Genomic DNA, 144179 nt, shown 5'->3' on the forward strand with positions numbered 1-144179 from the left:
TATGTCTGTCAAAGTCATTAAAAAACTGAAAAACTGTTGAACAGAGCATTTTTTGAGACTTATACAAACACTAGACAGCTCAAGATAAAAAAAAAATACTTTTGGTGATATTGCTTTCCTTTCATTCCAGCGTCTTTTTCACAAGCAGTAAAAAATAGCTCTGTTAGAAAATTAAGAAAAATTACACTTTCCAAAAGCAAGCATGGTAACAAAAATAGTTTGTCTAATTTTACTTTTCTTTAAAAAAAAAAAAAAAAAAAAAAGGAGAAATAAAGGGAAAGAATTGCTCAGCATGAGGAAAGAGTAATTTCTCTCTTCCTACATGCATTTCACTTCTATTGTACTTCCTCACACATCATCGTCGGCATCCTCATCCTCTTCCTCATCATCATCATCAACATCATCATCATTTTCTCTCTCTGGCTTTTTTTTTTTCTTTTCAATTTTCCCCCAAAACCCCACCCATAATATAGACTCCTCTTAAAAAATAGACTTATATATGACGTTTAAATGCAAAAATGTCTTTACGTCTTCACATCTGGAAGAGAAATGTTCTCAACATGATCATCTTGGCATCATCTGCAGACACACACGCAGGACTGATGAAGTGTGTGTGTGTGTGTGTTTAAAGCTGGCTCTCGGCGTCGTTCTTCTCCGCTGTACCGTTCTCCAGAGTGAGAGCGGAGAGGCCGAGTCCGTTGGCGTTGCTCTCGTTCAGCCGTCGCACGCGGTACGTCTCGTAGTGGATGTTGTGAGTGACGTCCTTCAGGTCTTGAAGGTGGGACCTGCGGAGGATTTAAAAAAAAATCTGGATGAAACACCTACGACATCATCAATTAATTTACTGTATGCTCGTTGCACCGTTCTTAGAGCAGGTTTATAATTAGATACCCATAAATATATCGCCGTGACAACACGAAGAACGGGTTTATGGGTAATCCTAGCTCATCAGCTCAGCTACTTTTGGGCTAAAATAATAGAGGCTAAGGCTCTTTATTCATCACATCAGGAAATTACAATAAATTATACAGTATTTTAAAAAATTCATAATAGCAGGAACTTGCTTCATGGACGTTCCACAGCATTAAATGTAGCTATAAGCAGATAAAAAGCATCATATGCCATTCTTTACTTGTGTTAGGAAATTAATGAGGTGTAAATGTGCTGTTGAATGAAACAGTAACTCCATTTCATGTCACAAATTATTTTCCTATAACAGCACTTTTGGCAGTTTGCCAACAATTATAATTTTTTTGACTTATTAAAGAATGACATATGATACTTTCTTGTCCATTTATAGTTATGTTTAATGTTGTGGAACGTTCACGACACAAGTTAGTTCCTGTTCTTACGATATAGCAGCTATAAACAGTCGTTCTCTCACCAGCCTCTCTTTTTCTCTCTCTCTTGAAGGTATAAAGGGGGAAAAAAAACGCAGCTTGTCACGTTACCAAGAAACTGCAAACTCGTAAAAACTCCTCTGTCCTGATTGTTCCAAAGCGCTGACACTGGAGACTCCTTCCATAAATGTTAATTAAATGTCTGACAAAAAACTTCACCATATCAACTTTTACATGTTTTTCAAATCTTTTCATGAAAGAGCAGTTACTATAGAAACGCTAATGTATTAAATTATGTGCAGTAAAACAATCCTTTGATTTGTTCGATCACTCCTGTCCAAGCTGCTCTTATAGAAAACGAATCCAAACCTTCTGACCAATCAGAATCCAGAATTCAACAGCACTGTGCTGTAATCTGTCCTATCATGCAGCTTTTAAGACTGTCGACACCACTGTTTAATAAAAAAAAAGCCTCACAGGAAGATAATGATAACGTGTAAGACTAAGTGAATATAAATGAATTTATATTTAATTATTAAGACAGAAAAATGAGACTTACCTAATCAGAAGATCTCTCAAGTTGGCAAACTCACAATGCTCAACATTTTCGACTGAAGGAAAAAAAACCAGAAACATAATCAATACCTAGGGTTGGGAATAATGGAAATTAATTCTGTTGCTTTAGCTGTACTCTGCCACTAGATGGCGGTCTTGTATAAGACAAAAATAACTTTCAAAATTATGATGATGATGATGATGATGATTATAATTATTATTATTATTATTATTGTTGCAGTCGCAGGAAAAACAACCCACCTTCGATGATTCCCCATTTGGTTTTCCGGCCCAGGACCTTGTTGCCGTTCACCTGGTGCTCTTTATCTGTTCCCACAACCGCAAACGGGATGTTTTCCTACAAGAACCACCAAACACACACCATCAATCACTCTTCATCTAAACGGACGTACGTTTTAACCATAATTTTAACTTTTTGAATTCTAAAATCCTACTCAGATGTGTTACTACACTCCTGTAAGATGCATGCTTATCTCAATACCTGGCCTGAAGCTTAAAAAAATTCACCTAATGAATACAAAAAGGTAAAAAGGTGCTGTAACATTAGCTCTGTTGTGTTGTATGTTGTTTCATGTTTCAGTTTTTATTGTCATGTGCATTAAGAGTGCTGTAAGCATCTATACACAATGCAATTCCTGTGCTACAGTTGCACACTCCTACAAAGACAGAGCAAAAATTATATGTAAACTCTTAACTAGTCCAACACACTGAACACAGACAAAAGATTAAAGTGCAAAATTATTAATATACTCTAAACTAGTAAAAATAATTCCAAAATGTAAACATTGGATGCAGTCAAAAAGTGACACAAATACACAAATTTCAACACAAATATATTGAAATATGAAAAATTGAATATATGATATAATAAGTCTGTATGTAAAATATTGGAGTTAATACTGAGTTGACCAAACAAACCAGTTTTTCATATTAGCGTAACAAACTTGAAACTGAAGAGATTTTTGAGTTATGATGTATTAATATAGTTAGAAAACATTATACTTTAAAATATTTTAAAGTCCGTTTAGTTGATCAACTTCAACGTTTCGAGTTAATCCGTTTCCGCAAACATTTTGAGTTAACTGAGTTTATTCGGTTTTACAGTGTAGTCCAATAGGCTTTACAATTTAATTAACCGGCTGTTGTTTGAATAACACCTCCATATGACTTACAGCTATTTACTATAGTTAACATTCTGTAAATCCTCAACCCGTACTATAAACCTGACTAAACTACGCTCTCTAAATTTTCAATCACTCTTGGAATCAGTTTAGATTTCACTATAACCCATTTTAGACAAATGTATACCACTGCGTTGTTCTAACTGGTCAGAAGGTGTTGATTAATTTTCTATAACAGCAGCCCTGACAGTAGCGTAGCTGCACATCACAGGTTTATATTAATGCGCTCGTTCTAACACATTAGTGTTTTGTTCATGGAGATGCTTATTTAACATTTATGGAATGAGTGTCCAGTTTTTTAGTCTCAGTCACATGACCTCCATCTTCCCCAATCATGTGAAAGACATTAATGTATCTATTTTTGGATTTCATCGCTATTAAAAAGTCCTCGTACCCTGATCTTGTCGTTGAGTATCCGATCCTCAGCGTCCTCGTCGTATTCCTTCTGTGGATACACTCGGATACCGTGGGTCTGAAGATCCTGTCTTATCTGCAAAGAGAGAAAGGAGCTCCTGGTCAGATTTACGGATGTGTTTACACACCACACACACACACACACACACACACACGTTTTATAGCAGTCTACTGCCCAATTGAACGGCTAGTCTTATTTGTCTCAGTTTGTGAAACTGATTTGGATTGCTTTCTTTTAAGTCATTAAAATCAAACAACATATATGAGTTTCACAAAATTTGCATTAATTCGAAATAAGTAAGTGATTTAAACTTGACGTAATCCGTATATAAAATCGCAGGAATTCATCAACAATTATACGATTTGAAGGCGATCAATCAAGTTTCATATTACCTCGTTCACAAACTCAGGAGCTCTCATAGGTTACGAATGCTTTTCCCAAATAAATTTTCACATATTTCTTGAGTAAATGCTACTGCGAACGTACTACGAATAAATTTGTTCGTATCCGGTTTTATAAATAAGGTCAATTTTGCGCATCTTCTTTGCTTGGGAAGAAATCGTCTCGTCATCTTTTCCCTGGAACTTCTGCTCCTTTCAGCCATCCTTGAGTATAAGGTGCGATTTAAACCTGTCGGTGATGTAAAACAGCGCCCCCTGCTGGTGATGCTTTATTATTTAAATTCCATAATCTCGCAATGTAATGAGCAGATTTAGCTATCCTCCCAGGATCAGTCGACATAATCTACTTTCTAACGAAGTCGTTTAGTTGTCAACACACAACGACAAACCTGAATAAATATTCCAGCTGAATATTTTAACAGTCATAAAAAATGACGTTTAATTAGCAAACGAGCTACATGTGACATCGTTAAAATGTAATTTGTGTATATTATGCTTTGCCTTAAGATCACAAGTTAGAATCCTGACAATGGCAAAGTCACCCGAGAGACAAATCTACAGCTTATACATGAGAACCACGTACACACACACACACACACACACACACACACACACACAGACCATTCTGTGCATTTAAAGGATGTTCAAAATAGCACTATGATCATCAGTGAGGTTTTTAAAGAGACATTATCATATGATATTATGCTGATATATGTCATATTCAGCAAAGCCAATAACATAGTGGAACCTGAATTATCAGCTAGTTTTATCAGTGTGTGTGTGTGTGTGTGTGTGTGTGTGGGAGGCTCTTGGAGAGAGATGTAGTACAGGAGTATAGGGAGGCTTCCTCCCACATAGCATCATCCTGCTGGATCCATCGAACTGTGAATGATGGCGCAGGTTTGACAAAAAAAAAACCCAGGCACACAAATGTGTCTTGGCATTGCTATTGGTTTTGGTACAAAAATTATCCCAAGGCTCAGAACCCATGACAGGACACTAAAGTCTATGGTATAGTTTTTCACTATGTGAAATTCTTTAAAAAAAAATAAATAAATAAACGTTTTAAAGAAATTTTTAAAATTACTATTTTGAATAAATACAACAAAGCGTACCTAAGCTTTATGCTACACAGTTTTGTCTCTCTTGCTAATGCTACACAGCAACACTGCTCAAGTTAGCTAATGTTAGCTAGCTACTAGCTAGTGATGAATGGTTTCACAACCTGGTAGCTGGCATGCATTGCAATACAACAAAACTACTTTTTTTAATAAACGCTAAAAAAAAGTACATAATCCAGTTGCGTAATGACCTAATCTTGTCTTTTTTAACAGTATTTAATGGAAACATATCTATTCTCATTTCCTTTTTCTGCTAACTTTTCTGCTATTTTTTTTACTTATTCCAATATCCAGACAAAAAGAAGTTGAGGAATACGATTATAATACAATATAATTAAGTTATGAAGAACATGAGGAGTGGTTAAATGAATGAATCTTTGCTCACCCTTTGCTTGAACTCTAGCCTCTCGTCCATGGTTAGCGTGTCGGCTTTGGCGATCACAGGTACGATGCTCACGATCTTCCCCAGCCGCTTCATAAACTCCACATCGATTGGGCGCAACCTGAGGATATTAATGCAGTTTAGCCAAATTAGCCAAATATAAGCTAGTTCATTCCAAGCCTTTTTTCTTCTGATTATTGATTGCTGGTTAATGCTAGTTTATCCACTTAGCATCACATTATAAGCTAATTCATTCACTCTTGAACAAAACCTTTAACTCTCAACTCCTCAGCTGTACGTTTAAATTAAATATGAAGTCTGTCGGAAATGCGCTGAAGATATATGGACACCCGGAAGACTAGCAGCTCAACAAGGCTCGTAATATTTGTACATGCATTCAGGTATTTATGACTTCTTGACCCGTGAACACTCTTCTGTTTTCATAGCACTACCCTATGCTCTACTATGAAGGCGATTTACGGCTCTTGGGTTTCCCATAAGGTCAAAAGGTCAATCAGGGCACTAGGGCCTACTTCAAGTTTCCTCTATTCCATCTGAAAGCAGCGCTATTACAGAACGAGGAGTCGTAACCTCTCAATCAGCATTTTAATGTTCCTAGCTGTAAATATAGCGCAGGAAGTGACACGTACCGGTGTCCTGTGGCTGGCAGGAAGTAGACGCAGCAGTGGACGCGGGTGTCTGGGATCCTTCGCTTCCTGTTGATGTACTGCTCCTCCTTCAGATATTTCTCGTACTGCTCGTTGACGTAGGTGATGATGGGCTCCCAGCTGAGGAGAAGCAACACGTGAAATATTAACATCATAAACGTTATCTATTATCATTGTTTGTGGTGTATTATAGTGTCTGCTTTTTTGTATGATATTAACTGCTATATACTAGGAAATATTACAAAACACAGAAGTGATCAAGCTTCTCTCACCAGTTCTCGTTGTTGATCTGGTCTCCGAATCCGGGTGTGTCGATAACTGTGAGCCTCATCTTCACACCCTTCTCTTCGATGACTGTAAAACAGAGCAGGAAGAGATGAAAATTTTGAAAAAATTCCAGAAATTTTGCAATTCTAGATTGGTAGTCCTAGTACATTGTGAGAATTCCCTCCTCGTGCAAGACCCCTAACCCTCAGTGGCTTTACAGCTTAATTTACTGTATGTACTCACTCAACTATATTTCTTTCAATTTAGCTAGCAAACATAGCTGACTGTAGCTAGGTCGCTAGCTGTGTTAATCATCTCGCAGTTCGATATAAGACATAGCTTTGTTGGGGAAAAAAAAGGCTAGCTGTGTTTTTAAGACGTAAACATTTTTGCAAACGTAGCGGACATGCCATTACGAAGCAAAGTTACTGTTATCACCCTGAAGTCGAATAATTTTCCTATTACAGCATGTCCGGAAATAACGTAAATTCTCACTTACATAAAAGCAGCTATAAACAGTCATCCCCAGTCGTTATAGGTTTTTTTTTTTAAACATCCATTTATGTAAATAGTTATTAGGTAAACATCTGTTTATTTATGTGGAGCGTCCATTATACAAAACTACTGTCAGAGCTGCTTTTATAGAAAGTTATACAGAACACCTTCTGACCAATCAGAATCAAGAATTCAACACCGCAGCGGTATAAAAATGTTTAACATTACGGTGTAAGAAGTTCTTACAACTTCACTGAAAATAACATTCAACTGAATTGTTTCGTTAATTTTAATACGTACGAATTCGGCTTGTTTATACAGATAACGATAATGTTTTTATAAATCCAATGAAAATATTCAGAAAGTAAAATCCACACAGACAAAGCTGCATTGTAGAAGAAATGCAGTGCGTCATAACATACACCTTTACACATTCTTTAAAGAATGTGGCGGAAACCATGATGGCGTATTCATATCTTTCCTCTCTCAGTTATCGCTAAGTGCCATAAAACGAATCATGCTTTTATGACACACGGCCCAAAATAGGTAAATATTTACATTAGATGTCAGGATGTCCTGGCCTGGATTTCTGAAAGCTCCAGTAAAAAAACAACCTTTTTTCCCCTCACTACACTGTTTACGATTTGCTGGACTGAGAATTCAGTGGAGCGAGGGGAGATCTCTGGAGGACGTATATCCTGAACCTCATATGATCTGAAACGTGCAGTGAAGCATGAGCACACGTATACAAGCAAAGCAAGCACACACGCGCACACACGTTTTTTCCCCTATTTTTTTAACAGGAAGATGTCTGGAGTCTAGGTGTCGGTTGCAGTTTATGTCTTCTGGGTGTGTAGCAAGCAAAAACTGTATATACATTCAATCATACGGTACTTATATTTGTGGGTGTGGCCTGTCTGGCTGATAAGAAATGACGATAAGCTTAATGTATCCATTTCATTTTGTTACTGTTGTTTAAAACAGAATTTATTTATGTGACATTCACAAATTTTATATTTTATATTTATTCACAAATCTTCCTTTTTTGTACAGAAAATACAACTAATTATTTTTTTAATACACCTTTTTGTTTATAAAGCCCTGCTTTATTTTGTTGCCACTCTGTTAGCAAACCTAAATATTATAATACATATTACATGTATTAAAAATGTATTTAAATGTCATTATATAATCTTTATGCTATATTGTTCACATCTAATTTTATTAGGAGAAACAGGTGAAACTGTGGTTATAAGTTTCTGTCAAATTAGCTTGAAGATGTATGAATATAAGTGAAAAATCCACTCAGAAATCCTGTCAGGTTAGCTCATGTCAGCTAGCTGACTAGCATCAGCGGTGAAGATTATAATATCTAGAATATAAAAAAATAAACCATATTAACCAGCTAGCTGTTATTTACACTGAATATTTGTGGTACTTGTATTTATTACTTAAAAATCCTCTTAGATCATGTCAAGTTAGCTTATATTAACCAGCTAGCTCGCATTTGCAGTGAAGCTTTTAACCTTAATTTCTTTTTAGAAACCCTGTCACATTAATGCTATATAATAAAGCTAATATTTGCCAGCTAGCTTGTATTTGTTGTAAAGATTATAAACCTCATGAATATAATTTAAAAATATTTAAAACGTTTAGAAATACTGCCACATTAACTAATTTTTCTTAGCTATCTATGGTAGGGTATTCTTAGATATCCTGTCAAATTAGCTTAGGTTAGCTTAGGATAGCAGTGGATATTATAAACATTTAGAAATATGACATAAAATTCCTCTCAGAAATCCTGTCAGGTTAACTCATGCTAGCTAGCCAGGTATTGTTTTTAGTGAAGATTATGACTATTATGAGTAAAGATCCTCTCAGAAATCCTGTCAGGTTAGCTCATGTTAGCTAGCCAGCTATCATTTTTAGTGAATACTATGAATATTTACGCTAAAAAAAATAATCCAATCAGAAATCCTGTCACTTCAGTGTTTCATTTGTGCTAGCTTCACTCTCTGAAGTAAGTAGCATAGTATGGAGCTAACATTTCCAGCTAACACCACTAGTAATTTATCTTGCTTTAATAAAATGGCTCCTCCTCCCTTTTTAAAAAAAATGTAACTCTGTTTTCCTGTTAAGAGAGGCCACATGCACTTAAAAAAAGTTACCAGTGAGTAAAATGTTTTTGTTTAAATTTATGTATTCATATTTATTTTTATGATGTGCTCTGTAATCTTTTCCAGCTGGTGAATGTTTCAAACGCTACCATGCTAAATGTACCTCAAACCGGATCTGTCTTGTCTTGCTGTGCTGTGTTATTTTAAACCCCACACAGAATCTTGTTGAAACTACTCACTGTTGTGTTATTCAGTCACTTGTCAGCAAAACTAACGTCATATAAAGATAGATCACACTGCCAATTATCATAGGAACACACACAATACTTCCATTTAAAGGGCAGACTGAGAAGGCTACACTATCTGCCTTTCACGCCACTTTCAAATTGAGCATGACGGCGCCTTAAGAAGTGAAATTCATGAAGGTACGTGCTTTTCTTTTCGTACGGCCTACAGCACTGGACTGTATGATAAGGTAAATGTTTTTTTCTTGGAAGCGAAAGAACTAACGTGATCACTGTCTTACAGGTTAGATCTAAAAGTAATGCTGCATTTGACTTAACTCGGAAATGGGAAGTCTGAACTCGTAAATTATGCAATTTTTGAGCTTGAATCATTCGAGCTACAAATTGGAAAAAAACACAGCTAGCCAGCTAACATTAGCAAACATGAGTTTATGATGTATTTACTTTATCAAAACAACAAGCTGTATGTTCAATGTTATCGATTTAACCAATTAATGTGTCTATGTTGATTGATCTAAAGTGAATACTACTATAAACTCTTATCTTATTTACTGTTGACGGTGTGAGCAGCCATGTTGGCATGACGTCATTTGCACATTTGTCCTCAACTCGAGAGTTGAGGAGAGTTTCTGAGTAGGAATTCCATGTTGAGGGGTCATTTTCATTTTCGTTTTCTTGTTTTTTTTTTTCCTAATCGGAGGTCAGAAATCTAGTCATTGAGTCAATGATTTTATGCAACTACTGTGAGAGAATGTAAGAGCAGACAAGGCTTCATGCTCAACCAGACACCAGTTGTTATCTTAGATAAATGATGGCCTCTGTTGGAACGAGAGTCATCCTCTGACCCGTAGGATGAAAAATGGCCGATCCAGCACTCTCTCTTTCTCTCCCAGCCTCTTTGACAGGTTTTTCTTAATGACAGCCAGGGCCACATCTCTCTCTCTCTCTCTCTCTCTCTTTCTTTCTCCCTCTGGCTGAAACCTGCATGATTGATCTTTCTTAATCCGTCCCCCATCGCCAGCATCTTAATTCATCTTCTCTCTCTCTCTCTCTCTCGCTCTCTCTCTCTCTCTCTCTGTCTCTCCCTCTCTTATTCACACAATGTCCCAGGTGTCTGGCTCAGCTCCAAGTCAAACACCGCAAACCCTTACGTTCTGTCACGAGTCAGAACCAATGCTAATTTTTTTTTAAAACAGAATTTCTTTTGGCTTGGTTCGATTTCTCTGAAATCTTTTTTTTTTTGTTTAATCAAATTGTTGAGGTGATATTCGGGTCACATTGACCTGAGAGTAACAGGATGAAATAAAAATGACCGGCCTTTGGTGATCTGAAATAAATCACTGTCGCTGCTGTCACATGACCTTCCTGTACAGAGACACACACCATGCTAGTAGGAGGGTCAAACTGAGGCCACTGATGCTTCATCTTCATATATATATATTTATATATATATAATATCACAAAGATGACACAAACCAACTCTTTTTCCTTTTCTAGTTTCTTTGCATTTTACTTTTTGGGTTACTTTTTAGCCTTTCTCATTTTGATTGCTCGTCCATTTTTTTTTTCCAGTTGTTGACGTGGCTAGAAAAGAAAAGTGTGACGTTATCATAGACGAAGATGTAAAAAAGGATAAAATGTCACACTTCCTTGCAATCTAAATATTTCTGCAACTCACAGACTCATCGTCTATGCAACAATGTATTGTTCCATCATTATTACAGACCATTACCAAGTTGCATGGAAAAGGGTCTCATGTGTATGCGTCCATCATTTTCATGCCACTAATAACTAAGAAATAAAACCAATTTTTCTAATTATATTTATATAAAACAAGGCCTATGGGAAAGACTTTGTGACTCTTTACTCACATGTTCATGTTTAATTCAAGGGAAAAGTCTGGGATCAAGCCAGCGTTAGTGAGTGTGAAAGTGTGTGTGAGAGAGAGCAAGAGAGAGAGAGAGAGAGAGAGAGAGAGGAGACTCACTGTGGCTGATTGATTGCAGGTGGACGGTCTTGGAGATCTTCTCCTCATAATTGGGAGTGCAGGACTTACGGCTGACCTTGGATTTAAACAGTGTGTTCACCAGCGTCGATTTTCCCAGGCCGCTTTGACCTGTCGAAAGAGGACACAAAGCAGCTTTACAACCACTTTCACTCCTTACTATGTTATTCAGAGAAGCTCTGAGTGTGTCATTTTAAACCATTAAATGTTTAATTTTATGAATATATTTACTACAAATTTAATATGTAAGAAATAAAACACTGTGTCAGGCTGTTAAAGGAAAATAAAAGTGCGGGGAAGTGCGATGAAGCAGAGAAGCAGAGTTACTGTTACACACAATGGAGCATAATTTAAATGTTCCAATTTAATTTGTGACAATTTTGGACTTTCTGTCTGGGTGGAGCAACTTATCACAGATTTGGTTTATCACAATGTCATCTTCTTCAAAATCATCTTATGTCATAACATTACCACCCCTACCCCCTTTTACTCCTGGATGAAATTTTTGTCTGTTTCCTCCTTCTCTGCCTCCTGGCATCGACCACCATCTCCATTTTTTTTGTTTTGTTTCACAAGCCAGCCAAATCCCGCTAGATAAAGCCAAAGTCACGCCTAAGGAATTATGCAGTTTCATCCAGAAATATGTCAAAATGTGGGGAAAAAATGTGTTTGAGTATTCATTTCATGTTATCTTTCAACCTTTACATTTTCAAAGCACTGCAAAATCCTTAAAAAAATGATGGATTTCACAACATTTAACAACAATCTCTGACTGAAAAGAGGACCACTAGGAAGTTCGGAAGGAAAGGAAGTAGAAGTAAGTTCACTGAGGACACTGAGTAGCATGTGGCTGGCAAAAGTTAGATAGTTAGTTAGCTAGCTAGTAACGTGGACATTTCAAGGCTTTATGCATATGCAATGTCCAGTTACAATACTGACAAATGAAAAAAAATTTCTTGGGTTTTACACAAACAAGGTCCAGGCTCCAGTCCTGACCAAAAAAACACATAAAATCCAAGTTGCATGTCTAGAAATACAAATCCAGTTTGAAAGTCATATCGAATTAGTCTTCTTTCTTTTACAGATTACAGAAAGTTAGTTTTTCGGACTGGATATGCACAAAGATTTATGTGTAATAGCTGCGGCAGTGCAGGTATTCATTTATTTCCTTAGGTAGTCATTTAACAATGCCATTTTCCCTGATTTACACCGGGCATATCTGTACATTAGCATAACATCAACGCTGTAACCATAAACACTTCAGATTTCCTTATCGCTTCCATCCTGTCATGTCAGTACACTGTCACAGTCTCCACCTTTAAGCAGATAAATGTAGTGTGTAAACCCTGTTCATGTTCATTTACAGGATGCCCTTTGACTCACTGTGCTATTAGAGCAGAAGAAAGCGTGGGCGTTTATGGAGACGCCTGGTAACAAGTCCATAACCCACTTTTTTATCCCCCTCACAGATAAAACGAAGGTCGTTGCACTGTAATGAAGACACGGCCATGCAGAGCACCGAGGCAATCAGCAGCTCACACAAATCCCCCGTACTGCAAATTGTCAGTGATGTAACAGGTCAGGTCCAAGCGAAAGCGTGTGAGAGGTTTATCTGGCAGCCGGCCAAACGCACCGATGGCACAAAGCCACAGGGAGCTCCGGCGCTTAATGACTCACTCACGCCAGTGCTCACGGACGGAGGGAAGCTATTACTGCCGAGAGATTCTTATCAAGACCCTCTCATGCACTTCAAAGCGGCTCAGCGGATCTGAACAGCTCCTCAAAAACGCAACTGCAAAGTGGATCAAGTGAAAACTGACAATTTTTTTTTTTTTTTTTTTTTTTTAATATTGCGAAATTCTGTGTCTTTAAAGTTTAAGGTTACGTTTTTAAGTTTAATAATTTGTATGAAATCAGAGGAGATGACCTTGGTCACTGCTAAGGAGTGATAGAACGTTCTAGAAATAGGACTGAACTATAAACAGTCCCTGGATGAGTTCCTGGTTTGTTTAAGCAGCGATGTAGGAAACCTGAATTTAAACAGAAGTGATGCAAACTGTCTGAGGTTAAGACTAAAGTTCTCTTTTTATATAATATTTTTCTAGCATGCTGTGTACATATTTTTAACTTGTCATCATTGTTACACTTTGGATAGCGTTATGTTAGCTAGCTAACTTTAACCACAGTATTAGCATAAAAAAGTTTCTGGAAATGTGTCAAGTGATGTCAAGCTTTTTTTTTTTTTTTTTTTATACCTCTCGACCAATCAGGTCACAAGTTAAGGGCCAAGCAAGAAAAATAAACGTGGAGGACAAAGTGTTGGTGAAAACTGTGTCTTATTAGTGAGCAATTGTGATGCATAAAACATTTTGGGACGGTACGTCATTATCACTGGTACATCATTAACTTTCACCAGATATGTAAAACTAATTGTAAATCGCCAGCTAGCAAGCTGGAGAAAGGCTGCAAACTGTATAAAATCAGTAAGATATAGCTATTTTATATATAAATTCATATATAGGAATGTAAGAACAATAGTAAAGCTGAAGTACAAATCACTGTCTCACCGTACTAACGAGTGTAAACAAACGGAAATGGCTCATAGCACCGAAGGATACAAAATGGCTCCTGGAAATTTAAAATAATTTTTTTTCCAATGTGTTATAAAATTCCTTCTCAAAGCCCAACATGTCAAGAGCAGACAAAACAACTGCAGAGGATTTAGATGTCTCACGCTTAATGATGATGAATTGCGCTTCTCTTCACTGAGTAATTACGAGCATGCTGATCGTCATGATGCCGTGAGTCCGATAGATTCCTAAAGTCTTGAATGTTCCAGGCTAGACACGCTGCAGTGATGACGTTTGAGTCATGTGCTGACGAAGCCTGTCTCAGGGGTGTTGTATGGCAACAGCCTGTCATTTACTCACGCCATTTCCAAAGGTCACGAAAGGTCAGGCGTAAATTCACAGCATGTGTGCGCGTGCATGCGTGCTTGAGGCCCACTGACACCTGAAAGCACTTTAATCATCATCATCATCATCATCATCATCTCCTGCTATGAAGAACTGATTACAAAAGGGCTTGCTCCAAACAATGCTTAAGATCGTACGAAGAGGAACTAACGGTACTCGAGAGTAGGGCTAGCAGAATAATTTAGTCTTAGAAATGTAACATCTTAGACATTGGGCTAGCTAAAACAATACTTTTAGGGGCTGTGCGGTTATAGGAAATGAATCAATGATGAAGGGAAGTGTTACTGTTGCAACAGCAGCACGTCCCGACGTAGACCAGTTATTCCTCTTATACCACAGCAATTTGCCAACAATAACAATTTCTTTATTTATTAAAGAAAGAAATAGAATTCTTATCCATTTATAGTTACATTTAAAGTTGTGGAAACAAGTTTATTCCTGTTCTCACAACTTTAAACAGTTGTTCCTTCCCCAGCTTCTTTTTTTTCCACTCTGTCTTGAAGTTAATAAGAGGGAAAAAAGCAGCTTGTTAAGCGCTCATACTGGAGACTCCTTCCATAGATGATAAATAAACGTCTCCTTATAGAAAACTTCACTGTATCAACGAATATACATCCGTCTTACAGATTTTCTGTTAATGAAGAAACAATAACATATTAGAACTAGCACATTGATATAAGCCTGTGATTTGTAGCTGTTGTTATAGAAAATTAATCAACACAGTCTGACCAATCAGAATTGAGAATTCAACATGGTATAAAATGTATTGCATTTAAAAAAAAAAAAGGTTATTGGGCGTCATTATGACGGTTCAGCCATCTTTAGTGTCGTCCTTGTGACCGTTCCGTGTCATTTATTCATATTACACATAACATGACACATTTCCTGCAATTCCACATTTCCATTTTCCTCAGGAGGTCACTGCGGTGGCAATAATACGTTCCACATGGAACGCAGCATGGCCTGTGGGATTGTGGGAAAACCGGAGGAGACTTAGCAGCTCGAGACCTGAGGCTACGTTAAAGGTCCTGCCCTCCACTTTGGAGCGTAATCTACTGAGACCCTCCGCCTCAGTAGTACTGCACTACTGGGTGTGTGTGCGTGTGCGTGTGAACGGAGGTAGGAAAATGAGAAAGTACAAGAAAAACATGAGATTTCCTCTTTTCTCTATCCACTCAGCCACACGCTGAGCTCATCCTGTGTATGTGTGTGTGTGTTTGTGTGTGTCGATTTCTCCTCACAGCCTATCTCTTCAAACCATTTAACACCTGACACTCCATGCTCCTCACCTTCCCCCCCAAACACCCCACTGTGTTGTTGGTCTACAGGGGGTCCAGGAACATCGAACACATCCCAAAACACAATTCGATGTCTGTCTGTGGGATTGATAGGATTCTGAGATGGCACTGCAGTCACTGGAACTTGTCCAAGAGCATGAAAAGAAGTGCTATTTAGCAAAGCAAAGTAAACTAAGGATTAACCTGGAAGCTAAATATGATCTTTCAGCTCATTACAAACGAATACTCTCATATACCCCTTTATTACCCTGATTTATAACCATGTAGCAATAGTCCTCAGATTTCCAGGTAAGTCATCAAGTCATCAGAATGATGCTAGCATGACTAAGCATTTTTAATATGCTAACTGCATTCATCATAAAGAAACTAACCCTAGCAGCGACTCATTCATTAATTCATTCACTTACCTCATTTATATTCTGCCATAAAAACATAACAAAAAGAAAAATGTTCAAAGATGCTTCATACGAGGAAGAATTGCTAACACTGCTAACAAAGAAGTGATTTAAAAGCTCACAAGTCTTTAAAGCACTAACTGCTAACTGCATTGTGCTTTTGTTCTTTATGCTTTGATACAAAATCTAAAAATCTAACATGGCTAGCAATCAGTGTGACATGAGATTCTAGCAGGTCACTAAAATAACAAAATGACACAAGAAAAAATAAATTAAAGATTTTTCACATAAGGAAGAAACTGTAGGATTGCTAACAATGAAAGTAGTTCCAAAAATACTTTAAAAGGCTAACTACGAGCTTAAGGTAGTAGCAAGGTAGCTGCTGACTAATTTAGTTTGCATTATGCTAACTGTTCTGGGCTAAGAGCCCTCTAAAGGGACACAAAAATGGCTAACAATCTGCATGAGCTAGTATCAACAACATATTAATGAAATTAATTTGTATTTATCTAGTAGGACACAAAAGTAATTCCAATATGCTACACATTAGGGAAGAAACACTAGCATTGCTAACAATAACAAGACCCAAGAAAATACTTTTTAAAGGCTAACTGTGAAGTAGTAGTAAGCTAGCTCCTGATTAATTTACTTTGCATTATGCTAACTGTATTGCTCTAAGAGGCCTCTAAAATACACACAAAAAGAAAAAATCCTAACAAAGCTAACATGGATAACATGGCTAATTTTATTTGCTAGCCCTCACTAAAATGGACCTAAGAAATAAAGGAGTGTTTGTCTGATATGAAGAAAAGTTAGCACAGCTAAAAATGATCATTAAGTAGCACCAGGTACTGAATAAGTTTATTTTGGTTTTATTTACAGACATACAGACATGATACAGATCATGAAAAGATTAAATGATACAAAAAAGGCCAGCAATGACTGCTAACTGCTGACTAATTTATTTTCCATTATGCTAGCTGCATTGTGTCAAGAGAATGTATCACGGATGGAATACAGTTCCAAGGCTCCATGGCTAACAATCAACCTGAGCCTGTGGTAGCTAATTAATTAACCCATTAATAATTGTATTCTGGCCACTAAAATTCCCAAAGAAAAGAAAGTGCTGAGCAATTTAAAGAAATGCTAGGCATGCTAATAAAGAATGTGATTAATTAGCAAGATTTTCACTGTGCTAAACAGACTTTAAGAAAATAAAGAATAAAATATTAAATGTTGCTCTAAAAGGCTAACAGTGAGGGTGATGTCGAGGTTAATAAACTGCTGACTCATTTAATTTGCCTTATGCTAATATTTTGTGCTCTAAAAAGACCCAAGAGCGAGAAGCGACTCATTCATTAGCCCATTACTTAATAGACCTTTTTTAGCCACTAAAAACACGAGAAAGTGATGCAAAGATCCTTTATACTAGACCTGCTAACACTGCTAACAATAAATGTGACTTAAAAGCATTGAATGAGTTCATTAGCATTGCGCTAGCTCTATTATGCTAATTAATAGAAGAAGAGATCCAAGAAAAGATAACAATGAACGTGAGGTAGTAAACAGCAGTGAGCTGCTGAATAATTGAATTATGCTAAAAGGCCGCTAACAACATCAACAAAGAAACAGTCTGAAAAGAAAAAGAAAAAGGTGTGGGATCTCACAGGACTTCATTTGCATTATGCTAACTAGCTAGCGACAAAAGGAAGTTCCCTCACACAGGGATACAGCATCAGAAAACATTTTTAAGCTTTAAGTTTTTTTTTTAAAGAGCGACAGAGACAGAGAGAGAAAGCGGTTCAGTGATAAATGAGGTCGAGAATAATTTCCAGAAACTAGCCCAGTCTGGATGAGTCACTGTTTGACCGCTGTTTCTAAGTGATGAAAGGGAAAGTGAGTGAAAAGAGGAAAAAAAAAAGAAAACCAAAAAGGGAGATGGTAGAGCCGGTTGGCTTTGATATGCGTCCAGAGCAGCAGGCATGAAGCGTAGCACCGTGCTAACAAGCAGCTGAAGCTGTAGCTATCACACTTCAGTGGAGCAGTAGAGCACAGCAAATCGACTGATGGAGGAGGAGCTGTGTGGGAATTTTCCGAAGGGAATTCTGTACTGATGTTCCAGTATTTAAAATGCACTTCACAACCCAAAAAACTTGGGTTTCTGGAATCTTTCATTCTGAAACAGGATAATAAAAAAAGACCCATAACACAAGGCCATGCAAGCATTAAAGGGGCAGTCTGTAATTTTTTTAAAGGGAACTGTAACTCTGGAGAGAGTTAGTTTGTGTAGAGAATAGATTAGCTTGTACATGGAAATAAATGGGATATGCCTCTAATGCTACAAACAAACAGACAAAACAACACAAACAAACAAGCAAAGGTAGAGAAAAGAAAGTTAACGAAAGAAAGAAAGAAAGAAAGAAAGAAAGAAAGAAAGAAAGAAAGAAATGGAGGTAGCGAAAAAGAAAAAGAAAGAAAGAAAGAAAGAAAGTTTTGCTGAATTATTTTTTAAATAAAACGATTAAAAGAATAGTTTTGTGACATCATAAACTACCAGTGCAGCACAACATTATGTGTACACTATCAGAAATGCAGTCAGCTCCAGAATTATTGGCACCCCAGGTACAGACAGGTGAAAACCGTAAACCAAATCCACGTCCCATGAAAGTTTTCAGAAAAACAACTAAAAGATACAGAGTTTGTCTTCATGTGCTCTTTAAGGGATTTGCCAAAATATCTCTTTATTTTCACACCAGAGGAGCGCCAGAAGAATGAAAAGCACAAGCAAAACCCTGGCCAAGAAAAAAAAAAAACAGAGAGAGAGGAAAAGAGAGAGAGAGAGAGAGAGCGCAAGTGGGCTTGAATACACTGCTACACTGATCCGATCATAAATCCCGGGTGTTGGACGCACCGGACAGCACAACAATACCCCATGGCATTTAATTAGGTTAGACACACACACTTCATACTGGGAGGTTCCTGAGCTCTGATTGGCTCGAGGTGGATAGCGTGGTGATCTTGAACAGGGCAGTCGTCCAGTAAAACACCCCAGATTATGGCTAGGAGCTAAAGACTGAGAGAGAATGCCTGGCCAAGAACCCAAGCTGAGAGGCAAAACGTCTGCGAGAGCCTCATGCAAGTCCAGCTGTCTCCATTTCAGTACTAACCTTTATGTGTTTCAAAGCAAGAGAGACAGAATCGAATCTTGGAAAGTTGATGGATTTAAGTTTACGCACTGTCCAAGTTACAGAATAAGGATTTAAACCCAAAATGGGTGTGGCCTAAACTGGAAGTTTTGTTTTGTTTTAATAATTTAATATGAACCCTATCTTCTTTTTACATTCAATATGAACCCCTGCAAACACTCAAACGCACAGGAAATAAAAACAAATAAATAAAAAATGAATAGTCCGTCTACAATTCGTCAGTGTCTGTATCTGTTTAGAGCACGTAACCTGTTAATTCAGAATACTGTATTCATATTCGGTTAGTTTCAGTTACTGTGACCCAAAGTGTAGTCACTTTTTAGTGGTTAAAGCCAAAAGCTTTGCAGTGAGGCAATGGAAAAAGTTTTTTTTTTTTTTTTTCAAAATCTGATTTACCGTAAGCAGCTACAGATAAAGATCTTTCGTTGAAAATAGTACTATTAATTATTAGTGTTCATTTGTTACAGAGAAAAGTGAAAATGGACTCCTGTAATTAAAAAAATTAATTAATTTAAAAAAAACAGATTAATTGCAAACCTGTACTGTGAATCAGAGTTTGCTAAATTTATTTTTAAAACAAAAGGTCTAGAACCACTTTCAAATTTCACAGACTCTACCTGTAACCTATAACTGAAGTAGCTGCTTTTTTTTAACATATAAATTTTTTTGGCACCATTACTGCCAAAAATTCAAAATCACCAGGAAAGCTGAAAAACACCACAGACATTTATCTTGGAATAGGATGAATCAGCTCCTCTAAGTTTGTACAGACGTTCTGAAGAAACCAGGGTGATTCATTTGTAGAATTTTTTGAAATTTCCCCACACACAGTCATTTATCTAATGTAATGAAATCTCTAATTACACAAGTGTCTAATGACCAGCTTGCTGGAGAAGAAACCTTTCCACCAGAAACCAACAACAAGAGCTTTGCAGCTTGAATAAACTCCTTTATGTCTAATCACTGTTAATGTTAGGGTTCGAAAAAGAGCTGAGCTCTAGACGTTGGCTTTATGCACGTCGAGCCAGCGTTTCCTGTACACCTGCCACTGAACTTCCCCTCCATCATGCCTCAACCTTCCTGTCTACATGTGAAACTTGTGTTTACCTCAGTGTTACTCTGGTAGACGCATTGCTCTCACACACACAAATGCACCACACCACAGCATGCCTTTGTGGTCCTGTGCTGCTAATTTTGTCTTTGATTTTGTTTGATTTCATTTTGTTGGTACGGTAAAAAGCTAATCAGTGATTTAGCAATAAAATTAGATGGAGAAATCTCCCCAAATGTTGCTAAGTTTGTTGAGTCATAGATGCCAAAACTTTTTCACACCATTCTGGAAAGCATGTATTCATCACTTGTGGGAAGCTATGACTCAACAAATCACGTCCTAGCATGTGTAGAGGTTTTGAGGAATTCTGTCCACGATTGCAATATCGCAGTAATCCACATTACCTTCATGACCTTATGCAAATTGAAGTTGTGAGGTCATAGTATAGAATTTGCATAAGTTAAACTCATATGTCCTATTAGTCCCGGTTGAAACGCATGCCGCTCCACTTGGCATGTTATACATTACTCACCGACCACCATGATGTTGAACTCAAAGGCAGACTTCATGGTCTTGCGTTTCATCTGATCCAGAACGGCCTCGATGCCTACGTAGCCGAACAGGTCACTGCCTCTGATGACGCCCTGCCTGTTGGGCTCAACGAGGCAAGGGGTCTCCTTCTCAACCTCATGTTCCTCCTCCACCTGAAGCTCCACCTCCCTCTCCTCCTCCATCCGGACGGGCTGTTCCAGCTCCAAGTCCAGCTCCTTCACCGTCTCTGTGATCGGAGAAAGGCGTTATATGTTAGCATAACGTTTAGCTAAAATAATCTTTACAAACACTGCACAATATAAACATAAATATATATCTAACTTGTTTAGGAACATTGTGACATCTTCTCTACAATGTTATCAATATGCATGAAATGCAAATCGAAAACACGTCTGTGTTCATGTTCCATTAGCCAGCTAGTTAGCTGCCAGTCCATTAGCTCGCATTAATCACAAATACAGACAACAAGATAGTTTAGTATCCAAATCTCTGTTTATGTTTTTATTTTCTCAGTGCTTTACTTAACTGTAAATAAACTTCTCAATATATAACTTTACCAGGACATTAGTTAGTTAGTTACTTAGTTAGTTAGCTAGCTTTCTCCACACAGTTTTGGTTCTGTACCAGTTGTATACAGTTGTATGAAGAAGTACTGAGAAAAGTGGAATTAGCGTGAAGAAGTTGTACTTAATCAGAGATCTATGTATATCACTATTTTCTAGCTATCACACTGTTCACGAATTTACGTTGCAGAGGAGCCTTCGCTGTCAATAATTACGTAATATGACGCCCATAGTTCCAGTCAGACAAAAATTTTGACTTTTTTTTAGCTTTTAGTTATAATTAAATCTTAAGATATTCATGACTGTTCTGAATGCTTATTTAATGACAAATCTTTAGTACCATTAAGATTTTTTTAAACATCTGAAATTTGTTTCCATGGACTTTGGTAGCTATTGCGAATAACTGCCATTGCAAAACTGGCATCTCAGCAGGAAATATAGCTGCGGCGAAGCTTTGTTTTGGACACAGATAGCAGAATCTGAAAGCTCACCTCTCGCTTGCTAAGTTACACTTTCCACAGATCTCGGGGGGCTAGCATGAAAATCACCTGCTATGCTCAGTGAACTTTGCACAGCATGCCAGTAGGAATCGATCAAAAAAATGTTTTCTGCGGTTTGAGCTGTAGTTTGTTCAGCTCAATTGAGTGCACTTGAGAAATCAGGACAGAGTGAGTGAACAGAGTTCACTCTTGAGAGCTCGTCCTCTGAGGCACAGAAGCTAATCGGGCGGCTAGGCTGACTTAGCCATCACTGGGAGGCATAAAAGTAAGCGTGTATTGATGCTTAAGAAAAATGTTCACATGGTAAGAGGATTGACAGGTCACCTGAGGTTAGCATGATACAACTACGAGAAATCAGATTATAAGGCATAAAGGCATACATGGCTAGCAGCTAACAAACTTATACATTACTTTTAACTACTACTTTTTTTCAATTAGCCATCATAGAAGATGAGTTAGCGTTGCAGTGCTAATGTTTATGTGTAGCAGTAAAGTCTATCTCGAGACTGCCTGGTGTGCTAAGAGGATTAGCAGGCAATCATCATCCTGCTAGGAACCTCTAAAGTCAGCATGTTAAAGCTGTCCAAAACAAATCCTTAGTTATGTCACCTTATCCTCATGGCATTCTGGAAGGGTGCTTACATAATATATGATATATATGATATAAAATACTTTTTTAAACAAAGAGGAGACAATGTGGTCGGTCAGATGATCTAATCCTTCAAGCTTTTATCCAAGCCAAGAAATCATCGTGACCTCAGATCACGACTGCTCTTTAACCTACATACAAGCTGTGTAGCTGTTTGTTAGTTCATATGTGCATCAACGCATTACAGGACGTGTAGGATGATCTGACATGCTTCCAGGAAATGCCTGGTGCTACTGAGCCTCCACCTAAACACACCGATAGCATAACCTTTTATAGAGTTTTGTGGGCGTGGCTAAACGTAAATCAGCTGTTCCGTGAATATGCTCGGTAATTTCCGTCTGATTGGCATTTATCAACCTACGCGCACACAAATCAGCAAAACTTTTTGTAAATCTGGCGGCTTTTTAGTTTGGTTTGGCCTACGCCAACTTGTACACGCAACTTTATTAAACGATTGAAGGTTCAGGGATGCTGTTGGCATTGGAAGTGCAGCACCAAAGTAATCATGCCACAGTTACATGATGCTTCCTCTAACAAGACAATAACACTTTTTGTGGCTGGTAAACTCATTATTTGGGAGTTTTATAAACCAACCAGCATTAGTCTGGATTAAACCAATTTAAAACTAGTTGTCTAGACTAGCCTTGATTAGAGAATTAACAAACTAGTCTTATTGCTATTAATTACAAAGCATACATTGTGTACAAACATACATTTGGTTGATGTGCTCTGAAAAACATAATGGCACTAAACATTTTTCAGGAAAGTGCTTGGCCCTTCCACAGTTTCTAGAATCTCCAGTGCTAAAATAAAGAAAATAAAGTGTCGGTCTCTAAACATGATGATTATCTGCTGAATCATAATCGCCTACCTCCAGGCACAATCCCGTTGCTCGTTAAATGGACTAACATCTCTGTCTCTGGCTGAGAAATGTGTTATGGTGGAACGTGTTTGCGCCTGGGGCGGTGAGGAAGTGAGGATGTTGTTCACTTCCTTGATAAGACTTTGCTCATGCTGTGCAAACAGGCCTGCTCACACATCCACAGTCTCCTTGGTGTTTAGGATTGTGAGTGTTCTAGTTAACGCCATACCTGTACAGTCATATCAACTTGTCATGAGCCACACATTAATGTACAGTGTCGCTTTATTTGTTTCATAATATCTCTTGGAAATAGAGACTCAGATTAGCATCATGTTCACTCAAGCAAGGTGTGAAACTGATAAACAGGAAACAATCTGCAAGCTACATTCTGCTGTAGAGATATCACAGAAACTCCATTTAGTTTAGAGTGAAAGAAGGTTAGAACAGATATTTTCATAGCCAAATTTCCCGTACTCTAAATAAGTACCCGTGCTGAATTTGGTTACACTACTTGCCCTACTGTCCCAGGTTCGACCCTGAGCTTGGGTTACAGTCTGCGTTGAGTTTCTGCACGTGTTCTACCAGTGTCTGCTCCCAGGATAGGATCCACAGCAACCCTGAGCAGGATAAAGTGCTTAATGAATGAATGGATTCTTGCCTGGGTACTAATTGTACCAAACGGAGACACACCAGGTGTATGCGAAGCAGAATACAGCTGCCCTGATACCTTGCTGTGTCATGAGTCATATCTATAAAGGTACCGGTATGAAAACAGTTTCAGAAAGCCTTCGTCCCCGCACTACCAGGTTACCAACATATGCCGACGATATCCGCCTAACCTTAACACCCATTAGGCGAGACGGAATAAAGTATCTTTGGGGAAAGTAGAGCGAACATCCTGTGATTACACCAGCTATTTCTCATTAGAAGTGAAATCTTAAGTAAAATGATTGCGAGTATTTCTCCACAAACTGCTCCAATGGATAAAACCAAAGTCCCACCTGCTCAAATATGCCCCTTCACTCAGAAATATGTCATGCCGCTGAAGAAAAATGTGGTTGAATTCGTGTTTCATGTTCATATGAGCTTGTGAATTAGGAGAATATCACCAAAAAATATATTTATATTTTATTTTTCTATGCTTGTCTTATGAACGGGAAAAGAAACCTAGCAAAAGTGTCTCAAAAATACTTAAAATTATGAATCTCAAGACCTGTTTTCAAAGAGTTAGTATTATGTAACACAGTTACTTGAGCAGAGTTTCAGATTCAGATTAACAACCTGATTAGCATTGCGTCATACCGTATATCACAGTAGAGGAAAAGAGAAAGAGATGGAGATTGTAGCATGTCAGTAATATAGAAAAAATGCAGGAGAATAGATGTGGTCAAACATGGATCGTCTCAAACAGACGGGATTGTGGGAAAAGAGGGATGGCTTTGTCTCCCAGATGCATGAGAAAGACAAACAGACTGACACGACGTGAACGACTGCTCAAAAAAATGAGTGTTTGAGCAATTAAAGAGAAACGTGAAGACTGGGATCGAAAAAGTGCAGGCCTGTGTCTGTGTTTAATCAGCCGCTGGTCGCTCTGCTTTCCGAGGACCGACACAAATCATACACATGCCACAAGGATGACAAACACAGTACAATGACAAACACAGCGAGAACAGTCCAAGAACCACGTACCACATGTTTACATCCAAACATCTGAAAAACTTTAAGCCAAACTACTCGTAATCAGTAGCTGTGTTTGCAAGGACACAAAATGTAAACTTGCTGAACTAGCATCATTGTTATTATAATAACAAGCTCAAGAAGGTAACGTTAGCTTAGAAAGTTAACCAAAACACCCAGCAAATGCTCTCGTCTGGAGATCAAACCCGTTACCGTCCCATCCCACCATCAGCAATTATTTTTAACACTAAATATGAAAATTTGTAGGATAAATTGTTTCCTTGTGGAGGCCATATTGGTCAACGAACAACAGGATAAAGTTTCAAGCCCTGAATAAATGCAAAAATTACAACTGTTATGCTAATCAGATTCATGAATTGATTATTCCTGATTCGGTTTTCATTCCAATCGAACAATTTGTTCCAGTATTAACAGATTATTATGCTGCATGCAAATGTAGCTACTATATTTAGATGATGTCATCGAAACATATCATTTAGTCTAACAATTTGGTTTTCATCACACACACACACACATACACACACCCCAATTTTTACAATATTTAGCCTTTTTTTTTTTTTTTTTGGGATATTTACATTTTTAATTATTTTTTAGCCCAAACTATAAACACACTTACCATTCACCTTTACGATACATTATGATATAAGTACTCAAAATTCATCAAAAACCAATAAAGGGCAAAATTAATGTAGGTCTTACTCATTTGCTATCTTTGTGAGAACATTCCATTGACACAAATATAATATAATTACAACTATAATTATAATATAATAAAATAAATATAGAAATAATTAACTAATTAATACCAAGACCTAAATCTGACCCCAAGCTTAACCTCAGTAACACTTTTATTTATATATTTTTTTAATATAAAAAGTATATATATTTTGTGAGGACCTGGTGATTGTGAGGACATTTGACACAATCCTATCATTGTGAGGACATTTAGGGATTTTTGGTCCCCACACACACACACACACACACACACACACACACACACAGACACACAGCAGGTGCACAGTGTAGGGTCGCTCTAGTTCCCCCACATGACCACGCCGTCTTGAACATATGATCATACTGAAAATATAAAGAATCACTTTAAGCCTTTTCTGTCAAAGTCCGCTCGCTATCTGGAGTTTCTATCTTGTCTGCTAGTAACAGTCGGAGGTAGACGCTTTAAAGCAGCTCTTTATCAGACTGTTTATCCCAGATAACTGAAAGAAACCACCATGATGATACAGGGCCATAAAAATGACGAGTGACAGTCGGCTTGACGTGTCTGTGTTTTACAGTTCAGTATATAAACAGAACATTAAACGAAGGATGAACTCACGATCGTTTACTACGACTCCTGAAACTGTAAGCTCCATATCAAACATTTACACTTTTATCCAAAGTTAACTTACAATTTACAGAGAATACAATCCAAGCAGCTGAAAGTGAAGTGGTTTTTAGCTCAAATGCTCAACAGCATCTCTGTTAACCTGCTGATCGCTAGCTTTAATGCTACATGCACCTTTTGCTCAGAAGAGGGAAGTCTTGGAATTAAGTCTTGGAAAACTTGGAATTACGTAGTATTTTGATCTTGGAACATCTAAAGTTACAAAAAAGTGTGGGGGAAAAAACATGGACATCTTGTGTTAGCAACTAGCTAGCCAGTTAAAGTTACTGATAAGGTTATGAGTGATAACTTTAATATTTATGATGTATTGACTGTCTCAAAACAGAAAAATGTATAGATTTTTAATTACAGATTTAACCAGTTACTGTTCTGATATGTTGACTGAGCTAAAGCGAACACTGCTATAGTACAGAAGTGGTACTTTTACTTACTGCTGATAGTGTGAGCAGCCATGTTGATAAAACTCAGGGCTGAAGACACCTTCCCGACTTTCTGTATAGAAATTCCAAGTTAAGAATAGAAAGTTTTTATTTTATTTGGCTTTTCTTAGTCCGAGGTCGGAAAGTTACGGGTTTTATTTATGTCTACTCCTGATGCTCTGCTCCTGTTTGCAGTTTCTGCACTCGTGACTCTGCAGGTGTGGAAGGTCCGACATGAATACACTAAAGATTTCCACTTCCTAAAACAGTTTAAGTCTCAACATTCAACTAAAACTTGTAACTTGGAAAACCAAAGAAAAATGGTACTCCAATCGGTCGGAATTCGAACTCTGGAAACTCAGGACGGTCTCCTTAACTCTGAGTTCAGCAAGTGACGTCAAATCAACATGGCTTCTCCCAGCATCAACACTAAACAAAAGCTGCATTCGACTTACCCCGGAAGTTGGAAAATTTGAAATTATGTTATTTTCAAATGCATATACTTGTATTTACAGTATAACACTTTAAAACATAAGATGTGCTAACTTTGGTGCATTCGATTTACTTTGTAAGTCGTAATTCGCAGGTTGGAATGACGTAATTTTCGAACTCAACGAATTCGACATACAAAGTAGAAAAATAACATGGACGCCTCCATTACTAGTTTACATGCTGATTTGACGTCACTTGCTGAACTCAGGGTTGAGTAGACTGTCCCGAGTTCCTGAGTAGGAATTCTGATGGTTCTTCCTAGTCAGAGTTCGGAAGTTATACTGTATATATACAGGTATTTGCTTTAGATTGATTAACATACACACATATTTGTTTGTTAAATCTGTAATACTGACTCTACAGTTCGCTGTTTTCACGAGGAAAATATTCATCACTCATCACAGTTAGCTAGCTAGCTTGTTGCTAACAAAAAAATGAATGCTTCCGACTTTGTAGCTTGAATGTACGGAGGTCGCAAATGACATAATTCCATGTTCCAACTTTCCACTTCCAGGTTAGGTCAAACTTAACAGCATTAGTACTGTTTGTACGCTTGTATACAGTAACGATTTATCATCCCACTATGCAGCGTCACCCAGAAGAGGACGGGTTTGCTTTTTGAGACTGGTTCCTCTCAACTTTTCTTCCTCACATCATCTCGGCTCGTTCATTAGCGATTTAAATCTACATCCGGATTTCTGTAAAGCTGCTTCGTGACACTATGTCTTGTCAAAAGCGCTTATCGAACAAAACTGTATTGAATTGAACTAGCTCAGAGAGTCATGCTTCCCTGAGTACAAACAATGGAAGACAATTCTTTAGGAATTCTCATTCTTCTAATGCTATGCTAACACCACGTTTTCTATGCTAATTCAGTCCCTCTCTCTGGGGGAAAAAGAAGTTCCTCAAAGGACAAACAATCTTAGCTTAGTTTTTTCTCAAAAATAAAACCTTGTAAGATTCTACAAAGAACAAATTCAAACCTGGTGCAAAATGGAACATTTCTAAGCAAGCAACTTGCTGTATGTTTTATTCAACCTTTGTCAAAACTTGCACACTTTTTGACTTGATTTTCCAAAAAAAAATCCTCCCTGATGGTATAATCCAGTCCCAGATTAAATAATTTATGTGTCTCTTTGATTAAATCACAGCCAAATAAACTTCTTACGCTATAAAAGCGATAAACAGAGCCGCTAATGACTCGGAAACATGTTTATCTTTCCTGCTGGTCCACTGCTGAGTTTTAGTTCATTTCCCATGAATGAACTGCATCTGATTGTAAGATACACGGAGGAAACTACCCATAATGCTCAGCATGAAAGCTTGCAATGTTTACAACTCTCACAAATCTGTTTCTTCGTACTGCTAAACAAAAGAAAAAAAGCGATAACATCAAAATAAACCTAATGCTTAGAGAAGACCGCCCCTCCCCCTGAGTGCGTGTGTGTGTGTGTATATGTGTGTGTGTGTGTGTGTGTGTTGCTGCATTGTTATCAGCATGCTCAGCCATAGGCAAAACCCTAGAGAACAGACAGAAATCTCACAGGATAGCAGATTCTTACCTTCTCTCATTCACAAATCCTCTCCTCGCAAATCAGCAGAGAAAAGCAACCCACACACACACACACACAGACACCACAGACACCACACACAGAGACCACAGACACTACACACACACTCTCCCAAACTTTTTCTCGTCCTGTTTCTGCACAACAAACTTTGGCGTCCTGCTCCCAGAAGGTGCACTGACTGTTAAGTCTGCGTGCTAATGAACCTCTCTCTCTCTCTCTCTCTCTCTCTCTCTGAGCATGAGTGTGTGAGTGTGTGAGTGTGTGTGAGAGAGAAGGAGGGGGTTAACGGCTAAAGCTGTTCACACTCATTCACATGCAGATTGCCAAGGAGCTCACACTAATCCAAAAGAGGACTTCTCTTCTCTTCTCCTCCACACCACAGCACTCCTCCCCCATGCCATCCCTCCTTTCCTTTCCTTTCCTCTCCTCTCCTTTATCACACTGGTTTGTGCAGCGCCGAAGCCGCCATCGCACCCCTGATGAGCATAGAGCCAGGCGAATGAGTAATTATCCTACAAAAGCAATTAGTTATAAAAGCACAATTTCTTTAAAGACCCTCTCAAGTCCATGAGGAACTTGGAGAAACATTTGGATTAGCAAACATCTATGCTGGCCATGAGAGCCAAAAATTATAATCTCATTCTGATAAACTGATGTTGTGTACAGATGGAGAAGTTATAGATCAGAAGTTACAGTTCTGACTCATGGTTCTGGTGCTGTGATAAAATATTTCCTAGACTTTTCTGAGATATTGCCATTTTTGTGATAAATTTTTCAATAATAAAATTCTTTAATAATAAATAAACAAACAAATAAATAAATAAATAAATAAAATTTCTCCTCCTTTACAGTGTTAAATTTATTTAAAATCTATTTTTGTAGACATTCAATAAAAATAATATAAGCACTTTTTTTTAATGAGTTTTTACATTTAAAAAATTTCGTCATTTTCTGTGTTAAATAAATAAATTGTATAGACATAAAATAAAAGTATCATCGAACAAATTTTTTAGGAATCTTTACAATTTTATTTTATTTATTTAATTTTTTTTATTTTATTATCCCCCTTTTTATTAGTATTAAATCATATTCTGTTTTTGTAGACAATTTGATAAAAAAAAATGAAACATAGTTTTTAATAAATCTTTAAAATTATTAAGATTTTACAGATTTTCTTCCTTCTTTTCAGTGGTAAATTGTTTTTTATTTTTTATTTTCTGTAGACATTAAACAAAAGCATCATTGAGGCAGTTTTACACGATTTTGACACATTTGTTTTGTTTTATTTTTTACAATTTTGGAGTGTTAAATTATTTATTTTTGCAGACATCATTAAATACTGTTTTAATGAATCTTTAAAATTCTTTCCTTATTATACAGATTTCAGTGTTAAATCATTTATTTTGTAGTCATTAAATAAAATCATTTATTTTTTCTAGACTTACGAGAATAAAAGTATCATAAAGCACAAATTTTCACAGATTTGTTTTATGCAACACTACAGTTTTACTGGACGTTTCTTAGCAAACCTGTATAACCTGATACATCATGAACGACGATATGACATTTTTGTCATATCGCCCACCTCACCACCAAAACCCTGCTGATCTAGACATGGCAGGCCTGAGGGCGGATTCATCGCTGCTAGTTGCTCATGTATTACAAAATTCCTACATCTGATGAGTAACTCACAATTTCCAGGCATTTCTGCATTTCCTTTTTTTTTTTTTTTTTTTAATATTACCACTTTAGTAAGACAATGACTGCTTTTAGCCTTCCTCTAAATCAACATTAACAACAACAACAAAATGTGAAGTGTGCAAAAAAACTATCACTACTATGTATCTGAGGGGGAAAAAAAGAAACAAGTGTTTTAGCGGAACAAACTACAACAAAAATCAGGAGCTTCTAATACTATACACTAATATTTATTTTAAAAAAAAAAAGAAAAGAAAAAAGAAAAGAAAAGGAACGAGAAAAAGACAGCAGTGCCCCTTCCCTGTAATAAACTAAATAGGAGCTAGTAACAATTAATGCTAGCAAAACTTCCTTGCTAGCAGCTATACACAGAACGCATTGCTAAAAGCCAGAAGTAAAACTTGTAAAAAGGTACAAGGAAAGCTACAGGCATCTTTACTAACATTAATACTGAGAGATTAATCAAATTAAAATACATTTGCACCATAAAATATGATCTCAAAGCCAGAAGTAAAACTTGTTATTTTATGGCATGTATTAGCATTGTATTAGCGCCCAACCCCTGATATCAAGAAGATATTGGCCATTTGATGAGTACCTCAGGTTTATTTCATGCATAATTCACTATTTAGTAGCTTTCTGGAAGCTAATACTGCTATTTGAGGAATAACAGACCCCCTCTTAAGAGTGTACAGCTCCAGAGCATGGAGACGAGTGTGTCTGATGTTAGCCATGTTACTTTGGAGATTCAGTATCGAGCCCTGACCAGGCAACCGTGGACCTGCAGGAAAAAATCCTGCACTGACGAGTCGAGGGGGGGAAAATAAATATCTTCTCCTCTCTTTAACTGTTTAAACATGAAGTGAAACCAGGTTCGTCTGTGCAGCTTCACGAAGTGCGTGCTCAACTTTACACACACTTTTTCTTCTGTCTATAAATTTCCACTGTCCTTATATGATCTGGAGGAGCATCGGTGCCTGAGTGCAGCCATGTATGGATGCTGTTTTTACCCTATAGGCAGATGAAGAAGAAGAAGAAGAAGAGGAAGAAGAAGAAGAAGAGGAAGAAGAACGTCCTCTTTCTCCTCCTCCCCCTCTTCCAGATGGGCCCCTGAGACAGACTATAGAGTTCACACTGAGATGAAGAAAGGACGAGGTTCGTTGTCGGAATCGCACATTTTGTGAGATGCACGATGAATAATAACGACCTTAGAGGCCTTTTTAACACACATGCAGCTGAAATGAGAACAGCACTTTCGCAACGATTGCAAATTTGAGGAAGCAGTGAAAGTCTAGAGATCTTGCAAAAAGAAGCAAAGCTTATCCAGAACATGAATTCATGATTATTTAAAAGAAGTGAAAAGAGAAACAGAAACGAGACATATTTGTTCTTTACCTTAACTGATATGTGCTGAGGATGTCAGTTATACAGGCGGGGTGTGTGTGTGTGTGTGTGTGTGTGTGTGTGTGTGTGCGTGTGGTTGTGTATGACCACAGACAGCGCTCTAAGTGTGATGTGGGCCTCCTTCTTTCTCTCTCTCTCTCTCTCTCTCTCTCTCTCTTCCTGGTTGCATTTTTAACCAATTCAGTGCCACGCTGAGCCAATTTAATTTACTTCCCGTCTTGCAACATGATATTAGCAATATTACAAGCCTCTTCTATTAGACTATCCAAGGTGCAAGAGTCAGGGTTGCCAGATCTGCACGATAAAACCAGCCTATATTGAAAGAGAGGAGCTTACAACCTGTTGGTCACTGCATGACTTCTGTTGTGCGTCTCACTGCATTACATTTGTACCACCACGACTTACGTGTGAGACGCAGAGAAAAGGTCGGGAAAGTTGTTTGAGAGCAAAACTGCAAATCGCTCAGAATAAAACATCCCGCTTCCACTTAATGAGATAGATATGAAACCGTGAACTGACTTTCAGGTCCTCGATGAGGGAGAACTGGGAGGCATGGAAGATTCTGGAAGATGCACTTTTTGTCGAAGTAAAAATTACTTTGTAATACACTGAGTGCTATATGACACCACTGATTTCAGGCAATGATAATAATTCCTCACTTCAGTCTCATGAACTGGGTCACATGTGGACACTGAATGCTATTTCTGCTACTTCTGTGGTTTTGCTAAACTGCCCTCAACATCTACACCTTTATTTAACAACTAACACAGCTTTTGCTTTCAGACTGCCTTCCACTTTCTAGTCAGAATCATGATGCAAATGTACAGAAATTAAAACAGGATAAAAATGGAAAAACTCACTACCAGGAAACGAGCGTCCTCACCAATGAACTGAGCAAGAGGAAGTTCATCGTCGGAATTCAGGAACTCTAAAAAACCATCTCAGACTTCGAAAACTGCTGTTCTGCTTATGCACTGGTGACATTTACACACTGAGAATCTCTCCAAAAACACCCAAAGGCCACATAATGAAGTTCTACACTCAGTTCATTTGTCATCTGTTTGTGTACAAATGTCCCATAATGCAAATGTTAACTCTGAGAACCGACTCAAAGGTCAGATTGTGAATATGACGGTGATTCTGATTCACACTTTATCAAGAACAAAACACGACGGTGCTGTTGTGGGAAAATAATCAACGACAAGTTACTGTTACTGCAGCAGTTTGTCAACGATTACAATGTTTAGTTTAGGAAAGAACAATGTCAATCGTTTATAGCTGCATTTAATGAAACAACGTCCCTGTTGTCACTTACGTTAAAGCAGCTTGCCATGTTACCGAGAAACCATAAAGCATAAACTCAAAAAAAAAAAAAAAAACCTGCTACAGCTTTGTTACAAAGCACTGACACTGGAGACTCCATCCAAAAAAGTTAACTACTTTTAAGCTACAGAAAACTTCACCATATTAATATGTTTATAAGGAGCATCCGTCATACAAGTCCCTCTGAACGAGCTGTTACTATAGAAATGATAAACGAGTGTGTTAATATAAACCTGTGAATTGCAGCTGCAAAACTGAGCTGCTGTTATAGAAAATTAATCAACTTGAGAATTCAACAGCGCTGAACAGACACCAAATACTACCATTATCAGCTCGGTCTATGTTAGCTAGCTAACTATCTAGTTTACTAGAACTTCCTGCACAACAAATTTGGGAATACATGTTAGCTTAGTTTAGCTAAACCCCGTTTTTACATAAACATGCATTTCTAAAGAGAAACATTTCCCATGCATACTTCACATCCATCGTACACATAACTAGTCAGACTTTTACATTTATTTTTTGGCTTTAAATTGAGTAGAAAACAACACAACATATCTGATGTGGTGCATTCTGACTATTTCTGGGATGTTAACTTCAAAGTATGTTCACTGAAAGCTTGAGGCAATGGTGGACAGAAACGTTTGCTGAGCTGTGACTGGAAGGCCAAGAAAATAAGGCTGGCTTGGGGATCAGTCATTTATGAGCTTCTTTGTGACACTTTATGACACTATATGTTGCCATGTTGTTTGTGTGTGCTATAGTAAAAGCAAGTTGAGGTTTTTAGAAATGGTGCTAACCACCTAAAAGAGAAGTATTGCCATCTGTGACAAAGAAGAAACAAAAGACAGAGAGCCAGAGGTAGAGACAGAAAAGAAAGAGAAGATACAATGCGCTCGCTTTTGACCCGAAATGACCACTGAGTGTCTCCTTTGCCACTCGGTTTTAATGAAACCGGCATGTCAACCCGATCACTGTCGATGCCAGAGAATGCAGGGAAGCCAGAGAAATCTCCCAAGGCGAGTGGTGGAGTATCGCTTTCCTCCTCACCAACCATCAACCACCACACAGGAAGAGGTTCTGGACGTGGAGGCTTAATTTAATTAACGCATCTAAACCTTCACTTGATCCTCACACAGCAGTTGGACAGAAAGCAGTCAATAGTGTGACCCTGAGTGTGTGTGTGTGTGTGTGTGTGATATTGGTGGTATTATGAGGTGTCATTTAGGCCATGAGTCAACTTTTCCGAATTGTAAAGTGAGAGAAGTGCTATATACTATATATATATATATAACCCTTATTAGTATTAAATAATAATTACTATAAAAAATCATTTTCAAAATGTCATAACTGATGGTTAGAAAATGCTCTCACAATCACCAAGTTTTTTCAACTGCAAAGCGACCTTGGATATGAAAAATGTGAAACATAAATTAAACTTTATCATTATTAAATAATTCTTAGAATAATTTGTATTTCGCAATGATACTGATTATTAAAGGATAATTTATATTTTTTTTCAAAGAAGAATAAACAACTACAATTTTAACAATATTAAATTAAATTGTATTATATTTGAGTTGTTTGTTGTGTATTATATTAATGTTTCATTGTTATTATCATAGTTAAAATAACATTTTTTATTTAAAAAAAAAAGAAGGGAGGAGTCAAAGGCCAAACAACTCAGGAAACGCGACCTTTCAGAGTGAACATAAAAATTAGATAAAAATGGAACAAACATATAAAATAAAACATAAAAAATATTTTTAAAATATTTGTAACATAAAATAATATTTGTGATTTAAAATAAAATAATATTTGCTATTTTTTTATAGCAGAGAAATAATTGAAAAAGGGGAGGAGTCATAGATGAGGCGTCAAAAACTAAAACAAAAAATAAAAATAAAAAGTAAAACTTGAAGAAAGAAAATAATGTTAAAATATTATACAATAATAATTATATTACTGACATTGTATTATATTATATTATTAATATTTTACTATAATACATAAAATAAAAAATATGTAAATTTTTTTCATAGCACAGAATTAATTTTTTTAAGGGGGAGGAGTCAAAAATGAGCGCCAAGCCGAGCAGCTCAGGAAGCAGAACTGAAAATAAGGAGTTAAAACAGAAACAAGCATCGAGTTCATTCAGCACACAGTCCAAGCAGATGTTCAGCTGAATCTCAAGAGAAGCTCCCGTCCAAAAAAACGTTTACTTTTACTTCTTTTTCAAAAAGTGAGCTGGAAAAATGAAAATGGAAATGTTCCTCAACTACTGATAAGCGAATGCTCTGAAGGAGGAGCAACAGGACCATCAGCAAAGGAGCAAACATTTATAACTTATCAAGTTATAGAAGACGTAAACACACTTTCATAAAAAAAAAAGAAAGAAAAAACACACAAAACTCCTTTTATTGAATCTGCTCTCGACACGCTGACTTTTCCTGTTTCACAATATTTACATGATTTTCTGAATTTCAGACGGGAGGATAAAAATATCTGCATGAAATTCACACAACATTGACTCTCCTGCAGTGAATGTAGCTCTGTAACTTCCTCGTAATGCCAGTGTGTGTGTGTGTGTGTGTGTGTGTGTGTGTGTGTGTGTGTGTGTGTGGGGGGTGAAGACACACAGACTCACCCTGTCCAGCGTTAAGAAGAACTGCTTTTCCTCTCGGCCGGCCCTGCCTTCTGCTTCTGATAGGTACAATGTCCAACAGGAAAAAAGCTCTCGCACAACACAACACACACACACGCCCACTGAACACACCCGATACACGCACACACACGCTGGAGCGCACACTGACACACACAGACGCACAAGTACGCTCTTTCCCATACACTGCGTTTTGCCTTTTTTTTGCTTTCTCCCTGTTTTTACAGTAAATGAGTAAGTGTGAGCTGAGTAATGCCGTATGTCAGCAGAGGAAGTGGGGCCGAGCGCACACACACACGCACACACACACACACACGCTCTCTCTTTTCTCTCACTTTCTTTTAGAGCTGAACAGCACCAAGCTTTGTGTTTCCTTCACTCCCTCACTGGAATTCGTCCAAATTGGCTAGTCCAAAGTTAGGGGTGGAACGATATGAAAAATGATTCAAGATACGATAACCAACAACAATATCACGGTTTTTTGATACATCATGGTATTTGTGTAATTTTTTTTTTTTTTTTGCTCTCATAATCAATGCTTTTTTATTATTTGCTTAGCATAATATTCTCTAATATTTCAATATTTCCTCGATCTCTGACTAGTTAAAGGTTCTTTACCTTCTACTGAAGTTCTACTTGTCACCCTTTCTGACGGAGAAACCCAACGTAGGGCTCTATAAAGAACCCTATAAAGTGTTTACCTAAAGGGACAAACTGAAGAATGCCTAATGGTTCTAGATTTACTCTTCATCATGTAAGAGACTCGACAACAAAAGACTTTTTTTCCCCCATTTTATGTTTCTTAAAGTTTTTATGGAAATACTTAAGATCTCCTACTTATAGTCTGTACATACGGTTTTATAATCAGAGAGGGTGCCTAGTACCCTCTTAGTACCCCCTGAAGGTTCTAGATTTACCCCTTATTTTGAAGTGAATTGCCACCATAAGCATTTATACAACATTTTTTGTTTGTTCTTAAAGGTTCTTCAGTTTGTTCCTTTAGGGAATGATTTACGGGTTCTGTATAGAGCTCTCCAAAGCTTTTCCCTATCAGAAAGTGTGGCCAGAAGAACCCTTAAGGGTTCTAGATTTAGCCCTTATTTCTAAGAGACTTGACACCATAGGTGTTTTTTTTTCCATCTTTGGTCTTTTTTCTATCTTCCCATCCTGCTCTGTTTGTCTTTTTCAGTTGGCTAGCATGAAAATACTATGAACCGTAAATTCTACATAACCGTGTATCTTGATAAATGCCAATCAGTCATTAATTTTCCAACATTCACATCACAGCTGATTTACATTTAGCCATGCCTACAAAATTCCATAAAAAAGGCAAATGACAAAATGATGACTAAAAGATGAAAAAGTGCCTCCAAAGTGCCACCTGCGCTAAATCTTCCAATAATGCAGCTCAGCCATTGCAGCTCATCAGCTACCAATAGACACAAACAAACTCTTCTTTCTTCTATAGGGCACCATTACTTTTGTCCTAATCAAATGCCTAGTCTTGCTTGTCTTCAGGTATGGATTTGTTTTGGAATCACTTTCTTGTTTCAGTTTCACAACATGTGCAGTGATTTAAACCATGTATAAAATCGCAGTAACCCATCAATGATTGTACGACTTGAAGCTGTTCAATCAAGGTTCACGTTACATGTAAACTGACACAAACTCCGGAGCGAAATATAAGATCTGAACAGTTTTCTGGACTAACTGGATGTTCATGAACACCACATTTTTTGTGTGTGTGTAAGCTGTACAATTTATAACATTCTGATTCCTGGCTATAGGAAGGTCAAAGAAAAAATACTAACAATGAAGTATGGAATTAACAGTGACTTAAACTAGCTAGCTAACAGACTTTGTAGTGACATTTATTTATTTGTTTTGTTTTGTTTGTTTGTTTATTTTTTACAATTCGTGTAACTGTGCTAAATTCTGAGTGTCAACTTTCAACACTTTTACATAGAAGTTGGACTGACAGGAATGCCAGCCTCAAGCATATAAACGTAAAATTTAGCTTAACAATGCAAAACCATTTATGGCTATATCTAGTTTCACAACAATACCATTCTTCCTTTAATCTCTAATATCAGCTGAAAGTGGCATCCTCAGCTCTAAAGAGATAATCAGACCTAAAGCATTAATGTATGTGGCTTTGCTATTATGAAGTATTATCAGCTAAGCAGGATGCTGAACTTTCCGGAAAACCAAAACACGCGCTACAGAAGGAAATGGCCTCTTTCGAGCACCGCACAACCTCCATAACCCCCTCATCTGGTGTTTCAGCAACATGTAGCGAGACCTCAACCTACAACACAGGATCTAAGGGATTCTCCCTGATGGCAGTTTTCCAGGAATCCTTACATTTCAAATATAGCATTGTCTCATCGCGACCTCTTCCATCGAAACATCCTGTTTCTGAGGAACCTTTTTTGTTTTACATTTCTATTTTTAATGCTGCTCCTGCACAAAATGTAGACATGAAGGCTAAAAGGTTCCTGTTTATCCCTTTATCTTTACTGGTAGAACATTGTTTATATAAAATGAGAAATATGGCATAGGTGGGAGCATGCTGTTGTAGGAAAATAATCAGCGTGGAATGGAGTGATGAAGAGGAGTCACTGCCACTATTCCAAAGTTCATTATTTTCCTATAACAGCATGTGATGAAATGTTTCATTCCTCTTCTACCACAGCAATTTGCCAAAGCTAACAATGTTTTATTTATTAAAGAATGTCATGTCGTACTTTTTATCTGTTTATAGTTACATTTAATGTACATTTAACGTCCAGAAAACAACTGAAGACTTTCCTGTGTGGAAAACATAAAGTTACGGCTTTAACCTCTGACAGTTACAAAGTGCTGACACTGGAGACTCCTTCCATAAATGTTACATAAACATCTCCTTCACCATATCAATGATCACACATGTTGTTTAATCCATTTATCTGGAGCTTCCAGCGTACAAATCCTTGTGAACGAGCTGTTACTATAGTGCAGAAACGATAATGTATTATAACGAGCGCATTTATATAAACCCGTATAGATTAAATGTGATTAAAGTGATCAAGCTAACTAGCTAACTGCTACTAGAAATTACATTGAGGTAGGTGGGGTTGAAATTTTTTCACTGTTAGCGTGAAATTGATTAAAACTAATTAGCTAACTGCTAATATGGCTTAATAATCCTGTTAGAAATCCTGTTAGGTTAGCTCATGTTAGCTGGCTGGTTAGCAAAACCAAAATTTAATCAAATTATTTCAGAAATGATTAACGTTTAAGTAATAAATGCTATATAAATTACTAATTTTTTTATAGAACATACCTGTAATGACAAAAACATTTACATTATCTAACTGTACAACTGTACAATACTTATGTTAGCAACCTAACTAAAAGGAAACAAAGTAGGTATCTAATGTTAGCTAAATTAGTTAGGTAGGTAGCTTAGATTAGCGTTAGGTTTGTTAGTGAAAATGAATTGATTTATTGTTAGGCTAGTTTCACCTTGGCTAACAGTTGGCTAACTTCTTAAAAAATATTCAGTATGTGTTAGCTAGCTAATGTTTACTTAGTTTATTACATTAGTCACACATTAATTTCACAGCACTCTTATTTCTGCCCACCCTGTGTCTTCACAGAGACTGGATATTACCTCAGAGCTACAAGACATAACACGCTACATGCTACTTTGGCAGTCAGTTACAAATGAAGAAAAGAAAGCGGATCATTTTACAGCCTCTTTTATATTCCATTAAGTTCAGATTGTGTTTCATTGTCGGCTCCAGTCTGTGTTAAAAATAAAAACCAACAAGACGTGGAATCATTCATGCAGGAAATATTATTAATCTGAAAGCGCCAAATTGGCAGCTAGGCCATGATTTTTATGCCCTCATGCTCTGTTCTGTATTGTAGACTTCAGATTGAACCAGGCTTTTAGAAATGAAACAATACAACAGTAAAATCTTTAGCAGTCTCGGTTATTACCTCTATAACGTGCCTTGCATAAATGTTCACCCCCTTTGAACTTTTCAGCATTTTGTAGTGTTACAACCTAGAACTGAAATGAACTTAATCGGGATTATTTGTCATGAATTTGCACAAAATAGCCAATAATATTGAAATGGGGGGGGGGGGGGGGGGGGGGTCTATGTAAAATTATTTACAAATAAAATGGTAAATGTTATGATTGCATAAGTATTCGCCCCATTTCAGCCCTTAATTAATTCTGGTGCGACCCGCTGCCCCAAGAAGTCATATAATTATTTGAATGGAGTTGACTTGTATGCAATTAAAGTGTCATGTGTTCTCAATATAAATACTTCTGTTCCTGAAAGAGTTTGCTAAAGAACATGCCTAAACAAACAGCATCATGAAGTCCAAGCAGCAATCAAAACAAGTCTGGGACAAGTTGTTCTGTAAAAGTATCCATCAGTGAAAAAGAAATAATTCAAAACCATGACTGCTCCGAGGAGCCATTATTCAAAGGGCCTTGGGTAACGCTGAACAAGCTTCTACCACCACCATGCTTCATAAATCCCAATTAAGTCCATTTCAGTTCAATTTATGACACTAAAAATGTGGAAACATGTCAGTGAAGGGGGGTGATCACTTATGCAAGGCACTGAAAGTAATATTTATGTTAATAACAGAACGTATATATGCACAGGCCATGTGACAGTATCTAAATGATTATAATATTTCTAAACTGTAATATCAGGGCCAGTCTTTTTTTACAGACTCCCTTAAAGAAAGCCTCGTGTGGGAATGTGTGTTCTCAACAGGTGTCAACAGGTAAACACGGTTGAGCAGGTCAGGACGCGCGTGTTAGTATGTTCCTAGCAATAATAAAAGAAAAAGGATGAGATCGATTCACATCTGCCCAGAGCAATTATCAAACAAGCCTAACAACACATTTCCCAATGTATCCATTCTGTGCTTTATCTAGCAAAGAGAATTTCCTGGATGAAAACCTTTCCACAAATATAAAGGAAATGTTCTCCTAAAATGTTCTACTAAAAATTCTCATCAGTGTCTGTGTGTTTTTTTTTCCCCAGTTCAAACTGATATGATTTTTTCAGCCAGCAAAAATAAGCTACGGAAAACATGAACACAACCCTGGGTGACTCAGATGGCCGAAAGCCCGAGCCATCTGCTGCGCATTTCGAATTGAAGTCCTGAGACGACGCTAAAGAGAACCTCTGTATTCTGTGAGCGCTCAGACCCCAGGGTGTTTCCCCCGTCTCCAATGTCCCTGTCTTTTGACCCCCATTAACAACACAAGGTCTCATTTGTAGCTCTGATCCATGCTAATATGGAGAAAAAGGCGTTCCGGATCAGCTGGGTTGCCAGATCAGCATTTCCCTTTTCACCCACCGTTGTTCCCTGATGAGTGGGCGCTTGTGTAAGGGTCGCTCGGGATCAGCCTCCTGGCGGGATCAAACAGGGGACTGGGGAACCAACAGGGGCTACTTTAGCCCAGACAAAGTACAAATACTTCGTAATGTCTAGTTTTTCTAATACTTTTGACTTTTACTCACTACATTTAAAAAAAAAAAAAAAAAAACAAACTTTTGACTCACTTATTAGTCATATTGTCATCACCGTATTATCTCTATATAATCACATAATTGTAAAGACAGAAGGTGTTTTTTTTAGCTCGAGTCACCTTCATGTTTGAAATCTAAACACTAACATGAGACCTAATACCTATCACGGCATTAATCACAATTATTGGAACACCTAGTAATTAGCATTCAGATAGTTTGTATCATGCTAGCTAACATTTACGAGATTAGCAATGAATCTATTTCTAGTCAGCCTCAGCTAATGTTTTCACACGTTCCATGGGTCGTTGGTGAAAGAAGCATGATTTACCATCATTAAAGAAAATCAATGTGTGTCTTGAGGCATACTTTCACGTTGATATTTTTATCCAATTTCAGAGTTTCTATGTTTCTAGTATTCATTGATATGTCTAATTTTTCTGTAAGGAGACGTTTATTTAACATTTCTGGAAGGAGTCTCCAGTGTCAGAGGTAAAGCTGTAATGTTAAATTCTCTGAAAATCTCTTCAGGATGGAGGAGTTTAAGAGAGAGGATAAAAAAACAGAGGATGGTGAGAGGACGTAGCATAAGTGATAACAGGAACTAGCTTGTTTCATGGACGGTTCACAACATTACATGTAACTACGAATGGAGAAGTAGTATGATGTGTCTTTCTGTGCTATAAATAATTAACATCATTTATTTTTAATTCAATAACAGTAACAAAAATAAGAATGGACAATAATTAGTGACACCACCTGTCATTATTTTCAGTTGTGGGTGTTTTGTTCCTTACATATTGTTCATCTGTCTCTATTGCTTTGATATCTATATTCTATTTTTGTAGCTCCTGAACTTTAAACGAAATGGAAAGTAATATATTAATTGCTTGATTCCTCTTCATGCTTCACCAGACACTCAGCTGACTCTTAATTACTGTTCTCTTTATCCGCAGGCCTGTTTAAAATGCTCTGATCATTCAGCGTGTCGTGTAAACTCCTATTAAATAATACATAATTAAATGATTGATTTGACAATGACAAAGAGATTGCATACTGTTCATTTCAGCACACAGAGACATAACTGCCAGTATCTCAAAGAATGAAAGAAAACATTGTTCTTTTCAAGCGCGTTAATGAACTCTCTCGCTGCCCCCTAGTGGTGAATACAGTCACTGACATGATCAGCTTGATATTATTTGCCGCATAAATGTTGTTTAAGGATTATTCTCAGTACAGTTAGCATCTTATGAGTCACACACTCTCCTCTTTTCCTGCACTGTAAGTTTAAAAACCAGACTTTGGCACTCCTGGTTCCTTTCTGTTTGATCCCGTCCTATTGTGAAAGCAAGTGTGTTTTGTCCTCTTGTTGAAGGCACATCTGCTGTGTGACCTGCGTTTCCTGAGCTTTATGCACTTCACTGGAGAAAATACGATGAACAAGACATGTTGCGCCTAAGCAAACAGCACACGGGGTTAAAGGAATGTGTGTTTCTTAAAGAGGAACGTGTGTGTGTGTGTGTGTGTGTGTTAAAAAGACTGTGTGTGAAATACATCATTTGGACTTACTGTGGGATTGTGGGATTTCAGGAGTGGACCGGATATTACACTACGCTTTTAGACATTATTATAAAATGACATAACTCTGTATATAGTGTGCTTTCTCTCTCGCTCTCTCTGTGTATGTATATATATATATATATATATATATAACTATTCATTGGTGCTCATAAGGCTACAAGACACCTTCATAACAACTGACATAAACCTGCACTAACATTTACATGCATCAGCTGACATGAAAACAGCTGTGACAACATTTTGATGTCAGATGACATAACAGCTCATTCAAATCGTTGAAATAAGGTTGTGTTATGACACTTTTCCAGGCGAACATACATTAGAATGTCATGACAATTGACTCTGGTATGTCAGGGTCACAGGGTCAATCATGGGGTGTCAGGTAAATCATCAAAAACATGCACACTCTAATTAAGAGTCAGGGAAAGAAAATACAAAACTGTGTAATTGCATAGTTAACTGGTCAGAGAAAATGTATATCCCAATTCTATCAGGCCCAAGTGGTTTCAAGTCATCCTAAAACATTTCTACTGGATCCAAGTCATCCACTGGAAATAATCCTAAACCATCCGATTTGGGTCCAAATCATCCAAAAGAAAAAAAAAATGTGACTAGGTTCAAGTTATCCCAAAATATACCTACTGAATCCAACTTATCCATACTGGTTCCAGGTCTTCCCTAACTATCCCTGTTGGGTCCAAATTGTTTCAAACTATCCCTGTCTGCTGGGACCACATTCTCCCAAAGTATTCCTTTTGGGTCCAACTCATCCAAAAACATCTCTGTTGCTTCCAGGACATCTCAATCTATCCCTGCTGGCTCTAGGCCATCCCAAACTATCCCTATCCAAAATATCCCTATGAAGTCCAAGTCACATACCTTCTCAAGATATCCCAGACCATCTCTATTGGTTCCAAGGCATCTCAACCTATCCCCGGTTACCCTATTTATTCCTATTTGACCCAGTTCATCCCGTACTCTCTCTATTAGTTATCCTTCCAAACCGAGTAATCCTAAACTGTCCACTTATCTCTGTGTCTGTAGCATCCTAAACTATCTCTGTAGGTTCTGAGGTATTACAACCTATCCCTGACAGCTCCAGATCTTCCAGAACTATCTCAATTGGGTCGAAGTCATTCCAAACCACCACTATTGATTCTAAGGTATCCTAACCTATCCCTACAGGCTCTACTTCATCCCAAATTATCACTATTGGTGCCACGTTGTTCTAAACATCAGGCGTGTGTAACATTCCAACATATTACTAGTACTGTCCAATTTTGGTAGGAAATTCCTCAGCCAGTCTAAATCCTAAAAAATACCAGAACTACAGAGAACAGATCCCACAAGTTAACAATTTCTTTCCTATTAGTGTAACATTAGCTGAAAGTGTGAGATGCTCGCCAGATTGGGTTTGTTGATCTGGCTACTTTTCCAGCCTGGAGCAGCTGCTCAGCTAGGTGGGACAGCCAAGCTGCCATTCACATCTTGGCCCATTTTGCTGACAGTTCCCATTTCTCAGGAAGTTGTAGGGAACTTGATACTACCTTAGCACAAGGCCCCATTCCTTTCTGACAACCTTCCAAGGAAAGAAATGCACACCTTTATCTGCAAAGTACAATCATCAACAAAAGTGAAGTAGCTCTGAATTGTGCAGTTTAATTCGAATTCATCTTATGGAGCATTTGGTATTTTGTTGAGGAATTCATTTAGATTTGGGAGAGCAGGAAAAAAAATTTAAATATATGGCATTCCCAGAGTCACACACACTCACATACCAGCTATATTTGCACAAGGTGGTCCTCCATGGTCAGTGGGTCAAATGCATTCAGTGGCATTTGTTTCTAAATCTAATCTTTACTTATGTTCTCAGTTTCACAACCAAGTACAGCAACATAATTCATTACACGGTTTCATGTACGAATCATAAAGACCTTCGTGAGCTGAAGTAAGTAAGAAAAATCACAGAGAACTCCACAAGAATGGCTAGTATTCAAATCCCATGTAATGTGTTTTTTAAAGCCCAATTAAAAACAGTTTTGGCAAAGATAAGGCTTAAACTAAAGGAGCTATTAACTTTTAATGATGAAATAAAAGGCATTATGAGCATGGTTGTAGTAATCTGATGCCGATTAACCTAATAGTAAATGATATTAATACGTCTTACATCGGAGGACATAATCGTTTCCTATTCGGAACAGATTTCTCCCCGCGAAGTGGACAAAACAGCTTCATCCTAATTCTGTTTCCATGCTGGAGTGACTAATTGGTCAAGGACCCATGGAGCTGGAGCCTTCCTTCCCTAAAAACAATAACAGGATCCCACCACCAGATGCACGGGGTACGCCAACCCCCAACCTCCCGACCCCCCCTTCCTCCCACCACAACTTTTTGGTCAAAAGATCCAGTTTCCATTGCCTCACCCTCACACCACTCCTTCTTTCCAAACACAAAACAGGAGAAAATGAATCGCCATCATCGGCCTGGGGCTGATCCCTTATCTTATCACACGCTGCTCCTTCTCTCGTCTTCGGTGCAGTTCTTATCTGCAGGCAGGAGGGCACCTGAATTGGAAAGGGAGTATCAAAGGTGCTGTGGAGGCTTGATTAATCTTCCTGTGAAATGAGCATTCGCTTCATCCCTTTTTTTTTTTTTACCCCGGAGAGAGCCATTCTTTATATAGAGCTTTCATCTGATTAGAAATCTTTAACATGCACAAAAACAGGGTTAGCATAGCTTGCTCAGTTGCCATTAATAAAGTATGCTAATGAGACGTGCAGTCTTCCAAGACCAGGACTCAGGGCGGTCTACAAAAAGAGCTTGTTTAAGATGTTATAAGAGTTGGTGCTTGAGCTTAATCCCGTGACTGAAAGGCTGTATTGAAGGGCACGGGCAGGGGAGTATTTACTTCATCAATGTTCAATAAAAACATCTTTTTTTCCAGCTTCAGTACAAAACACTGCTGGTGTGTATGTGAAAGATTCAGTCATGAAAGAGGATTTTTGTTCTCAGACATCCCTTTACGTGAATAATAACTGTGCTACGTGTGATTAAAAGGTGAATGTTTCATTTGTTTTGTTTCATATGTACAATGTGCCAACTGTATTAGCAGTTGCTCCTGGCAACGCTGAAGTAAACTGGAAAACAAAATTAATCTGTTCAACGAGTTGGAGCTTTCTGTCTGTTTTTTTTTTTTTTCTGCCCACTCCTACTGAGATTCTTCAGCTCCTGCTACTATCTGATGGTGTTCACCCGCAGAACTTCATAATCTATTCACATAATTTCCGAAAGAATTTTACTAGTCTAGTTAGGTTAGCTTTCAATCACTCCTTTTGCTCGCTAGTTTACCATGATAGCTTTCACTCTCTAGGTTAGCATTAAGTCAGGGCTTTCAGAAGAAAATAAAAAAAAATCAAAAAAAGATGTTGTACGAGTCAGAAACTTGTAATTATTGTCATTTTGACATGACATATTACAAGTTTTCAAGTATCCAATTCAAATGATTGACAGCTCATCTCAGCTTTTTCAGCTACTGACAACTTTTCCACAGCTTTCACTCACTATGTTGCTTTCACTCACTAACATACCTTTCATTCTCTAGACTAGCTTTCATTCAGTAGTTTCGTTGTCACTCACCAGTTCACCTTTCTCTCAGTAGATTGTCTTTCACTCACTAAACTACCTTACACTCACTAGATTACATATCACTCACTAGGTTAGCTTTCACTCACTAGATTACATATCACTCACTAGATTACATATCACTCACTAGATTACATATCACTCACTAGATTACCTTTCACCCACTAGATTATATATCACTCACTGAGTTAGCTTTCACTCACTAGATTACCTTTCACTTACCAGATTACCTTTAATTTACTAGATTACCTTTCACTTACCAGATTACCTTTAACTCACTAGATTACATATCACTCACTAGGTCACCTTTCACCCACTAGACTACCTTTCACTCACTAGATTACATATCACTCACTAGATTAGCTTTCACTTACTAGATTACCTTTCACCCACTAGATTACCTTTCACTCACTAGATTACATATCACGTACTACATTACCTTTCACTCACTAGATTACATATCACTTGCTAGATTACCTTTCACTCACTAGATTACCTTTCACTCACTAGATTACATATCACGTACTACATTACCTTTCACTCACTAGATTACATATCACTTGCTAGATTACCTTTCACTCACTACATTACCTTTCACTCACTAGATTACATATCACTCACTAGGTTAGCTTTCACTCACCAGGTTAACTTTCTCTCACTAGATTACCTTTCACTCACTAGATTACATATCACTTACTAGATTACCTTTCACTCACTAGGTTAGCTTTCACTCACCAGATTATCTTTCACGTGATTGATTATATTTCACTTGCTAGGTTAGCTTTTGCTTGTTAGATTATTGTGCTTATTTGTACTCTTTTTTCAGTTGTATCGTTAGAAACTTATTGCTTTATTTGGGAAAAAGTCGTATTCTGCTGCATCTTCACGAGGAACAGTACAATTCCTCAGGAAGTCCTTCATCAGCTGCGTAAGCACACTCCTTCCACACGTGTGTTAACATTAAAGATCCAGCTTATCTTTTAATGTTTATACCCTTGGCAGGGTTTACAATAGCTCTCCAAACTGGGGAAATACACATCCTCATTAAAGTGCATGTGTTTCCTTCCTTTCAGGGAGATCCCCATCCCGCAGAAAAGAAAAAAAGATATATATATAAACACAAAGACGAGTATCGTACACAGCCATAGAAACAGATGTCAGTTTTGACGAGATGAGGCTGTTGGATAAAAAATAAGAGGTAATGAATGGAGGTGGCAGATTGTGAATGACATTCAGACAGTCCACCCGTGATGTCGTCTGGCGCGTCGAGAACATCAGGTGATGCTGTTTTATTGGCTGAAAGGCCACGCTGTACAAAGACACACATGTTTGCAAATAAACCATATAAAATGCTTCTGTAATAGGATTTCAGATTTCAGCTGCCGCCCAGGAAACCTCTTCTGTTTTTTTCCCTCCATGTAGCACAATACAATAAGTGTGTGTGTGTGTGTGTGTGTGTGTGTTTGAGACAGCTGCAGCAATGTGGGAACTGACGAGCTGTGTGTTTCCTCGCTGTAACTCGATATATCTGCTGGAATCTCGAAACTCATTACATCTCGTCGCCACCGGCAGAAATAAGCTCATAAAAAGTGTAAGTACATCGTCTGTAGGAAATTGTGTCAAATCCGCCGTGTGTGTTCTGAGTGCGGTTTGTCAAGCACATAAAGAAATCGAAAATAGCGAGAGGAAAAAAAAAGAGAGTAAAGTACCAAAATGTTTGCCTTCGGAGCTTTTCCCATCAGCCACTAAAGGTTCCAGCTAGATGGTTTCTGTTCAACATCAACAGAGATGAACTGTATTCGTGGGCGGAGCTAGCAGCATTGTTCGCTGCTGATTGGTTATGCAAACAAAATGTGTGACGTCTTACGCTTTTTTTTTTCATTTTATTTCTTAACTTGTTAATACAATTGTTATTAATCAAAATCATTTACTTATCATCTCATAACATTGCTTTCATTTTTTAATATTTTCTGCAATATAGGTTTAAATTAAAAATCTGAACACTTAATTTAATTATTTTTTTAATTTATTAAATAGAATTGTTATTAATAAGAGTCATTTTCTGATGCTTTTATGACAACATTCTTGCAATGGTACTTAATTTTTTTTTCAAAAATTCAAATCTGGATATTTAATTTAATATAATTCATAATTTAACAAAAATGTTTTAAAAAATGTAATTTATTTTATTTATCAAACTGGATTGTTATTAATTATGTTATTGTTATTAATAACATTGTGGTCATTTTATGGTAAAATCTTGTAACATAAGTTTCATAAGTAACATAAGATAAATAGTTTCATATTGATTTAAATTAAACTCATTTTAATTCAGCATGCTGCTGATTTTATTTTTTGTGTTGTTATTGTTGCCAAAATTTAAAAACCTTTTAACACTAAGGTTTTGTTTCAGTAATTTCACTGCAATTGTTATAAGCTGGAGAAGCAAATGGTTAATCAGACAAAGGAACAACCCCTGAGTTCAAAATGTTCTACTCCCTGTGCATTATGGGTATTCTGTACATTTAAAGACTAATCATAAGCGGTGCATTGTGGTATTTTATGTGGAAAAACTCCCATAATAATCCGCTGTGTAGTCAAATGGTAATACAAGCACTTCTTCTCTCTTGAACCTAATAATGATGTTGTCATGGTGATTGTTCCAGTAGAAAATGAACCAGAACCGCACATTTTGTTGGTTCCTGTTTGGGTTTTGTGCTATGGAGAAACTCCCTGGGAAAAAATAATATAAAATAGCATTGGATTAAAACAGTACAGTAAGTTTTCTTCTCTCAAATGTCATGAAGTCGTGATGAAAAGAGTTTTCCAGTGACAAGCAGAGGCCAGTCATTTAAACTGTGGAAAAACAAAACATGATCTTCTGTGTTACAACCTTTTCAGGAAACTCAGCCTTGGTCAATGGCATGATCTCATAATGTTTACAGGAAGAAGACGGTCTTTTTTTAACAGAAAAAGGTTGAACATAAACCAAAAACACATATTTCCTGTGTTACAGCTGGGCCTTGTAGCATTGCTCCTGTCAAACAACGCATCACACCTCTCTTATTAACCACGAGTCACTTTGAACCGTTGGTATGAAAAGGCACTTCAGCTTTTATTGTTTCCTGTTTATTAAGATATGGTGCCTTTGAGGCTGATAGTGACTCGGGAAGAATGTCAAGTAGCTTAAACGACGGGGCCTGAAAAATAAGCGCTTCAGCATTTGAGAATAAACAGTCCGTCCACAGAGCTCAACCCTCACCCTGCAGCCACCATTTTTGTTTAGACATTTACGCTAACAGAAATCTAAACTGCAGCAGAGTTCATTTATCCATGTCACGATAATTAAGATAACCTTCTTTCACAAAGGGCACGGAAAACAGAGAGCAAGTCGAACGCTTGAGAAGACCAAGACAAAAGACCAGACTTCAACGAGAAAGGAAGTTAAATGATTGTGAATAAAGTTCACCACGTTGCTAAGAATATTATGTTTTCAGCTCACTGTACTGCCAAAACAATGAGTGCAAGAACCCCCATGTTGTTTCGGGTCACTTCCTTCAGGAAGAACACATTTCACCGATGAAATGTCAAATGCTCCACAGCGACTAGCAAACGGCACCTACAATCTGTGAGTCACACCTGAGGAATGGCAGTACGTGTAGTGACGTGGTGGACCCAGTTAGCCAGTTAGTGCAATGATGGACGGCACGGCTGCTCTGATTACAGTGTCTGGTGTGTGATTACATCCATGAGGCCCAACGTGAGCCCACCACGAGGCCTCGCTGTAATGATATTTAGCATGATTGCTAACAGAGAGATTTCTGCTCTGAAGAAGTGCTGTAGCTATTGAGGACTGGGATTAGTCTGAAAAATTCCAATAACCTGATTAGCTAAAAAAGGAAGATGGTGTTAAAGGTTCATGGGGGATTTCACTCAAGGAAGAAGTGCTTTGCTTCCTACTGAGTGAATGTTACTGAAAACATGGAAAGACCAGATTCTATTTGAATCATTAAAAAAAACATAGTATGTTTTTTAAATGCTCAAGAAACATTTCAAGCATGCCAGCATATCTAAACACGCATGATATTCATGTCTTTCTGCTATCCTAATTAGCTAGCCATCTAGTTAGTAAAGTAATTGTTGGCATAACAACCGAATTTTGTTTCATCACCAACATCAGCAAAGTTATCTAGCTAGCTAGAGAGTTTAGCTAGCTGCTTGGTCCCACCTCATTATCCTGTAATAATTTGCATATTAGATGTGATAGGTTCAAATTTTTGACTATTTAGTGTTTCTTGTGTCATTTGTCTTTAAGGGAGTGGCCTGTCCAGAGTTTTGGCCTGATGAGAACAGTAGTAGCTATATATAGCTTTTAAAGATACGTTTTAAGCTTTTAAACATAAATTAAATAATGCACTAATCAATGTGAAAACTGGTTGTTTGAGTTACATTGTTTCATACTAGCTTGTCTGGCAGTTCATCAAAACAAGCTAACTCTACTAGCTACGTACATTCACCAGAGGCGGCGACGATCTCTGCTACTAACTTTCCATTTTCAAAAAAAAATTTTAAAAAATCCAATCCCATTTTCAGAAAATTCCCATGTTCTGAAAATATTTCGGTCCCCATGGAAACAACAACAAAAAAAAAAACTCAGCACGAGTGCCTAATACTAAAACAAAGCGAAATTAAATCGCAAACACATTATCAAATTCAAACTAACAACCCGGTCAGCAGCCATGAAAAACATTGTCCTATACCACATTCATAACAAAACTGCAACAGGCATGTTTAGATACGTACATTTTTTTCCCCGCCCACGCGAAAATGATAGATGTTTTCAAAAAGGTTCATTTTCAGTGTTCTAAATTGCTGTTTTTAACTGGTCAGGAAACCAAAACCAAAATTAAAAATAAATTACGCATGGTGTGATCTTTTGAATCGAGAAACCTATTTAGTCTTTTTTATGAAAGACGACATTCCGAATGATCACCAAGGTTTGAGTCCTGACTAATAAATGACTCAACGTTACAGTATCCCGAGACAGAATCCTTTCAAGAGCTGGAATAATTACGGTGCACTGCAATATGCGTCTGTCACGTTGTTGATATTCCTTGACTGAGTATAAATTTGTGAATGAAGTAGCTCCTGAGCTGGAGGGTTATAAATCCACAGCAGAAATGGGCTTTGGTCTGCACTAAATCTAGAGGAAAAACATGGAAAACGTGGACGGATCAGGAAAATGCCGCGGGAAAAAAGCTGTAGCAGAAGCACACATTAACGTTGACATGCTGTAAATCATAAGCTGGGCCCAAGCACCTGAATGATGAGCTCATCACTGTCACATGTTTGGAATGGTTGGCTAGCGTGCAGCGGCATTAGCAAACTGAGTGTATAATAATCATCGCCTATTAGAGCTAATTTTTGACTTAGGAGTGGAACATTACACATCCTGCTTCCTTTGGCCCACCACGGCCACAGAGGTTAATTTTTCATTTTGCAATGCAATTAAAGCAATTAAAAAAAAAACCCTAGCTAAATGAATTAATGTTTCCTCCATTCTTTCGTCTCCTTCTCCAAGATCAATTTATCATTTGATAAATAAAGCAGTTTATATCACAGTGCTGTTCAATCCTGCATTCCGATTGGTCGGAAGATGTTGATTAATTCTCTCACAGTATTGTAGCTGCAAATCGTTTCTATAGTAACAGCTCATTCACAGGGATGTGTTCACATAAACACAAACGGATAAAAAAAAACCTGTGTAATGAATGATATGATGACGTTTATTTAACAATTGACAGTGATGTTTATTTAACATTTATGGAAGGAGTCTCCAGTGTCAGCGCTTTGTAACAGTCAGAGGTAAAGTGGTTTTAAACTTTTGTTAGGGACGAGTTTACGCTTCTCGCTAACATGACAAGCTGTGTTTCAAAAGAGAGGAAAAAAAACAAGGCTATTAGAACAATTAGTGCATTGATTTGTCTTTCTTCTGACCAATCAGAATCAAGAATTCAACTACTATGGTACAGAGGTAGGTAACAGTACAATTAGGTCAGGCTTATACCACAATAATGCCAGTTGTTTCTCTCGAAAAACTGCACACTTAAAAGCAACACAAACGCAATGATACTCTGCATGTGTTACTCGGATATAGTGCTTTCTTCTACGTTCATGACTTTAAACACTCTCTTCATTTCCTCAGAAATGATCCGATCATCACAACACGCTCCAAACAAACCAGATTATCTGTGTGTTCTCATTTTGCCAGTTCCATTCACAAACTTCCCAAAGCGGAGTCCTTCTCCATGGCTTAACTACAACGTCTGCGTAAATAATAGCACTCTTAAGACCACTTGGCATGCGTTTACTTAGGACCTGCTCCAATTTCAACAAAGCTCTCTAAAGTGTGCAAAGAAAGTCAGCTGCAGAAGAACGTGGGAGCCTCAGCGTTCACAATGGCCTTCGTATATAAAAGCCTGTCTGCTTCAGTAACACGCCCGTGCCGTGACGTCTTTCAGCCTAAACATCTGCCGCACCACGTGCGCATACATCCCCCTCAGGCAGGAAACAGTTTTCCATCCAAAATTAATTAATCCAGTCAAATTGTCACATTTTTCATTACCCTTTAAAGTTTCCAAATTCATAGAGGCTTGGAAGAATTCAGGCCCCAGGGGACGGACTTTTGGTTATACTCGATATCCTGATCAAAGAACGTCACGTTTGACACGGTACACAGCGGGTTTGTTTCCACAACAAAAGAACAGCATGTTGATGAGGCCAGGAAACACACAAGCGCTGACACGGTTCCAAAAAATGCATAGACAATCCGTTAAACTGACAATATGACAGAAAAACTTCTGTTCAGAATCCAGTAGGGTTCAAAAGTGCCACAAAGGGTGCACTCCATGCAATATTTATTTATTTTCTTTAATTATACGTCCTAAGAAGATTCAAAGTAATCAACAATGGGTGTCAACAGGCATGTCATGAAGTGTTTTATTTCCTCTAATAATACAGCAAGTTGCCAACAATTCCAATTTTTTATTTACTAAAGAAAGACATGTTGAATTGTTATCCATTTATAGTTCCATTTCATGTCATACGCAAAACAAGTTCTCTCTTATGGTAGCCTCCCTTGAAATTAATAAGACAAAAAAACAACAAAAAAACTAACAAACAAAAAGCGCTGCAGCTTATCATGTTACTGAGAAACCGCAAAGTATAAACTCCTCTGTCCTGAAGAGTGTCGGAAAACTTTACAGCTTTACCTTTGACACTGATACTGGAGACTCCTTCCATATTTAAATGTTAAATAAACATGAAAGTTTTGTGGATTTGAGGATTCTTGGTAAGCTGTGTTTTGGTTTTTTTTCATTATTGTCTTTAAGGGAGAAAAAAGAGAGGCTGGTGAGAGAATGATAACAGGAACTACTGGGTTTGTGGATGTTCCACAACATTAAGTGTAACTATAAAAGCATAAAAAAGTGCAATAATAATAATAAATTTCTGTGGTATAAGAGGAATAAAATGGTGTAAGAATATGCTGTTATGGGTAAATAATCAACTTCGGTGTAGCAATAGTAACTCACACTTCATCTCGTCTGCCTGTCATCGATTACTTTCCTATAACAGCACAACACCAATATATATATGATATAGGATTTGTATGTGTTTTCTACAAGTTTTCTGAAAGATTTGTTTTAAATGGTATTTTAAATAGCGTGTACGTTTATATTGGACTCTTCTGTCTGTGCACAGCTCCTTTCTCATGGACTAATTCCTTTTTTATTAAACCAAATGAAGACAAAATGGAAGTAGTTATCCTACAAAACCCCCCCCGAATGTCCCCCACCCGCGAATCCAGTGACACGAGGTCACAGAACCGCAGTGTCATTCATCTTTAACGGAAATGGGTCCCAACCCACACTCCTTTCCTTTAACACAATATTCCGCTTGTGGAACTGTCACGAGATTCACTTCGGTTCAGCCTGAGCATGAGTATGTGAAATCAACCATGTTTTTTTTTTTTTTCCGAGCAGGCTGATGATGGAATAATGACACAAACTGAATTTATATTCAATGAAAAACAGAGAAAAGGCAGTTGCTCATTCCACCACAAAGCCACAAAACTGCTTTTCGCCCGAGGATGATTAAGGACCGGGGCAGGGGTTTGACTATGCGGAAGACACTGTGTGGAGCACAATCGTCAGACTCGGCTCTCAGCTATTCACCATATTTCTGAGAGCTGAGAGGATTACAGGAGGTCAAATGTGACCCACAGGGACATTCTTTCCTCTTTTCTTTTCTCTCTCGCTCCCTTTTGTGTTAATCCTCACTTACGTATTCTGATTTAATGCAGCCAGCGTATTCTCAGCCGAACTTCAAATTGGATTTATGTTAAATCCTCACCTGACAAAAGGTCATATCTACGACAAAGTGTATTATGGAGTTTAAAAAAGTGCACGCTTAGAAAGAAAAGTACCAAAATAAAACATGTTTCTGGGGTGGTACCATCAGGGGTGCAAGTTTTATATCTTTAATTGTGTTTTAGTGTAAAACTTAAAAGGTACACCAGAGGTCTTTAAGGTCCAAATATGTACCTTAAATTATTTTAAAGGTATAAAGAGACGTAATAAAGCTACGAAGAAAAGTACCAAGTGGTACTTTTATTTCTGAGAGTGCATGAGGCGTGAGAATTTTAGTGCCGAGAATAACACCGCCTAGGGTTTTGCGCTATGACAAAAATATCATATCACAATACTTCATTATATTTCTAAGATACACAAAGGTTTGCTAACAAGCAATAGTGTTTTTGAAAAAAAACCCGAAAATCTGTGAATGTGCTGATAGTTTTCTTTAATGTCTACAAAAATGATTTAACACTTATAAAGGAGACAAAAAAGGTAAATAATATTAAATATTTAAAAAATTCATTAAAGAAGTATAACAACAAATCAGCTACACATTAAAAAGTGTCTTAAAATGATATTTCAGGGTAGTGTTTTGTGGCAATTTATGACGATATCGATTATATTTCGTCATATTTCCCAGCTATAGTACTGCCTTTTTTCCATTCATTTTCAACATGGATGCAATATATATGTATATATATATATATATATATATATATATATATATATATATATTTACTTATGTGACAAATCTGTAGAATTTTTTATGCAAAAATGGGTACAGGAAGTGAGTTATTAACAGTTTTGTATATTCAATTCTACATAGTAACACAGATGTTATATTCAAACCGAGTAATAAACGTTTTAGTTTCAATGTATTTGGTTGCAGCAAGCTAGCTACCTAATGTTTGTTAGCATTACAGCATAATTGTTTGGGTTTTCCACAAGTAGCTGGCAGTCTAGCTAGAGTAACAGAGGATGCTCACGTGATGTTTAGAGAGATGAAAAAGCAACCATTTTTCCACGATCTCATCAATATAAGCAATATCAGACATCATAGTGACAAAGTGCATACTGTTGACCTGAAACTTTAAATTTCATACTGTAGATTTTGAAACGTTAAAGGTGAGAAATAGCTGTGACCTTTGGGTATTAGAATTTTTATGTCATCTGCAGGATTTTCTCATTAACAGTTCAGGTTTATTCTCTCTCACAGACTTTAAAAGGGAAATTCATTTGAAAATTGCAAAACGTTTAAATGGAAACCCGGCTAAGATGCGTTCTAACATTTTCAAATCTCATATTCAAAAATTCGCAACAATTCACACGAGTCAGTTCATATGATATTTTAACAGGATTGATGTTAGGATTGAGGTGAATTTAAGGTTTGTACCTTTTCTTAAGAAATTGGATGAAATCCAACTATAACGCTGTATTTCAATAAAATTCGTACGGAATTTGCGAAGACCAGGATGTGTATATTCAGTTAATCCCAACAACCCAACAGAAACGACACACTCACACACTTAAACGTCAGAAACTATCTGGATTCAACCATTCATAGGAAAACATGCACCAAATTGGTGTTTACATTACATTGGCTACATGTTTATTACAAAAGAACACTTTTGCTTGTTTTTGTTCATGTTCTTAGCAGATAATATGCTAAACAATTCCCACCCACCAGTGCAAATGCTCACTAAAATGGTTGTAATTAGCACTTTTTTTGGCAAATAAGCCCAAAAAAAAATCCTTCCATGCCATCCTGTACATTAATGTCCAATTCCTAATCAATCTCTTATAGCCTCGGGTTATAGAGTAGCATCTGCTTCTGGAGAGAAGAATCAGACTTTTCGTTCACAGAAAGAACTCAGAGATCTCCTACGGTGAAAAGAGCCTAGTAAACAAACCACCATATACAGCTGATAAGATTGCATTCGCTGGCTAATGTTGTCTTATCGGCTGAGGAAACACATTGCTACAAAGCGAGCCGAGATATAACTGGAAATGGCACCAAGCCATGACTAACAGGATGGAGAACCACGTACAGGCATGATCGCTTGTCAAATACTGCACTAGACGAACTGCTCTGCTGGATTTTTAATCCCTGTGCTTCCCAATTAGAAAGAGGAACAGGCTCTCTTTAATGTGTTTGCAGCGCAGACGGTAGCAGAAGATCCTTCAGACTTTCTGTAAGCTAAGCTGGAGGGGGATAATAGGGGGGTGGCCTAAAACATCTGCTAGGGAAGAATTTATTCCTTAAACCACTGTCATTAAACGCAAAATAAATTGCGCTGCATAAGTGAGCGAAGAGCCTGCAGACAAGTGGGGACATGATGTTGAGAAGAAGAATGAAAGAAAGAAAGAAAGAGCAGGATATTTATGGTTATTTTCTAAAATTACTTTTTAGCTGTAAAGGGTTTATGTTTCAGTTCACCGGCTGAACGTGGACCTGACTCAACCCCCTGATTTCACACGTGCTAAATGCTAATCTAGGGGATTTTTACCCACAATGCTGTATACACTGATGTACTTTTTTATTCCTCAACTTCGTTTTTTTTTAGAGCAAAAAGTCATCAAACAATCCTAATGGGTTATGGGGACTTTGAGCAAGACAAATTATTACTCTCCTGCACTGTTAATGGTCAGGAAACCACAGATTAAAAAAAAAAAAAAAAAAAAAACACCTCACAAAATACAGTGTTTTTGTAACTTTTATAGATGTTATATTTGTCGTTTTAATTTGAAACACTAATTTGGCTAAATGTTATCTTAATTTGTCAATTTGAACGTGATCTTGAAACAATAATAATGTCCACCACTAGCTGTGCAAACTACTGTCACGTTTGTTGCTTAAGGGTTAAAAAGTCTGTATCTTTGTTACTCTAAAAGTTATTGATCAATTGGATATCATTCCTTATACCACAGTGCTGTTGAATTCTTGATTGTGATTGGTCAGAAGCGCTCTTCTAGGCTTACTGTAATAGTAACGGCTAATTCACATGGACTTGTTGAACTATATAATCTAAGACTAATACTACAATATTACAAATGTGTGTAATCACTGATATGGCAAAGTTTTCTGTAAGGAGATGTTTATCTTAACATTTATGGAAGGAGTCTCCAGTGTCAGTGCTTTGTAACAGTCAGCAATGTAAATGGATAGAAAGTACAATGTGTCATTCTTTAATAAATAAACAACTGTAACTGATGGCAAACTGCTGCGGTAAAAGAGGAATAAAACACTTCAGGACATGATGTTATTGGAAAATAATCATCTTTAGGGTGGTAACTGTAACTCATGCATGGCATTCTTTTACAAGATCTTATATCCTGCTTGTTCAACTTATTAACATTATGTGTTATTCCTAATATTGTTTATATTCATGATGTTAAACAAACTAGAAATCCTAAAATTCCTGTAGGGAATTAACTCTCCATTATATGTTTCAGTGCAGTTTAATGGTAGGTTTAATGGTATATCTCTCTGTTTTAGAAAGGAAGGGGAGGAAAGCCCTTTGGCTAGTTCTTGTTTTCATCCTTTTTTTATTAGGAAGCAAAACATCTTTGAGTCAAAGGAAGTTGGAGCAAAACATCAATTTAGGCAGGAAACATGAATTAGCAAGAAGTTTTCATCTTTATGGTCAATAGTGACAAACTGGGATGTATTTTAAAGGCGTGTCTGTAGAAGTGCTGTATCTCTGTAAACGTAAGCAGATCCTCTTCAAAATGCCTTTGAAATGTTAAAAGTGCTTTCTGTTTGAAGTGACTCTGAAATGCAATTTGTAATACGGTAGAAGCACAGACTGATCTGCTGCATCGAATGCCAGAAAAATCTTTCTCTAATTTGTTTAGAAGTTAGACAACTGAAGTTTGGAAAACCCCTAACACACTGCCAGTAACTGATTTTACACTACATGTTTTGTATGCTTACAATGAACAATAGCTGCCTTATGAATCTTAAATGGCTGGATCAGACACTCTCAAAAACCTACAAACTGTCTCTTATTGTCAGAGACCAAGAGTGCTGTAATTAGCAAAACTATCAGAGCATGTACTATGAAGAGGGAGACTGCAAAGCCCAGTGTGATCATCATGTTGGGGTTTGAGCAGCTGGTTCAGGATTTCCACAGACCTCTGCATGACACAGCAGATAACTGCACTTTCTCAGAGTTTGCATTGTGTCAGGAGTGGTGTGGGTAGTGGGATTGAATTATCTGTTTTTCCATGTTATCACAGGAAGTTGAGGAACATCACCTCATGCTGCTAAACAATGGGTGTGAGTGGTTATATTTTAAAAAAAATATCAATCAGGTCATGGAAAAACAAGATGTGGCATTTTCCCATTGGTGCACCAGAACATCTGTTTGCATTGCATGCCCAGATATTTAAGCCGAAGAGGAAAACCAAAGATACCACAGAGCAAAAGCTCGAAAAACACATGACCCACAGCATGTGGTACACATCATTGACATCTGAGATTGTTTCAGACTCAGAATCGGAACAAGAACATGTCCACCCATTACCCTAGCGCAATCCAGGGAGAGCTTTTCCAAGTGGTGTCTAAACGTCCTCCCCTTACCTTCCTTTGAAAATGATAAATCATGCTGCACAAACGAAGGCATGCCACAAGGCCAAATGTGTCAGAGTAACTATGTCAAAAAAAGATCTGCCTCTGCCTGTGCCTGTTTAATCCTATAAGATGTTGCAGGATAAACTGCACATGGAGGGTTTGGGGCCACTAAACATAGTGCCAGGCACTCATACAGATTCAGGAAAACACCCCATGCCTCCCATTCCAGGAAGGGAGGAGGGAGGGAGCAAACAAAACGAGAAAGGAAAACACATACCATGTGGGAAAGAAGCACGCTTCCTCCTCGATCAGAGCCAAATGATCTTGCATCCTTCTCTACCCTCCCAATTCTCATTGTCTAATCCCATTTTCAACAAACCTCAAGCAAAATCGAACCTCCCACGCATGCCGTTCTAGTCCTATTTAACCCCAGCAAGCTTTCACCGCTGCCATTATTAACACTTTGTCTTTTTCCTAGTTTCATGATGCAGCTCTTTGTTAGCACATCTTGTTTTCATCAGCGGCTTTTCAAAGACCCAGATTTCCTGACCCAAAGGATGCTGCCAGGACTTGTAATTTTGCGCACTCGGCCGCTGTGTCTCTATTCCACTTCCTTTGATGTTCCTCAGACCACGGCCCGAGTCTCAAAGGGACAAGACATTTATGTCAGTCAGACCACAAAGCCGGTAAATTACAGTGTTGATGCTTCCGATGGACGTTTTTGGATCTTGCTGATCCCCATGCTGAACGGGGATGTGGGCCGTGGTGAGGCTCAGGCTGCACACCTGAGAGGCTGTTCCATAAACAGGCCTGACTCAACAGCCTACGGCGGGATTCTGCTTTGCTGTGGCTGACAGGGTTCCCTGTACAGGATAGGCAGTGATGACAGGCCTCCCTACACTGTTATCACTGTTTGCACTTGGCTATTTGTTGATATGCCAGGAATTCCTCTCTTTCTTTTTGCCTCACACTACTTTTTTCCTATTCCCTCGCTGCATGATAAAGAGATAGATGGGGAAAGACAGCTGTGCTGAAAGCAGCACTTGAAGCCCAGCTTACAGACCTATACAGGTTTGTTTATTTAACTAATGGTATTCCCTATGAAGGAAATATTTTGCCCTTTCAGTAAATGCTAAGTGCAGGTTCCAAGAATAGCATTTGTATTGTGCAAAGGTTAAATAAATGTGTCATTTAAAAAATATTTCAACAAAACTTTGGTGAAAATAAATGCATGTAAGCATTATGAAAACCAAGATTTAGTCAGCCCCAACTAGCTTTTATTCACTGTTAGTTTCTGGTTGCCTTCTTTAGAAAATACATCAACCGAATGTGGTCAGTAATAAATAAAAGCTTGTAACTACAAATTAGCATATCTGCTTTAGATATAACTAGCACAAACATTACAAACAAAGCATACCTTCTGGTCTCTTCAGCTCTTTGAATTGTACTGGCGGGGACTCTCTCTTGATACCATTGCTGATAGGGGTGACAGAGCTTGGGTGGGGCTTTGGCGATTTAACCTCCACTCTGGAGAAAGAGGCAATCCTCTGGAGAATGGAACCCACACTGTCTTTGGCCTGAGGCTCATTTTGTGCAGGACTGCTGATGATGTTCACCCGTGTGGGTGGAGGGGATGTTGCAGGAGCAATCTGGACCATCTGAGGCTGAGAGGCCAGGTTAAAACGAGGGGTCTGGGCGGGGGACAGCAGGACAGGGCACTCACTTATGTTTGGCACTGGGATGGCTCCTGGAGGTGTGTCCAGCTCTCGTTTCTCCATGGTGGAGGTGTGAACCATGGGTAGATCTGCACTGTCTAAGCTACTGACGGAAGCAGAGGTGCTCTCAGATACAGTAGGGCTGGTGGACACTGGGTGAAACCTTGCTGGAGGTTTAGGTGGCACAGGGCCCTCTGTCTGGGGTTTGACCACAAGGTTGTCGAGATCAAGAGGGAATTTGTTGAGCCGTGCAGGCTCTTTGGTTTTAGGGGACTGGTGGTTGATGGATGAATCTTTCCCAACATTGCCATTGTTCTGGAGACGATATGCATTCCAGGTAACAGCAGAGCTGGGGTACCTTGCTCCTGGGGAAACTACACGTCTCATTCCTCCACTCTCGGCCATCTGGAGGTCCAACGAGGGCATGGAGCCATGGCTTATACCTAATGGCTCTGTGGGGATCACCAGAGGACCCTCCAGCTCTGAATGGAACATGTTCCCATGGGAGGAGAACTTCTTCAAGGCAGGGCTGCCCAAGCACTGGCCTTTGTACTCACCTACTCCCATGGGGCTCTGTGGAGGGCTTGTGTATGAGCTCATTTTGGAAGAGGCTTGGTACTCCAGGCTGGAAGAGGAACTGTGAAGGCTGTCATTATCACTACCAGGACCGGAAGATGAATTGAAGCCATTTGGGTTGAATTTGTTCTGGAAGGAGGAGGCACGATTGATTCCAGTGTTAGAGGTGATAGTGGGCTTTCCCATTGTGCCTCGGTTAAAGGACAGACTAGACACCATCCTATTCTTTATGGCTGGGCTCTGAGCAGGACTGGAGCTGAGACTGATCCTCGAGCGGTAAGTGGGGGACACGAGACCAACTGGACTCCGCACCTCATTAGCTTTGTTGAGGATGGAGCTTGGGCTGATGGGAGACGTGACTGTGGAGGCTGGAGAGAATGTGGGGATCTCATCCACATCATCAATGTCGAAGGATCTCTTCAAGGCTGTGGAGAAACAAAAGAAAGCATGCACAAATAAATACCTGCAATGTTTCTTTTATATCTTGTTGGACGTTTATTGTGCAATAGTAGTTCATAAGGTGTTGAAATGTTATAAATCAGTTTTATACTGGCAGCAAGTTAACTGTTTTCTGGCACTGCAAACAGTGAATCATAAATTTCATTTCCAAAATTTTTTACTCTACATATATGTATGACATTTATTTTCATGATAATAATATTCAGGCCACTCTGGAATATGCAGAGAGATGTTCAAAACATTTTTGGCTTTAAGTGAATAAACAAAAAGCTCTTGTACTGCTCCTTTGCTTGTTTTTTCATCATTTCAGATTCCTTTTGGGGCTAAAATTACTCCCTTACTGGATGGTACTAGTCTCTTGCTGGATGATAAAGAAATGGAGGGGAAAAGACAGCTGTGGTGAAAGCAGCACTTGAAGCCCTAAAATGTAATAAATGATCTTGAATGACCTCCATGTATACCATTAATTACTGGGTAAATAGTAGCAAGTAGAAGGTAGCTTAATGATGATGTGCTGCTAATATGGATCACTGCATGTTTAGCAAAAAAAAAACAACCCAGCAAGTAAAAGATGAAGACCAGCTGCATTTGAAGAATATTTTAATCACTCCAAATTTATTTCTGCATATGTCGATCCCATTTTTGTCATATCTTAAATGAAGGTTCCAGAGTACACACAGAGTCAAGAGAAGAGTTTATAGAACAATATACATGTACTTCCATTCCAGCTCTGGTCAGGTCAGCAACAAATGTATTGTGTGCCATGAAAAACAAAAAATAAATTAAAAAGCTGTTCCTATTTTCATAATGATGATAACGAACGAAAACTATGCACATGGACCCACTATATTACTTACTTCCCAAAATGTTTTTATACAGATTACAAGGTTGATTTGTTTACACAGACAGCCTAACTAAATATTCCTCTTTCAGATGCATTGTTAAAGGTCGAGCCATAATTACAATGTGGTGTGTTTGATCTCGCTTTGAGGCTGCCATGACATCATCGTGCAAAGATAGTTCAGGATTAATGTTTTGCAAGATTCAAAATAAATCACAATAAAAAAGTAACATGGACCAATCACTTAAAGTGCTATAATTTTTTATCTACTACAACAACACAACCATGCCAAGATAAAAATAACAGCCGTGCTAAGATGTATAAATAAGTACTGTATGTTTAGTGTGCTTTGTTAGGAATCTCATAGCTAATCCTGGGGCAGCTGAGACTATTTCTGATGTACAGTGATTGAAAAAGGAACCATAAGCCATACTGTTGATTGGCCAGAGCAAATGGCTTTAAATGAACATGGTACATTTAAACAATTTGAGCAGCACTGTAAATGGTAAACAATAAAAATGGCACAGTAAGAGTAAGGAAAGGCAAGAAGAGTCCCCAGTGTATAGTGGATCTGAACGGTAAGTCTACACCTGGAGCATGCAAATTGTGGTGACACTGAATAATCCTTTCATTCCCACAGCCTGTGAAACAAAGCCCAGAGCAAACACAGCTTTCCAGCCTTTCCTTTTGCAAAGAGTGGACTTTCCTCATGCACAAAGAGCCAATTCACAGACGTAGTGGTGTCGCAGTCTGAGGGCTTGGATTACGCCTGCCTTACACCATGACCCAGAATTCCTTTAGAGGACAATAAGACTGTCCTGGGATCTCTGCAGTAGACGGCATGTGGCTAGAAATATTTTGCGTGGGCACCGGATCAACTCAAGGCAACAGCTGAAATGGGTCAACAGCTGATGCTTTAAGAGTTTGTGACTGCGTTTGTGACTGGTACTTTCACTCTTACTCTTGCTGGCTGTCTTATGTCCAGAACAATGAAACTAAATAACCCGATGGCTCCTTGGTAGAAGTTGTGCCGGTCTTTCAGGTGCAGTTTTCCAGCACTGTGTAAACGTACCAATATTAGTATACTGCTATCTTCCATCTTGAGTAGCAGTCCTGATTTGGATCACTATCTGCCAGAGCCGGAGCAGCATTTCTCCCCGTAGGGTGCACTGCCAATTAGAGCCGCCGTCAAATCACTAAATCAAATCCCATTTCACAGCCTCCTCCTGTATAGCAAGTAAACCACAGTCCCTTTGTTTCAACTCGCCCATCACCAGTCACACAGCTGGGAGAGCTAATCGGATTCCAGCAGCGAGAATGCTTTTGTTCGGCAGACACACGTCTGTCTGTTTGTGGTGGCTACACACACTGTTATTTCCTTCAGGGCTGCAAAGGGCACCATTAATGAGTCAAATAGAGTGCCGGTGAAGACGTCGTATATGTTCTTAAAGATGGAAAAGTGCATGCTGCTTTAGCTAACTGCTTTTTCAAAGAGTGTGAGACTTAAATGGCTCACAGCCCAGCAGGCCTCTAACAGATCTCTCTCAGAGTAGCACATGCAAGTGTAAACTTGCACTCCCTTTCGACCAAAAATAAAGAGGAGCTGGTATCAGGTAATTACTGGCACCCTGTCAAACACTCAGGAAATAATTACGCTGGCAGCCAAGCACACCAGCATTGCCGCCCTGGGCTGCACACTCTCTCACAGGGGCCCGATCTTCTCTGCTTACACATGGAGAAAAAAAATCTCTCTGGATTTGATAAAAATTTCTCACTCCCCTCCCTTTCTGCTCCATGGAAGGACTTAGCCCGCTTGACTGAGACTCCTCTCTGAGCTGATTGCACTTTACCTGCAGGATTGTGATAAACTGGTATTAATGGCATGCTTCCCATAGCATCAAATATCTCACATTCCATAGTTGAAGCAGTGTCTAACTCTAGTACTGAAGAGCTACAGACTTTAAAAAGAGTTTAATTCTCAGAAGCATTCTTGAGTTTGTCACTCTTGCAGAACATTATGACAGAGACGATTTCCTCCATTTAGACATCTAAAAAGCTTTCACTATCCAAAGAACCCTTGAGAAACTCTCTGGTTGAGCTGACCTGCCCGAGCTGCTTTCATCAGATAAATTTGCCGTGAATTTGATTTGTTTGGAGATAACACAAATCTCTACACTATTAGACAAATGGGTTCCTTAAGGGTTCTTCAGTTTGTCCCTCTTGGGGAACCCTATAACAGAGGGTTTCTATCCAAAGAACCCTTGAGAAACCCCTTTTTCTAATAGTGCTTTAAACAGAATTGTGTTTGCTATGTCTTCTAACGCACCAAATTCACATCAAATTCAGCTCATAAAAGGTAATTAGCAAAGGAGTTGAATCAGATATCTTAAATGAGTTAGGAAGCTAAACAACTGGAATCTGACAACGCTGCTATAGTTGAGTCATTGAAGAACCACTCTCTAGTTGCCACAAGAGTCACAAGGGTTCCTCAAAGAACTGTAATGGACCGCTTTTCCTAAATAGTGTACAGATTTTTATTTGTGCTGTCTTCTAGTACATCAAATTACAACTAAATTAGCCCATGAAAACTTTGGTAATTAGCAAATGAGTGGAATCAGGTGTGTTAAATGAGGTAGAAAGCTAAACAACTGGAACCTGGCAACACCATGATAGTTGAGTTGCCGAAGAACCACTCTCTAGTTGCCACAGGAGCCACCAGGGTTCTTCAACATTTTTTCAGATTTGTGTGCTTTTTTTAGCCCTCAAAAGCTTTGCTAATTAACAAATGAGTCGAATCATGTGTGGTAAATGAAGTAGAGTGCTAAACGACTGGAGTCTGACAACACTGTGATAGTTTCCAAAGACCTGGTCTACACTGTTGAGCTTATTTGACCCTGGGGGTAAGACCTATCTTATGGTGGGTTAAATTGCATGTGAGCAAAAGCAGATTCCCATCACTCTGCTGTTGGCAGAAAGACAGAGCCAATCCCCACGGTGGTTCCTGACATACGAGGCTTCTCGGCAAGGGCTGTTAAATGTTGGCAAACTGACACGGCAAAGTACGGAGCGTGGTGGATTGGGCTGTCATGCACAGCTTTTATGGGAGGTGCCCCAAGGACAGAATCAAAAAGATGCCCTCACATTTGTCATGTGCCCGCCTGGCTGGAGAATCATACAGGTATTATATTATGACACATACTGTTCATCAAGTCAGGTCTTTGGTTTGTGTACAAGTGCTGTAGGTTTCACGTGAGAGGGCCTTGTGTGTAGCTAATGGCTGCCCAAGGGAAGAGCTGGGAGACAGAATCCTGGGGAAATCAAGCAAAAGCGGAGCATGTGGACATCTGGCTATAAACTTGTACAATCCCCTAGAAAGCTGACATTTGTAATCACTTCCATTCCTCATCACTGACACCAAAGCATGTAATACATTTACACAGTGGAACAGATTAATTCCCTATATTGTTTGTCAAAACATCTTCCAGTCTTCCAAAAAGTCTAGTCAGCTTGATTTACTACTACTAAACATGCAAAATAGCCACAATTCCTACTATGAAGAGCATGGACATTGAGCATCTGGGAAGTTCTGGATGCTTCCTACAAGCAGAGAGCAGTGAGTTGGCCAGGCATGGAGGGGCATGTCAGGACTCGCGATGGAGGCACCTCTCATCTCTCCCCACCACATTCCTTACAGGTACACACTGACGACCCCTTCGGTACACGGCTCAGGAGACCACCTCTGCTCCGGCACATCTGGAAGTCAAATTCCGAGCAGCTATTTGCAGTGCTGCGGCAATGCAAAAGAAAGGCCAGGCGCTTGCGCCCCCAGGGGCTACGAAAAACTTTCACACTCTTGAAGACTCTGTCACACACACTAAATCCTCTAAAACACTGTTGACTCTTTCTTTCCTCCTTTTTTTGGCTCTCTGACAAATTGCTGTGAGTTTCCTGATGGGCTAACACAGGAAAGCTGCATTTACATGTTACGTGTGGAGTAACATGTCGAAGAGTGGTAAGCGGGTTCAGAGGTTGAAGGACTAATGAGCAGATTAGCGCCAGAGCCCTTTGCTGAGAACTTCAATTTCAGGTGTTTATACAAGGTATGATAATCAAACAACAGCCTTTGAAACTCAGGAAGCATTCATAAATCACTATCATTGACTAAATCCTGAAATAGGTTTATCTAATCTTATTTTCCCTCAATAACCTTTTTTTGTGGAGACAACAGCTTGGTGTGCACTTTGAAGCAGGAGACTGAAGGCAGCTTGTCTAGTCTACAGTGATGAAGAGAGGCAGTTTACCGTAATTAACTCTGCAATAGCCCAGCCGTAAACACATACGCTTTCACACACACCTTCATACTATTTAACCCCTCAGATCCAGTCGAGCTTTACTGGGGCCCCAATGTCTACCAAAACTTTGTGGTAAGGAATGCATGAACTGAATTGGGGAAAAAAAGGAAGCCAGTCATGTAACCTCTTTGTTATTTCATGTTTTCAGACCTCAGGGTTAGTGAGCATGTGATCTTTGACCTTTAGGACTTATCAGGTTGGTAGTGCAGCCACTGAAAACATGGAATCTCTGCAGACTTATTGTTATGTCTTCATAAGTACTATTTGAATGAGATAGGATTTCCAGACATATGTCTGTTGAGTAATCGTTGTAGGGCTTGATCGTGATCATTCGTAGGTCACATGACCATAATGTATGTAGGGTGAACTCATTAACTCACCAGAGGTGTTGCCTCCTTTTTTAAAAGCTGTTCGTATTTTATTGGTTTCAGTTTGGAAAATAGTGAGTGCTTCCTGGAATGTCTTTATACAGAAGAAAAAGTGCCAAACCTCTCTTCCCACAGAATATAACAGGATCTTTAGCAACAAGTTAATTCAAATGGGATAAATATTACCTGGTGTTATTTCTACTATAGAAGGTAAAATAAGGCGTAATCTATCCAGATGTGTCCACACACAGTCCGAAAAAATTGACGGATTTGGATGGCACTAAAAGCCACCACCAGTGCTACTTGTCTCTAGCTAATGTCCACCAAAAAAGTGTCTACAGAGACTTTACACTCTTCATTTGACACAACTACAAAGACCAACATAAAGGCACTACACAGCTTGCCACATGATCTGAAACAGTCCACTGATGTGTACAAAACACGGGTGGTCCATCAAGACTGAACGAGTGCACTGTATATCCTAGCTCAAGCACCAGCCGGGACAGTGGCCCCTTGTTCAAAAGTGACCCCACTCATCCCGGCTTGAGGTGAAGCTGACAGAATGCAACGTCTCTCTTGTGGCATCTTCGACCACTAACCACATGGTTTGGGTGTGAGAAGATTGCTAACCAAAGCAGAAAGACAGTATGCCTTTCAACATGGAGCTATGTGGTGGCCATGACAGTAGGTCCTTTCTGACGAATTTACTATTGTCCCAGTGGATGATCTTTGAATTACTATTCGAGAATCCCCACAGCATTCATAAAATTCTCTTTCCAGACATGTGTATGTGCAGTCCATAAAAAAATGACGTATTTGGATGAGACTAAAATCCAAGAGATACTCTGTAAAATGAATCGTATCCGAATAGTTCTTCAGACTGCATAGAACGAATATTTTGCTACCACCAAAAAAGCCATTCGAAGTGTCACGACAGTAAACAAGGACCATAACTATCACCCCCCACCCCCACCCCCCGCATCAGAGACTCCACGTCTCCAGTGGCCACAGTGGCATTCCTTGATGTTATTACAACTCCAGGGGGTATGAGAACTCATCTGATATGTTTGTTTGTTCTGCAGATGGTTGCTACTTTAACGTTTTGCCTGGTTAAGTCCGGCAATTTGCATGCATTTTGCATAGACATAGCTAAGATAAACGATGAAGAGTAGTTAGGCAAAACAACGCTTATCGTGATAAACAATTCGGAGGAAGTCCCAGCTTGCGCATTATCGCGTGATCGTGTAATAGCGACGGTGCTGACAGAAATGTGATACACAACAAGTCTCACAATACTCAAAGTCCCCAAGAGCAGCCTCTGTACTCCACTGCTGTTTAGATAAGACCCTAAATGAGCATTAGGATACAAAATAATTATAATAATGATAATATTAATAATGTGTCATGCCTTTTATTCCGGGGACTTAACATAATTTGTTTGTCTCCTCAGATCAGCACCTGTCTAAACACTACAATGTTGAGAGAGAGAGCCCATTGTTCTGAGAACCCTGCTGGGTGCTGGTCCATGACGAATCTACCGGGGAAGGTTCCTCTCTCTCTTTTCTGCACAAGTGTGTATGTGTGTGTGTGTGTGTGTGTGTGTGCATGTCGAATCCGAAGGTTCTGAACTGTTCTGAACACAGATCTGCGGCTCAAACACGAGGGTTGGTTTATGGGCTCGAGGAGCTAATTACAGTCCCACGCCGGTGGAATGTGTTTCTGCTGGGGCTCCACGGAAAGCTGATTTTTTGTTGTTGTTGTTTTGCAGACCTACAAAATTGTGTGAACTGCATGAAAGTTTTGACCCTCGTGAGAATAAGAGTATAGATTAGATTGTTTCCTATCATCAGGATTCGAGCATGGACCACACAAGGCAGATGCATGCCATCTATAAACAGTTATTAGTTTAATGAGAGAAAATTAGACTACTTAATTGCCAGGAAGTATTTTTCCAGGCCTAATGTATTCAACAGAATGAAGTTTAGTTAATTAGTCCTGAGGAAGGAAAGAAATTGATTTCCTGCCTAATAAAACGAATTCAAGACACATCCTGTGAAATTACACACCAGTGTGCATGAATTAGTGAGCACTTTATACTATGCATTTGTACAATTAACATTTAAATGCAGATATTATATCAAAATGAAGTCTGCACTGCATGAAAAGAGCAACACTCACCCTCAAAATCGGACAATATCCCCTCGAGATGATCATTTACAGACATCCTGACTTTATTCCGCGAAGAAAAATAAATAAATAAAAAGTTTCGCTGCTTCTCAGTTATAAGACTGAACCTCAACGACTTTCTTTTGTTTTGCAAAAGTTTACACACTCACACACTCTCTGCTCAGGATGCAATAAGAAGAAAATCAAAGTTGCGCTTCTAGGAGACTTCGCCACACATCCGCGCGCGCGCCGCTTCCTCTCTGATTTGAGGGCTCGGTCCCGAAAGAGTCGGCTCTTTTTTTTTTAAGGAGTCGTTTGAAGAAGGTGTGTCGAGTGAATCGATTCGCGATGAAAAAAAGAAAAAGAAAAAGAATCAGACGTTTTAGCAAAGTTACATTTTACATAATAATCCTGGATTTTCTTCTAAATAAAACCTGCTCGTGCTATCACTGTATTAGCAGACTTTTTTCTAATGATCTTATAATATATATTTTTAGAAATTAAACTGATTATAACTGAAAGTTATAAGGTAAATGTAATGTTAAATCACTTCAGCTTTAATTACAGCAAAGATACTTCAAAAATAAGATGGTTGCTGTAAATGTTGCTTTACATTTCTGAGAAATAAATCTTATGAATCAATACTGACTGTTCGATTCAGTTAAATGGGTTTGTTCTGAAGAATCGAATCCGTAAAGTGAATCGTAGTGAGTCTTAGCACTGTAATCTGGGTTGCCAGATTGGATTACATTCTTCCTCATGTTGAAACTCCAATTTCTCTAAACTAATCCAAACTTTAATAAATGAAAGTTAAATGCAAAAAAAACACAACAGAATGTCATTATTGTGTAAACAAACCAAAAGGAATAATTAATAACTAACTGCTTATTAAAAGGTTATTATTAATCAAATGTACAATGAATTATATAAATAAATAGCCAAACTGTATCTACATAAGTAAGCTCTAACTTCTAATAATCTAATATTTCAAATTATTATTATTATTATTATTATTATTAGACACATAGTCTATTTACATCTAACAGTCAGGAGGTTTTCCAGCCTGGTGAGATTTACCAAAAACCCAACATGTAGATATATCCACCAATCTGGCAACCCTGCCTGGGCCCAAATGACCCCCTCTATCCCACCTCTACCCTGAGGCCACACCTGGGAGGGGTTTAAAAAAAAAAATCCCCCAGCTCTCACTTTTCACCTCCACAATGACAGCAGCCAAATGGCATCATCATGAAGAGCTTTTAATCCTTACATAACATCAGAGATTCATGAAGCATCTTATACACAGGTACATGTAGGGAATAAATAAATAAATAAATAAAAATAAATAAATAAAATAAAAATAAATAAAGCTATATTATACAGTTTGTGCCCTAATTTTTATTACTCATTTTTAAAATACTAATTACTTCAAAATTTATTTATTTATTTGCTTGTTTGTTTGTTTTAATTCTTGTACAATAAGCTTTTTTTCCTAGAAATATTGTTTAATTTAATTGTTTAATTTAATTTAATGTATTTATCTGGTATATGAATGATTGACTTTTAATGTTAATTGTATAAAAAATGTTTTCCTCATTGGGCTACACTGACAAACTTGAATCTATATAGCAATGTTAATAAGTATTACATTTTCTAGCAATAGATTTCTTTTTTAGCAGACAATATAGAGTTGAGTGCAAAAGTTTTCACACCCCCGGACAAAATAATGATGACAAAAGGATGTAATTTACACCATTAAGACATTTAGTCTGGAATTAGATTGGTACAATTTTTCTTTCATTATCTCATGTAACATGTTAACTGTGAAAAATTCAAAAGTCAGCAGATTGAGTTTGGTTTGTGTTTTGGACGGTTTTATTGTTGCAGAGTAAAACCACAGTTCAGGTTTTTTTAGGAAATTTTCCTTGCAGAAATCATAGGGGTGAATAATTTTGCACGCAGCTATAACTGGTCAAGCCAACTGCAAAACATAAAACAAGAACAAAGAGCAGACGGCTTTGATCAGTCATCACCTCTCTGTCTGTCTGTCTGTCTCTCTGTCTCTCTCTCTGTCTGTCTTTCTGCCTGTCTGTCTCTCTCTCTCTCTCTCTCTCTCTGTCTGTCTTTCTGCCTGTCTGTCTCTCTCTCTCTCTCTCTCTCTCTCTCTCTGTGTCTGTCTGTCTCTCTCTCTCCACTGTGTGTGTTTCTAAACATTCGCTGCTATCCTGCTGTGAGAAAACCACGCACCAGTTAAAACGAACAGCAGATGAAGACTGACCATGGGACCCATTTCCCATGTTGCACCTCTGCTCACACCGTGATCCTAAGTGGCCCTCATTAGCCATATGAACGTGCTCTACTGGGGATTAACGTCGCAGGGGCTTTTCCTCCTTTTTACCTTTGCCCAGGAAGCACTTTCTGTCAAAATCCGAGAGAGGGCATTTGTACGTCTTCATATTTTTGTTAGAAATTTAAGAAAGATTAGGTTTAGTTGCGCAATGTTAGCATAAGTAAACGTTCTTCACGTCAATGCTCATTATTTTCCTGTAAGGCCACATCTAGAATTGCTTTATTCGTCTTAATCCACAGCGATTTACAATTTTTTATTCATTGAAGAATGGCACATCATATTTTTTAACCATTCACTTTTAATGTTCTGGAACATCCATAAAACAAAAAGACTCTCTTTTTTCTCTCTCTTATAAACTCTTTTGAAAAATAAGACCAAACTGCACAGCCTGTCATGTTACAGAGGAAGTGCTGGCACTGAAGACTCCTTCCATAAAAAGCTAAATAAGCATTTTTTATAGAAAATTTCACCGTATCACCATATGAACGAATACACACATGCATTTATGTTGAGCGTCTGCCGTACAAGTTCACGTAAATGAGCTGTTACTATAGAAACGATAACAATAACGATGATGAGGACTGCTGTTACAGGAAATTAATTAACACCTTCTGACCAATCAGAATCGAGAATTCAACCCTGTATCTAAATAGATATTTGAGGTTTTCTTCTAGTATTACTTTTGGACAATGCTTGACTTACATTAGAGATAAAAAAAAAGATCTTTTTAAGGAATTTTTTGCATTATTTTTGGAAAATCTTTGAATAAAATCCCATCTTTAGACCCAGCTTTAGACCTTGCTAGCACTGCTGAACTCTCTCTGACTCAGACACTAAAACATGAAGGCCATTAGACAGTTTGAAGCAGCACACACCCTTTGCAATCAGTTAATGTCCGAGAAGCAAACACAGCTGGTGCAGTGTGAACACACAACCTATAAACACTCAATTTCCTGTGCACTGCATTTGACCGAGACCATCAACTCATCTCACATTTCCCCAAATCCAGCAAACAAAGCATCATCCCGTGATAGGGGGTGGGAGGGGAGGGTGGGGGCTTAGATGCGGTCATGTCCCGGGCGTCTCAATATCGCACCGATCCGGGCTAATCTGGAGGAATCGAAAATAAAGTCCATTTTATTAAAGGCTGGAAAAAGCTTAACGGAGGAGAAAAAAGGTATCCATAAGCTATTTGTAACATTTTAATAAAAATTACATTACTTAATTTTTTTAGATTTTAAAAAATAATTAAGCAAGAACAGCCCTTGGTAGCGGAGCTGATACTGAAGTATCAATAATATATATATATATATATTTTAATCAAGCCTAATATTAAAAAAATCAATGCTGTGCATGTGTGTGTGTGTGTGTGTGCGTGAAAGAGACACAGAATGCGTCTTGTAAGTGATTATTTCATGTTCCAATGAATTTATTTAACATATAATTCTTGAAAACCATCATTGTGGAAATTGCAAAAGTACCATTTTTTTATACACAAAAAACTTTTCAAAGTATCAGTATCGCAAATATTACTTATATAGTGGATCAAAAACAAAACTACTGCCAAGAATCTATACATAAGGAATAAAACACTCAGTGTCATGCTGTTATAGGAAAATAATCAACGGTCCGGTGGTGTGAACGCTTGTCTCTTGTGTTATACGTTTTTAACACGTGCTGTTAGAGTTAGAATCGCTCTATCATACTACAGCTACCAACCAGTTTACTTCCTCTGAGACACGTGACGCCAACCAACTGCATCTTTGCCAACTTCTTTCTTCCTGTGTGTGATCATGACTTTTTAAAGTTTTTAACAAGTGTTGTTAGAGTTAGAATTGTAATCCAGTCCAAATGACAATTTTGCACTTTAGAACATCTTAAATCTTCTTTTAATTTGTAATTTCTTTCTGTAAACGCTTTTACGAGTTATATAGCTTAGTATATACAAGTGCGAAAAAGCTTGCATCCCATCATTAAGACGGGGTTCCAATACTTTTTGGGCAAACAACCCCAAGCACTGACCACATTGACCATGAATATCTTTTATTCCAGATTTATAATATTATAATACTATTGTAACATTTGATCATTTTATCATATGGCAGTAACATAAGTGCGTAGATTTATAGTATTAATTATAATATTACTAACTTTACAGTAAGGTTTGTAAATCCATATTCAATAAATGTTTCAGTGTATTTTCACGTCCATTTTCTTGACCTTTGTTGTTCCACAGAATCAGAGACACTCGATGTTGTAGATCAGCTGGAGAAACTCCATTTTTATCGCTGAACTATGTGCAGACATACTGGATAGACATACACTCTTTTAATTTAAATGTGGCTTGTTTGAATGTGATACTGACCATATTCATTTGTAAAATAAACAAATAAAACAGTTTTACTTGTATTTAAATTGTAAAAAAAAAATTGAGCTGAAATCTTTATCATCACTTTTTAAACACATGCTGTTAGAGTTAAAATTGTTAGAGTTTTGTCTTATATATTTTTAATATGTAAGTTTTCTCTTTAATGATACAAAAACACATACTTCTACAATCTAAGAATGTAGAAGCAGCCAAATTTGCAAAGAAGGCAAATAAATTTAATTCATAACAAATAAATAAAACTACAATAGAAACATATATATAGTATGTACCAAACAAAACAAACAAAAAAAAATGGATAAAAACAACAACAACAACAAATGTTAAATTCACTATACAGAAAATAGAGAGGTATATCTGACTTATTTTTAGAATAAATTAAAAAAAATGTGGACGGGGGGTCACAAATTTTTGCTACTGACTGCACACACAGAGGTTTTCAGCCCTTTAGGCCATGCAGAGTCAAGAATGAGGAATAAATAACGGGGCGTGGTGGTGGTGGTGTGTGTGTGTATGTGTGTATGCGTGTGTGTGTCTGTGTGTGTATGTGTGTGTGTGTGTGTATGTGTGTGTGTGTGTGTGTGTTATCTGGGGTATAATCAAGGAATGGAGAGACAGCTGTAGGAGAAAGCCCAGCATGCTTGGCTGAATTTGGGCTTATCTCACCATCCTCTGAACCGATCACTGAAGTGGGCAATTAAACACAGGGCTGTGCAGGTTAAGTCAGGCATGCTAATGACACAATAGGTGACCTCTGACCTCTGGCCTTACCTGCCCTGGGGTCGTAGATAAGGTGTTTTCACCCAGGTATTCTTGATGAATAGGCTAGCTGAATATCTTCCGCAGGGTAGATGCTATATTCTGGACCAAAAGGCTAAAAAAGTTAGATAGATAGATAGATAGATAGATAGATAGATTTCTGTTCAACTAACATGCTAGTTATCAAAATCTCTAGCTAGCATTAACTAGGCAGCTAGCTAACAAGCTAATATTGACCAAAGAATTCACAGTTCATATACTTTATGGAGCTACACTATATTACCAAAAGTATTCGGTCACCCATCCAAATGATCAGAATCAGGTGTCCTAATCACTTGGCCTGGCCACAGGTGTATAAAATCAAGCACTTAGGCATGCAGACTGTTTTTACAAACATTTGTGAAAGAATGGGCCGCTCTCAGGAGCTCAGTGAATTCCAGCGTGGAACTGTCATAGGATGCCACCTGTGCAACAAATCCAGTCGTGAAATTTCCTCGCTCCTAAATATTCCACAGTCAACTGTCAGCTTTATCATAACAAAATGGAAGAGTTTGGGAACAACAGCAACTCAGCCACGAAGTGGTAGGCCACGTAAACTGACGGAGAGGGGTCAGCGGATGCTGAAGCGCATAGTGCAAAGAGGTCCTCGACTTTCTTCACAGTCAATTGCTACAGAGCTCCAAACTTCATGTGACCTTCAGATTAGCCCAAGTACAGTACGCAGAGAGCTTCATGGAATGGGTTTCCATGGCCGAGCAGCTGCATCCAAGCCACACATCACCAAGCTCAATGCAAAGCGTCGGATGCAGTGGTGTAAAGCACGCCGCCACTGGACTCTAGAGCAGTGGAGACGCGTTCTCTGGAGTGATGAATCACGCTTTTCCATCTGGCAATCTGATGGACGAGTCTGGGTTTGGAGGTTGCCAGGAGAACGGTACATTTCGGACTGCATTGTGCCGAGTGTGAAATTTGGTGGAGGAGGAATTATGGTGTGGGGTTGTTTTTCAGGAGTTGGGCTTGGCCCCTTAGTTCCAGTGAAAGGAACTTTGAATGCTTCAGGATACCAAAACATTTTGGACAATTCCATGCTCCCAACCTTGTGGGAACAGTTTGGAGCGGGCCCCTTCCTCTTCCAACATGACTGTGCACCAGTGCACAAAGCAAGGTCCATAAAGACATGGATGACAGAGTCTGGTGTGGATGAACTTGACTGGCCTGCACAGAGTCCTGACCTGAACCCGATAGAACACCTTTGGGATGAATTAGAGCGGAGACTGAGAGCCAGGCCTTCTCGACCAACATCAGTGTGTGACCTCACCAATGCGCTTTAGGAAGAATGGTCAAAAATTCCTATAAACACACTCCTCAACCTTGTGGACAGCCTTCCCAGAAGAGTTGAAGCTGTAATAGCTGCAAAAGGTGGACCGACATCATATTGAACCCTATGGGTTAGGAATGGGATGGCACTTAAGTTCATATGTGAGTCAAGGCAGGTGACCGAATACTTTTGGTAATATAGTGTAGCTAGCTTTCTCAGCATTTTTTTAGATTAACAAATAAACATGCTAGTTATCAAAAAAGTTCCTAGCAAACACCTAGCTAGTTACACTGATAGGTTACGAAGCTACATTATCAGTTAAAAGATGGTTTACAGTGTTGTGCAAAAGTCTTGGCACCCCGGGGTTTGCTGCAAAAATAAGGAGCAACAGTCAAAGTCTCCAGAAAAACTGTGGCTGCTTCTCCAAGAAGCTCAGCAAAACATTGTACCTGAGACTATTTATTTATTTTTTTTTTTAAGCAAAAGGTCATCACATTTAATATTGATTTTGTTTCACTTAATACTGTTTACTGATGGCATCTTTGCTCTACAGCATTTGCATGTGCCTAAGACTTTTGCAAAGAACTGTACCTTATGTGGCTGTCTGGCTTTCTGGGTAACAAACATGCTAGTTAATAAAAATGCTTCTAGTAAACACTAATTAGCTAGATAACACGCTAACATTAGAAGTTAAAAGAGTTTATGGTTTATGTACCTTATGGAGTTAGATAGCTTTCTCAGCATTTTTCGTATAAAATCACTATTAAAGTGAACAAAAACACTAGATATCGAAAATGTTTGTAGTGAACTAGCTAGTTAGTTAACAAGCTAACTTTAGAAGTTAAAATAGTCTATGGTTTTACTCAGCTAGCTACCTAGCGACTTATAAAGCTAATGATTGATGATTAAAAGACTGTATAGTGTACATAGTATATTTTCACAGTTGATAGCTTTTTCCACACTTATTTAACATCTCAACAGTTTTAGGAAACACGAACTAGCCTGCTGTCTGCCTAGCTTGGTAAACAAGCTAAATTATCTTTATAAAAAATAATAAATAATAAGTAGGAAAAATGCTCTCTACCAATTGCACAGTACAGTTGCCCTCAGAACAATTTTTATTAGCGATTTTGCTAATAAAAGCACACCTTAAAAGTGTACTGCTTTAAAAAAATAGACTGAGATGATTAAGCTCATAGGGAAGTCCGTTGCTAAGTAGTGAACTGAGGATGAGGGTTAAACTAAAGGACAGAAATGGCAGCAGAGAACGCGCCGCATTCTCGGCTTGATATCTGGCGCCGAAGTCAGCATGCAGTGAAAATACACTTTTCTTTTATTCCCTCAGGCAACCTTTCCTGCCCCGTGATTCTGTTGCCATCGTTGTATCAGCGCTGTTGAATTATTCAGCGGCGCGATGGGAGCCGGCGTCTGCCTGGAATGGGAGATTAATATTTGTCACGCTCGCTGCAAACGTGCCACTGACCAGACTGGCAAATGCAATCTGATCAAAGAGCACAGGAGTGTAGTGTGTGTCTGTGTGTGTGAAAGTGTATTCCTACTATAGCATCCTCACACGCACACACACACACTTTCCGGATCATTCTCCGGCTTCTGCCTGCCGCAGGCCAGCACATACTGCAAAAAAAGGCGGATTTTCCCAAGATCCAATTACATCCTCTGCTGAGACGGAACTCCACCTGACGTCCCGAGGCTTATTAATCAGTTCAGAGACACTTCATGTGCGAATGTGCCGTGTGTTTACACTGTTGGTGCTTCGTATATACTGATCCTTTAGAGACCTGACGAAAAACTCGCACATATTGTTCTAATCAACAACAAAGATATAATTCGCAAGCAACAAGTTGCTCGTCTCACTTGTAATTTGTCGCTTGTAGGCACGGCCTTTTCAGCATTTTTTTTTCTTTCCCCTGTGACAAACAGTAGTAGCTATACTACAGTATATAGCTTCTCAAGCTAGCTAATTAAACACAACTGACCAATCACTAATCTGTGTGAACTTTGGTCGTTTGGTTTACATGCTAGACTTTGTGCTAGCTTCGTTTTCAAATTAGCATGCTAACTGTACTAGCTATGTACACTCACCAGAGGATCCAACGATCTCTGCTACTTCCTTCCAAGCTTTATTTTTCTTTGTAACATCTCTATACATGTTTAATGAGAGGACATATGAGACAGGATAAGATGAAACCACAGTTATAAGTTTTCCTAATTTCCATAGATTTGAAAAAAAAAAAAAGAAATCAGTTCAAACGTCACGTACCGCTGTCGCTAAAATGGCGGCTGTGTATCGTACATAGAATGTATGTAGAAGATGAACGCTCGCCTACATGGTATACCACAATAAAGAAACCTGACAGCATTATACCCAGAATATATGAATTTCCAGAATACATATGATCTCTTAACATAATTTTATGATTAGTTTTCCTAATCAAATTCAACAGTGTTATACAGTTAAAGAAATACTCCAGCATTTTTCTACAGAACTTCTCTCCACTTATCTGTAATTCCCGCTGTGATAAGGTGTGATAAGATTCCCACAGGCAAGCATTTTCACACGATACTCCAAAATCACTTATAATGGAAGTCTAAGGGCAGTTGTTGAATTCCCTCCATAAGTGTTTATCTGAAACATATATTGTTATTGTTTATATATTGTTACATATATTGTTTATATACTGTAAAACACTTTCACAAATTCTTCAGTCAACAATCTGTTACAGAATGATTCTTTTCAGAGAGAGATTTGTGGTTAGTTGTGTCTTTGTGATATAACAGGAACTTGTGAAGTAACTGGAACTACTTCAGAGAGTGAAAAAACCTACATAAGAAATGCTTTGGTAAGACTTTCTCTCGTGTCTCTCGTTCTCACAGCTTTATTCTTCAAATGTAATGGTTATGGTTTTGAATTTGTGTTTTATAGTCGGGAAACATTTATTGGATAAGCATTCAACATCTGCCCTTAGACTTTAAGTTTTAAGTTGATAAGTTAACACGTACATTTACATTTATGGCATTTGGCAGATGTAACATGTAAACACGTTTTCTGTTTTTTTTTATTCTTATCTGTGGCAATCCCACATACAGTACAGATACGGTGGATAGGGTCTAGGTTGCAAAAAAAAAACAAAACAAAACTGGAGTGTACCTTTAATGTCATGCCTTTGTCTAGGTATCTAGTTATGTTCCTCCATTTTGAACTCTGCCAGTCAAAGATGAATATGTGCTTTAATAGAAATCTGAAATTCACTACTGATCCACCGGCAATGGACCAGAAGTCACCCGACCCTTTCTAAGAGAAATGAATCAGTGAAAAGGCAGCTGCATGCCTCTGGCATGTTTTATCCCTTTTTAGCCAAATGCATCCCCGGTGTCCTTGTCGAGCGCCAGTCCTGAGTCCAGATCTCTTAATTATCAGGAACATATGCTGCATTACAAGGACACAGTGAAGCATGGCGAAAGTGACGAGGAAGTGGATCAGTGGTGATGTAGAACTTCCTCAGATTTAACTACTGCTAACTGAGTAAAGATAATACATCAGTGTTTCTGTAGTAACAGATCATTCACGGGGACTTGTACGGTGAACGCTCGACATAAACACATTTTTAAAACGTGTAATTGTTGATATTCTGATGGTTTCTGTAAGGAGACGTTTATTTTGAATACTTAGAGGAGTGTTCAGGAAGGTGTCTCCAGTTCTATCACTTTGTAGCAGTCAGAGGTAAAGTAACTGTTACTAAGTTTCCAGAAGTGTTTACGCTTCGCTGTTTCTCTTTTACATGATGAGGTGCATTTTTTTGTCTTAGTAACGTCAAAAGAAAGACAGGAAAAAAGAGGCTGTTCGTGATCTGTGTTTATAGCTGCTATAACATAAGTGATAACTTGTTCCACAACATTAAACATAGCTATACACATGTTAAAAAAAAGTAAGTAAGTAAGTAAAGTAATTGTTGTGTTGTGAGAGGAATAACACACTTTGGGATGCTTTTCCACCAAAAAACAGCTGGTTCTTGTTCAGTTCCAAAATATTCCAAAACACTGCTTGTGTAGAAGAAAAAACTAACTTTTAGGGATTGGTATCGTTTTGTTGCCATGACGACTTCTTATGGAAAATTCATAACCAGCATTAAAAGCGACATAAGTATTGGAAGATTTTAGAAATTGCTTTGGAAATTATAAACAAAATGAAAATATTGTGACTGAATCAGTGATCTTAGGAAGAAAATATTTTTTTCTTGGTGGTTTCAATCAAATGGTGCTATACAATACAGAAAAAATAGCTAAAAGTTAAAAAAAAGACAACATTTAGGAAACAATATGTTCATATTGTTGATAAAGTTGTGCAGTAAGGGCAAAAAAATGCCAAATTTTATTCTTGCATGATTTAAAAAGTGTCAAATGACCCCTCATGAACGCGCTCTCCTAAGCAACGTTCAAACAGTTCGAGCTGTAATTACATAATTACGTTTCTCTTATTCCACTTGGACAGTTGCACAAAGCAGAGCTGGAAAGTTCCAGGAACCTGTAAGGGTGCGACTGCCAAAAAACTCACACCTCGGAAACACACTTTACCTCGCCCGAGTCCAAAACAAAGCGTGACAGATGTGAGAAGTCATGGCGGCCTTGTACAAAACACTTGTCAGCTCTCAGCACGATCTGTCAGCTCTCGTCAACACGTACCTTACCCCGAGGACACGATGAGTCGAAAACGTTTCGCTCTACTCGGCTTTTAGACATAAAGAACACTGCAGGATGCACATTTCTGTGAATCTGTACATGATTTTATTCAACTGACTGAAAAATAAAAAGAAATATTTTAATTTCAGTAGAGAAACGAATACAATTGAGCCAAATTCTAATTATTTCATTACAAATAAAAGCATTATCATGCTGACAGGAAGTAGTAATGAATTACTGATACCAAGAGACGACGACAATGAACCTGTATTAGCACTTAAATGAAGTAATGACATTTATCTGAATAATAAATTTTGTGTTCTTAAATAATACAGTATTTGGGAGAAATGTAATAAACAGATGAAAATGTTAGGCCCTAAACTCATAGAAACCTTAACAAGAACCCTAAAACAGTGTTTCCTTATCAGAAAGAGCTCTAAGTAGAACACCTTTAGATGGCTGAGAACCCTTTATTATCCAGTGAACACTTAAAAGTCCCTTGTTCGAGGTATTATGTTAGGAATAAAACACTCTGTGTTGTGCTGTTATAGGAAAATAATCAACTTTTGGTTGGTGTGATGAAGCAGAGTTACTGTTACCAGCCCGAAGTCGATTATTTTCCTATAACGCCACGTCAGGAAGAGTTTTATTCCTCTTATACCACAGCCATTTGGTCAACAATTACAATTTTTTAAATTTAATCAAAGAACAACACCACATAATTTTTTATCTGTTTAAAGTTACATTTGATGCTGTGAAACAAGTTAGTTCCTGTTATCACTTACATTATATCAGCTATTAAAGATTTTTTTGTGTGTGCACGTGTGTGTGTGTGAGTCGGGGATGGAGGGGGCGTTTTAAAATTTGCATATCATGCATATTCATAGATTCTTGCATTATAGAGGATACATTTATTTATTTATTGCTATAAAAAAAAAACATATTAAAGAAATAGTTCAAGGGTACTTTAAATGATATTAGCTTGGGGTGACGTCTCATAGTACAGCTCCCTGCTGCCCTCTACTGGTATCTGCATATTCAATGGTCTGTGTGTGTGTGTGTGTGTGTGTGTGTGTGTGTGTGTGTGTGTGTGTGTGTGTGAGAAAGTGTTGGATAGAGAGACAGAGGGAGAAGGAAAGGGTAAAGGTATTTCACTCTTACTGGGTCTACTGCACAGAGGGACAGGATGATAGATGAGCAGCTCACCAGGATTGAGTAGGAATCATGGAGGAGCAAGAGAGAGAGATGGAGAGAGGGAAAGTGGGAAAGAGAGAGTAGGTGAGAGCAAGCGAAGGTGTGTCCTCCAACTAAGGTCAAGTCCTGGTGTTAAAGACAATGTGTGCATTTTTGAGCAGGCTGTAACTGAAGAGGGGCTTGCAGTGATATTAAAGGTGCACTATATCATCCCTAACATGCCATAAGTACTAATAAGAGGACATTATACATATTTACATGATAAAAAGAGTTGTCTTTCTCAAGGAGAATACATGAAAATTACATGGCAATTAAAGGTGCAACAAGCAATAAACATTAAAGGCGCAGTAAGTATGTCTGAGAGCATGCTTAAAGATGCTGAAAACAAAATCAAACTAAAAATACAGTCATTATTCTACAAACATTCTACAAACATGGACACTGAACTTAAATCATTTGGAGGAAAATGCAATTAAAGGTGCAATAAACATCTCTGATAGTATGCTTCAGGGTCCTCAAAACAAAATGAAGGGAAAATATAGTTGTTATTATTAGACACTGAACTTAAGTAATTTGGGAGGCAAATTCAATTAAAAGCACAATAAGTACTTCTGCTAACATATAACTTCCTAAAAACATAATGAATTAAAAATACAGTCATTCTATGAATTTAGACATTGAACTTAAATGATTCGGGAAGAAAATCCAATTAAAGGTGCAATAAATATCTCCGATAGCATGCTTAAAAGTGATGAAAACAAAATCAAGAGAAAATACCGTTATTCTTCTACAAATCCAGACATTGAACTTAAATTATATGCGAGGAAAATGCAATTAAAGGTGCAGTAAGTATCTCTGATAGCATACTTAAAGAGGCTGAAAAAAATCAAGGAAAAATTATTTTAATTATTATACAATAACTTTATTCTATATATATATATATATATATATATATATATATATATATATATATATATTTTTTTTTTTACACAATTTTATAATATATTTTATTAAAACATTTTATGTTATTGTTTTTTTTTGTCACTGCTATTTTGTTGTGTTTCTAAGATTTGCAAAAAAAAATACTATTTTTTCTTTCTTTCTTTTTTTACTTTACACTGCAAAACAATATGAGTTGCATTTTAAATGTAGGGAAAGTGCTATAGAGATAAAGTTTAATATTATAATTATTATAGCATGAACAGCTGGAACAGCTGGCGGCTCTAACAAGGTGGACTCGTGTGTGACAGCGTATTGAAATAGTCACTTGCTGTTTGCAGGTATTATGAGGAAGTGTGTGATGATAACGTCACGGCGTAAACGACAGCAAGGAGGCGGACACGAAGCGTGACATCAATCCGTTCACCAGTTTTAATTAAATACCATCATGTCAACAGATACATAACGTACACGATCAGCTCGCACCCTCAGAGAGAAAACGTACAGAAGACAAACACAGACTGAATGATGAGCTTCACCTCAAATGGGACTGATTAAGAATTTGCCAGGTTTGTTCGATAAAACCCAAGACTGAAAATCAGACCAAAAAAAAAACTAATCTGACATTCCCAAACCTTATATTAATCTCCAAAACCATAAATAGCAATACCAAACATATTTCCATATTTACAAATAAACATCATGTGATATACTTTTAAACGAATCAGTATTAAAGCCATGCTGTTTTCCAAAACAATTACATTTTTACCTAAGATGGTTTCATATTATTACAGATACTGTCAAAAGAATAGCTATAAGAAAACAAAAAAATAACATTTATATGGTAAACATATTATTTTTATTTCCTATGCATTTACTATAGTTACAATACCTAATTTTTTTAGGTAAAATTTAAACCAATTATTGCCATGTGATAATTCTCTGCATTATATTATATTATATTTTTATAACCACAGCTGAGAAATGATCGTGAAATTGTCCTCCAGATAATTTAACTAATTTCATGCATTTATGTCTAAAAAGACAGAAATTATCCACCAATAGAATAAAATAATTTCAAGCTTGAAATGAATACAAGTGTCTAGAAATATTCTTAAAAATGATACATATAAAAATCAAGATTTTTTTTTGCTTGCTTGCTAGGATTTTTTTTTTATTTAAAAGTTAAAAATTTTACTAGATAACAAATCTAAGCCTATTAAACACAGTTCTAGATATTTTTATAACTGACATTTATCACTGAGGTATTTATCCCCTACATTTAACCAACAGACATTGAAGGCGTAAGCATTATTCTAAGCTCCGCCCACCAAAGAAAAATATAGGAACAAACAAACCAAAAAGGAATTCCAGAATTCCAAAAATGCAATTAATTTTTTTAAAGAGTAAAGGAAGTTGTAAAGGGTGTGAGTACATCCTTAGAAAAAGGAACTGTTATAGGGTTTTTTCAAGAGTTCTTGGCGGCCATTTTGGCGAAAATTATTTTCCGGCATATCAGCTCAGGCTTCTAGCAAAAACGGATCAACAAGATGATATCCTGAAAAACACAAAATCACTGATAAAATCTAAATTCATAAGAGTGTATTCTTGTAAAAAAAATCAAAAATCCTTTGATATCTGAATCTATTTTTGAATTTGATTAAATGCATAAAATTGTTGCTTGCAGATCTGGTAACATTGTTTAATCCTTTTTTTTTTCTTTCCATTAGTTGTACTTGTTTTTCAATATTAACAATTAATTAATAATTAGTTAATAAATTTTACATATCCACACTGAAATATTTCTGTATTTATAATGTTCAAATGAATTTCTAAAGCAGTATTCATGGGCGGAATTTGCATCTTCACCCAGTATTCTTATTAATTGAGCAACAGCTTCATTGTTATGATTAATAAGCACAGGAAGTGAGTGGCATTTATGTAATGACGAAATATTCATCTCCATCTCCATCTTTCACCTAAAATGTCCCCTTAAATGAATATTTACTTTTTTGCAGGATTATAGTGTCCATGAAATTAATTATGTTGAATTTTTTGTTTTGTGACTTTATACAGTTGTGAGCTTGTAAAAGTGTTGCCACTGATTTTTTGGTTCATAAAGCATACATTGTGTACATTTCTTTTTTTTCATAGACGTCATATAGGAGGTAAAACACATCAGGAACATTTAGCAAACACTGCCTGCATGGGTTGTTAGCAATACATCGTAGCATGAACGAGGAACAGCTGGCGGCTCTAACGAGGTGGACTCGTGTGTGACGGCGTATTGAAATAGTCTCTCGCTGTTTGCACATATTCTGACGAGGTGTGTGATAATAATAACGTCCCGCCGCAAATAAAAGCAAACAAGCAGAGGACTCAGAGGCAGACACGAGGCACAACATCAATCCATTCACCCGTTTTAATTAAATGCCAACATGATACATAACACACATTATCAGCTCGGCCCCTCGCTGAGAAAACGTACAGTAATTCATCTGCAATGCGTTCACATTTTTCAGGAATAACAATAATGTAATCCAAGTAGGAACACACCGTGTCATAGATGCAAAATAAACCCTACTCTTACAGAATTACAATGTCATTATTGATTTTTTTTTTATTATAATTTTTTTAATTCAGGCACATGACTTGCTACATTCTAGCTACATGCGAGTTTGAGTTAGCTAAACATAGTTGTTCAAAAAGAGTCAGATTCAGAGTTAAGTTAAGCAAACAAAGGGAGGATTTAACGTGGAAATTGAGCACATCAATATTCAGACCTCAGACGTAACTCCAGACTTAAGGTACGTGAGAATTACGCATACAGGGCGGAGTTTGCCGAAAACAGGGCGTGTCTTAGTAGCATATGATTCTGAATTTGAACATAATTCGATTTTTCTTGCGTAATATCGGTTCAAGTGAGGAGCAGTGTTAAGTTCAGTGCCACTGTCTGACAGTTTGATGTAACTACGTCCCTTTAGTCTAGGAAGTTTGTCATGGAGGAACACTTTAACTGGAGACGTGAATTTTCTCAAGGACCAAATGGATATGGATAAAGTTTATGGATAAAGTTGTGAATTAGCGTAAAGTGAGCTGTAAGTGTAGCAGATGAGTGCATGGTCAGCTTCTCCTTCATGTTTTCCTTAGAGAAGTGCGCATGGAATTAGCAGAAATTTTAGTGTTATTTTATTAATTCAACAACCCAGTTGTTTTTGGACTTGAAGGTGAGTGAGTCTACGCAAGAAAACTCCTGAAGTACACACATTTTAATAATCTGACTATGGAGCCCGGAAAATAAGTAAGTGCGTAACCCAACTCTGAATACACGTAACTTTCCTCTTTAAATACTAATGTAAATTTTAAACTTAAGTCGCCGACTCTGAATACGACCCAAAGTGTGTGAAGTTGAAGAACCAAGAGTTTGCTTATAAGGCATGTAAGGAACGTTTTATATTTACCATAATCAAGGTAAACACTTTATAAAACATTATACAGAGTGGGATTAGGATCTGAGATCATCTAGTGCTTCAGTACTCAGAATGTATGTGTGTGATGGAACATGTGTTCAAAATTATTCTGAATTTAATTGCCATTTGTTGATTTTTATGTTTTTCTGTGGGATTAAGAGGCGCTAAAATAGTGATAATGAAACGTTTGACTCCCCCTAGTGGAGAATTTCTCATCTTCTAAACCAAACCTGATCCATGAGTCACTTTACATCTAAAAATAACTGAGGAAATTTAAAAAAACACTATTATAAGCAAGTTACAAGATCAATTAATCATCAGTTAATAAAAAAATTATAGTATAAAGTTGATAGTATGTAAACAATATAGTTACATAAATATTAATTACTATTAATGTGATCAAGTTATAGAATTAATATAATTTATTCATTAACACTTAATGACTATTTAATGATTGATAAACAAATAATTACTGTATAACGTTTAAAATACATTGTATGTAATTAATCTTTATTTTAATTATTATTCATTAATATAAATATTAATGTTTAAGTGTAAGGTTAAAACTTTATAATAAAATATGAATTCATACATACAAAATTTGAGACTTTTTTGCAAGGCAGTGCAAATCTTTTTTTTTTATCAAATTGCTTTTTACATGTATTTCATAACTCTTACTAATACATTAACAAAGATTTAGAAGCATTTTTTAAAATTTATGAATTATATATTACTTGATTGTAAATAAATTCAGATAATAATTAGCATAACTGTTAAAAAATGCAATGTCCAGTATTTTTTTGACTAATTTTACATTTAAATAAAAAAAAATCGACTAAAATATAGTTCAGTTTGCTAATAATTACCGATATGAAATATCCATTACTGTTAAATGTATGTAAATGTAGGATATTTCTGCAGTTTGCAGGTAAACAAGTGAGCAAACAAGCGATAAGTTAAAGCTTTAAGCAGCATGATTATTTCTTCGATGAATTTTTCCACTCACACTGTGTTTCCAAACTCGGTCCAGGATTATAAATGACGTTGTTTCCTCTCACACAGAATTATAGGCATGGAATTTGTCTTTAGATGAGAAAAGATGTGTCAATAAGCCAAGTCAGCGGAATCCTTGATTATTTTTATTGATTTTTTTTTCTCAGGTAAACAGCAAGAATGAGACATTTGTTATGAACTTTCGACGGACTTTCTTTACGAGCAAGGACATCGTGCTTCTCAAGAAATATCGTCTATGCATTTCTGTAACGGGGGGAGAGGTAAAGTGATTGTTGTCTGGGGAAAAAAAAAAACTTTGTGAGGTGCTGTGATAGGAAAATAATCAATGATGCAGTGGTGTGATGAAGCGCGATGGAGTTACAGTTATGAATTATTTTCCTATAACAGCACGTAGAGTTTTATTCCTCTTACACCACAATGTTTACAGTTTTTCTCTGGCTAAAGAATGACAGGTTATACTTTTTATCTGTTTACAGTTACATTTTGAGAGACAAGTTAATTCCTGTTATCACTCACCAGCCTTTCTTTTTCTCTCTCTTGAATTTATTAAGACAAAATGCCACTTGTCGAGTTACCTTGAAACTGGACAGCCCTGTTAATTCGTTAACATTTGCTCATTTTTAATGATTTTATTTTAATTGACTTTATATTCTCCTCGTTCGATCGAATTTGTACAAATTTCTCATGAAATATTGTGACTAAACAGTGACTAAATACTTATTAAGCTATAATAAAACTTAAGAAGCTCCAGGGATGCAAAAACTTTTGACTGGCAATGTACAATGTACAAACTACAGCCAACAACATGGAATCACAGCAGTCACGTTTATAAACTTCCAAAAAAAAAAAAAAGTCTTTATTTTTACCCCAAAAAAAAAAAAATTGGCCTCAGATGTAAAATCAATATGCACGGAAGAACAGAATCAGCACTGAAGAGACATTTTTATTGATTTTTTTTTTTTTTTTTTTACTCCACCCACTCAACACTTTCTCTAAGTAGCAAAATTTTGCATCTCGTTGCTCCTGTTGCCAGGCAACCACCTCGGCCATTTTGTCTTATTTATGTGCATGAACTCTGAAAGAGTACAAACGGATTCTCGAGGCGGCTTTTGTGTGTGTGTGTGTGTGTGTGTGTGTTGTTTCCAGTGAGTGTACAAACTGTAGTGTTAATAACCAGCTGCCGCCTCGCTCTCTACCTCAAGAGGAGCCAAGACTGACAAAGACAATGACATATTTTAATCTCGCGAGCAGTGAATCAGCCGTGACTCGTGTATTAATGCTCATAAATATGTATCTCGGGCCGCCTGCCTGGATCTGGCAACGCAGGAGGAGAAATTCACAGTTCGGGAAATATTATTGTATCAGCTTACAACATTTTTTACAAAGCAAGCATTTTTAAAGCTGCAGTAGCGTTTACATTAGAATTCAATTAAAGGTGCGGTCTGTATTCCGTAGAAATGTTTCTAGACCTGTAATAATCACATCCTTTTAAAGATACCATAGAAAAACCGTGACTTACAATTGTGCATTTAAAAAAAAAAGATTTTTCCTTCCTTTATTTTAGACTTTTCTTGACTTTTTCTGACCCAGCAGTGCTGATGGTAGTTCTAGCTCTAATTCAAATCACAGGTTTATATGAATGCGTTTGTTCGAATATGTTATGGTTTCTATGGTAACAGCTGGTTCACAGGGCCTTGTACAGGGGACGAGCCATGTAAACAGATTAAAAAAGTGTGTTTGTTTAATTAATGAAGTTTTATCATTAAATATTTATGGAAGGAGTCTCCAGTGTCAGTGCTTTACACTTTGTGGTTTCTCTGTAACATGAATAGCTGAGTTTTTTTTGTCTTATTAAATTGAAAAGAGAGAAAAAAGAGACGCAGGTGAGGGAACAACTGTCTATAGCTGCTATAATGTACATGAGAACAGGCACTAACGGTCTTGTATCACAGACATTCCATAACATTGACTATAACAATAAACGGATGAAAAGTACCATGTGCTGTGTTTTAATAAATAAACAGCTTTACCATTGGAATATTTGATGAGGAATAAAACACTTCAGGATCCCGTTACAGGAAATTACACCATCATACATCAACATTTGGTGGAAACAGTAACTCCTCTTCCCATCGTTTATTAGTTTCCTATAACAGCACACCTCTAAGTGTTCAGGATCTCACTCCTTTCTTCTTTTTTTAAAAGATTTTCCCAGCTTCTAGCCCTGGTGTATGTACTCTTTCCAGTTTTTGACCTCTGTCTGTCTACATTAGAGCTATAATTATAGATTTTGCTCGGATGACCTTGTCTGCCTGTGTGTTTGCCTGACCTACCATTGACTATGACCACCGCTAAGCTCTAATAAAGCAATTCCTCCCTCACATCCCTCCGTCTCAGGTGGTTCATGTACACACACGTGTGTTAATAGACATGTGAAACAGAGCAAACAGTGAAATAACACGCTGCTGAAAGTGCCCTTGGTGTGTGCATTAATTGGTGCCGGGTCTAAAGGTTCTTTAGGAGGCTGTTAATTGGAGATAAGTTAAATCAATCACGAACTGTTGGTTTAGTTTTGCACTTCGGTCAGATTGGTGAGGAAGGGTCAAGTCAGGGATATAATTGGGTTCTTTCGCTGCTGTAGAACTACAATTTTTGTCCCTTTTTTTCTTCAACTAACTGTGGCTAAAATAGTGTAATCTATAGAGGGTTGATTTTACCTTCACGCTGATCCAGTTTATTCAGGTTCCTACTTATTACAACTTTATTACCTCGAACAATGCACAAATGAAAGTATATTGAGTCAGAAACATGCTGGAGATCATGGTTCTGGAAGTGGTAGAGGAGAAATTATCTACATGTTGACTTTTTAAAAAAAAAATTGATCACAGAAATAGCCAGACTTGGATGACGTATTCCTTGATAAACCATGACAAAGCATGTGGTGTGTCTCAGTGAGTTTATCACGGGTAAGGAGGCATGGCACAAAGTGGTGACAACAACAATATGATAAAATCGATAAATGTGTTCGATATATAATTACATTTATTATTATTTGTAATATTCACAATATAAAATTCTTCCACCATGCAAAGAGGTCTGTTAACATTAGGCTTTGGTTGCTTAGCAACATAACAGGAAAATACCTGGTGCATTAACACAGAATTCAGTTGTTGTTCTTGTATTATTTTTATCACAGATGTGTATTTACTTAAAATACAGCTCAGCCAATCAGATTTTAGAACCAAATTATCACTTTTATAATAAACCATGAGGTAAAATGCCATATTTATTCATTTTCTTTTAGAAATTTAATTGATTGGATTCTCTTTGTTCATACTGCAAAAAAAATCTTTATAATAGACACAAATAATAAATATTTATCTAATATTTTTCATTATTTGATTATTATTATAAAGTGTTACAAAAAAAAAACACTAATTCTAGAGGTTTTTATTTATTTATTTATTTATTTATTTATTTATTTATTTTACAAATTTCAATCATAAACGGTGACGTTTTCTGTCATGGATAGAGATGTTTATTTAACATTTTTGGAAGGAGTCTCCACTGTCAGCGCTTTGTATGTATAAGAGTATAATGTGTCATTATGTAATAATTTTTTTAAAAACTCAGTGTTTATTGCAAATTGCTGTGGTGTAAGAGGAACACACTTCAGGATGTGCTGTTGTTGGAAAATAATCAACTTTGGGGTTGTAAAAGTAAAAGTAGCTGTGATTTTTGTTGTATTATTAATTCCACAACATTATTATGTAGCTATAAATGGATAAGAATAAAACACTTCAGTTTTCTTTAACTTCTGTTAAAGGAACATTGACAATAACTCCTCTTCATCACACCACCTTGTTGTTGATTATTTTCCTATAATTGCACACCGTAGTGTCCATGCTAATGAGGACATTAAGGATGTTTTAATGATGTACTTAATTCTCAGTATCATTGAAAAAAAATAATTAAACATTAATTAAATAAACCTTCGGGAAATTTGGATGATGTAACTTCCTGCTGAACATTCTAAAGGGTGACTGTGTTCAGGTAACAGGGTTGAGAGAAAGAGGATGATTCAAACCTGAGATTCAGCCATTAATGCAAAAATAATTATATTTTTGATGTATTTTAATTGTTATATTTCCAGGTAAAGTGTAGCTACAGTGGGCTGGGACAGGCAAAAATAATAATGCTTTGAGTGATTTAACTGGAACATGCACGTAGGTTGTTGTGAAAGACACTTTACCTGTGTTTCAAATGTCTTTTACCTTTCCTGTCCAATCCATATTCGTTAATGTGACATCAGTGAGACACAGCTGAGGAACCACCCTCCTACACTCACTAAATAATACCGAATGTGATGCTTGGAATCGCAATATTTCTATGATATCTCAGAGTGATGAGTTTCATACTCCAATAAATGGGCGCATAAAGAGGCAGCAGTCTAATCTGCGCATGTTAGTGGCCTATGCTAGCGTGCTGAATGTTTCCCCCGAGCCGGCTGCCTTTCACGCCGCCGCTCTGCAGGATGTCTCGACTTATTTATGAGCGCCGGAGTCTCGGAGCATAATCACTGCCCGCACTGCTGAGTGCCAGCTGGGTAGCAAAGGTAAAGACACCATTCCCATGCAGCCCGCTGAGCACAGCTAACCCACTGGGTGATTGATGACCGCCCATTCAGGTTTCCACTTCGGCTATGTTTAGAGCATTTAAATGATGTCTTTGAAACTGCAGGAAAGTTCCTCGAATGAAAGGGGACTGGATAAAGTGCCTGGAGGATGTCAATTTGATATTTTGAAAGGCCGCTAAGAAGGTCTAATGATCTACAGTGGATGATATCAAGCTAAGTAGCTTGTTCAGCTAGTTTCCCTGTTGAAAATAGACAAAGGGCTGTACTGAGCATTGGTTATGCCAATATTTACGCAGGGAAGGTTACTCGTATTCAGAGTCGGGTTATGCACCTGCTCAGGTTATTAAAATCACCTGTGCTCTGTGGTTGCCAGATTTTTCTTGAGTAGAAGCATCCCAGACACGTTTTTTTTTTTCAATAGCCTCTAGACCACTGATGCTTATCTTTAATCCTGAAAAAATCAGGGATAGAAAATATGGACTGAAGAAGCAGAAAATGTTTTTTTCCTTTCTTTTTTGTGTAACAAAAATGCAAGAGACAAGTGAAGCTTTCATTTGAAATGAATTTGAAAATGAAAAAGTCTTTATCATTCCTTATTTATATAATGCAAGCAAGGCATTTAAAACTTTTTAAAACAAATTAAAAAATAGTTTAATTAAAATGCCATTTCGCTGATCAAACAACTTATTAGTCATCAGCCAGTTTCTTATTACTCTTTTAACAATGATGGCGCAGAAACAAAGCCCATTTAATGTGCTGTAGTTTTCTAATACAGTTGTTGTGTTTTTGTCTGCTATTGTACCATTTACACAGTAATTAATTATAACTTTGAAACCAGAAGCTTCTCCTGTCAGTCATAAAACACTCAGATTGTCCGATTTTTCTGTAAGGCTCTGGATTTTGCACTTCGAAATAAGATCCTCTGATTGGATGTAGTCAGCTCTAGCATATCACACAGCTCAGAATCATAAACAGTTATCATGTACATCATTAATAAAGCTCTGAATCTGATCAACTGCTTCCTGTTGTATTGCTATTCAATTTTAGCTCTCGCTTCTAATATCACTAGCCACTACTATACATCACAAACACATAAACATAGCTATATAAATTTAGAACTGGTTTAGCTTCTTCTCTCAGCAGAGTGTTTCCCCATGAGAAAGAGTTTTAAGATCCATTTTCTGAAAGCAAAGAACCCTTAATTATCCAAAGAACCCTTGAAGAACCCCCTTTTTTGTGTAGTCGGGTGCATTAGTCAAAGCCTCCGAGTGTGTTTGTGAATGTACAGCGTGATGCTGATGCAGCATTAAACCCAGAGGGAGGATAAAGATGCCGATTGTTTAGCTGCCACCTGAGTGTGTTTTCATGCTGCTCTCTTGAAATCACACTCTCGCCATGTGCTGCCGCGTGATCTATTGCTTAGTGTTTCTGCTAAACTGTTTGCGTGTCTCTTTGACTCACTTTGCACCATGCTGGTTCTGTTGCACGTGTGTGTTAAGAGAGGCATCTGTCAGGGCTTGAAGCAAGCAGGCCAAAGTAGAAGGATTTATTTTTTTTTCCTGGAGATTTATACTACAATATAGTCTACTGAGTGCTGAGAGTGCATGATTTTTTAAATATATATTTAAAAAAAAATTTGTCACTTTCAAAATGGCTACTTTTTATAAATGTCCTGTTTAAAAAATTGTGTCTCACGTTCTGTCAGCTCTGTAGCAGCCTCCATTTAACCGTTCGGTGATTAACGCAGACACGGTAAGTAGGCTAATAAAATTGTTTTATTAGCTAGCGTCTTAGTTCAAAAGAGGAAAAGCGATATAGGTCTGGCTTTCAAAAACAAAACAAAATAAACAAACAACAAGGATGGGTGTATGTTTCTCAGTTTTTACGCAGTTAATGCTTGGTCCTGTGTTAAGAAGTTTTACGTTTTGCGGTTTCTCTGTAGCATGAAACGTCGTGGATTTTCATAGTATTAACTTCACGAGAGAGAAAAAAAGACAGTCTGGTGAGGGAACGACTGTTTATACTATGATGACTGTTGCTAGAACCGGAACAAATTTGTTTTCGCTAACATTTCTCAACAGTAAGTGTAATTATAAAGGGATAAAAAGTACAAAGTCAATCATTCAATCATTAAAAAATGTAATCATTGGCAAATTGCTATGGTATAAAAGGAATAAAACACTTGTGCTGTTAACAGTAACTCCGCATTGTCACACCACCCTGTCACTGATTAAATAATTAATTGATGAATTGATAATTTATAATTAACTAATGATTAGCTTCTGTCACCAAAATCAACAAAAGAGTACATCACGTTTTAGACACAATCCAGCTAGCTATCTACATTCTAGGCTGCTTTTAGATTTTGGTTATTCTTTTATTTAAAGGTTTATATTTAGCATGAATAAATAATTTTCATCCCTGTGAGTGTGGAAAAGTAAGAGCTATGACAAAAAGAATTTTTAGGGTTGGTTTTTTAATGGTTTCCTGTATGTTGTCCAAAGCAAAGTAAAATCAGAGAAGGAAATCCAGTCTGAGGTCCAAGACGACAGCTTGTTTTGCGCTTGTCAACAGATGTCTCCGAGTGTAAGCCGACGTCGCCGTTTGGCCCCGGCATGGCCGAGTTTCTGGCAGCAGGATATAGGTCACTCTTCCTCAAAATAGCCGTGAAGCCGGAGGCAGGAGGAACGGCAGTGACCTGCTGAAACAGTAACTCTGTGTGGCAGTCGCCCACGTCCCTGTGTGCGCTCTGCCGTTCTCCTGAAACACTCGACTAGACGCTGACATTTCAGGACTCCTGCGTGTCACCGACGTGACCGAGTGTACAGTAAGGTCTAAAAGGCTGAGTCTACTACCGAGAACTACAAAAAGCTAATAAAAGCTAATGAAATTTTACATTTATGTGAACATAAGGAGTTCATAGGAGCTAATCTGTAAGGATTTCTGAGAGGATTTGAAGTCATGTTGATAAATGTTGCTAATATTCACTGCTAACCTTTAGCTAGCTGGCTAACACAAACTGATCTGACAGGATTTCTGAAAGGATTTTTAAGTTATATTGATAAATATTGCTAATATTCAATGGTAATGCTAGCTAGCTGGTTAACACAAGCTGACCTGTCAGGATTTTTGAAAGGATTTTTTAAATTATCTTGATAAATATTACTAATATTCCATGCTAACCTCTAGATGGTTGGTTAACACAAGCTGACCTGACAGGATTTCTGAGAGGATTTGAAATCATATTGATAAATGTTGCTAATTGTCAATGCTAACTCTAGAAAACTGGTTAACACAACCTCCTCTGAGAAGATTTTTCCTAATAGTGGTAACAGTAGCTAGCAAGTTAACAAGCTAATCTGACAGGATTTCTGAGATTTTTAAGTTCTTTGAACCAAAAATCTTTTAGTCCTGATGGCAAATAAGAAACTTTAAGTTAATACATGGTGTCTAAAAATGATAAATACCTGTAAAGATCAGATCCTCATATATACAGTATTTAACTAATTCCCACAAACAATAAAATGTTATATGTCTGTGTTATAGGTGCGTACGTATAATTTATACTAATTTATTTTAACATTTCTGTTGTCATACAGGCCTGTAAACCTATTCATGTACTTAAATAAATAAATAATATATATTTTTTTAAAAAGGCTACATCTTGAGCCATCATTTCAAAAGACGTTTACTGTTAATCACGGGCAAACAGCCAACGGTTCATCTCACAAAGTAAGACTGTATATTATCCTGTAAGCGTCCTCGGTTTCAGCAGGAAGCTGTGCCAGGACTACATGGGGAAATTAGGTTGCACTACATGATGACATGAAGGCCATCTGTCGCCCAATTATCGAACAGACACTGCCATCCAGTGGAAACAGGGTGAACTCGGTCAAAGCTTCTGAGGTCATCATGCATAATAGATGCCATTCATTTCAGCCACACAATTACGCTCTAAGAATTACGCTCTGATCTAAATACATGTGCCTTTTCAACAGGAAAGCACGACCACGGACCAACAAACTTCCTGATCACCCATTCCTGCACCTGTAAGACATTTCATTCGCAATAAAAGTGAGAAATTCGACTTGCTGTTATGTACTGTAAGTCTTGGGCTGTATCCCAAATACTAGACGAGTAGTGGCTATAGCTATAAACCATGGAGGAACTGGAGATAGTTTTTTTAGCATGAACAGCTATTAACAGCTGAAAATAGGGTTTTCTAACTAGCGATTGTCCACGAGGAAAAGAGTAAAGTTGTTCCTGGGTGCTGCTACTGTATGTTTGACTCATGGAGGTTTATTTTGTAGGATTACAATTTAAACCAGTGGCCTAAATCGCAAAGGCAATGCTACATGGCTCACCATGCTAGAAATGCTTAGTTATGCCATGCTAACAACCCTGAATGATCATTTTCTGTGCATGAAAAAAGAAATAAACTCCTTTTTTCAAACCTCCAATGGAAAATGAGGAAAATTACTGCGGTAAAACAAACATATCAGGATCAAAATGTAGCTTGGGAAAAAAATGATAGACTAAAGTAGGTCTGTGGCCGAACAAGTTTTTTTTTTTTCAAACATCATAGCTTTGTGCTATAATAACCTGCTAGCTAATCATGAATTTGTAGTTTAAACATGAAAATGACAAAATATGTCAATATTGTCATTCAAGTAGAGTCATAAGTACATATTAACACCTAGCATGAACTAGCTAAAGACTTAACCATTTAGCCTGCTAGTTAATCTAGTTAAAGGTAGAATGACAATTGAAATGAGATGTGTGTTGGTAAATTTGTGAAAAAAACCCAAAAAAAACAGGCTAAAACGAAAGCTTATTTACACTTAGCGTCATGTACGCTAACCCAACCTTCATGCTTTCTTCCATACTGAAAAACAAAGCCAGTTTCTCAGTGGCAAAAGATGACATTAATTTCAGGAAATGATGGGAATTCATTCCGTCCCTCAGCCACGAAGACCTGCACCATATACACACTCATAAATAATGGCTGTCAAGATTGAGATCGAATGGATTATATGAATTCTGGCTTTTGGGAGATTTCAGTAAATGAAAACACTGAACATATGAATTCTAGCATAATAGACAGATATCTGACACCCTCATGAAGTGTTTAATACAAATATGTCTGGGTCCAGAGGCGTAGCTACAGGACAGGAAGGCAGGCGATTTGCCTGGGGCTCTGAGCATGGAGACGATGGTAGGAAGTCAAAAGAGAAAGAGAAAACAAATGCTGGGAGAAAAGGGGAAGCATGACAGAGGTAAGTGGTGGAGAATATGACAAATTAATTCAATATACCAACAATAAGCTAGTAAGTAATACTATGTTAGATGAATTTTTTTGCTTGATTTTTGGCACAAAAGCTGCAAAATCAATTAGCCTTTCGCAAATTGTTGTTAGCTCAGCTTTTTAGAGTAATTTTATATTCAGAATGATAACCAAAGCTAAGACTGGCTGTTTTGGGTCTGTACAACGTAACTGGTTTAGCAATATGGAAAGGTATCTGAACTAGCAATACAGACATGGCTAGTTAGCTTGTTGTTTTAGGCAGTATGGATTGTGATTTGTTTAAAATGAACTTAGTAAACAGTTAGCATTTACTAACTACTAATTCAAATTAGCACTTTTAGATGTCTATATATGTATATGTAGAACAGTTCTGACAAAAATAAAATGTCCCCCATGTCACTTTTACCCCAAATGTAATTCATTAGCCTCGAGCTATGAGGCTAATATAGCTAGGTCGTAAGGTAAGATTACATTTTTCCAGTTTGTCTATAAAAATGGACAAAAGGACGTCACTGAGCTAAAAATGTAGCTTCAAACTTGGTTTCAATCGAGACTCAACTGGCCTAAAGTTTAAAGGCAGAATTGTATGTTCATAATAATACAGGTCTACTTTGTCTTGTATATTTATTTTTATAAAGAATTATTCTTGTGCAATGGCTCTGATGGATTTCCTTCTTTTATCAGCTTCAGAATGGCTTTGCTTTTCTCCTATAGATAGCTCTCTGGTCATCATGTTGGTTTATCCTATTTAACAACAAATGCAGTCTTCACAGGTGAAACCCAGGGCTCACACCAAGCGTAGCCATTCAGAGATATTAATTGTTTAAACAATCAATCTAACAGGGTACACCTGTCACTTGAAACATGGGTGGGTTCAAACAAAAGGTGCAATGTTCTACATTGTTTACTTGTATATATATACAGAGTGTCCCCAAAGTCTCCAATACATAGGGGACTATGTTTGCCAGCACCATGTCGGTTGTACCTTCATCAGCTGATGTTCGTGGATGTCCAGTTCTCAGTTTTTGAGTTTGTTAATATGTTTGGCAGCAGTGTCGTGTGTGATGTGCTTGCCATGTTTCCTGTTAAAGCCCACCGCAACCTTGCGTCATCTTCCTGATCCAGCCATGAGAATGATTTCAGTATGTTCTTCTTTTATCAAAGGCATTCTTAAAGGCTATCTTAAAAAAATATATAATATAAACTAAGTATGATTCATTTTGGAAGACATTTCGCTAAAAGGTGTTAATTTCCCCCATGTATAGAGACATTTGGGACACCCCGTATATAGATATATTAATATTATCTGGGGTTTTCTACTGGTCAGATTATAAAAAGGTAAAATACAGTGTAATCTTTCCAGACATGTGCACACGTAGTCCATAAAAAAATGACTGACAAGACAAATATGGACGGGACCAAATCCCAGAGATACTCCCAGGGATAAAAATAATCCCATTCGAATAGAGGTATAGTCACACAAGTTCAGGCATTTTCAAGCAGCTCCTGACTTCTCGTCGACTTCTTCTTGTTGATATGCTAATGCGCTGCGAGAGCTAAGCTCCGCCACACGGTTAAGCTGAGAGGTTTTTTTTTTCCCTGCTGTCACTTTCAGCTCTCTGTAGAAGCCTCAAGTCAGCAGTGACATCACATCTCGGCTCACACACACACTAACTCATCAGCATGCCACCGGTAAGAATCACTCTCTTTCTCTCTTTCTTTCCTTCTTTCTCCTCATTCTGTCTTCTCACTCTTCTCTTTCTCGACAAGATCCATTGCTCGGTCCCTCATCGTGCCCGCTGTTTGCCTTTGATGCCAATCATTTGGTTTATATGGTCAGTCAGGAGAATATTGACGGAAAAGGCAGCGATAAAGGCTCGTTCAGAGTCCACCGAGGATGAATGGAGCTGACTTTATTGGCCTTATCAGGGCCCTACAGGCACACCTGATATGTCCTCTTCACTCTCAAGGGCATGCGGTTCTTCTCAGCCTCTCCACAGCTAATTGTGTCCAGCAAGAGCTTGCATTTAAGCCATTCGGAGCGTTTTTAAGGACTTTAAGTCAACAAGGCAATTCTGGACTTTTGTGATCACTCCTGTCTCACGTTGTTTTTCTTAGCGGGGTTGTTCTTTTTTAAATTTATACCCTTAGGGAGTCAGATGAGGACAGAGGAGTTTCCACAATGGGCTTGTAATACTGAATAAATAGAAAGGAGTGTTCTTGATAGTGGCAAATATGAACACTTAGAAGGTTAGAGCAGGAAGCAAACAGCACGTACATGCTGTTCTGGTCAAAATGATCCGTTTTACAATTTCAATAAAAGTGGAACAATATTATAATATTTTCTCAACCATGAAACTTGATGTGCTTGGATCAATTTATCTAATGAAAAAAGGGGTTTATTTAAAAATCCCATTTATATTACGGAGATTATCTTTTGATTTGACAGTAACAGGGTGAAATCAAAATGAAAAATGACTCGTGTTGGTTAAATGTGCAACAAGAAGATGATTTTGGTGTGACATTCCAATCCATTTCTCTAAAACTCAACGCCATAGGCCTACATAACACCTTCATGTTTATATAATCCTACAGAAACATTTATAAAGGCTTATACCATTTGTCCATTTTAATATCAAGCTGAGAGAACACCATGTGATCAGTCACATGTGACAGGTTTCATCAACATAAGGTTGACATACTGAAATACTGTACATTAGAAAGTTATAACAAGTGAATCTGTAGCTCAGTCTACTCCCAGTTTTTTTTAGAGTGATGTTAAAATAAATTGGGAAAATGGACCATGATGCTCTGCAATGTCTCCTAAACTAGTCATAAAAACCTGCTTTATAACACCATTACAGAGTGATGGTTGAGAAATATATATTACACTTTTATACCATATTTCTACATATAACATTTTCATTAATACTTAACTCCTATGACACTGTAATGACTGTTCTTTTTACTATACATGAAATTATAATGAAAACCTATGACTATGTCATGACACAGTTATGCATATATATTTTCTGGCCTTAAGTAAAATAAGTTATAATGAAACCTATGACCCTGTAATGACAGTTATGCATATATATATATTTTTGCTCTTAAAAACATAGTTGAACATAGTGAGTTGTGATCACATGAATTGGTTTTGGTTTGGTGCCTTTGTGCAATGTTAGACAATAGACACTACCATTACACAGAGACAGGACACAAGGCAAAAGATAGTGTGAATGTGTGTAACATATTGTGTGTGTGACCTGCAAAAAATCCAAGGTGGGGGTTGCTATGGACTGGGGCGGCTGAGGAACTGGATAACGTCTGGAAAGAAACTGTGCCGGTGGCATGTGGTTCGGGAGGTGATGAACCCGTAGCGCTTCTGTGATGGCAGCTTGACAAAGAGGTGGTTGCTTGGATGTTTGGGGTCAGCAGCAATTTTCCCTGATGGTGTACAGGTCCTTCGTTTAGGTGGGTTCACAGCCGAAGATCTTCTCAGCCACTCGCTGCAGGCTGGTCTTGCAGATGGAAGAGGCAGAGGGGAACCAGACTGTAACAGAGGTAGTGAGCATACTTTCTATGATGGCTGACTAGAATCTTTTCAGGACCGGGTGAGATACGATGAGCTTCCTGAGATGGCGTAGAATGAAGAGTCTTTGCTGTATGTTCTTCAGGACAGTGGTTATGTTGTTTGCCTATTTGGTGGGTATTTGGTGAGTTGGTGATGGTGGTTCTGAAGAATCTGAAAGACTCAATCTTGGACACATGCTGAGCCTTGTAACCAGATTTCAACCATCCTGGCAGAATCACACACCATGCTGTAAGACGTAAGAAGGTCCACTCGACTTCTGAAGGAGATGAGAACCATTACAGTTGTGTGATCCATGAACTTCGAATGATTTTGATAGAGCTCTGGGTTGTGGTGCAGTCATTGGTGTAAAGGGAGTACACTGTCAATGTAATGACAGTTATGCATATATTTTTTATGACTCTAAAGATAAAAAAAAATAAATATGTAATTTTACTATGTATAAAGTTATAACGAAATGACATCTGACAATGTCATGATGTGGTAATGACAAAAGTTTTATATTTTTCTGGTTTTGTGTTTCCGACAACAGTCAGTTGTCATGCCATCGTGTTCCTGCAAGTAGGCTCTGAAAGTTGTCATAACAACAAAAAAATTATATATATACATAAAGCAGTTTTTATGACAGCGGACGCAGGAATAAGGCTTTATAAAGTTTACATAGGTTAATGTCAGCTGTCATAGGTGTCATAAACGTGTCATACTGCCCATACAGTTAGTAAAATTAAGTTAAAATTAGCATATAAAGATAAGATACATTCCATTATTTTACAATTTTACAGTTGTATTGCTGTAAAATGTGGCTTGGTTCAATAGGACGTATACTGTGTTCAAGGAGAAATGAACACATGCAACACTATTTCTTCCATCTATTAAAAGTATACATGACCTGCGCTAAATATATTCTGTGTCGGAGCACGGAGCTGCTGAAATATTAGAAGCTCGGATTCATTGATTAGGGTCAGTTTTTGGTAACGCATCTTTTTTTCCACCTCGAGATCTCATGCAATAGAGACTCGACCAGAGAAGAAGAAGAAGAAGAAGAAGAAGCAGAAGAAGAAGTAGCAGAAGAAGAAGCTGTTATTTCTTTTCATTAAAGTCTGGGTATCAGGATCATCAATGCACCTTAAGGAGGTGAAGGCCCCAAAGATCATTTTTCTTTTTTTTTTTTTGTTAAAAAAAACTTGAGCAGAAACCTCATCTAAAAATGGCACTTTTGCGCTCAATGGTGGGATGGAGTGGAGGAGGTGGATGGCGGGATGGACTGTCAGCCGGGCCTGGAGGAGAAGCCGATGGTGGAATTGTCCTGTCACTGGATGGATTGACTCATTCTTTCCAGCACACAGGGACCTCTAACAACTACTTGTCTCCTTCTGATTATATCTCCCCCAACAGATTATTGAGTTAGAGACTCCGACTTTGACCTTGGCTAAGTGCTCCGCCGAGTGAGATCTGGGATTTTATTTTATTTTTTTTCCTCGCTTGGGTATTAACCCCAGTGCTTCATTTCATTTCATTTCTCCTTACCAGAGTGCTGTTGAATTCTCGAATCTGATTGATCAGTAGATGCTAGATTATCGTTTGTGTCGTAAAAACACAGGATGCTTCACATAAACATAAAAAAACGCATAATCTTCAATATGGTGGAGACGTTTGTTTAACGTTTATGGAAGGAGTCTCCAGTATCAGTGACACAGGAAAGTCTTTAGGACAAAGGAGTTTGTTTTCTTGTTTTTATTAACTTCATGAGAGAAAAAAACAGAGGCTGGTGAAGGAACGACTGTTTATAGCTGCTTATAACCGGAACTAACTTGTTTCCAAATTATTAAATGTAGCTATAAATGGATAAAAAGTATGACGTAGCATTCTATGCTATTTGATGGTAACAGTAAGTCTGCTGCCTCACACCACTTGTGATGTTGCTGATTATTTTCTTATAACAGCATGACAAATGTTGCTAAAAAAAAAGATAATATATTAGAACAATCACATTAATATACGTAATCTTGTCAGACTGTCAGTGCTGCTGTTGTACAAAATTAATCAACACCTTCTGACCAATCAGATTAGAGAATTTAACAGCAAATAAGGAGCAGAGTGGAGCTAAGCACACGTCTTCCTGTGTACGAGCATGTGTCCTTGGAGGAACGAGTGTAGGTAAGTGGCAGATGGTGTTTTAGTGACAGCACTATTGTCTCTGACATTATGCTGAGAGAGACAGAATACAGCCTTCGGAGGCATCCGTCTGTCCAGGAGATATGCGGCTTATCGCTCGTTCTTTAGTTGGCACGTCCTGGAGTTGGCCCTCATCACACGCTTGGCATCTTCCACGAGGGCTGAGATCCAGAAGCTGGGGACAAACGTTGCGTCTCGTCAGTGTCTTTCATAGCTCGGGTCAAAATTACACCTCGTTCGTCGCAGCCTAGCTCTACCGGTGTATCCTTCATTGACGTTATAATCAGCATTTAATCACTGTGCATTGTTCTTGTACAATGGGGCGGCCATTTTAGAATCAGTGACTTTACCGGGGTGGTGAGGCAAAATAATCCGCTAATCTGTAGCCATAGAAAGTGGCTACGCTGTACACTGCTGAAAAAAAAAAAAAAAAGGCATCTTGGCAAGTGAAGAAATTTTCAATAAAGTCAAATTTATCAAGTATTTCCTATTAATTCCTATTTATTTCCTAATTTCAAGCTTGAAATAGTCATGTTCTGTTGTTCTGTATTTTTTTTTTCATGGAAAGATTAAAATTATACAATAAAAAGCTTGAAGTTAGTTAAAAAATGTCTCAAAATAGGATTAATAAGCTTATATTTAGTGTATTGTAACCTTATAATAGAAATTACTCCACACATTTGACTATATTAAAGATACTTTCACTTGCTAAGATGCCATTTTTTACAGGGTGTCAGACATATAATGCAAAGACCTACACTGTAATCATTGGCAAATTGCTAGGTATATACTGTATAACACTACAGGACATGCTGTTATAGGAAAATAATTAACTCTGGGATGATAACAGTAAGTCTGCTGCAACACAACACGTTGTTGATTATGTTCTTACGTGTCTTACTACAGAAATGTTGTTACTATAGAAACAATTGGCAGCTGCGTTAGTGTCAGAGCTGCTGTTATAGACAATTAATCAACACCTTCAGACCAATCAGAACCCAGAAATAATTGTAAAACATATTTACATTAAGTACGCTACAATAGTTATAGGTAAACTGTATGTTTCCAGTAACTATTGTACCATACGTAATGTAAATATGTTTTACAATTATTTCTGGGTTCTGATTGGTCTGAAGGTGTTGATTAACAAAACCATCTAAAAAATCTAAAAAAAGATTTTTTAGATGGTTTTGTTAATCAAAAATGGCACATGAATTGAAATAAATTTCGATTTCTAACCATCTTATATTTATGTTGAAAATAAGTAACTCAAGTTCAGTTCAATTCAGCTATCTACGTGTAAAGTTAGTCCCGATCCGTTCATTTGATTGGACGAGGAGGAGTGCTGATATGTAGTATAACAGCACTGGGACATGGTACTGTGTGTATCACTCTGCTAGTCTGTGTTCGCTAGATAAAATTACAATTCTAGCAAAAGTTAATTACATTTAAACCGTTACTACACTTACTATGGGCTGTCAGTCAGTCTGTGCGTTACCACGGCAACACGTAATCCAGCTATGGCTTCTTTGGGAACTGTTTTCATTGACGGAGAAACAAACAAAATTAACAAAATATTTGGCCATGTTGTGTCTGAAAGGACAGTTACTCAATATTGATTTCTTATTAATAGAATTGTCGTATAAACTCGTGCAGCTGTACTGAATATCAGAATGGATGTGATCACCTGTGATTACCTGTGATCACCTGCGGCCTCATGCCTACGGCCGAATCACAGCCGTGCTGATATTCATATATTCTGATAGTCATATACCAGCACTCTTGTTTACGCGAAATTGCTTAAATAACAGCTACAACTACAACAAAAGCAACAACAACAACAATAACAATAACAGTGTCCATGGCCATGCTTCATACTAGGGCCACCCCTAGCCGCCCCTTAGCTCCGCCCATAAAAACATACAAATTACATGTCTTTTTTAAACAAATAAAAAAAAAAGAATATGAAAATTGCTGTGGTATAAGAGAAATAAAACACTCCTCAACATGCTGTTTCTGGAAATGAATCAACCAGCACACGCAATCCAGTGCGTGTTTTATTCCGTACTTATCGCATCGCTGATCATCGGAATGCGACTCTGAGAGATCTGTTACAAAGGAGGAAGGGTATTTGCACAACACCGGAGGCTCCGTGACTAAAAATACGACTAGTCTCCTAGGTGACTAAGCAAAGTTTTCTCTCTCTCTGAGGCACGAGCGGTTGACTTTAATTTCCCGAACGGCTCGCCTTTCTCAATCTCGGTGTCAAAATAAATAGAGCGCTCACACACTCTTGCTCGAATCCTTTGTCCTCTCCAGTTCTGGCTGCGGGGGCGTTCAGTTTTTCAGATACCATATTTATAGTTTTATTGCTCATCATGGTGATGTTTTTTGTTTGTTGTCCTTTTTTTTTTTGTTCGAGTGTGGCAGTAACCATGGAAACGTGCAATTAAATGAGGGAGTGAAACAGCAGCCAGGGCTGTGTGTGTTTTTGTGTGTGTGTGTGTGTGTGTGTGTGTGTGTGTGTGAGTTCATTGGATGGAATCCGTTCACGGTCCACCTCACTCAGTAATGTGCTTTATGAATTTCAAAGCAAACATTTAGTGTGGCGTTTTTGCCCTTTTTTTTTCTTCATTTTTTCCCCCCCTCCTCACAATAACCATGCAGCGCTGTGTGTTTTGAAAGACAAATGTTATTGCATGGCTGCTCGGTGTGTGTGTGTGTGTGTGTGTGTGTGAGGGGAGACAAGTCAATGAAGGGACGGAGAAAAGACCAGACAGAAGGCTAGAAGGCTAAATATTTCATAAAGGTTGTTTATGATGGAGTTTGTATAACAGATGATGCATAATTGAACAGAGCTTTATTGCCTCGTGCTGCTTTAATATGACCAACATTTATAATGTTCAAGTCGTTTAAAAGTCCCAGAATTAAAGCATGAAAAATTTACTATATGGCATCCGCGTACAATCACAATCACAGATTTTAGCATTTCACACTATCTACTGTATCTGCTTACTTTACGTTAAAGGTGCAGTTTGTGATCTTAGCTAGCAGGCGATACTGATTATTCCCTGTTCACGATTTACCATAAAAAAAATCATGATACACAATTTAAAAGTTCAGAACTGATAGCTTTAAAAAAAGACTGAGCATTTCCATCATTTCGTTTAAGGCGAATAACAATATTATCAGCTGTGCAGTCAGGAACTGCTTGCTGGCAGTGCCAACCTTGAAAACACAACAGTACATTTTCGATATAATCCTTTTACAAATTGGTTGTCTAATGTCCACGTGACCAACAACTTCACTGTCTTAAAGCTACTCAAAGTGTTGAACGTGTCTGAGGAAAGCAAAAAACTAGACTAACTAAAAAGATATTTAAGTTAGCATATTTAATCATATTATTTGTAAAATTCCAGACTTTGTTCTACAGTAGGCCTGTTTCATCAAAATCATCCTTTTTCCTTTTTTACCCAAAAACCTAAAGTGCCAGTTTTGACTAATTTGTAGAATAATTTTTAGAATCTAATTAACTGATGTTTGCTTGTGTACTGTATACTTGTCGAATGTTAGCTAAGATGAACACACACTGATACATTTTTATCTCACATTAATTAGCTCCAAACATCCTCAATTTCCTGTGACAGAAAGCAAGGAAGTCCCAATCAAGCGCATGTGAAATGGGGAAAGGGGGCGGAGCTTCCATGCAGCGTAAGTTAATATCGTGAGAGTTCCTTCACGTTCATTACACGCGAGATTGTATTTCACGTTCATTACACGTGAGATTGTATTTCACGTGCTCCTTCTCAGTCACTGCTGATGACGTGTTATGAATGTGTGTGAAAAATATCAGCCACAATGGAGCTCAAATCTAGGGGGCGTGTCCCTCTGTGTGATCACCTGACCACGACTGTCACTGATTGGCTGCATGAATCTACAGTCTGGCAGAGAAAGAAATCAGCCTCACTTCTTGCTTCTTTTTTCTTTTCTTTTCTTTCTCCCTCTTCTTTTTCCTTTATCCATAATCCTCTCTCTCTCTTTCTCTGACTATTCTTTCATTCATTCTTTCATTCCTTATTTATTTATTTATTTATTTCTCTCTCACCTATTGTCTTGCTGTTTTTATTCCTCTACCTTGCACTACTATCACAATCACATACTTTCTCTCTCTCTCTCTCTCTCTCTCTCTCTCTCTCTCTCTCTCTCCTTCACCCAATTTTCATTATCCATTATCTATCTCTGTCTCTGACTGTTCATTCATTCATTCATTCTTTCTTTCTTTTGCTGCATCTCTCTCTCACCCATCATCTCTCTATGTCTCTATTCGTCTCCATTGCTCCAGTCTCCAAATCACTCTCTCGCTCTCTCTCTCACTCTCTCTCTGCCTTGTGCTCTACCTCTCGCTTTCTTAACCATTCTCTCTCACTCCATCTCTGCCCATTTGATCCTCTCCATTTCTCTTCCTCGTCTTCTCTTCACTCCCTCATTCTCTCTATTCGTTTGCCCTTTTCACCCCCTCTCTCTGACCTATTCACTCTTTTTTCCTCTGGCTCTGTCTCTCTCACTATCTTCACCATCTATCTTTTGCTTTCTCTCACACTCAACCATTCTCTCTCCTTCTGCTCTATCCCTCTTCTTTCTTTCTTTCCTCCCATTCTCTTGCTGGACTTCCTAATTAACTAGTCTCTTTCTTTCCTTGTTTCTTTCTGTATCTCTCTTAACCATTGTCTTTCTTTCTTTCTTTCTCTATATCTTTTTTATTTGTCTTTCAGAAGCTTTTGTTGCTCTCTCTCTCTCTCTCTCTCTCTCTCTCTCTTTGGGAAATGACTGCTTTACTGTGCTCTAATGATCCAGCAACACCTCCAACACGGCAGCTCGGAGATCAGCGAATCCCCTGCCGGGTTTTTTTCATTAGAAACACGGACGAGACACACGAAGAGATTTTAGCTTTTTCTCTGAGCCGAGTGGATGAAGAGCGAAGGCTACTCCTGCTTTATCGATTTGGCTATAAATGTGCGAGCACTAATGTGCTGCAGGATGCCATTTTGATAGATGAGGCTTTATATAAGCTTCACTCGGGAACTCTGTAAAACACTGTGCTCCTTGTAGAAGTGAAGGAAAAGCTAGGATAAGATCAGAATTTGAAAATAGTCTTGTTAAAGGGATCATGTTTAGCCTGATCAGAAATATCCGGTAGGCTGAGTGGTGAAGAACTCCGAGAAATCTGTCCTGAGAAGTGAAAAAAGACGAAGAACAGCAAAAAACCAATAAAAAAACAAGCAAGACTTCGCGTCGTGTATGTGTATATAATGTAGTGTATGCGTTATGAGAAATGAGGTGAATGCAATCAGAAGCAACTCAGAGCATGGGACAGGGTCATGTGACCTGGTTGTAGTCCATGAGGCTGATGGGACATTGAGTTTATCACAGCAACCAGCGCTGACCTGAAACAAGTCATATTAGCAAGCTTGCCATATCATAACCCTGAAATTCCAAATATTGGTTCAAAAAACTTCATCCTCAGCTGGCTTTGAGCTGGAGAGTTTGTCCCGGATTTGCTGTGAGATTTTCCTGATACATTTTCCTGTATCTCCATCCCATCGTCAATTAGGACACGAGGTAACAGAAGTGTCTCTCCAGCCACCGGCGTCCTGAAGACTTCCTCTGGAAAAATTACCGAAGATCAACCGCCAGCCGAATCAAGGACGACGGATGAGTAATAAATGAAACAATAAGCAAAAGACGAGAAACCAAACAAGCAGGCGGTGATGAGATTAAAATAAGCTAATGGGATGCTAGGCCAGTTCAGAATCGCATTTCTCATCGGATTTGAATATATATTGAGTTTCCGTGTTCTCTATAATCTCTCTATTGACTCATTTTTGTCACAATGGGAAGGCGTAGCTGTGTAATAATGAAGGTTATTATAACCATTGGGTCGATTTGGTCATTTGGTGGTGCTTCCCGTTTGGGTGGAGGCGAGTAATTACGGGAGAGCTGGATAAATAAACGGAGGAAGCACAGGAACAATTCGAAGATGCTTGGCATGTCATCATCACACTTAATCCTTAACTTCTGGTCTCTTTTAAATGCTTACATGTATGTATTTATTTATGTATGTATTTATTTATTTATTTATAAATTTATTCTGGCTGAAATGATTTAACCTGCTCTGAGACATATTTATATATAACAGCAATATTACAGATCAGATTTTCAGATCATTGTGGAGAAACAATTCAAATTTATTTATTCACACTCATTAAAATGATTTTTCCCCCCGAAACTGTGGCTGAAATGATTGAATCTGCTGCAGGACATGTTTATGTATAACAGATATTATATTTGCATCGTTGTGGGTGAAATAAAAGAATCTTTAAAAAAAAAAAGATCTGAGTAATGTACGGTGAATAAATAAATGAAATGAAGTGTAGAAAAAATTCAAAGTTTGTTTGTTTATTTAACTGTTTTTGCATATTTTACATATTTTACAGATATTACCTTCAGGAATCTTTTAAGAAATGTTGTAAAAATTATAAAAATGATAATTATCAAATTATAAAATTATAAAAATAATTATAAAAATGTAAAAATTATGTTATAAAAAGAAAAAAAAAACAATTTTAGTGATTTAGTGTTTATTTCCATCTTCTTTCTTTCTTTCTTTCTTTCTAAGTGTAAATGTATACAGTAAGTTTTATCCATTTATAGTTACATTTAATATTGTGGAACATCTCTGAACCTAGTTAGTTCCTGTTCTCACTTATGTAATAGGAGCTATAAACAGTCGTTCCCTCACCAGCCTCTCTTTTTTCTCTCTTGTGAAGCTAATAAGGCAAAAAAAACCCTAAAACTGGAGACTCCTTCTATAAACGTGACATAAACGTCTCCTTACAGAAAACTTAAAAACGTCTGCTGTACAAGTCCCTGCGAATGAGCTCTTACGATAGAAACGACAACTTATTAAGACAAGCGCGTTACTATCAACGGAGCTGCTGTTATAGAAAATGAATTAACACCTTCTGACCAATCAGAATCGAGAATTCCATAACTCTGTGATATAATAGTACAATCATTCACAGCCCCGGTTTTATCAACTTTGACACACATCTTCGTGGCAGCTTATCTGCACTAGTAAGCGTACGAGAGCTCTGGGATGTAATTGTCAGCCATCGTGTTGCATCATTTGCACCAGAAAGCGATTAAGAATGTGCGAAGCGGGTGAACATCAGCCTGGCAGACAACAGCAAGATGTCTTCTGCTTGTAAAAAATGGGAAAGGAATAATCCCATTAGTGGGCACAGAGATGACACTGCGCAGACAAATGACACGTCGCCAATTTTCATTCAGGTAAAACGCGAAAGCCTGCACATGCGAGAGCCACAGGAAGACAACGCCATTACTGATATTGTGCTGCAGGTTCATAAATAACCATAAATATTCCTGGGACAGAGGTCTAATCCACTCTCTTCCTCTTCCTGTTCCTCTCTGCTCACGGTTACATGCCATGCGGTAACACTCAGGACCCTACAGAACCCTATTCTTTTGTATAATGTAGACTCAAACCAAGACCTACACGCACACACACATACACACAAGCACACCTGAAGCAACCGAGAGTGTGTTTGGCCTATTCGCTTGAAAATAAAGGTGCCAGAAAAAGGTTCTTTTAGAATGATATTTATTTGTTGGATCTAAAAGTCATTCATTCGTTCATCTTCAGTAAACACTCTATCCTGGTCAGGGTCCCGGTGGATCCGGAGTCTATTCTGGGAACACTGTGTGTGAGGTCTGAATACACTCCGGAAGGGACACCTGTCTATCACAGGGCAGCCACACACACACACACACACACATTCACATACACATTCACATACAGGGGCAATTTGGAGAAAACAGTCAACCTACTGGTATGTTTTCAGGAGGTGAGAGGAAACCGGAGAACCTGGAGGAAACCCATACTGACGTGAGAAGAACACGTGAAACAGCACACAGACAGTGACCTGGGCTCAGGTTCGAAGCGGAGACACTGGAGCTGTGAGACGGCAATGCTACCCTCTGCCAAAGAAAACAAGTAGAAAACAATATAAAAAATGAAAAGTAAATAAAAATTAAATAAACGTACCCAAAAAACCATTGTGTAGAGCTATGCCATAGGAGAACTTTCGATGAATCTTAAAGTGAACAAGCAAACAAGCAAAAACAACAAGCGAACAAACACAAACACACACACACACACACACACACACATATAGGTATATATGTATACATGTATGTATGAAGATTCTCTAGAGCAATGCCAGACAGCTTCTTGTTTCCTAAAGAGTCTATTGATTGCTGGATTTTAAACTGAACAAACAGACAAGCAAGCAAACAAACAATCAATCAATGTTCTGGAAAAGGTTCTTTAGAGCAAAGCCATAGAAAAACCATTATATTTTTGTTTCCTAAAGAACGTTTTGGATGAAGGATCCTAAACAAAAAAACAATCAAACAAAATGACTAAAGGATTGAACAAATGAAAAATATTCAGACAAAAACCCCAGACAAACAAACAAACAATGTTTAAAGGTGTTAGAAAAGATTCTTTACAACAATGTCATGGATCTTAAATGCACTTGATCTTGAATTTGATCTTGAACAAACAAACAAACAAACAAACAAGTTCTAAATGCTCCAGAGAAGGTTCTTTAGTGCAATGCCAGAGAAAAACCATTCTTTTTGGTTTCCTAAAGAATTTTCAATGATGGATCCTACAGAAAACAAACAAACAAAACTACTGGTATGAATGAATGATATTCAAGCAAAAAAAAACAAAGAAACAAGCAAAGAAACCAAGTAACCAACCAACAAACAAACATAATTATGGTGCAAATCTTTTTTTGTTGGTTTTCTAAAAAACTTTTTGGGTGCTGGATCTTTAAATATAAATAAACAAACAAAAAAACAAATTTAAAAATGCCCCTCATATTTATTTATAAATGAATATTGCCATTACACTGAAGGCTTTTTATGGAGGAAAATGATTTCTTGTAGAAATTTTTTTTTCTACTGTTTTTAGTTTTTAATCTAAATTAGTATACTATCACATCATGTCCTGTTGTGTCACTGTAATAAAATATCCCAGTGATTAATGATTACATTCATGTTTATGATGCTTTATATGATGCATGCAATCCATTTTAAAATCAGGCCTCACACACCCTCACCCTGTCTCACTGTCACACATCCAGTGATGCATCTGACGTCAATCATGTGTAGACTCTTAGAAATTTCTAATGACGCACTGGAATTAAGGAACGAGGCACGACGACTGAGAGGACAAGCCTTTAATTTAAGCCTGTGTGAAAAAAAAGTCCTAATAAACACGGCTGGCGTTAAGAAATTGGAACGTCAGGACAGGACGGAATTATATTAAAACGCGGTGTCTCGCGGCACTTCGGGAGCAGCAGGGATGTAGTTACACAGAGGTCACTGATGACAAGTCCTTTACCGCCTGGGCCGCTGCTAACCCAATTTATGTAGACTGTCACCAGGATTGTACAGCGGTGCCTGGCAATAGCGCTGCTCTGCACTGGGCTGACGTTACTGAGGAAGAAAAAAATAAAAACCCAAAAATGATATGTTCTTGACATGCTGTTGCCAGGTGTCATGGCTGCCGAGGACTAAAACCATTCAAGTTCTCAGCTTCTGGTGGAGCAGAGCTTTAAATGAGCACGAGGGGTGAAATCATAGTGCACTCTGTGTAGCCTGCGATGCAAAAACAGATGAATATGAGGACGGAGATGACAGGAGCGATGACCTTTCACATACACGTGCATTAACAGCATGCTTACGCATTTTAGCTCTACGTTCACACTGGTATCGCGACCGCTGCTGTTGTCATTTGTGTCGTTGTAGCTATATATAGTGTAACTAGTGATATACGAGTTATTAAAAACAACACAATCAGTGTGAAATTGGTTGTCTGATTTACAGTTTATGTGCTCTAGCTAGCTGTACTAGCTATGTACACTCATCTACTCTCTTTCACGAGTCATTTACGATCTCTGCTCCTTCCTTCCAAGCTTTATTTTTCATCGTAACGTCTGTATACACATTTAATGACGGGATAAGATGAAACAACGGTTACGCATTTTTCTTCCATTTTGTGAATGGGAACTAATTGCAGGTAGGACCTGAAGAAATGTCGCACCACATGGTCCGAGGATTCATTCGAGCCAATCATTTGGATTTTTCTGATTTACAGTATAATAACTAGTGTGCACAGATTTGTGAAAATCTCCGTTCAAACGGTTGCCGCTGTAGCTATAATGTAGCTAAAATGGCGGCTCTGTGTCGTGGAAGACGAACGCTCTGATCTGTCGCTTTGTTGCTCGGTAGTGTGAAGACAGGATGAGAGCGTAGAATGCTTTTTTGCCCTGTATTGTGTTGAATAGCTTTTATTTTAAATAAGGATATTAAATATTACATTAATGCAGCAGGTATTTAAATATTCATTGTTTGCATGTGTTCACAAAAATGGAGCATAAAATGGTGACAAGAGCCATTTTACAAAGAAAGGTACAGCACATGCGGCGTAGAAAGTGCAATTTCAAAACAGCGGGAGGTAACTTTCAAACTGTAATTAAGAAAATTAATGCTGAATTATCACAGAAATCCTGCAAATAAGTGACATACCCAATTGCACAAAAAAAAATCATCCATCGTAAGCTCACGCTGAAAAGTCGACACGCGTCGGTGTGCACGACAGGACGCCATTTTGTTGGACGCTCATTTGATCAAAGAATTAGCATTAATTAATGAATACTTGCATTATTATATGTTCAGAATTGCTGTCACAAAATGCTGGAGTCATACGCAGAGTGAAAACCACGGCTAGGGAGACGCTTAGCAGCTAGACACTAAGGAACACTGAGGAACACTGAGGGACACTGAGGAACACTGAGGGACACTGAGGAACACTGAGGGACACTGAGGGTGCGTCTCAATCAGCTCCCTAGCTCCCTAGGTGGTGAATCAGTAGATCGTGTCCACGAGTTCGGGCGATGGTAAGGACCCTGGGACGCTGATGACACAATTTCTACATACTCGCATCGTAAAACGTCACCACTGGCATTCATCAACAACAGGCAGGACCGATATCTTTCTGACATTATGTCATATAAATTTGTTAGCTTAATCACACGCATTTCTGTCACGGTGCTTCAAGCAGGATCGTAGGCTAGCTAGTGGATTTTAGGCTAGCTAGTGATTTTATTAAATCAGTAAACACTTAAAAGCCATTAGACTCAAACAAACCGTATACAGAACGTCAAATAAAGTTAAAAATCGCTAACGTAAGTCATCATCTGAGAGCTACGACAACGACAACAAGCTACTTATGTTTCAAGCTGAGAGGCTTCAGAAAAATACATCATTTCCAGTAAGGGAACATAGTGAGCATCACTGTGCCCTGGTTTTTGTGGTGCATTGTGGGATTTTTTAGGGAGCGAACTTTCCAGTGCACTGGAAGGATTTTGCGATCGAGGCAGACCTTAAAATGGCCGACTCCCTGATCAGCACCCTGATAAACTGAACTAGAGAGCTGATTAGGACGCAGCCTAAGAACCTGGAGACACTAATCAAGGGGAAACACAAAACAGGTGAGTGCAATCAAGCAGGCATGTGACATAGCCCTGTGCTTCTGATGGGGCTGATGGGTAATGCAGTCCAGGACTGCTGAAGCCTGCGTTGACTAGGTGAGTTGCATGTGCTAAAACTTTCTGTGTTAAAAAAATGTCCAAGACATGAGAGTACAAAACATAACTCGACCCAAAAGTTGAACTCCAGGCACGTGAGCATGCCACTTACGTTCCTGTCAATCAATCATTACCTCTGATTATTATTATTATTATTATTAATTACATTAGGAATTTGAAAGTCGCCGCCATTTTTTTTTTTTAAGAAAAGTTGCACGTGCTAAGTGTAAAAAACGTCATGCAAATAAGCTTCCATCGTAGCCTCGCGCCCAAAAGTCGAAGTGTGGTGGTGGTGGTGGGGGCGTGGCGTGAGGCGTAATGGCGTGCGCACTCCAGAGTGACACACGCGCTCATTTGCATCGGCGGCACGTGGCTACGCACCGGCGACCGCCCGCTCGCGCCTCTCTCTCTCTCTCTCTCCCTCTCTCTCTCTCTCATTCTCTCTCTCTCTCTCTTTATTTCTATCTTTCACTCTCCATCGCCGCGCGCGCAAATCCGCGTTCACCTCCGCCGCCGCCTCCGAGAAAAAGACCAGGGAGCCACTTTCTGCTCCTCGCGCCTTTTTTTTTTTTTTTTTTTTCCAAATTTACCCCTTCCCGTTCTGCCCCCCTTCCTACCCCACCACCACCACCAGCACCCCCAGCACGCTTTGCACTTCCCGTTAAACCCCCCCCTCACCCCCCCACCCCCTCCTCCTCCTCCTCCTCCTCGACCGCCATGAAATCTTGGCAGCTGATGGCAGTGGCGGGAGATGCCCTTCAGGTAAGACACGCGCGGGGAGAGAGAAAACGAGCGCGCTCGCGCATAAGAGAGGAAGAGCAGGAGCAGGAGGAGGAAGAGAAGGAGGAGAAGGGATGTGCACGCGAGCGCGGCGGGGACGCATTCCGGTGCGACGTCGTTAAATAAAAAAAAAAAAAAAAAAAAAAAGAAAAAAAAAAAAAGAAAGAAAGAAAGAAAGAAAAAAAGAAAACACGCTCCGCGCGCTTCCTTTCTTTTCCCCCACCGGAGGTCAGTGCTCGGTGTTTTGCGATTCGCGGAGGCTCGCGACTTGGTTTTGTGCACACTTGGCTCGCATGGCATGGGTCCCAAAGGCGCGCGCATGCTTTATTTATTGCTGTGTGTTTGATAAAAGAAAAAAAAAAACGAATAAGATGATGCACAGATGAAGCTTCTCCTTAACTTCTCCTTAAACAACATGCTTAGGTTAAATAATCAGCTGCATTGTGTGTGAGTGATATTTCTAGAGACTTGGAAATGATGCATTTGGAGCACTTTCATGTTTAATTTCTTTTGCATACACTGAAGTTGTGCATTTATTTTGTGTATGTGTGTATGTGTGTGTGTGTGTGTGTGTGTGAGTTTGAGCGCATCTGCACTGGCATCACGATGATGATTAATGCACCAGTCCCTGGGAAAATCTCAGACAGCACGAAGTAGGCAAAGAGGAGAAGAGTTTAGAGTTTAGCTTCTTCCAGCCTTCCATGCATAGCGTCCAAGGTTAGGGCTGTTTTTAGGACACGCACGTGCATGCTTCATTTATTGCTGTGTGTTTGATAAGAGAGAAAACAAAAAATTGCACAAGATAATGCACAAGATGATGCACAGGATACATATGTGTTTATTGCAGATTTTATTAGAAAGCTTGCGATATTTGCACAGTTGCGTTGCATATCAGTGATCACTTCAATGTTTACTTTTTTTTGCACACTCCAAAGTTTATTTATTTATTTATTTGTTTATTTCTGAGTTTCTTTGAAGATCTGGCATCATGGATGCTAAGTGGGTGATTAATATTAGTAGCAGTCAAGGAGAAAACACACACACACACACACACACACACACAGTAAACAAAAGTGAAGCAATGTCCAAATTAGAGATTAGCGTCTATTGATGATGCTGAACTGTTCGACCCCGAAGAGCCGCGCGGCTGCTGCATGATGATGGTGATGATGATCTTTCTGGCACAATCTCCGTTTCACACCACACACACCTGACAACTCGTAATCTCTCACAGATATTCACTACATTATTAATGAAAAAAAAGCAATAAATTGCTGCTGCGAATGTTTTTTACAGTGAGTCTGTATCAGTGATGCTCCATTATTGATTGCTTATTGTTCCAGGGATTGTTTAATCTGTTTATTCGAGCGTGCCATTATCTGGACCTAGCAAGTTAGCGGGTCAGCGTTGGAGTTCGTGTGCAGTCGCGGAAGTCTGACTCACAGTGTTTTCGTGCTCTCTGATCGTGTTGAATGCCGCGTCGATAAATCGCAGACGTGGTGTTGAAGAAACAGTAGGAGAGTAATGATGAAGATCAATACCTGTAGTCATCACTCATTCCCGAGTGGCCTAGATTCTCCACTGTTATTGAGGATTTAACGTTCACTGTCTGCATTTAACGAGCGATGTAATCAGCCATGATCACAGTTACTATGAACCTGGAATTTAAAAAAAAGTTATTTATTGATTTAACATTGATGGAAGGAGTCTCCAGTGTCAGCATTTTGTAACAGTCCGATGTGAAGCTGTAGCTTTTCCGACAAACTTCACACAGAGGAGTTGTCTTCAAGAGAGAGAAAAAAGAGAGACGGTTGCGGGTAAAACTGTTTATAGCTGCCATAACGTAAGTAAGATCTCGTTTCATGGACGTTCCGCAACATTAAACGTAACTATAAATGGATACAACCTATGATGTGTCATTGTTTAACAAATAAGCAAATAAGATTGCTGTGATGTAAAGAGGAATAAAACACTTCAGGACATGCTGTTATAGGAAAATAATCAACCTCGAGGTGGTAGCAGTGACTCCGCTTCATCACGCCACTCCGTCATTGATTATTTTCCTATAAGAGCATGACATGGGGTGGGTTATTCCTTATGTAATTACTGTTAAACCAAAGAAAGTGACATTGAACAGAAATTAAATAGTGATGAAATAAAGAAAATACTACTCCTGATACTAATACAAATAATTATAATAATAAATTGTCGAATGTGAATATTAAATCAGAGCAGTACATTTCTCTATACAGCCCGAGGAGAATAGATTATATATTTATATACATTACCTTGGAGTTTAAGCGAAAAGAGTGTAATGTCAGCAGTTAAAACACTGGATGCTTTTTTTTTCCCTAGACTTTTTTTTTTTTTTTTAGACATTAAGCTCCGGCCAAAGAGCTGCGACGGTTTTAAAGCCTTGAGGAGTTTTAGAAGCTTTTTAAACATCAAAGTGCTGTGCATTAGAGAAAAACAGAAGAAAAGGACGTGCGAAAGCTCTGCATTGTACATGTGCATTAATACATTAGAGAAATTTCTGCCTCGAGTAATAAGGAGGCTGTGTGTTTCAAGGTAAAGTCATGTCTGTATTGAGGCACGATTCATAGATGTCAGCTGAGCTTCCGTCGGGTTTCTTTGTCTGAACCTGCGCTAAATATGGTCCTTTATCGCAAAATGATATTCTAACATACGTATACTTGTGGAAAGTCAGGGTGCCAATATAATAGCACGCAGAACAGCATTTAATTCGCTTTCAGAACAAGACCTGGTTTAGATTTTTATTATTTATTTTTTATTTTCCTGCTAATGGGTCCCTAGTGACGACGGTGTAGAAAGTCATATGACCCAAATGGACTAAATGTTTAACACACTCTTCCAAAGCAGTCGTTATTTTGAGCAGGAAGCAGCTGGACCTGATTGGTGTGTAACCAAAGCAGATGAACTGAATGAACAGATGTGTTCTAAACGAATACAAATACAGACACGACTAGGAGATGCCTTTTTTAAAATACGTAAACACGCAGGAATCTGCCTGATCAGGTTCACGGTGATTTAAATTCGGCTACTTGTTTGTATTCGGCTACTCGTTTCTATTTTGGGAAAGAGAACGTTGAAAAATACAAACGTACAAACAAAAATAATAGTTTGCGTAAGCGGGATAACGCCTCTAGTTGAAAGCAGTTATGAACTGGAGTGATGTAGTTGAGGTCGAGGAACTGTCAAAGCCAGAATGCACGGCCTTGCAGTTTAAGTCACGCCCACTTTAAGTTTAAATCCGGATACAGATACAGATAGTGGCATTGCATTACACCTGTAGTGTGTGCGAAGGCAGTAGTAATATTATATTACAGTAATATTTATTTATATTCAATCTACAATGATAATTCTGCAGCAGCCAGTATGTACAAAAATTATACGCAAATTAGCAATAGCTAGTGCGTTAACTGCTTTATAAGTTCATAAGTTCCAGTTTCAGGCCCCGATTTATCCATAGAGCCCAAATAACGAGCGCTAATTTGCAAAAAGTAGGTATAGGAAAAATATGTAAAGTAGGTTTTGGCATGTGCTATTTATTTTTATACCATAGCACTACTGAATTCTCGAATCCAGCTGGTCAGAAGCAACAACTAGTTACATTAGTAACAGCTTATAATTTTTGCTTTGTCACGGTCCGTAAGTTTTTCAGCACAGGACAGAGGAGTTTACGCTCTTACGCTCTTGCATTTTCTCAGGCAGTAAACAACGGCAAGCTGCGTTTTTTTGTCTTATTAATTTCAAGAGATAGAAAAAAAGAGAGGCTGGTGAGGGAATGACTCAGGTATAATCTTGAAAAACCTTTTCAATTATTAAAACCTAGTGAATGCTCTAATTTTGCCTTTTGCAAATTTAATACATGCTCGCCAGACATATCGATTTGCTCACGCAGTCTCCATTATCAGTGGCTTTCAGGTTTAATAAATCGGAAGGGTGCTAAATTAATACATTTGCATTGACTCCGCCCCAAATTGTGCATTATTAGGTTTATTCATTAAGCCGAAGATACAATAACAGACATGTTTTTGAGGACGCAGTCTTCCGCATACCCTGTCATTGAATAACCTTTTTTTTTTTTTTTTTTGCAGATGTTATTAAGTTTGAATATAACTTTACACAAATAAATACAATTAGATCCTCAGGTACTAAAAAAGACACAGTCCTCAGCTAACTTTTACGTCTGTGATCTGGTAACGTTAGCTAGAGTGACTAGCTAAAAGACACTGTGCAAGTTAGGTTATTTTATATAGTTATGGATGTAACTTGAGCAGCTCTTCTAAGCAAAATGTACTTTATAAAACAATATCTTCTTCAACACATCGACAGTTGACAGGAAGTAAAAAATTCTGGCTTATCCAAACACAGAAGTCACGAGTGGTAAGCTCACGACCTGAAGAGTCACATATCTACACAGACTGTGAGTGTCTTTCTAATTAGCTGATAAGTTGAGGTTTGGAGTGTTAGTAATAAGGTAGGTGTTAAACTCTCATTAAAAACAACTGGCTCAAAAAATACAGATAATTGGAGTGTAGAAAAACGGTTCATTTGAGGGGCCTTTTGATGGATGGACACTTTGGTCCTGTGATTTTTGGCTGCTTTAGGTTCAGGTAAGGATCATGTTCATTTAAGCCTACATGGAATATTTCTATCATTGTTAGCCTAATTAACAAATTCAGATGTAACTGCTCAGGATTCGGATAATTAACATCGCAAAACAATTCTTAGTTCAAAGACATCCGACAACAAAGTGCTAGCAGCGTGAGAAATTTTTGAGTAAAATCTCAGAGTGTGAGAACGTTTCCAGAAGCCACCAATAGGATGACACGTTTCCAAAAGCCACCAATAGGATGACACGTTTCCAGAAGCCACCAATAGGGTGACACGTTTCCAAAAGCCACCAATAGGATGACACGTTTCCAAAAGCCACCAATAGGATGACACGTTTCCAAAAGCCACCAATAGGATGACACTTTTCCAAAAGCCACCAATAGGATGACACTTTTCCAAAAGCCACCAATAGGGTGACACCAAACTCACGTTACAGCGACAAATATGTTTGGAGCGATGGCGAAATGTTAAAAAAACCTGGACAGAAACAGATATCCTCATTACCTCAAGCTAACTGAAGAATGTTTATGTTTATGTTTATTTTCTGCGCTGGTTGATGACGTAAACTACGTCTGAGTTTCTTTAATCGCAGATCTATCATTAGAGGATCTTTGTTGTATAATTGGGCATGGAGAACACACATTATGACACGTTATGGAGAATTTGGATCTCGTACATTGTGACAAGTCAGTGTGACATGGTCGTAGAATAAAATTACAGCTTTATGTGAATGAAAAGTGGCGTAAAACACAATATATATGCAATTGATTATGTGAGGAAATTCTGCTTTCACGTTGGTGTACTAAAACCTTTCTTTTAGGAGCTGTTCAAGAAGCCAAAGTGGTTCTCATTGTTAAATGGTTACAGACTGGACCCTGGACATCCACCAAGAATCCTTTAAAAACCTCTTTGTCTTGTAATTGTAGTTCCAGGAAATTTAAAACACTTGTCCAGGACACGTTTATTGGTTTCAGTTCCAGGTTTAAATGCCTGAATCCTTTATAGACCTGGCGCGATGCTAGCACTCACACTGCTATTAGTCTAACCCCAGCTAACCCAGTTGTATAATCTGTAAAATGCAGTTTGTTATATTGTTCATGGTGCAGTAAAATGATTACTAATTACCTTCTGTAGGACTTCATATGCCGTGAGCGACGTCGTTACGTAATCTATCACCGAGACAATAAAACTGATGATGATGCAATAAAAGGTTACAGGTTTCTGTCTAGCTGATGAATAGACCTCGGGCTTAATTAATGTTCGTTATTAAATGTCTGAGTGCTGCGTCCAATGCGAATTTAAAAAAAATGTCCTCCCTAGATCAGTTCACTATGAAGCTGTCAACAATGTAGAGATTATTCATTCTCATACGTAATCATTTCCCTAGCAAAACTTCTAGACTTCGTCACAGGGACTGATTAAAGTGTCTCTACTCCTTGATCTGGCGAACTTTTCTGTAAGCAGACGTGTGTTTGACATGTATGGAAGGAGTCTCCAGTGTCAGAGCTTTGTAACAATCAGAAGTTTTTGGGTTTTTTTCCAGTTTCTCGGTAATATGACAAGCTGCAAGCCAGAAAAAAAGGCTGGCGAGGGAACGGCCGTTTATAGCTGCTGTAACGTAAGTGATAACATTAAACGTGACTATGAACTGATAATAAATATGATGGTGTATGTGGTGTTCTTTAATAATCTTTTAATTTAAAAGATTTAAAAAATAGTATAGAACTTCCTGTGTCCTGCAGATCAGCACATAAAAGTTATCTTGAAATTAAATTCAATAATAATTAAAAGGAGCAGATAATTATTGTTATTATTAATATTATTATTATAAATTTTACCGAAGGAGCAGATTATTAAAAATTCTTCCCAATTCGATCGGTCAAGGTCACTGTGACATTGCTGAGGTGTAAGATCCTCATGTTGTACCGCTGTATCTGTGTATTAAGGTACATGTTGAACTTTCATGACGATAACTTAGATATAAATTTTAAAAAGCTCTTTCTCCAAGCTTTAATCAATGCTTTACTCCAGTGTTATTCATTGTTTTTGATATTTCTGCCTGTTCATTATGAAAAGCTTTATTTCCCCGACGCCGCAGTCGACCGGAGCGTGTTTCCCACAGGTTTTCCAAACAGGAATATTATCCAGCTGAGCCCGAAAGATGCTCTTTTCGAAATGCCACTGGGGGTTTGACAACAAACAGTGTGTGAATGTCCGCGGCCGGGACACGATGCCAGAGGACGGCAGAACAATGCGCCAACGTTCATGGCACGGCAATATGTCCTGAAGCCTGTGTGCGTTTTCTCTGATTCCCTAAATGCTTCGTGAGCATACAGTACTTATCCACCTAGAATTAGTACAAAAACGGCAAGACTTTCCACTTTTTTTTACAGGCCAGATGATGCTAAATGTTTCATCAGGATCGTTTTTTGAGCTACATGGTTCTGTAGCGTGATCAGTCTTTCTACTCAGTTAATACATATTAAATAGTAAATAGTACAAAGCGTGTTTGCAGTGTAAAAATGGAGCAATGGAATCAGTAATTCTTCAATAATAATAATATGAAGAGGAATTTCTATCATTTTCGTAATTATCCTTCACACAAGCACCAGATTGCAAGCAGAGTTGTAATAACGCAGAGTAAACACTTGCATTTGGGCACGATCATGGCCGGTTTTGTGGATGATTATTAGATACACTATTGTCATGGTGCTGGTTGATTCGAGTTGTAATAAATGATCAGTGTTGCTCGTGTAACATCTGGTGGGTTTGCTAATTGCCAAGTGGAGCGAAACCACTAATCACGTTACATGAACCAGGAAAAATTAGCAGCACAACATTCCTCAAATTTTAGGATCCTTCTGATTTCCTACAGATCATTTCTAACTGTCGAGAACCTGACATTTGTATATTAGCATCTAAATCACCTTAGGGCCAGTTTCAGCATTATTGAAAACGACAGCGCTGTTGAATTCTCGATTCTGATTGGTCAGAAGGAAATGATTGATTTTCTATGACGCCGGTTTGCAGTATGTTGCAGCTTGTTCTGATACGTTTCTGCAGTTACGCAGAGAGTAAATAAGTACGCAAGGTTTCTCCTTATGAGGAGACGATCATTTAACATGTGTGGAAGGAGTCTCCAGTGTCAGTGCTTTGTAAGAGGCTGAGGTAAATGCGTAACTTTAAGTTTTCCGATGTCTTCAGGACAGAAAGGTTTACGCTTTGTGGATTCTCAGTACTATAAACGGATAAAAAAAAGTATGACATATTGTTCTTTAATAAAGGAAAAATTGGCGAATTGCTGTGGTATAAGAGAAATAAAACACCTCACGACATGCTGTTATATGAAATTAATCAACTTCAAGATGGTAACAGTGACTCCGCTTCATCACACCACTCCATCATTGATTATTTTCCCAAAACAGCATGACACAGAGTGTTTTATTCCTTACATATTGACTAGCAAGGTGTCAGTAAGACAACATTTCTTATATCTTTCTTGTCTGTCTATTATGGCTGGTCATGTGACCTTCCAGGCCACCATGTTCACCTGGAAATTCTACAAATAATAATAAAGTAACCATAAAATGAATAAATAGGATAAATTATTCATAATGAATAGGGTAAAGCAGGGAATTGTCAAAGCTGACTAAATTTTGCTCTGAATGTGTAGAATTTGGTCTTTTTTTGTAACCGGGATTACTTTTATAGCGAGAGTGATTTGCGTATAGCGCATGAATGCCACAAACCCTACAACACTACTTTTTACTCCAGGATTGAAAAGTGGATAAAACTCTCTAACAACAGCTTCGGAAAGCCGTTTTCTTACATCTCTATCATCCTCACACCTTTATCGTTCAATTTTAAGGTAACGTACTTCCTGTATGGGCGGAGTTTAACAAGTAGCCTTATAAATAACTTTGAGGTAAACAGGATTTCCGGTTTTTCTTTTCTCAGTGCAGGGAGAGGGATAGAGATTCTCAGTGCTCCGTGGATAGAGATTCAGCTGAAAAAAAAAAAAAGAACATTGGAGAATCCCTTTAATAGTGGCGTAATTAGTGACGTCCTCTGTACATTGTGCTGTAATTATCTTTACCGATTTCAATCAACAGGAACTTTGTAAAAAGACTGAGACGTATAAATGTTTAACTGATGACCTCCACGCTGGAAACCTTTGGGCCAGTTCTCGCTGAGCTGGTACTGCAAAATGCAGATAACATGTCAGATTTCTTCAGCGGAAGGTCCGTCAGCGATTCACGCCTCATTTTAATATCAATTCAATAAGCATGTGATGAATATTATAATCGAGCTTCGGGTGCTGTCCAGTCTGATTCTGCGAAAGCTGCATCCTGATGAAGAACACGCTGTGCAAGTCTGAAGAAAAAAAAAAACCCCAATGGCGCATATTTTATTTAACGACTCAGTGTTTTGTGTTCCAATTATTTGAAATTGTGCGATATTTCACAGAGGAAAGATCAGAAAGAAGTCTACTTTTAAGCATTTTATAGCGTATCTCAGTATACTAGTACAATTATAGTACAACAGATGTTTTGAACTCTACAATATTAACTGACGCCAGTGGAAGCCCCGCCCCCTTTTCTTCGGATCTTGATTTTCTCACTCGAAAGATACATCCTCGCTTGCCATCACTGTAAATGGAGAATGTTCTGAGTTCATTCAGGCGAAATTGAATCAACGTATGTTCGACTTAGCTAACGTTAGACAAATATGTAGCTAACGTCAGTTCACTATATTTATTATGGATGAAATTTTGGTTAAAAATAGACAACGATGGCACTTGAAAGAAAAAAAAAAGGAATTAAATAGGTCGACGATGAAGTGTCAAATCGTACACTTTACAAATAATTGTAATGATGATTTGAGAATTGTTTAAAACCGCTGTTTTCTCTACACATCGTGGTAGAAAGGAGCATTGGGGGAAAAAAGCTGTGTGTTTTAGTTAAAATGTAGAGACTAGAAGCAAACTTTCTTAATAACTATTGATTTTCTTAGAATAAGAAGAAAGAAAGTGAACTTTTCTATTGCAAACATTTCTGGTGTCTACATCTTATCTAAAACAGAAGAGCGGCAGCTTTTTTCCCCCCCAGATGCCTGGTGGTTACCTTAAACCCCGGTTTATAAACACACACACACACACACACTGTGTTTCTCCCTCAGAGCCTTCCTTAAAGTGAAAAATTTGGAGACTCTTGATAGGAATTAATTTGCTCAGAACACTATTCTCATGCATGAGAAGTGTATAATTGGCTTTTGAAGTTACAGAGGGCTTTTTGTCAAGTTTTCAGCAACACCCTGCCTAATAAGTTTAGTTTTAATAACTTGTAGGAGTGTGTCCGCGCTAATTGCTTGCTTATTTTGTCACGGCGGTGTGTGGGGGCCGATTTCCAAGCAGACGCCGAACGTGTTTGTGGGAAAGAAAATCATTTAAATGAGCTTTTTTGTTTCCCGGCTGGACCAGCGAGGGTCATTCTGGATGCGGCGCTCAATTTGTCTGAGAAATTCGGCTAATTTGGAATCGAAAGCATGCGAGATCTCGTTATCAGAACGCACGCGGCCTAGAAAAGCCGAGCCGCCTGATAAGCTTGTGATTTATGGCCGTGATCCCAAAGGTCATGCAAGAAGTTTAGGTTCAAAAAGCAAGTGCGCGTTCATCGCAGTTCTTCACCATCCTCGCTTGTTAAAGCCGTCTAGTTTAATCAATACGTGTGTTTTTACCGTGTATGTGAATGGAGTGCTTAACAGCCGTGCGCAATCACCAGAGAAGCCGTTCCCCGGAATGTTCTAGTGCATCTAAACCCTGATGGAAAAGGATTTCAGGATAATCACGTTCTTTAAAGAAAAAAAAAATCCCAAAGCTGTTTACGCCAATAAATACGTTTAACTCGTCTTAATTGCATTGCTCAGGCCACTAGTGCTTTTTACTTCCTCCATCGTATTAACACGGCACCCTCCGAAGATCTCACGCTGACTTAAATGACAGTCGACATTTCGAATGTAATTCAGATTATGATCACAGCAGCGAGGCACGTCATCTCCATAACAGTCATAAAAGAAGAGAATTGATTTGTGTTTTGTTGTTGTTGGTTTTTTTTTCTTCAAACATGAATTTGCTCTACAGCGACTGGAACACTGACTGCTTTTCTCTCTGAAAAACCTATAAAGCTTACGTGCATAAATATAAAGAAATAGTAGTGCAGATGTTATTTGACAAATTTCCAGAGCAATTAACGATAACAACACTGATATCAGAAGACGAGTGCAACTGTCACACTTACCATTTTTCTTTATTTTGTAACCCGTTATTTGACTCCTGCGTCATAAAACCGACATAATCAACTCCTAAACCTGTCACTGAAGATTTAATATGATGTCATGTATTACATTTAGTGATATTTATCCATATAAGAGTGTCATTTTACATGCATTACAGCATGGTTTCTAAATTATAAGAAGTGCTTGTAATATATCATATACAGTGCATTATGAGAAGATTATAATGTGTCATAAGCACTACTTACAATGCATTCTTTTATCACTGAATAAATGCACTATAAACAAACTGTAATACCTTTTCATGAATAATTATACCAATTATAACATACTATAAATGTATTTGTAAGTCATTATACAGATGGCATTCATAGAAAAAAGTGTTAGCATTTAATTTTGTGCTTATGAATCATATCTTATTTTATAATCTAGCAGGAGAAAAGTATAATTAACTCCGCCCCAATCCCACCCTGTACCTTAATCCTTATTACTCGTGAATTTGTATTGAAAGATTTTCATATTCTCAGTAATGAGATATAAATTATGTAAGGAATAAAACTCCGTGTCGTCCTGTTGTAGGAAAATAATCAACGACAGAGGGGTGTGATGAATCGGCATTGCTGTTACTACTCCACAGTTGATTGTTTTCCTCTAACAGCACGTCCTGCAGTGTTTTATCCCTCTTATAACACAGAAATTTGCCATGGTTTTCAATTTTTTATTCATTAAACAATGATGTCATACTTTTCATCTGTTTATAGTTACATTTAAGGTCCGCCGAACAGGATATCACTTATGTTATAGCAGCTATAAACAGTCGTTTCTTCACCAGCTTCTTTTTTTTATCTCTTTCTCAAAATTAATACGACAAAAAAAACACAACTCGTCATTTCGGGAAGCTTTACAGCTTTACCTTTGACTGTTACAAAGCGCTGACACTGGAGACTCCTTCCTTAAAATGAAAGAGATAAAGCATTCATGTGGAGCCTTCACAATACCAGTCCCTATGAACGAGCGGTTTCTATAGAAACCGTAGTGCATTCGAGTGAGCTCCGTCAACGCCTTCTGACCAATCAGGGTCATTGGTGAAGAATAACTCGTATAGCTTGAAAGGTTAAGAATCAAGAATGAAGTCTATCACGTCCACCGTCAGTGCGACATAAGCACTTCGCCGCTGGTGGCTTCATTAACATCAGTGTCAATTAGTGGCCTGATTACACATAAATCCATTAGCTGCTCGCGTCCATCACAGTGTATGGGTTAGATGTAGGAGGGCTGCTCGTGTCGTTCCTAATAGCCGTCAAGAACGCCTAGTCGACTCGGAGGTGCGGGTTTTTTTTGTGTTTTTTTCTTCAGGATCCTCGGTGACGCTGATGGGCACAGAGATAATTCGAAGTGATCTCGCGCAGCACGGCTTTGTCTTGGCTTTAGCTCTCACACAGCTCTAAATCGCTCCAGGCTTTAACACAGCACTATATGAGGTCTTACTCATAGGTCAGATGACTCATTGCCTTACCTTTTTTCTCCTTTTTTTAACACTGTAATATTGTTAAAACCTTTTTCTGTCTTTTTTTTTTTTTACTTGACACATCCACTCAGTCATCCAGGAGCTGCTCTGGATATTATATATTATATTCGAGATCCAGAAACTGAAATGTAATGCTGATGCAACTTTTTGGATTTTATTTTCCATAATTATTGCACTCCCTATCAAATTCAGTGACGCAAATTTAGAGAAGGCTTTACTGAACTCCAGAATCAGCACTCCTCGGATTTTCAGCCCCCTCCTTCTTCCCTTTTTCTGCCACCGTCCTTTTTTTTTTTCCTCCCTTAAACGCTGACTTTTCACCCGCAACGTGCCAATTATTTCACGCTGTCTCCTGCCGCCGTGCCATCGCTCCTTATCGCAAATGGAAGGAAAAGTCTTGGGCCGGTTATCAAAATGCTAATGTGCTCGAGAGGAAACATTAGTCTTCTCCGGTAAGATATTATTAAATGCAGCCCACTTAATCTTGTTAAAAAAAAAAAAAAGAAAAAAGAAAAAAAAGTGGCACTATCTCTAGCGGATTGCCAGATGTTTTACGCTTTGGCCGTGCCATCTTCGAGGTGGCAGGAGGTGAGTGATGCAGAATGAAAATGGCATTTTCTCTTTAATTAATGTTACTTAAATCTGGAAAACAAACCGAAAAACAATCTTCCAGTGGACCGATATAGGCTTGCTTCACTGGCATTAGCAGCAGAAAGATAAATAAAAAAAAAAGTTAAAGATGCAGCTTCAGTCTAAAGAGTTTGGATATTTTTTTGACTATTTTATTGTCTTTTACCAGGAAATATCCACTCGATATTAAATTTCATCCTTGTCTTCATTTAGTACTTATATACGGAGCTTCTGGGGTGACACTGTGGTTATTTTTCAATAAGCTGATCCCATAAGATAATACATATATCAAGGCTTGTTAAATTTCTCATGATCTATTTTTTTTTAAGCCTCAAAATATATAATTTCTGGGAAATATTGTATTTTAAAATGAGTGAGACACTGAGAAATGAATAGAATTAGACCCTCATGGCCACAGGAACCTTATATTACATTTCATTCTTGATTTGATACCATTATCCCACTGCACCAAAAGGCCATAATCGTAATAATAATAATAAAATGGAGACCACGTCTAACCTTATTTTGCAGGCTCTCATTTCATTATCTATGTATCTGAGAGTGCCTATAACGTGTTGTATACTCATCGTCATGATTTTGTTCTCCTCTAGAGGATCTTCAGTTAAATATGAATATGCCAGATGTGTTTATTGGTCGTTGTCGTTAATTATCCACTGTAAGAGTGCTCAAAGTGAAAAATCCAAAGTAGCATTAAAAGGTTAAATGTATTATGAAGGTTTTTTTGGTTTGTTTTTTGGATTTTTTCTGTGAATGAAGGTTCCCTTATTAAGGTTAGCTTATTGCTGATTCGAATTAAGTTTTTGTAGGATATTGCTAATGAATTAATGAGCATCAAATTTTATATAATGTCTTTTTAAAAAACATAACCACCGTGTCATTCATGTCAGTGACTTTGTACTCGTCGATATTTGTATCGTGCGATAGTGTCATGACACCCGTGGCACACATTTGGAAATGTCATGACGTCATAATGACAGAGGAATGTATAATTTCTCAAAATAGTTTCTCAGTCATTTTAATTTCGTATTTCGAATCAAGATATTTATGAACATGTAGGACACTCATGATATGACACTGTTACAACCCAGTTATGTCTTGACACCATAATGACACTTATTTCTGTTTGCTTCTGATGTTTGACATGATACATCATTGCTGTTACGTATAACAATAGACATACCATTTGTCATGACGTTATGCCAGTAAACAATTGTCAATTAGATGTTATTTCAAAATGACACTAGCTGACACGGATGCCGAAACTACTTTCTTTATATTTTGGAGAAATAAATTTGTGCTGTGCGATCAGGATGACAGAAAAAAAACAGTCCTGTATTTGAGACCGGTTATGAACTGGAGTGATGTAGCTGAGGTTGAGGAACTGTCAGAGCCAGAATTTCCACACAAGAAAGAAAAAAAACTGTTTTGGTTTTTGCCCACTTTTGGTTGAATTTGAATACAGATAGTGTCATTGTGTTACACTGGTACTAAGAAGAGAACTTGTCCTATTTGCTTGCACTAAAATAGAAGCAGCTTCATATTCTCATAACGTGATTAGTAGCTCTGCAACATATGTGATACAGTGAGGCATTCATTATCAAATTGGCCTCCACACCTTCACATCTTGGCACTGCACCAGACTGGGATTTGGCTGCGTGATGTAAACATTATTCAGACAGCAGAATGACCTTTGATTAAACCTCTCCCTTGGCTTTGCAGTTTAGACCGCTGGCTCGCAGGATTACCAGGAATTATGCAGATGATGTTTCTGAAGCCAAGGCGTGTTTTCCGCTTTAGAAAGAATCTCATCACTGAGGCGCTGTGAGTAGGTCAACGTTTCCATGTCCTGATTGACATCTCAGGATGAGGAACATCTTGAAGTCTTGGCAGCGAGAACCTTTAGATATTTAAGAGAACTTAAATATCTGCCAGGGAGCAGATGTTAGCTTCACCAGGTTTATTGCTCGAATCGCTGTTTTTATGACCGTCTCGGCTGCTGCAGATCATAACCTAATGTCTCAGACGTACTCCAGCGTTCCTCCACCAAGCCGTTCATCTCCAGTCCCACCAGAATTCATCCCATCTGCCCGAAAGAAGCTGTCAGCTTTATTGTTCGCCACAAAGCAGCTCTTTCTCCAGCACATCACTCACATTTGCGGCGCTAGTTTTTCCTCATGAGGGTGTTTTCCTCTTACGTCCTTAAAACCCAGGTGGGACGGCAGAGGACAGCCGGTGAACCTTCCGAGCCGAGATTCTCTTTCCCTCATCGCGTTTTATGATGTTTTCTAAATGGGCTTCTTCTTCATAGAGATTTGGCCGTCCGAATCTCTCTTTTCGCTCATCGTGCACGTCAATGTTCTGATGTTTATTTATCCGCGAGCGAAGCGGCCCTTTGCCAGACGGAATTGGCAGCACAAATGTTACACAACCTGTGACAACTCGGAGGGCCATGTTTGCTCTGAATATCAATATGCGCAATACATCAACGCATAAAGCAACACATGGCGAAGTAAACAGAAACACACTGCATCTGAGAGATAGGGATGATAATCCTGACATGGGGTTGCGGAAGGGAAATATGGTGCCTCTGCTGCAAAAATGGAAAAAATGCACAGGGTATATTAAGCTATTCACATGCTAGCTTAAGCCGTGCATGACTTTGCAGCATAAAATTGTTATATGCATATATGACATTATATATAGCTTGGAAGGGTAGCACATTACATGAATCTTGCATCATAACACATCATAAACATGTCATGGCACATACGCTGTCGTGAGATATTATTATAGCAGCATTATAGCTGCTATAATGTTTAATGTCTTGCTTTAGTTATCCTCTGCATTATTATAGATGTTATGCCACGTATGTCATGACAGTTGTTATAACACTTGTATGAATACAATAAGTGATACATTCACTATAACCACATTAAGAAATTTTACTTACCATTTACTTACCATTATTTGGTGCAGAGGCAATGCTAGCTTCATTAAAGGCTCATCATGACATTGGCATGACATATGTGCTCATTAGCACACTATTACAGGTAAAGACCAATAAAGTGTCATGTTATTTTCTAATATTGAGATGCTTCCGGAAAGATTGTCATTGTCATTGTTATGCACCAGTGTGTATTAAATAATAAATCACCTATACTATAACATACTAGCAAAAAATGAGCATGTGACATAAGCAGCCATGACATCATTATGACAATTATATGGCCTTTTATGGCAACTCATTAAAGCTTATGATGTCTTCCATAACATGTTCATGACATGTTTTATGATGCCAGGTTTAAAGATAATATTGTAACCTACATTGGGCTTTCATGACACATTCATTAGAATGACATAAATCTTTTATAAAGCACTTCAGCAGGATTTATAAAGTGCTTATGGCAAAACTTGTGAGGCGACTTTGTATCTTTTTTACTACGTTTATATGTTTTGGAATGTTTAATCTTATGGAACGTTTATGAAACAAGTTACTTATAGCAGTTACAACGTAAAGAAAAACATTACCTTAGCACTGACACTGGAGACTCATTACATAAATGTTACGTAATCAGAATCGAGAATTTAACAGTGCCGATGTATAAATGAGATTTCTGCCCAGATCATGGATGTGTCATGAAGGCCGTATGTCTTATCGATTTTCTTTTTCTCTGTTCTCCAAAAAAAAAAAATTCAGATTCTACCCCAGAAGAGATTTTGTTTCAGGTGGGATTGCAATTAGCTGCTGAATGTTGATGTGTGTTTCCTATAAAAATAAAGCGCTCTTTCTTTTCTGTCCTATCCGAAACTCTTTCTGTCTCTCGTGGACGGCGAGGCAGCTGCAGAACGCTTTTCATTTCCAAACTACAGTTAATGAGGCTTTGTAACGGCCCGTGGAGATAGCTGCGTTCTTTCTCTCCAAGGTGCGCTTTAATTGCATTCTCCTGACTCGGTGACGAGCTTCCCCATCATGGTGGGTTGCTCTCCATCGAGCCTCGAGTATTCAATATGTGGAACTGTAGCAGCTGTCGTTGCTTTTTTTTTTTTCCTTTTTTGTTAAAAATAAACACCTCTCATCAAGGAAGATGCACAAATTGCCGGTTTCAATAGACATCAGTCTGATTCAGATTCAGCAAACACTACAGAGGCCGTTTTTTTTTTTTTTTTTTTCCAGTCTTGAGCACCGACCGAGAAGCCAGTTCCAGACAGAAAATGCCTCCTAATTGGCCTCTGTAAACCTGGACAGCATGAAATAAAATCAATGTCGTCCCTGGGGTGATTTTTTTTTTTCCGTGGGGCAAAATAACAACCTTGTGATAGCTAACTTCAAACCCGACGAAAGAAGCACCTCTTTCAGGCTCTTCCTTTACCACACCTTCCTTTATTTGTATTGTTTTCATTTTTACTTTTTTTTTTTTGACTCCACGTGACCTTCAAACTCAAAACAAAACACAAAAAAACACTCCTAATTGGCTTCCATAAACTACCTGGACGGCGTGAGACAAAAATCAATTTCCTCCCGCAGGATGATTTTTTTTTTTTTTTTTTTGGGAGGGCGGGAAAAATGGCAACCTCCTGGCAGAGAACTATTTTTTTTTAAAAGGTCACTATCAACAAACTAGTGTCACATTGATGTATTGTAAGGAGTGCACACGCTACGGGTGCTCTAATACGGAGCTCAGCGACTGCCTCGCTTCCTCTCGTTGCAGCTCAGTGCACATGCAGTGCCTTTATAAATGGAGATTAATAATGTCATCTGCGGCAGGTAGTTTACAGGAAGCCATTTCCTCCCCTCCCCATTCGACAACACCAACAGAGAATATCAGCCCTTCTGTTCGGGTCAAAATGACCCATTTTCAATTTTGCCTGAGCCTTTCTTGTCTTACTGTTTGACTTCCTATTGTTGGAATGGATGTGCAATCACTCAGAATGGTCTTACAGTAGGGGGCGCTGTACTGCAGAACGCCGGCACTATGTACATCACTGTTAAATAGTCAGATTTCACGACTTAGGTCCAAAAGGTACATTAATATTTACGCTGGAAAAGTTCCTCGTATTCAGAGTCGGGTTACGCACCTAAACAATTTTTTGTGTTCCCCAATCAGGTTATTAGAATAACTAACCCTATGCTTAGTCGCCTCGGAGGTTGCCAGATTTTTCTTGACGGTGTTTTTCAATAATGTCTAGACCACCATTTTGAAACACAGTCACAATCCGGGATAGAAAATGCGGACTGAAGACATAAAATAGCGTTTTTGTTTTTTTCTTTGCTGATGGCAAGCATTGAAATGATCTAATACGGGTTGAGTATATTGCCAGTTTTTTGCTGCATGAATCGTTCTAGTTGTAATCATCACATTAATCACTGCAAAATTGGTTTAATTTAACAAAATGGCTTCCACACTCATTGTTCACCAGCACGAATAAAATAGCACTTGATCCAGCACATGCGATTATTTTGCATTTTAGGTTTTTGCTATCCTGCTCTGACAGGTCTTAATGAAATCATGAGCTACTAAATCAAGGTCATGAAATCATACCGTGTGTGTAGGTTGTCATTAGCTACAGTAGCCCATAATATAGGATGTGTTTGACTAACTTAGTCATTGTAGCTAATGTTACAGCTAGCGTGAAACTTAAATTTGTCAATACCATAATAATACCAAAACTCAAATGGAAATGTAGGATCGGATTTCTACTACACCTCATCTAGACGCCAGAATAAAATCCCCTTTAAAGATAATCAATTACGATATTTAAGTCATTACTTTTGTATATCAAGAACAAACAGAATGCAAAGCATTCACGCAATAAGAATATCATTTATATGTATTAAAATTGTGCAAGTTTCAAAATCGTAAAAGAAATTTATTTCAAAGGCTTCAACTAGTCGCCAAAGTAATCCCGTTTTTGAGAATTTATTCTGAAATATGAAGAAACATTGCTAAAAACATTGAAACTTTCTTTTATTTAAAAAAAAACAGAGGAAAGCATGGTTACAAAATCATGACAAAACACTTTGACATTAACTAAAGTAATAGCTAAATCAGAATAATGTGTAACTGAGATACTAACCTGTTTTAGGAAAACGTTTTTGTTGATACAGGAGATCAGTTTTCTACTACACCTCGTTTAGACGCCAGAATAAAAGCCCCTTTTACAATAATTTATGCAAAATGAAACAAACGAATGGTGTAACAGCTCTTTACTTTTTGTATGTAGGCTTCAACTAGTTGTCAAAATAAATACTTATTGAGAAAATTTATTCTAAAATAAAAAAAACAGATTCCTTTTATGCAAACAAACAGAAACGGAAGCATGTTTTCCAAATCACTTGAAATAATAATAGCTAAATTAGAATCGTGTGTAATTGAGACACTTAGATTTAAAAAAGTAGCTAAAAAATAGCTAAAGAATAAAAGGAACCTTAAACAATAAACAAATATCATTGATATCCTGCTGGTTTGTATCTGTATCTGTATTAATATCTTTTTACATTGAGAAATAAAAGGCAAATTGTGACAAAAAAAGTTTTTTTTTTCTGCAGTGCTTAGTGACATCGATAAAATAAGTCATTGCATTTTGATGGAACAATCCTGAAAAAAACATGGCTTTTCTTTTTTTTAAGCGTTTTTAAATATCTGTTTTACAGCTGAATAACCATAAAATCGAAAGAGATGGTCAGTGCCAGTGGGACATCCATTGCTACGCAGCACGCAGAATGAGAATGAGGAATATTTTGCTCACTCGGGTTTGTATACGCCGGCTCCTAGACCTCCAGGTTTAAGAAAAATCCTCTCATGCCATGTATGAAAGAGAGAGAGAGAGACAGACAGAGAGAGAGAGAGAATGGTGAAGTGTCACTTCTGTGTGGTGCCAAGAAACACAAGCCATGTTGTTAGCAGTCCTGTGTGCGGAGACATCAGATGGCCGCTGATCTGTGAAAGACATCTCATAAACAAAAATCCTCAGTAAAAAGGAAAATAATCCACAACAGCGTGGTGAGATGAAGCACAGTTACTGCTAATACCCTAAAGTTGATTATTTTCCTATAACAGCATGTGCGGAGGATTTTCTTCCTCTTAAAATGATTACAGTTTTTCATTTCATTAAAGAACAACACGATATACTTTTTATCTGTTTAGCACTGACACTGGAGACTCCTTCCATAAATGTTATAACCATCTCCTTACAAAAACCACATCAACATTTACATACGCAATTTTTAAATTGTTTATGTGGCGCATCCAACATACAGTTTCCTGGTGTAAGCTGTTACTATATTAATGATAACCTCACCATATCAACATCTTACGATATTAACGATAACCTCACCATATCAGCATCTTATGATATTTACGATATTAACAATAACCTCACCATATCAGCATCTTACGATATTAACGATAACCTCACCATATCAACATCTTACGATATTAACAAAAACCTCACCATATCAACATCTTACGATATTAACGATAACCTCACCATATCAACATCTTACGATATTAACGATAACCTCACCATATCTTACAACATTAATGACAATTTCAACTATATCTTACGATATTAAGTATAACTGCACCGTATTTTACAAAATTAAGGATAATTATACCATATCTTACTATTTTACTATATTTACTGTTTATGATATTTAACTAGAACTTCAACGTATCTTATGATATTAATGATAATTTCACCGTATCTTATAATATTAAAGATAACCTCACCATATTTTATGATATTAAGAATACCTTCACTATATTTTATGATATTAAAGATAACCTCATCATATTTTACGATATTAAGGATAACTTCACTGTATCTTGCGATATTAAAGATAACCTCACTATAATTTACGATATTAAGTATAACTTCACAATATCTTACGATGTTAAAGATAACCTTACTATATTTTACGATATTAAATATAACTTCACGATATCTTACGATGTTAAAGATAACCTTACTATATTTTACGATATTAAATATAACTTCACGATATCTTACGATATTAAAGATAACCTTACGATATTAAAGATAACCTTACGATATTTTATGATATTAAGGATAGCTGCACCATATTTTATGATATTAGCAATAACATCACCATATCTTTTGAAATGAACAATAACTTCACCATATCTTACTATATTAACAAAAATACTTTCAATAATTTTGATGTATTTTACAGAATTAGGAATAACTTAACCACATCTTACAATATTTCACTTCACCGTATCTTACCATATTTTATGTCATAAGATATGGTGAAATTGTCAATAATATCATATGGTGAAGTTATCATTAATATTGTAAGATGTTGTTGATATGGTAGAGTTATCGTTAATATAGTAACACTTACACAATGAAATTATCAACAATATCTTACGATATTACCATATATTTCACCATTAATGAATTAATCAACATTATCTGACCAATCAGAATTGAGAAATCAGCAATGTTGTGTTTTAAATTATATTATATTCCATTTTTCTTGTGAGATCATATATCTTATCCAGAATAAATACCTGTGATTTGTGTGATTAGTGATTTGTCTCTCCTCAGTAAAGCGTCCTTGGCTGTGAAAAAAAGGCATTACGCAAATAAAGCTATTATCAATCATGCGGCTAGTCGTTCATTATGCTCGTGCAGTTTAAATCCACATTTCGCAGCTTAATGATCCAACTTTTTGTCTGGGAAAGTGTCAAAAGCGCCAAAGCACAGACAATTAAGTCGATTTATTTTGACCTTCCTGGGCTTTCGCCATAGATTTTTCACTGATGAAAAGAAGGCTGATGCTGTGAGAGGAGGCCAGTTTCAGTTCCCTGGTTTACACTCTGTCTTAAGCACAGCTCAAAGAAGAGCGTTTGTTCAAAATTCTGGAAAGTGGGATTCAAGATATCCAGAGAATAAAAAAAAAAACAGCCATCAGTGGCTTGGCTGGTTATCATCTTTTTCCCCTCGCACCATTCCAGTATTTTATTTGCTTACCATCCAAGGACATTGGAAATGGCTTTTTTCCGCCGGTTTGCTTTGCGCAGCTTGAAACATTATTATAGACATCTTTGGTTTATGCAAAAGGCCAGCAGAGCTGAGCTTTGATATTGTAACTTGGAATTGAAAGTTAAACTGAATCAGTTTCACTATATGATAGACGCAGGCTACATGAACCCTCCATAATCGCACTCTAAGATCATTCGAGTCCATGGCTTTTTGGACGCTGGATGTTTATAGCTATAATTCTCATCTTTCTTAAGTACTTTTTTAATCCTTCTCATAGTATTCAGTCCCTCATTCAGTTTGCTACATAGATTAGTTAATGATGCATTGATTTTTTTTACAAGGCATAGATTACTGTATGCACAGAATAATACACTCTGTGTCACGCTGGTATATGAAAATAATCAACAGATTAGTCGTGTGATGATGTGGAGTTTCTGGAACCACTCCAAAGTTGATTCTTTTCTAATTACAGCACATATCAAAGTGTTTTATTCCTCTTATACAGCAACAATTCACCAACGATTGCAATTGTTTATTTATTAACAAACTCGTCATACTTTTTATCCATTTATAGTTACATAAGTATACTAAACGTCCCTGTACAAGTTCCTATGGATATGCTACAGAGACGATAAACCAACCAAGATGAGTTTTAAGTTGTTGTGAAATATTGTAGTTAAAATGTATATTTATGTGTCTGTCACAAAGGCTCCATATAAGTTGACATAAGCCTACATAAGCACCTACATAAGCACATAAGCACCTACATAAGCCCTTTATGAAAACTGATATAACCCTGCATACCGTAAGCATATAGAAAGTTTTTTCAATAGGCATAAGCAGTCATAAAGAATATTTTTTGGTATTTTGATATCGTATTATTAAGTGACATTTGGGATATATAATGGTCATGATGTTGTTTAGCTTAGTTTACCGTTACATAGCTTAGCTTACCAAGCGTGGGTTAATTGGGTGGGGGGGTTGGGGTGGAATTCAATGATTTAAATTTATTAAAAATATAAAAATTAATGATCAGATGCCTTGACTGAAGGAAACGACCAGTAGCACATATATAGCGAAACAGCACACATTAATGTAGGTCAAATGTAACATGCAGGTCGATGCATATCAAAGACATGCTCACTTTTTTTTTTTCAATTAAAGTAGCGTCTCCGATCACGCCGGCTGTTGACATTTGGGAGAAAGCAGCGTCTCGCTGGCAGCCGTAGCACTAGCATCTCATCAGTTGACTAATTGGAGGGGCCTCGAGCGTCGCGTTCTTCGCTCTCGCCTGCTGTTATGCTCATTTGGTGTGACAAATAGCGCGCCGGTGGAGGATGCAGGACCCCGGCGCTGTCCTGACCTCTGACATCTCATTTGTTTCTGATAAATGGCCATTTTCTCAAGGTGCACGGTTCACTTGATGATGTGTGGCGTTGGAGGCAGGTTTTTTTTTTTTTTTTCATGCCATGTGCAACATATACAGAGATAATGGTAAGATAAAATGTATAAAATACATTAGTAGTATGAGAAATGCTGTAAATAGCCACGGCATGAATTGTGTTTATGAATTATTATCTTCTTTTGTGTGGTGTAAAACCAATATCCAGGGCATGGCTTGTTCTTAAGTAAAAGAATTTTCTAGAAGGAATCCAAAAAAATAAGCATTAGGACTAAATATAAATCACAACATGTGCTGAGTACATTTTTTAAAAATAAATTTATAGAATATTATTAAGGTAATTGCATTAGTAAGCTAGCTGTCCATAATCGCATTGAAATTTTTAATTTTTCACATTGTTAATGATATTAACGATATCTTCACCATATCTTACGATATTAAGGATAGCTTCACATCTTATGATATTAACAATGACTTCACCATATTTTTCAATATTTTAATGACAGATCGTTTTCCTTCCTCTCCACCTCACGGCCTGTTTTCTTTAAGTCCGCCCACTCATTAATATTCATAAGCAGCAACATTCTCTCGATGTTTATTAATATTTCTTAGTTGGCTCGTGTAAAGTCTAGAAATATGCCGAATATGGGGATGAGAAGCAAAATATATAACCTTGAGGAGCGAAGTAGGATTAGTTTTACGCCGCTACATTAGCTAATTAACCGATTAGCTAAAAATCTGATGCTTGAAATGGTTTCTAACTTGTTTTTGTGAGTTTATGAAGGCAGATGTTTATGGAGAGTTTGGAATTTTCGGCCATGAATTGCTGTTTTTTTGAAGCTTTCGTTCATTTTGTTAAGTTAGCTTTTAGTTCGTTCAGATCGTTGTGAGCGTTATGATTTCATTTGGTCCAATCACAGCGAGTATGCAAATAACATGCAAATGCACCATTAGTGACATCATTAGTATTGCTGTAATTCCTTACAGTTTAAACAGACAAAATACAACACAAAATATATTCTCTGTAATATTTTTCACCTCTTTAAGTACTGTGTGCTTGCTTAGCGTGCAAAAACATTTCATTAAACTTAATCATTGCATTTACAAACGATTTTGTAAAGTTACTGTCAGTCATTTCAGGGCAGCTTAAGGCTGAGTTGATTGCTGTCCCTCATTTACATAATTATCACTTTTAATTATTGGGGCTTATAGAATTCCCATTATGCAGTGATAGAGCACGTGTGAGCTGTCAGCATTGAATCAAGTTAAATCCAGTGAGTTTTAACATTAAATACACATTTCTACCCTCTACATGCTGTCGAAACTTTTTTTTTCTATTCTATTTGCGTACCAGAGGTCGTCGTGTGCCGTTGCAAGCAGGCCCGAGTGTGTATCTGTGCAGATAAGAGAGCTTTGAGAAGACTTCCCTGAGCCAGAGAGAGAGAAGAGAGAGAGAGAGAGAGTGAGAGAGAGAGAGAGAGAGAGGGAGGAGGAAAAAAAATTAACATTTGCTTGTCGGGAGATAAACACGCTTAATTAGAATACACATTTGTTTGTTAATTCTTTCCATAATTGAGATATTTTAATCTCCGACTACGCCAGCTATTTAGAACAGTCAGCCGTGGCCTCTCGCATTGATCTGGAACATAAGTCTGGAAATGTGGTTTGTCAGACGAGTTTGGCACGACACCAACACGACACGGGGAAAAAGCATCCGTTTTGGATAAGCCCAATCTGTGCTGACAATGAATCTACACGGCCTGTGCCAATCATTCGCAAAACACAACTTTCCTCCAGAAATGTGGAAGCGCTTCTGTTTTAATGACATTAGAGAATTTTATTTCGGAGTGAGTACGATGGTTTTTAATACCCCAAAGGTGCAGTTTTATAAGGAAGACTGAACATATGGTTTGGGTTGTAAGTTGGCTTTCCACCACAATATGACCTTTTTTGTGACTTTTTAACATTGCACAATTGTGACTTTGTATCTAACAAATGCAAATTAATATCGCTCAATTATTATTTATCTCACAGGTGCACGTTACCATCATTCATTTGTGACTTTGTATCTCACAATTCCGAGTTAATCTCGCAAAACCGACACTTTTTTGTAACTGCGAGTTATTTTTACGCAACTGTAAAATGCAATTCGCAGTTATATGCAATTATAATGCAGTTCGCAATTGCATTATATTAACTTGCGAAAAATTTGCAGTTGAGCGATATGTTACAAAGCTATCACACAACTGCGACTTTTTATCTCACAATTGTAACGTATCACTCAATTGCAATTTTTTCGCAAGTTAATGTAATGTAATTGCGATTACTGAGATTTAGCTCACGATTATGAGTTATTATCGCTCAACTGCAACTTTTATAGTCTTGTAACTGTGAGTTATTTTCACGCAATTGTGACTTTTTTCTCGTAATTGTGAGGTTAATATTACACAATTGCAAATTTATCTCATAACCGCAAGTTATTCTCACACAACTATGACCGTTTTTCACAATACAGAATTCGAGTGATGCACTTGTGACTTTTTATCTCATGACTATGAGTTCATATCGCTCAGTCTACTTTTTTCGGAATTGCGTTATTTTCATGCAACTGTAATTTTTTTCACAATTGCGAGTCACACAACTGCAATTTTTTATACAGTCGCAACGTCTTCATTCTTGTAATTGTGAGTTATATTCACGCAGTTGCAACATAATGTTATCCAGTTGCGACTTGGTTTTATCTCGTAATAGTTTTCATGCAGCGGTGACTTTTTTCTCGCAATTGTGAGTTTATATCTGTCACATATTCCCCTTCTCAGCACACTCTGCAGCCCTCAGTGCTGTTTCCGGGTTTTGTGTGTTTGTTATATGGCTGTGTACATATTGTTTTGGTTCATGTCTTGTCTCCACCCCTGTCCTGTCATTGGTTGTCTTCCTCATTTGTCATTATCACGCTCGCTGTTTTCAGTTCATCCTGATTATTCGGTGTATTTAAGCCCTTTAAGCCGCCGTCTCGTTGATGCGTTTCGGAACCTTGTTTCTTCTTCCCTAGTTCATGTTCATGTTCTTATTCCTGTCTTATGATTATGGATCACCCTCAGGTGATGATGTTTCTTCTGCTATGCTATAGACTATGGTAATGATTCCTGGTTTGCCCCAACGAATAAAGAGCTCTCTGAGTTGCGTCCTGCCCATCTATCATGTCCCAGTATTACACAATTGTGACTATACGTTCCACAATTGCGACTTTTTTTTATCTTGTCATTTTTTTCACAATTGCAACTTATTTGCAACTTATTTGCAATTGCAACTACGACTATTTTTCTCACAATTGCGTGTCAATATCACCCAATTGTGACTTATACATATCTCAAGTATGAGTTAATATTTCACAACTGCGATTTTTTTATCTCGTAGTAAAGTGGAAGCAGAAAGTCGCAGTAAGATTCCTAACAACTCCGTCTAAGCGAAGTAATAAAAATTTGTAGATATTTGCTTAATGTTAAAGGCAGTGATATGATAATATTCCACCACCTTTATTTTTGCTCAGAGCTGGAAGGTTAAATGGCCTCCAGTGTGTTACAATACCTTTAAAATGACTTTGACTTTAGGAGAAAGGACAAAAACGAATGTGACAGCCATGGAATCGTGTTTTAAATGCCACTGGGCGGAAACAGCTATTGCTACTATTCTTCAAGTCCTGTTGCGGATTCAATTTAGCATTATGTTACTTGAAGGACATCATCCACGCTCCTTTTTCCCCCTGTACTTTTCAGGAGTAAATGCTTTTCAAGGATGATTCATAAGATAGACACACAAAAGCTAAGTTGATCCACTGAAGAGTTTAAAAAAAAAACATTAAAGCTTCAGTGAGCAGACATTCAAAATGTCTTTTTTTCTGTCTTTCAGCACTCAAAAGAAAAAGTGTGAATGGTTCAAAGCTGTTCAGCAGAAAGTGGAGGGTTTAACCGAAGCAGCCGGACAGATTTCATGTGTCTTTTAATTCAGGGCCATTTTTTTTTTTTTTTTGTGCCATTTATATTAATGCAATCGTTCTAAGACGTTATCGTTTCTATAGTAACAGATTATTCAGGGACTTGTACAGCACACGCTCCATGGATGTAAACACGTGTACTT

The 144179-nt window shown here is 37.8% G+C and overlaps 2 protein-coding genes across 7 annotated transcripts in view; one reads left to right on the top strand and one right to left on the bottom strand.

Annotated features, from left to right (window-relative positions):
* Positions 1-244: 244 nt before the first annotated feature.
* septin12 (septin 12) lies at positions 245-70427 on the bottom strand. 6 transcript variants are annotated; one of them, XM_026947073.3, is made up of 11 exons: positions 70179-70427; positions 61107-62405; positions 20671-20916; positions 11196-11324; positions 6357-6438; positions 6067-6204; positions 5420-5537; positions 3492-3587; positions 2157-2253; positions 1900-1951; positions 245-785 (listed from the first exon to the last, which is right to left on the bottom strand). In XM_026947073.3, exons 1-11 carry the CDS (start codon positions 70222-70224, stop codon positions 626-628), a joined length of 2463 nt encoding a protein of 820 aa, XP_026802874.1. In that variant the 5' UTR covers positions 70225-70427; the 3' UTR covers positions 245-625. The 6 variants fall into 6 exon arrangements, with proteins under 6 accessions (XP_026802874.1, XP_026802877.1, XP_026802878.1 ...); XM_026947076.3 differs by lacking the exons at positions 61107-62405; positions 70179-70427 and adding an exon at positions 35919-36257; XM_026947077.3 differs by lacking the exons at positions 61107-62405; positions 70179-70427 and adding an exon at positions 31940-32083.
* A 46083-nt stretch (positions 70428-116510) lies between these two features.
* The window catches only part of rbfox1 (RNA binding fox-1 homolog 1), a 292080-nt gene continuing 264411 nt past the window's right edge, over positions 116511-144179 (top strand). Inside the window, exon 1 of the mRNA XM_034309949.2 lies at positions 116511-116751. The gene's annotated coding sequence lies outside the window, so the exon portion shown is untranslated. The remainder of the gene's footprint in view (positions 116752-144179) is intronic.

Source organism: Pangasianodon hypophthalmus, chromosome 13 (genome assembly GCF_027358585.1).
Source record: "Pangasianodon hypophthalmus isolate fPanHyp1 chromosome 13, fPanHyp1.pri, whole genome shotgun sequence".
NCBI classification, from domain to species: Eukaryota; Metazoa; Chordata; class Actinopteri; order Siluriformes; family Pangasiidae; genus Pangasianodon; species Pangasianodon hypophthalmus.

Coding starts and splice junctions, on each gene's coding strand:
- septin12 (XM_026947073.3), bottom strand. CDS start 70,224: ATGTCTGTAAATGATCATCTCGAGGGGATATTGTCCGATTTTGAGG. Junction 11,325..20,670: donor GTTCAACATCATGGTGGTCG/GTGAGTAATGTA, acceptor CTCTTTCGACAG/GTCAAAGCGGCCTGGGAAAA. Junction 1,952..2,156: donor CAAATGGGGAATCATCGAAG/GTGGGTTGTTTT, acceptor TTTTTCCTTCAG/TCGAAAATGTTGAGCATTGT.